General features: G+C 38.9%; 2 protein-coding genes across 6 annotated transcripts; one reads left to right on the top strand and one right to left on the bottom strand.

Annotated features, from left to right (window-relative positions):
* The first annotated feature begins 2,843 nt into the window (after positions 1-2,843).
* Positions 2,844-29,582, top strand: RAB14 (RAB14, member RAS oncogene family). Of its 5 annotated transcripts, XM_082843505.1 has the most exons (9): positions 3,655-3,907; positions 5,527-5,622; positions 12,217-12,275; positions 13,384-13,437; positions 14,926-15,103; positions 20,463-20,529; positions 23,941-24,028; positions 24,378-24,408; positions 25,407-29,581. In XM_082843505.1, the coding sequence occupies exons 3-9, from the start codon at positions 12,224-12,226 to the stop codon at positions 25,582-25,584; spliced, it is 648 nt and encodes a 215-aa protein (XP_082699631.1). In that variant the 5' UTR covers positions 3,655-3,907; positions 5,527-5,622; positions 12,217-12,223; the 3' UTR covers positions 25,585-29,581. The 5 variants fall into 5 exon arrangements, with proteins under 5 accessions (XP_082699630.1, XP_082699628.1, XP_082699627.1 ...); XM_082843504.1 differs by lacking the exon at positions 3,655-3,907 and adding an exon at positions 2,844-3,104 and having other exon boundaries at positions 5,528-12,275; XM_082843502.1 differs by lacking the exons at positions 3,655-3,907; positions 5,527-5,622 and adding an exon at positions 2,844-3,104.
* A 24-nt stretch (positions 29,583-29,606) lies between these two features.
* Positions 29,607-114,323, bottom strand: CNTRL (centriolin). The gene is made up of 44 exons (XM_082843500.1): positions 114,219-114,323; positions 107,253-107,500; positions 103,880-104,010; positions 100,325-100,455; positions 98,806-98,947; positions 96,659-96,845; positions 91,933-92,126; positions 85,744-85,863; positions 84,549-84,777; positions 83,099-83,208; positions 80,920-81,114; positions 75,985-76,138; positions 74,560-74,780; positions 71,337-71,513; positions 68,092-68,226; positions 64,607-64,752; positions 63,792-63,999; positions 62,867-63,046; positions 61,116-61,295; positions 60,230-60,346; positions 59,792-59,936; positions 59,178-59,326; positions 57,322-57,502; positions 55,610-55,923; positions 53,936-54,141; positions 51,833-52,025; positions 49,082-49,212; positions 48,791-48,931; positions 48,561-48,687; positions 47,633-47,797; positions 46,693-46,852; positions 45,177-45,292; positions 44,881-45,098; positions 42,328-42,485; positions 41,097-41,170; positions 38,827-39,015; positions 38,162-38,387; positions 36,634-36,839; positions 35,519-35,659; positions 33,636-33,908; positions 33,397-33,459; positions 32,050-32,256; positions 30,329-30,412; positions 29,607-30,062 (listed from the first exon to the last, which is right to left on the bottom strand). The coding sequence occupies exons 2-43, from the start codon at positions 107,467-107,469 to the stop codon at positions 30,356-30,358; spliced, it is 7,014 nt and encodes a 2,337-aa protein (XP_082699626.1). The 5' UTR covers positions 107,470-107,500; positions 114,219-114,323; the 3' UTR covers positions 29,607-30,062; positions 30,329-30,355.
* Positions 114,324-127,801: the final 13,478 nt, after the last annotated feature.

The raw sequence follows: 127,801 nt of genomic DNA on the forward strand, positions 1-127,801 counted from the left end.
CTCAAGGCTGGCTTCCCTCCCTTCTCTCCATCTTTCTTTGCACTGATTAGTGGTGATGGTTTGTCTGTGGGAGAAGGGTGGGAATGGGGAATAGGTGGAGTAGTGGAGTAGGAACTGATGGAAGGGCTGGTAGAATAACAATAATGGCTCTTCAAATGCCCTGCTGGAAGGTAGCTGGTTCCAACCACTGGCAGTTCTTTAAATATAGAATGTGGGCTCCTTATGGACTTTTTGGTTCGGATTTGGGTTTCAGCAGCAGTTTCAGGACAATAGGAAAAAGCTCTCTTAATGTCCAATTACACAAGAATATATGTCTATTATCCTTTCCTTTTATAATTTAATAAACGTTGGCATACTATTTACTTTTCCATATCTTGTTTTTTTCACTTGAAGTATTTCCTAGAGATTGTTCCATATCAGGATATGTACATATGCCTCATTCTTTTTTATTGCTTCATATATTCCACAATATGGATGTACTAAAATTTATTACAACAGGTCTCTAGTGAGTTAGTCTCTAGTCTTTTGCTATTACAAACAGTGCTACAATGAACATTTTGCATATACTCTTTTCATGTAAATAGCTTTTTTTTTAAAAAAAAAACTTAACTAGAAACCCTGACAGATGTTTGTCATCCAAAGGACAGTCCATTTTAAGTATGCTGCAGTTAGTGTCACACAACCTCTTCCTACTTTGAAAATTCTGTGAATTATTACAAGAATTGCCAATTTCTACTCTTTAATTGCACTGCTTAGCATGTGATAGGCATTCTGCATTCACAACGTTTCTTTTCAATGCAGCTTCAAAGTGTAATGACTTTGACACAGATTTAAGCAAATTTAGAGATCTACATTTAAGCTGCTAAATGCAAATAAAGCGTGAACTACAAAGTAATGCTTAGGATGGGAGATCTGAAGTTATATGTGTTTGAATTCAAATCCCAGTACCAGTTTTTACCTATATGACTTCAGCCCTGTATGACACTCAGTTTTTTCATTCATAAAATGGGGTGAATAGAGTAGTGACTTCATGGGGATGTTGTAGGGATTAAATAAGAAAATATGCATGATTCTTAGGACATTTCCTGGAACACACTAAGTGTTCAGTAAGCATTAGCTATACATAAAGGTTTCAGTTCAGGTGACAATTGTATATATACAAACTTTCTAGCCAGACATAAGTTCATAGCTGGACCAGTAGTGTCAGTTGGTTCATAGCTTTCTCCTTTATTTGGTACAGGCAAATTTCCTGATTTCAGAGATGTTAAATTGTGAAACAAACAAACTATACTTATTGGAGTTAAAGAATATAGAAATAGGGGCTTCCCTGGTGGCGCAGTGGTTGAGAGTCCGCCTGCCAATGCAGGGGACGCGGGTTCGTGCCCGGGTCCGGGAGGATCCCACATGCCACAGAGCGGCTGGGCCCGTGACCCATGGCCGCTGAGCCTGCGTGTCTGGAGCCTGATGGATTACCTTATAGATTAGTATTACCTTATATTAGGTTATCATGTAATAACCATCCCATGTATTAAATTCTCATATGCCAAGCATTTTGCATATATTATCTCATTTAATTTTCACAAGGACTCATGTGAGATAGATATTATTATTCTTATTCTGAAGAGACTGAAGATCTGACAAATCAAGTGACATGCCCAAAGATATCATTAGTAAGTCGTAGAGCAGGGATTCACTCTCAGATCGTTCTGAAAAAAAGATATTTGTAAATTCCCATACATTTTCCCAATGAAATCTCACTTACGCATGGCAGAACCAGCTTATGAAAGGTCTTGAATGCTAAAAGCAGGCTTGAACTTCATTTTGGTGGATTGAGGCAGGGCTGTCTTATCCATTAGGTACAGCAGGCACAGTGCCTAGGGTCCACAATACTTTTAAGGGTCTATAAAAATGTTTAAGTTCAAAATCAGAAGAGAAAAATGGACTTTTAGATTGAAGAAAATGACTTGCTATATAACATTAATATATTTATCTGTATATTAATGCATTTGTAAAATATGAAATATATATTAAATAAATATTATCTACTACATAAATACATATATTATATATCCACAAGCGCAAAGCAAAAGTGCCCGGGGCCATGAAAGTCAGAATGCGGCCTTGTACCGGGGTGCGCTAAACTTTCTGGGGAGGTGATATAGCAGACTAAGTTGGAAGAGGGTGCTAAGTGGTGGCCAGATTCTGAAAAATGTCACAATTTCTCTCCTCCCATCAAAGTCACCCCCCAAAGGGAGGTTGTAAGGGACAGAGGTGAAACATAGGGCAGAAAGTGCCACTTCCTAGCTGCATGATTTTGGACAAGTGACTTGATCAATCTGAGCCTCAGTTTCACCATCAATAAAATGGAGATATGTACCTCCTGAGGTTGTTGGACAGGGACCTAGGTGCCGTGTTCACCGTTAGGTACGAATCGCTTGATACATACATGTTGAATGAATTCAGTAAATGTGTGCTTTGCACAGTGGTCGGTGTAAGGTAAGCCTCCAGTAAGTGGTAGCTGCTAGCATTAAAAATAGTAAAAAGTCCCCATAGTTACAACCCTAGCGCTGCAGAACCCAGACGTACCTCAGCAGGTCCTACGGAAACCTGCGCAGTAACTTCCCACAGGCGGCGAGGACGCGCGACTGCGCTTGCGCAAAAGCGCTTTCCTCCGCCCCTTCGGGCGCGAGGACCAGAGGGGCGGGTTCGGCAGCGTTGCGACGAGTCCAGAGGGGAGGACTGAGGAAGGGGCGTGGCCAGCAGGCCGGGCCACGGCCACACTCTTCCGGGCTTCTCCAGCTGCGTGCGCATCCTCCTCCCCCCTTCTTTTGTGGTCCGGCCCATTGCGAGGGTGACAGGAAACCCTGTGCAGGGAGCGCCGCCATCTTGGACGTGCCCGAGGAAGACCCTGAGGGAGCTGCAGGAACGTCGCCGCTGCCACCGCCACTGCCGCCAGTGCGTCTGCAGCCTCTCGGCCTGCCCGCTGCTTGCCGGCGCCTCGGCCGACCGCCCCCGCCCCTCTCCTGCTGCGCCCGCCCTCCTCTTCCTCGTCCTGACGCCCCCCTCACTCCCGGAAAGCTGCCCAGCCACCAGCAACCCCCCAGGTAACCCAGGCCTTCCGCAGTGTCCGGGGGGCCGGGGCTTCCTCGCCGGGCTCTCCCCGGGCCGGGGGTGGGGACGACGGCGGGCCCGGGGCGCGGGCGAGGGGCGTTGCAGGGTGGGCCGTGTCAGGCCGCGGCGAGCCCGGGGTCGGCGGTGGGCGCCGCGGCGGCCTGACAGGAGTCCATGCGGGGGCGAGGGTGTCCCCACGCGGCGCCCGCCGAAGCTCCGGTCCTCCCTGCCCAGTCGAGGGCTCCGGGGCGCGGCGTGGGCAAGGGTGTGTTCGGCCTCGCCTTCCCCGCCTCCTCAGCCGGCCTGGGCCGACTCGCGCCTCCCGCGGGCCCCGTCTCCTTGCCGCCACTCTCGGCGGCCGCCGACCTCCCCCGCCGGGTTTGTCCACGCGGGCCGCGCCGCTCTGCAGCTCACGAGCCCCGGACGTGGCGTTCCCCGGCCCATAGGCCGCGTCCGGCCCCGAGCACAAAAGGCAGCAGCCCGCAGCCCCGCTGGCCTCTTGGACCGTCTGCGACGTCTTTGTCGATGTGGGTAGGCTCTCTTGGACTCGGGCTGGGCAGGGGTCTGGGCGTCCGAGGTTCTGGTTTGGGTGAAGCCCTGTAAGGTCTGTGACATCCTCTAAGACCCCGATGCTAGCTAGCATCTAGAAATAACGAAGACAAAAAGTTTTGGCTTTTCTAGAATTTAAGAAAAGAAGGCGGAAGAAGCGTGTTTTGGTGGTTTGCACTTTACCGTGTGCCAGACCCGGATTTAGGTGTCTTCCAACAGGTTTATCTTGCTTCACGGGGCCCTGGGGGATAAGTGTCTCCATCTCCCAAGTGAGGAAACTGAGGCTTGAAGGTGTGATGTGGCTGGTTAATGATGGTATAGGCAAACTCAGGTTAGGCCAGGGTTACACACAGGACCATTTAAAATGTAGCTACGGCTTAATTCCTTTTTTGCTATGTTTGCATTTGGGTAACAGCTGATTACTCCTTTAGAACCCAGAGTCTGTCGTGTGGGCCACTACACTGCCAGTCCTCATTTTCACCACCCCAGAGGAGAGATGGCAAGATTTCCATTTTATATTTGAAGGAGAAGCTGGGTTTCGCAGAGAGCAAATGCTTTCCTGGTGGTCCCACAGCAAGTGTCAGTGTCCAGATTTGGACTCTTGCAAAGTTTACTGCTCGGTTCCATTACTGTCACAACTGCCTTTTATTTAGGGGTGGTTATTGAGGACAAATGTGACCTTGTGATAACCCAGCTCCCACTCGCCCACCCCCCAAGACTTCCCCAAATGTTTCTTCAGATTTCTGCTTACACCCATTTACTTGGTCATGCCTTTGAGACATGTAGTGGTTAGGAGTTTGGAGGGTTCCCACGCCCCTATTGCCACTTCCTAGTTAAGTGACGTTAAGCAAGTCACTTAACTTCTCAGACTAAGTGTCCTTATCTGTTCACGGGATAACTACGTACAATTTAGAGTTGTTGTGAAGATTAAATGGGGTTTAAAACCCTTAGCATATTGCTTGGAATATGGTAAGTGCCCCGTTGTCTCTAACAGTGCCAAGCATGTAGTGGGTGTTTAGTATTTGTTGATTGAGAGGAGCATGGCTTTAGAGAGCTGTAGAGTTAGACCTGGGCCTTAATCTTAGCTTTCCCTTTAGTAGTATATGACCATTGGTATATCTCCTCTCTGAGCTGGTTTCCTTATCTGTAAAATGAGTTAGTTTTTAGAATTAGAGATTGCTTATAAAGTAGCTGGCATATAATAGTCACTCAGTAAATGGCCGTTATTGTAAAGAAGTAAAACCTTTAGATATTAATAACCTAAAAAATTCCTTGGAATTAAAGCTACATTTTAAAAAGATTTTGTTTTTTATATTTCATGTTACACTTTATAGTTGTTGCATACTTCAGCTATGCAACAGAATGTGGAGTGTTTTTACAACTGATTATTAGTCTTAAATATCTTTGCATAATCTCAGTAAGATATTGTACAATTAGAGGAAACTTTGGGTTAAGGCAAATAAGATATTTTAAAGCTAGAGCTATTGAGAGATGTTTCATTTTTTAAAAAAAGCTTGAAACATTTTTATGTGATTAAAAATGCTGGGCATGCCGGGAGTCAGCAATGCACATATAGAGGTATCAAAGATACTATTATTTTAAGAAACTATTTTTTCTAGACAATTTTAAACATATACAAAGTAGAGTAGTATGTTGAGCCTTCATATATCCATCAGCCAGTGTCATCAGTGATCAGTCTCCTTTCATCTATATACACCTGTATCTCTCCACCAAATTACATTTTTTGTTGTTGTTTTTTCTTGTTTTTATTTTTATTGGGGTATAGTTGATTTACAGTGTTGTGTTAGTTTTCTCTGTACAGCGAAGTGAATCATTTATACATATACATATATCCACTCTTTTTTAGATTCTTTTCCATCTACCAAATTATTTTGAAGGAAATCTCAGACATCATTTCATCAGTAAATTTTTCACTTATTGCTAATCCTTTTAACTCTAACGGTAAGTGCAGGGTTTTAGTTTTGTTTTGTTTTCCTCCTAAGTGCTTTCCTTCTGTGGACAGAGGTACAACAGTAAAGTACTTTATTTCCTATTCACAGCGTGCTGTCATAATTAGGTGGAAACTTTTGTCTTTCTCGTGATTCAAGAGAAATCTGTTTTTTTCTTATCACATTATTAATTTATATAAAAGTGTGACTTTAAATATCTTGTCAAAAGTCAGGTGATTTTTAAAGTGCGTCTCAGAAATGAGTGGGTTATTTTCAGAGGTTGCATTAGTGTTGAGGAAAGGAAATTGAGCATACATTTTGATTAGATTAGTTTAGTAGATTAACTCCCAAAGTTCTGTGTCCACTTAACTGACAAATCAAGTAGCATTCCACTTTAGTGGGCTTGTAAGCACACCAAAATGCTTCTCTTCTTGAGTTCCCTGAAGGGAGGGACCCCTTTATTTCATTACTGTGTTGTAATGTATTTCATTACTATATTGTATAATTTCATTACTGTATTGTCAAAGCCTAGCATAAGGCTTTGTGCCTAGTAGATAATTTAAAAATTTTTTTATATTGGAATCACAAATGCAGTTTATCCTGGCTCAGGTGTTTTTAACAGTGTTCTTCATGTAAAAAAAAAACCACTTAATTCTAACAATAAGGATAAGAATTTAAATCACCTGGAATATTTTTATTCGGGGGTAGCTTTTTTCCTGTGTTGTCTTGAATCAGTTACGTAAAAATTACACAGTAACATCTTATGTTCTAAGAGTGGAATAAAATAGCTGTGTAACAGTTGTGAAAGGATTAGTCAGACAAGTGCATAAGGTAACACAGCAAGGAGTCAAACCATAAGAAAATGAAAAAATGCCCTCCATTATTGGGGTGTTTTCTGTTTGTGTGTTTAGTATTTTTTGTTTGTTTGTTTATTTTTTTTTGTCTGCACCCCAGAGCTTGTGGGATCTTAGTACCTGAACTAGGGATTGAACCTGGACTCTCGGCTGTGAAAGCACAGAGTCCTAACCACTAGACTGCCAGGGAATTCTCCTGTTTGTTTTTTGAGTCTAATCACGAGTCACTTCATATGATGTTCCCCATATTATTGGTAAATGTGGAAGTAATGTTGGAAGTATTATGACTGGGATTTTTTGTTTGTTTGTTCTTGTTTTGTATTAGAATTATATATAAAAATGCTTAAAAAATATTTGTCTTCTTTTCCTCTACTTTTAATATTTTAGAATATTACTAATGAATATAGTACATGCTTATAGTGTCCTCACAGGGATATATAAAGAAAGTTAATAATTTTCCCCTTTTTTTCTCTCAATCTGTGTATTAATTTTTCACAGCTTGGTGTGTATCCTTCCATAGTATATATATATATAGGATTGAGTGTGTATGTGTTCAAAAATGGGATGTGCTATCATAAAACTCTGCAGCATGCTCTTTTTCACTTAAAATCATGGATATATTTCCAGGTTAATACTTATATCTAAATGGTTTTGAAACTAGATTTATATTATTTCATAGTACAGATGTACTTTAGTCATTTCCCTGTTGACGAGTGTGTAGATTGTTTCCAGTTTTTTGCTGTAAAAATGCTGCATTAAATGCACTTGCACCTGTAAATTATGGACTGATGCTTTTGTTTCTGTAGACTACTTTTTAAAAAATAAATTTATTTATTTATTTATTTTTATTTTTGGCTGTGTTGGGTCTTCGTTGCTGTGCGCGGGCTTTCTCTAGTTGCGGTGAGCGGGGGCTACTCTTTGTTGCAATGCTCAGGCTTCTCATTGTCGTGGCTCCTCTTGTGGAGCACGGACTCTAGGAGAGCAAGCTTCAGTAGTTGTGGCATGTGGGCTCAGTAGCTGTGGCCTGTAGGCTCTAGAGCTCAGGCTCAGTAGTTGTGGCACATGGGCTTAGTTGCTCCGCGGCATGTCTGATCTTCCTGGGCCAGGGCTCGAACCCGTGTCCCTTGCATTGGCAGGCAGATTCTTAACCACTGCACCAACAGGGAAGCCCTGTAGACTACTTCTAAGTGGGTTTCTTGGCCAAAGGGTGATTTGGGTTGTTTTTAAGATATTAAAATATACTGATTACTTCCCCAAAATATTGTGACACTTCAGATTCCCACAAGCAGAGTAAATGAAAGTGCCTACCTTCACATCTGTATCTGCACATTTCAAAACTAGTCGTTTATATGTATAGTTTTATTTGGAAAGGTGTCTGATTCAGTATATGGAGACTATGTGATACTATTTTGGCCCAACAATGATTAGTGTTTAATGTGCATTTAGTAACCATTTAGATCTATATGTGTTGGCCTGGAAATAGATCCATGATATTGTTAAGTGAAAAAAAGCACGCTGCAGTTTCATTCAATAGCATACCCCATTTTAAATATATTTCTCACCTTAACAGTGGTATGTGTTTCATGTTCACGAGATGAGGTTGAGAAATCCTTTGTTACAGCATCATTAGGCAAAGTTAATATTTAAATGGGGCCACAGAATAATTATTAGTGTTTAATATGCATTTAGTAAACATTCTTCTTGACAACCAGGAAGTTTAGGACTAAATTTTACATGGACTGATAGTAAAACTATTACCTTAACTTTGAGTATTAATTAACCTCCATCTTTCTCTGATTTTGATTTTTTGCTTTTATTTTATCAACCTACATATATATGTTTTTAATGAGCTACTTTAGATAGAGAAAATCATGTTCTTTGGAGTCAGGTTTGGGTTCAGGTTCCAACTCTGCTATTTGCTAACTTTGTAAACCAACCAAATCAGTGAATTTCCCCAAACCTCAGTTCCTTCAGTTTTTACGCGGACATAATGGTAACGACTCTGCAGAGTTGTAAGACTTGAGTAAGAATTATACAAGACAACATAGGAAAAAGTAGTGCACATCCTCACATGGTTTACTCTCAACAAATGTTAGTTCCCTTCAGAAACTTTTTTGTAAATAGATATAATATGAATCGTTGTTACTAGTATTATCACTTATCCATATCTACAAATCCTGATCATAGTGCATCCTCTGAATGTAGTTATTTAATAACGCCTATTCAGAATATTAAGTTAGAACCGAGTGAGTGAACTGAGAAAGATTTGTGTCCCAAAGTACCGCTGTCGGGTTTTGTGGTGCATCTCAACTGTGGAGGAGGCCAAATAATACAGTGATTAAGAGAGGGTTTTCTGCAGTCAGAACAGTTGTAGGTTCAGTATAGACTTGACCACTTAGCTCTATGATGTGAGCATATTACTTACCTGTTGAGTCTTACCTGTGAAATGAGGATAATAGTCACCATTTTATATAAAGGTAGTAGTGAGGATTAAATGAAATAGCAGCATGTAAAGTATTCAGCACATTGCCTGGCATATGTTAAATGCCCAATAAATGGTAACTATAACAATTGTGTTTGTTATTAGTTTACAGATTGTTCATCACATATTTAATGACTTGTCTGCTTCTTGTCTTTAAGAAAAAGGTGTTAAAGAAGATCTTATTTATATGTGAATTTTATTCAAATGATTTTTGTAGAACATGTAAGAAGGTGCATTTTAACCACACCAATCACACATTTGCTGTGCACAAATTACAGGATATTACCAAGATTTTAAAATTAGTGGATATTGTAGTGTTGAGTGGACTCATGTTTTCAGAGTGTTTGAACTCGACCAATATTTCTTGCTCTCCCAATACCACTTTTTTTTTTTTTTTTCACTTTTTGAGTTCTCAAAGTAAGTAAAGCAGAAGCACACTTAAGTAACAGGGGAAAAACTTTTTTCTCCCTTCCAAAGCTAGTTAAAAATATATTCCTCACCTTAACATTGGTATGTTTCATGTTCAAGAAATGAGGTTGAGAAATCCTTAAAGCAGTATTAAGCATAATTAATAGTTAAAAGGTGCCACTTGAACATGGTTCTACTGCAAATACGTAGTTTTGAGTGAATGCTATCAATAAACTATGGGAGTCTATTTAAACCTAACTAGTATCTTACCTTAGAATAATAAAAAGAGGACTTGTGTTAGTGGCTACAGTGCTAGATATTTTTGCTTTCCTATCTACTGAAATTAGTAAATTTTAGTAGTTCTCCTTTAACTCTGCTTTTAGGATTTTTATTTTAATTTTTAAGAAACTTGACCAGAAAATTGTGTACTGAGGTGGAGACAGGGTGCTGGTATTCAGTCTGAAATAGGGATCATTCTCTTCTGTTTGGAAATAGTTTATACTAATTAATGCTTAGAAATTAAAAAAAATTCAAAATTAGTTGTCTCAGTAGATATTTAATTAATTAATGCTTGTGTGATAATTAGCAAGTACATAAATTAGTACAACTAGAATTGGTTTATAATTTCATGATTAACCTTTAGAGCATTTCAAGTAGAAACTGGGATTGTTAGAGGCCATAGTTTTAACATAAAATGAAGGGAAGCAAAGTATGTACAGCTACAATGTTCAGTTAGAAGAGAGAAAAGAAATAGGAAAATCAGAAGAGGGAGAGCTTGAGAGTAACAGTAATTTAAAGGTGACTAGTTACCTTCCCCCAAGTTTGAATAGGGAAAAAGAAGTTAAAAGAGGAGTTAAAAATGAATTGGATGAGAAGAACCTGAGAGAAATGCAGCCCAAGAAGAAATTAATAACCTTTAAATATCATTTTTATTGTGAGAGATTATTTTTTTCCTTGTCTTTAGGATCTGGTTCAGAGATGTAGTAAATAATACAGACCAGTTTGAGCCTCAGGACCAAGTTCATTCTTGTTTCTGGAAAAAGGGAATCAAATTAGTATGATGTTCAGAATCAGAGTTACTTTAACTAGAAACTCTTTCCTGAAGGAACTGGTTAAGGGAGTTTTCTGTGATGTGACTGATTATAAATGTGTTACATCATGTCCCACTTTTGTTGAATGTAGTTCATACAGCTAAGTGGGAAGACTATACTGTGTGAAATTATCTAATAATTTACTGTAATTGACAACTTCCTCTTCCCTGGTAACAATAATTCACTTATTCTAAATATATACTTTTTCTACAGGTTAAATTTTATTAGTTACTTAGAAATTTTATTTAAAATATGACTTACAGTAAGGTGTTAATTTCAGTAAATGAGTTTCCCCAATCATACTAAATGTCTGGCTTGTGTATGCCACAGTTGGCCAAAACAGTAAAATCCAGGTTAAAAAAATACTGGAAATAAATTTTTTAAAAAATAGGGTTAAACCTTCATATTTATAAAGAATTTTTATCTTAAGCTTTTTGGCTACACCGTGTGGCTTGTGGGATCTAAGTTCCCCAACCACGGATCGAATCCCGACCCTTGGCAGTGAAAGCGTGCAGTCCTAACCACTGGACCACCAGGGAATTCCCTGAAAACTGCTTTGAGAATAAATTTTTTTCTTTCAATTTTATTGGGGAATAAAATTTATTGTAAGTTATTACCAGCATTAAAATTCACCTCTTATTTCTCTAGCACCTAGCACAGTGTCTGACACATTCAAGGCATTTGTTTGAATAAATTGGAGAGGTTTTTTTTAAGTTATTAAAAGTAGAAGAGGGGCTTCCCTGGTGGCACAGTGGTTTGGAGTCCGCCTTCCGATGCAGGGGACACAGGTTCGTGCCCCTGTCAGGGAGGATCCCACATGCCACGGGGTGGCTGGGCCCGTGGGCCATGGCTGCTGGCCCTGCGCGTCCGGAGCCTGTGCTCCGTGATGGGAGGGGCCCCATTGGTGAGAGGCCCGCGTATCGCCCAAAAAAAAAAAAAAAAAAGAGAAATTAGAATTCTTTAGGTTAAGTCTTCTCTGAGGGTAAGAAATGGGCTGTGATCTTTAAGAATACCTTCTAATAAACAAACTTTCAAATTTTAGAACCACAATATGCTATTATTTCTCTTAGCTCCTAGAATAATATATAGCAGGCATTTGGTATATTGTTAATCTTCAAATCCTATATTAGGTTGAGCTATATGAAATTGTCAATAATTGACTTTTTTAAAAAAATCTATAAGAACAACAGATTCATGTGGTTCTAATTCTGATATTTATTTGGTTTAGAAATAATATGATTACTCTTTCTTTGGATGCTATGCTAATTGATAATTTCAGGTAGAGTAAAAAGGTTATTTTGTGTTTATAAGTTGGTGGTTACTTTTTATAACATTCTGTTGTAAAATCAAAGAGTTCCAAACAAATAGGTCATCAGTATTCACTTGATCAGTTAACAGGGATGGGGACCTTAATAGGGGAGGAGGATTATTTATAATGATGATACTGTTTAACTTAAATTTATAAAGATTTTCTTGTTTGAAAATTTTCAGAGTAGCATTTCTTATTGGGTATTTCCTAAAGTGAAATATTGGAATTGTTTTTATATATGTTCTTATATTTCTGGGGATAATACATGAGAATGTTAAAGCATGTTCATCTAAGTGAATTTGTGCACTTGATCATTTTGGAAAATGTAGTTTTGCTCTGATATTGTAACCAACATTTTGTTTATAATCACTGTGCTTTATTTTATATATCTTTAAAGGATACACAGCTTGGGTGACTTGTGTATACTTTTTTTCTGAAGTAACACAGTTTTCTTTGTTTTTAGTGCCACAATGGCAACTGCACCATACAACTACTCTTACATCTTTAAATATATTATTATTGGTAAGTTTATTTAACTTATACTGTTGTTCTCCAAAGAAGGTTAAAATGCAAAATATTTATATGCTAATACTTAATGTAGTACTCCAGAAGAAGTGAAGGATTTTCTTTCTCACTGCAAAATTAAAGCTCCTTTGATAAGGTTTATTTTTGTACCAGTGATGTACCTTTTGCTTTGTGACCCTGGGTACTTCTGTAGTACAAAGCTGGGTACATTTGAAGTGATGTTGGTTTTTCTTGAGGGCTACCTGAAAGTTTGTTAATACTGGGAATGAGATTAACTTCGTAGGAGTGCTGATACATCCAGAAATATCATGAAAGCTCTCAGAGCCCCCTGGATTCCAACAGTTGATAAAGATTCAGAGTAATTGTGTAAGATACATAAAATATAATGGTGGTTTTTCTCTTAATAAGTTTTGAGATTTAGCTCAAATTAAGACAATGCTGTTTATCCAGATACAGTTTTAAGAGCACAGTTGAAAGTATACATATTATTCTGTTAATTCATATTAGAACAGTTTGGTTTAATGTTGAGCTTATGTGACTGTATTGTAATGCTTCCTTCATCAAAGGTTAAATTGCTGTTAGTACAGTTAGAGATGATATCTCTTCTGTTATGATTTTCATGTGATGTACATTCTTTTGTGGAATTCTACAAGAAATACGAGATAAGATGGGATCTAGTGAATCAAGCTTCCCAAACTTATTATTTCTACTTGTTATATGCTGCCCTTTTGGTCACTCCTAGGAGTTTCTGACTTTTTTGCATGGGTTAAGGGAAAAGAACAAAAGTTGAAATAGTTCAAAGTAAAAAATACTATGTTTCTCTGTTAAAAAGCTTTTGCCAGCTGGTGTCTATTTATTAACATAATTCATAACCAAATTCTGTCACTGGTGAAGGTTGGGAATATTCAATTTATATATCACAGTGAAAACTGACCTTTAGGATCTTTTGAACTCGTTATAAATTATGGAAATAAAACTTTTTTAAGTGCCCCAGAAGTTTGTGATGTGATATGGTAGAAGGGGTATAGCAATCATTGAAGAGTATAAAATTATAAGTATAAAATTGAGAAATATAATTACCACTTGAAACTTTTTTTTTAAACAGGGGACATGGGAGTAGGAAAATCTTGCTTGCTTCATCAATTTACAGAAAAAAAGTGTAAGTTCAATATGTAAGATAAAACATTAGTAAATTCTTTATTGTCACATGACACTTATTTTCAGTGTATTCTATGAAATTAAATATAACCTTTCCCTATATATGCACTTTTGTCTTTAGGAAGTGATTTTTTTTTTTTAATAGGTGCAGACAAAATGAAATATACCTGTATGTATAGAGTGTTGGCTTTTTATGCCATAAATAACTTGATTGACTTGTTTAGATTTTCTTGATGATATAAACTTAAATTTTAAAAATGTATACTATAAAAAATTTTTAAAAATTACAGTGTCAAACTTAAGTAATCTTTTTTTGTTCTCTGACTTTCCATTATAGAAATTATCTTATTGGGGGAAATTTGCTCATATATCATTTGCTAATAACTAAATAATAATAGATTGGAAATATTTAAGGTGGAATTCTTTCTACATTCCTGACTGGTTGATTAAGATTCAAAGTGTACTACTCTATCTTGGGTGGTAGGGGAAGGGGGCATTGTATTTTATGTAACCGATAGGCTAAATATAGTTGAAATTGTTTCCAGTAGTTGAAATCATTTCTATGGCATTTTTTGGCTTAATGTAACATTTTATGAAGTGTCCAGCAGTCTGTGTGTACTATAGAAGAGAATAATAGTGGGTTTAGGTTTTCAGTGGCCTAATTATAAGGAAAGGACTAATAAAATTGTTCTGTTGGATTAGACGTATATAACTTGACAATATGTAATTATAAATATATATTAAACATGGTGACTTTGAGATATTGATAACATTTTGCAAGATAAATATTTGTTTGACCAAAAACTAGAGTCCTAAAACCATTGATTGATTTGTTATATGTAAGAATTGTCAGAAGGCTAAATAGTATAATGTTGGTATTATGAAGAGTTTATGAAAATCTTTATTTTTCATTAGCAGATTCTTTTAGTCCAAAGGTCAGCAAACAGTAACCTGTGGGCCAAATCCAGTCACTGGCTGTTTTTAGAAATAAAGTTTTTTTGGAATGCAACCATGCCCATTTTTTACGTATTGTCTATGGCTGCTCTTGTGCTTCAGCAGAATGCAGTCTTGTGACAGAGATTTTTTGGTCTACAGAACTTAAAATATTTATTATTTGGTTCTTTTTTTTTTTTTTTTTTGGCCGCACAGCGCGGCATGCGGGATCTTCCCTGGCATGTAGGATCTTCTCCGACCAGGGATCGAACCCTCACCCCCTGCGGTGGAAGCACGGAGTCTTAACCAGTGGACTTCCAGGAAAGTCTTATTATTTGGTTCTTTACAGAAGTTTGCTGACCCTTGTTCCAGTCACATCTCTGTGACTCACTTCTGGGTTTTTGCTAATTTTTTTTTTTTTAGTGCAAGCTTTAGTCTGTTTATAGCCTACAAGCATTAGTAAGTCATTTGATTTACTAGTGGATTATTTTCCCACTGGTCTTAATTTGAAGACTTCTGCAAGTTGGAATGTTATATTTCTTTTCCTCCCTAACAGTTATGGCTGACTGTCCTCATACAATTGGTGTTGAATTTGGTACAAGAATAATTGAAGTTAGTGGCCAAAAAATCAAACTGCAGATTTGGGATACAGCAGGACAGGAGAGGTTTAGGGCTGTCACACGAAGCTACTACAGAGGAGCTGCGGGAGCACTTATGGTGTATGATATCACTAGGTAAGCGATTAATAATTTTCAACCTTCATCCTTGAAAAAAGAAATCTATTTTAGGAGTGCGGTTTCTTTTTTTATTGATTTAGGCATTCTGTAGTTTGTAATTGCGTGTCTGTAAATGAGCTTATTTGGGTTTTATGGATTTTTCTCTAAATTGCTGTGTGTAATACTTGATATAACATGTTGATTTCCCTTTCTGAAAGTGAGTATGACTGAAGGAAAACTTCAGGAGATGCCGGTGGAGCGAGTGAAAGAATACTGTTCTGAAAAGCGGTATCAGTTGAATTATTTGAGGTGAAATAATATTTTACACCACATATTTTCACTTCAGTAGAAAGCAAGCAGATCTTGAGGAGTTCCTCTGTTCAGCCTCTAGTTATTTATTTTTGGCTGCATTGGGTCTTTGTTGCTACGCACAGGCTTTCTCTAGTTGCGGCGAGCAGGGGCTGCTCTTCGTTGCATTGCGTGGGCTTCTCATTGCAGAGGCTTATCTTCTTGTAGAGCATGGGCTCTAGGCGTGCGGGCTTCAGTAGTTGTGGCTTGCAGGCTCTAGAGTGCAGGCTCAGTAGTTGTGGCGCACGGGCTTAGTTGCTCTGCGGCATGTGGGTCTTCCCGGACCAGGGATTGAATCCATGTCCCCTGCATTGGCAGGCGGATTCTTAACCACTGTACCACCAGGGAAGTCCCCACACCTTTTCAAAATAAGGTCAAGCAAGGAATTAAGTAGTTTTACTAACCCACCATGGTAGATTATAAAAAGTTCTCATACTTGCATCTGAAGTATTTTATTGTTTATTTACTTAAATTCTTTTTTGTCCTAAAATGGATTGAAATAGCTCATGATACTTCATGTAGCAAGATTAAATTTATTTCAACTCTGTTTCTGGAAACTCAAAGCAATTGATAGAAACTAACGAAACTGGATCCTAAATGTTTGACTTTGGAATACTGTGCCACTTCATTAAACTCTGTACTGTTTATCTACTACTGTAAGCTAGAAAATGAACTGGATCACCTTTCATGTTAATGCAAAGTGCCAGTCTAAATCAGTGTGACTCTTGTCTCACTTTTTGAGGGGGTAGGAATTGGTGAGTGGGACCAAGTGATAGACTTTCAACCTTATTTCCTTTTGGGAAATGATTTATACTGTTTCCTCTTGAAGAGTCACATTAGCATATTATAGGACCTTGAGAAGTTCTGTAGTAAAGGAACTCTTTAAGTTTGTTTAATTTGGTGTTTTCTAAGGTTATTTTATTGAGGAACACCCTTTGGAAAATGCTGCCTTAGAATAAAAATAGTGGATGATTATAATTATAGTGCTTGAAGTCTTACTAAATTCTAGAATTTGGTGGTGTCGGGGCAAAACAGAGTGAAACAGCCTTAATGCTCTTCACTAGAGCCAGACAGTTGGTAAATAGTTTTGTGAGAAGACTGTTAAAGAACCTGGCCATCTGTACAGACATCCTTTTATGAGGGATGCATTCCTGAAGACTTCGCATAATTGAAAGCTGCATTCATTATTATAATTTTTTAAAATTTATTTATTTATTTATTTTTGGCTGCGTTGGGTCTTCGTTGCTGCACGTGGACTTTCTCTAGTTGGGGCGAGCAGGGGCTACTCTTCATTGCGGTGTGCAGGCTTCTGTTCGTGGTGGCTTCTCTTTTTGCAGAGCATGGGCTCTAGGCGCATGGGCTTCAGTAATTGTGGTGCACGGGGGATCTTCCTGGACCAGGGCTCTAACCTGTGTCCCCTGTGTTGGCAGGAGGATTCTTAACCACTGTGCCACCAGGGAAGCCCTGCGTTCATTATTAATAAAATTTAAATATGGTGATGTGTGCTTAAGTGTATCTATCTATAGTGTTGTAGTTTGTTTTGCTTTCTCTGTGTGTTCTTCTTTTAATTCCAGCCTATTGAGATACAGTCAACGTAGAAGATTGTATAAGTTTAAGATCATTTGATACGTGTATATATTTTGCTTTTAAACATAACTTTTAAGCATAGTAACTACTTTCGAGAAAATTTGTGTCTATTCAAGTCATCAAAAGTACTTTGCTGGAAACAGCCCAAATGCCCATCATCTGACAAATGGATAAACAAATGTGGTATATCCATATAGTGGAATATAATTCAGCCATCAAAAGGAAGGAAACATTGATACATACTATAAAGTGGATGAACCTAGAAAACATTTTACTAAGTGAAAGAAGCCAGACACATACAGTCACATATTGTATGATTCCATTTATATGAAATACCTGGAATAGGCCATTTCATAAAGACAGAAAGTGGATTGCCAGGGGATGAGGAGTAAGTGCCAGTGGGTACAGAGTTTCTTTTTAGGAGTGATGAAATGTTATAGAATTAGAGTGATGATCATGCCACAAATTTGTGAATATATTAAAAACCACTACATTGTATACTTTAACAGGATGAGCTTTGTGATGTTTGTTATATCCCAATAAAACTGTTACTGAAAAAAAACAGTACTTCAGGTTTTAGATGGGTACTTTTTCTTGGTAAAGTGATACTTCATAGCAACATTGATGTGGCAGCTATGACACTGATTTTTTTCCCTTTTTTTTTCTATTAATCATTGACATTTTGCAAACTTAAAAGTCTCTGCTTTAGAGTAATACTTTTTATTCTTAGCATTAACACTTTTAAAATATTTATTTATTTATTTTTGGCTGCGTTGGGTGTTCGTTGCTGCATGGGGGCTTTCTCTAGTTGCGGCGAGCAGGGGCTACTCTTCGTTGCAGTGCACGGGTGTCTCATTGTGGTGGCTTCTCGTTGTAGAGCACGGGCTCTAGGCGTGTGGGTTTCAGTAGTTGCAGCACATGGGCTCAGTAGTTGTGGCTCACGGGCTCTAGAGCACAGGCCCAGTAGTTGTGGCGCACGGGCTTAGTTGCTCCGCGGCTTGTGGGATCTTCCCAGACCAGGGCTCGAACCCATGTCCCCTGCATTGGCAGGCACATTCTTAACCACTGCACCACCAGGCAAGTCCACTAGCATTAACTCTTTTTTTTTTTTTTTGCGGTACGTGGGCCTCTCACTGTTGTGGCCTCTCCCGTTGCGGAGCGCAGGCTCAGTGGCCATGGCTCATGGGCCTAGCCGCTCTGCGGCATGTGGGATCTTCCGGGACCGAGGCACGAACCCGTGTCCCCTGCATTGGCAGGCGGACTCTCAACCACTGCGCCACCAGAGAAGCCCAGCATTAACTCTTGATTGTCACAGGGTACTTGCCTAAATTAACATCATAGTTTATCATGGTAGTTTGTTTGATACATCACATCTAACATCACACCAAATTTAGGGATCTTTTAGCACCTTTTTGTTTTTTTTTTTAGCAGTAGTAACACCAGTTAATGCATATTTGGGTTAATATATAGAGAGATATTATATCTATAGATTTGAAAGTATGTTGGTGAATTTTAAATTAGTAATGAGACAGTTACCAAAAGCATTAGCAGAAGTTATGTACATGTAAGTAATTCAGTATACGTGATCTTGATACTACTTACAAAGGATGTGTAGATTTTTCTGTTTACCAAAGTGTTGGCAGTTTGTAATTCACTCTTGCTGCCAGCTTTTTTTTTTTTTTTTTTTTTTTTCCTGTACGCGGGCCTCGCACTGTTGTGGCCTCTCCCATTGCGGAGCACAGGCTCCGGACGCGCAGGCCCAGCGGCCATGGCTCACGGGCCCAGCCACTCCACGGCACGTGGGATCCTCCCGAAGCGGGGCACGAACCCGTGTCCCCTGCATTGGCAGGCGGACTCTCAACCACTGCGCCACCAGGGAAGCCCTTGCTGCCAGCTTTGACATTTTAAAATTGATCTAAATCAGTATAAATATTTTTGGACTTGTGTTGTATAAGGTTTTGTGCACAAAGCAAGATAGCTGTGTTGGGTAAAAGCAAGGTATGCTAGTACTACAAGTATTAAAGAGTGATAAGGCTTGTGCTTTTTAAAAGAAAATTTATTTATTTATTTATTTTTGGCTGCGTTGGGTGTTCGTTGCTGCACACGGGCTTTCTCTAGTTGCAGCAAGCAGGGGCTACTCTTAGTTGCAGCATGCAGGATTCTCATTGCGGTGGCTTCTGTTGTTGTGGAGCACAGGCTCTAGGCACATGGGCTTCAATAGTTGTGGCATGTGGGCTCAGTAGTTGTGGCCCACGGGCTTAGTTGCTCTGCAGCATGTGGGATCTTCCCGGACCAGGGCTCAAACCCGTGTCCCCTGCATTGGCAGGCAGATTCTTAAAACCACTGCACCACCAGGGAAGTCCCAAGCCTTGTGCTTTTTAAGAATTATATTTGACCATTGTTTGCTTAGAAAATTTTAAAGCATTGGGAAAAAAGTTTTTATGTGACTTTTTTTTGACATTTATGTGGTGATTTGTGTATAATGTAATATAGCACAGAAAAAAGAGTCTGAGTAAGAAATTCTTTTCACTTCTCACTGGGAAAGGATTAAATGTTTGGAATATCACATTTTATATGAGCACTGGCAGCTGGAGATCATGCAGTATATTCACAAGGCTGAACTCGAAACACTTCAAGGACACAGTGTGTGTACAGGGTTCTACACCCGGCTCTGAAATCATTAAAATCTTTATGGGCTTCTGTTTCCTCACCTGATAAATGAGTAAGATAGATTAATGTTCTGTGAGTCTGTAGAAGTCAGAAATATTTTTAAGCTACAAAATTTTTTAAAATTTTGACCTTTTTGGTAAAGTCTAATTAATAGTAATAGTATATACTCTGTATATTATTGTAAATTATTTGGATTTGTTTGTTATCTTAGATCCTACTTGGCTAGTGCAAAGGAGCCTATGAGTTTTTAAACTCTTGGGTTAGAGAAAATGGAGAAATAAGGCAGTCTGTATCCCCAAATGAATTAGCTGCTGGTTAATAAGAGTACAGAGTTAGGATAAACTCACTGTCTGATATACCTGGGGATTTCAGTTTCCAGTCAAATGTATTAAATGTCTTTTTAAAGCCAATTTTTAAAACTCTGAGTTTAGAATTGTTTTCTATCAGTTTTTTTAAGTTGTTCCTTGCTTGCTTATTGGTCTGTTTATGGATGTTCTTTTAAATGTAAAAAATTTACTCCTGACGTGTAAGTAATTAGCAAAGTTGCTGGCTATTGAGTTATTTATTTAAAAATAATAGGTTTTCCTAGATTTTTGAAAAGTATATGTTTGCATTCCACAGTTGTACTTTAGTGTAACAATCTAGTCAAATCAAAAATACTTCTTTAGGATCTGTTGATTAAAGTGTATATTTAAAATATTTGTTGAAGTTTCTTTTTTTCTGTTGAAATGGCATCTGTGGCAGTCACAAATGTAAACTTTAATTTTTGCAGAAGAAGTACATATAATCACTTAAGCAGCTGGTTGACAGATGCAAGGAATCTCACCAATCCAAATACTGTAAGTTAAATGACATCTATTATACAGAAAACTTAAGATCTAAGTTGACCCAGAAAGGAAAGCCATTTGCTAAGTGGGCTTTTTTTGTATTTGGGTACTAAGAATGAGAGAATCTTTATTCTGAAATTAATTGAAGAAAAAACGTTTTTTTCAAATATGGATTATGCCAGGTTTTACGTCTTATACTTGGGTTTTGTTCATGTTTGTGGTTAATAAAAAAAGAAAGTTATGAGTGGGGTAGTCTCATGTCAAGTGGAGACTCTGAAATCTGAAACTATCACTTTAATCTGCATTAGTTTCATAAAATGTTACCATTAGAGGAAGCTAGGCAAAATGTACTAGGGAATCTCTGTATTTCTTACAGCTGCATGTAAGTCTCAATAAAATTTCAATTAAAAATAAAAAGAGTTCTGCATGCGTTAAAAAATTAGCCAGTCTGAGAAGATATTTATTTATGGAGATTTTCATAGCCGCCATGCTAGACTCTGCAATATACAAAAATGAATGTGGGTCCTTAGCCCATAAAAGGTTATAATCTAGCAGGGAGATTACCTGTGGGTATACAGATAGCTATACTGAAAAGCAGAGTGGAATATGGGTTAGAAATAGAGTTACTGGTGTAGTGCTTGGTGGTGGTGGTGAGGACCCAGTATGAGCAGTGCCATCTGGAGAAACCAGCTTTATAGAGGAGGTGTTGTTTGAGCTGGGACTTGAAGGGTAAAAAGGTTTCAGTAGATTCTGTTGAGGGTATTCCAGGAACAAGTGAGGAAAAGCACAGATCTGTGACAGACTCTGAGCTTTTTGAGAGTAAGGCCTGTGTCTCACCTAGCTTTGTACCCCAGCACCTGGCAGTGGCCTGGTTTAGTAAGTATGTAATCAGTGGTAAGATTGGCTTTCATCAGGGAACAGCAATTTAATTATATTGATAGTCAGTTAACATGGTTTGCCTGTTATGCCAGGGACTGTGTCTGGAACTTTCCATTATCACATTAAACCCTCTGTAGGTATACATACAAATCTATAGATGAATGTTCATCAGCAGCTTTATTTGCAATAACCAAAACTGGAAAACAACCTAGATGGCCATCAGCACGTAAATGGTGAAACAATCTGGTACGTCCATACTATGGAATACTCCCCAGCCATACAAAGGAATGAACTGTAGATAAATGCAGCACATTAGATAGATCTCGGGCATTGTGCTGAATGGAAAAAAGTCAGTCTCAAAAGATGACATACTGTATGATTCCATTTATATAAAACATTCTCAAAAAGACAAAATTATTGAGATGGAGAACAGATTTATGGTTGTCAGGGGTTAGCGATGGGGGTGAAAGGTGTTAGTGTGAGTTGACTATAAAGAGGGCAGCACAAAGCAGTTTCTTTGAAGTGATGGAACAGTTCTGTATCCTGATGGTGATGACACAAATCTATACCTGCAATAAAATTGCATAGAACTATACACACTCCAGAACCTGTAAAACTGGTGAAATCTGAATAAGGACTCTAGATTATACCAATGTCAGTTTTCCTCGTTTTGAGAGTGTACAGTAAGTATGTAAGATGCTACTATTGGGGAAGCTTGGTGAAGGGTATATAGGACCCCTCTACTCTTGTGTAAGCTTTTGTGGTTCTATAGTTATGTTCAGGTATTGGTAAAATATTAAAAACAGCAAGGAAACAACTTATTGTACAGGGTCCTTAGAGGAGTGTAATAAAAAAATTAGCCGTGTCCTTCCTGCCTCATTTATGCCTCTTAAAATCTTTAGAAAAAAGAAAATCTCTTTAAGGTCCAGTGCAAATGTTACATTTTCTGTAACGTTGCCTTTGATTTCTGTGTGGAAGTTAAATACTTCCTCATTTTGTTGGTGGTATATTTTGTACCTCTGTCTTGTTAGCATGCCACTTTATGCCTCCCCTTTCATCATGATGAGAAGCATTTTGGAAATTCTTAAGGAATGGAGAGCAGGCAGTGTTTCCATTAAGCAAACATTTCTTGCTTTGAGCACCTGTGTTGTAACGGCCCTGTACTAACTAAGCCATCGTGACTTGAGCAACTTTGATATTTTTTGAAAAATTGATTTCCTTTAAGTGTTATTGCCTTATTCTTTAGAAGACTAGTGGACTATATATGAAAACTTCTTTCTCTCCTCAGTGGGCGCTTGTCCACACTGATTGAAGAATGCTCACTTGCTGAAGGTTTACATTCGGGTCAAAATGGCTATACTTCATGGACAGCATTTTTTGAAAGTAGGACGGCCAGGGCCTGAAATTTCACGTGAAAAAAAGTTAATGGTGGAAATCCCTTTTAGTTGAAACCGTCCATTTCTGAAGTATCTGTATCTGGATTACCACATCTGTTCTGAAGGGGAAAAGCGAGGATGGGGGGAGTTGCCAGTTGGTGTCAAAAAATACATTGGTAGAGACAGTTTATCCCTCAGCTCATTCCAGTAAAGGCTGAAGCCCTGTTTCCCAAGGCTGCACACGTTTTTCTTAGAGCTTTTCAGAGCAGCCTTTAACTTCAGCCTAACTTCACTGGTATAAATGACTCCAGAGTGGGTATAGGTGTATAATATTTTGCCTTGAATTTGAACCCACTGCATATACGTCCTCCCACCCCCAATGTCCTCTATCATGGATACACAGTCATTTGTTATCAGTTGCTACAAACTTATTCCAGCCTAGGGATAGTGTAGGGGAGGACAGTATTTGATGGTCACAGTTTGGGTTTTCTACCTGACTTCTAATGTCCGCCTACCACTGACTGACTGACCTTTGACAAGTCCTTATTTGAGTATTAATTTCCTTACTTGTAGCCTGAGAAGTTGAACTGGTAGTTGTAAAGTTTTTTGAGGGTCCCAGGAACTTTTGAAAATCTGATGAAAGCCACAAACCTTCTCTTCCAGGGAATGTCCTTGTTTACAGCATTTTGTGCTTAATTTCAGTATATTCACAGATACCCTGGAGCTTGTCCATGGACCCTTAGTAGTCTTACTCAGATAAATCATAATCTTTGGCCTAGACCAGATGTGTTTCAGGCACACAAAAACAAAACAGGACTGTTTTGTTTTTAAATGGCTTGAGAGCTGAGACTGGTTTTTACGTGTTTATAGGGTTGTTTTAAAAAAAGTCAAGAAAGAAGTATATGCAAAGCGACCACAAACCTGAAATATATACTTTTTGCCTTTCACAGAAAGTTTGTCAACCCCTGGCCTAGGTAATTGCTGACATCCCTCTTCATACTAATACCTTCATGATTCTGTAGTTCTGTCTGATGGATAATTGCTAGTATTTCGTTTCCTTTTTAGACCCACTTGTTTTTTCTTCAAGATTTTTAGATTTCAGAATTTTCATGTTTGATTTAAATGGTTTCTTTTGTTTTAAGATGTCTTTCTTTTGGTCACAAACTAGGTAATAATTCTCATAGGAAATAAAGCAGATTTGGAGGCACAGAGAGATGTTACATATGAAGAAGCCAAACAGTTTGCTGAAGAAAATGGTGGGTTTCTTTTAAGACTTTTAATGGCTTTTTTGGGTCACACATGGGAGAATTTCTAGGGATAGGTGGGATTTTGACAATGCAGATTATTTGACAGTTTTTTAAAAATTCAAACTGCTCAAATCTAAGAATGAGGAAATAACAAAATGTGTTTCTATTTGAGGGCAGTAGAGTTATTTAATGACAAATGTAAAGATTCCCTCCATCTCAAACTCATATAGTCTTTCATAAAATACTATAGAAGGAGTACTGAAAGCTGTTGGGAAACTTTTATTCAGATGTTACTGAAGAGAGTGTCCTTGTGAAAGTTAATTCGAAATATCCTTCATAGTCTGAATTTTATTTTTAGGCTTATTGTTCCTTGAAGCAAGTGCAAAAACGTAAGTATGGCTAAAGTTAGTAGATCATTTTTAATTACATTCAAATTTCTCAAAGTAGAACCATATATTTAAAAATGTATAATGTATATACATGTAATGTATAATATATAAATGTGTAATGCTTATGGCAGGGAAAACAGTCAGCAAACATCCCTTTGCTTCCTGTTTCACTTTTCAAAATAATGTTTTTTGTTACTTTCCCTAACATATTATACCTTGCTTATACCCGTTGGTAAGCCAGGTTAATAAATGAAATTGTGTTAACATTTCAGAAGTGTTTGACTTTTACAACCAAGGTTGAATTTGGCATCTTGGACTCAAGGTTGGTCAACCTGTTGATTTAATGCTGCTTCTTATAGTAAAAAGCATGACTTAAGGAAATATTCAATGTCTAAGAATAATCAGAAGCATAATTAACATTTTCTAATTGTTATTCCATGTTCATTATTGAACCCCAGGACTGCTGTCATAGTTCTTCATTTATTAAGCCAAAAATTCCTTGCAGTGGTGAGAAGCTAGCGCCTTTTTGTTTAGCCTCATCTGTACTGTTAGTCCTAACAGAGATGAACTCAAGTGTGAACATGGCTAAGCATGATAAGAACAGTACAGTTCATGCTTGGCTAATCAGACCATACAAATCCTGGAATACTGTTCTGCATGTGTTTGGAGATGACTTCATTTCTATTTGAAATACCCACTGTAATGGCCTGTCTTAATTATTGTTATATATTAATATACAGCATTTTAATGATTAGAGCACATAGTTTCAAATAGGGTTTGTAGAAAGAGCTGTTAGTATTGTTTATATGCTTTCCACAGAAAATATCTTCCCATGTTGTTCTCTTAGCTCAGTCTTCTGGTAGTCCCTTATTAGATGATACTGGCTGAGTTGAAGACATCATGCCAGTTGACTAAAGGTTAGCAAAAGGTCAGTGTATAATGTCCTGTCTGTCATAGAAAGCTGTGGTTCGCCAGTAAAGTTGTCGATTGCCTCTTAGGGGAGAGAACGTAGAAGATGCTTTCCTTGAGGCTGCCAAGAAAATCTATCAGAACATTCAGGATGGAAGCTTGGATCTGAATGCTGCCGAGTCTGGTGTACAACACAAACCTTCAGCCCCACAGGGAGGCCGGCTAACCAGTGAACCCCAACCCCAGAGAGAAGGCTGTGGCTGCTAGTGACCTCTTTGCCGTGGCTCTCATTTGACCTTTCACCTCTGTCTGTTGGAAGCAGTACTTTTTACTTGCTGCCTCATTGTCTTCTGTACATCTTACTGGGTTTAATTAAAAAGAAAAAACAACTCTGTTGTAAAAACAGTTTAACACAATACTAAACTGCTAAACAACTAGATGTAATCAGGTTATCAAAGGCAAGTAGAGTAATAAATCTCTTCTGCATGGTAAATCTAGACTTTTTTTCCCCCCTTGATTGTCCTCGTGATAGGTATGTCACCAATACATGATTTAAACTGAGCACTGATGCTGGACTTGAGTTTTACCCCTCCCTCTTTTTGGCAAGGCTTTGTCTCATTGTACGGTTTAATTTCATGATATCTTAAGCTTTTCTTCCCATTTTTAACTGTTCAGGTATGTCTGTTATAACCCATAAGTTTATTGCTGTGAAATGACTTCTGATGATAGAGAAGGGGTCCTTTAAAGCCTTTTGTTTTTGTTGGATAAATTCCCTGTTGTGTGGGTGGCATTTTTCTTGAGGCGGTTTGCTTCTGTCTTAGCCTTGCACAGGGAAAATATCCATTTATCTTTTCTCTTGTGCTTAATTAATAGCTTTATCCTTTTTTTTTTACACCATTTTATCTTTTTCTCTTTAGCAGAAAGTAAATATGTATAAAATTTGAAGGAACCGAACTAACAATACATTCTGTGTATATTATTTTAATGAAGAAAATAAATTGATTACTGGCATTGGAACAGTATAAAATACCAGTTTGTACAGTATGACCTATATGTGACTATGTTACTCCCTTCCATTTCACATAAGGAAATAGACACAACTGCAGTTCACAGGATGTACTGGCTCCACCCTTTGGTGCTGGCAGTGTTTGGGGACATTATGCTGGAAGGAGCTCCTGGCGTGAGAGGATTAACACTAGTAGATTCTGTTCCATCTTTGCACTGTGGCTTACCTGCTGATTTTCTTAACTGTTCTTGTGCAATCAATAATGTGCTAACCTGCTTTTCTCTTTTTGTAACGTTTTGCATTACAGGCTGCATTTCTTGCCTTACTATATAGAAAAAGAAAAAAGGCTGGGTTTATTATTGCACATTTTAAGCTTTTATACCTGTATCTTCTTGGAATGGTGAGATTCTAAACCAGACAGCCAGAACTGCAGGTCTGCTGTTAAGGGATTTTAAATTGTGCATTTTTAACACTACAGTGAAATAATCTAAGATATCCCCTGTGTTCTTAGTATGAGGGGCTATTTTATGTCATGTTGGCATAAATTGTTTTGTAAAGGGGAAAGTGTTTCTAACGGTGTTCCAATATTTGTGCTGATACAAAGTAAGTTATTGCTTTGCACTAGGTGGTTTGGCCACTGACAGAATACTGTATTGCAAGGGAAATAATCTTTTATTTCTTTAGAAAGCAAACTTACCTTTTACCAAGTTCTTTACTTCTGTTGATTGATTTCTAATTGAGTTTATGGTTCAGGCTGGGAACTGAGAAGTTATTTGAAGTAGGATAGGCAAACCTCAGTATATTATATACAACGCACTCTCAGCTCAACTGTTGTGTTTAAAATACACATTTTAAATCCCTATTTACAGACACTAGCGTAAAAAATACAGCTTTCTGGGTTGTAAACATGTGGTAGTACCAGAGTATTGTATAGTCAGTGTTAAATAAAAGCCAAAACTGGAATGTGCAGAAAATAGGATTTGGTTAATTTGTGGACTCACCTTTCTGTCTTTGTTTAACTTTTTAAAAAGATACCTGGAGTAGATCAGTGTATTCCGTTAAAGACTTAACAGTGATCCATTTTGCTTACACTGTTGCATCACAAGGGACTTGCCCAGGGACCATGACCTGCTGGTGTGTGTATATATTTACAAAAACAAAACAAACAAACCACCCATTGGGATATAAGGTAGCAATCACAAACGAAAGACTGCGGCTTGTTTAGGTGCAGTACCCTGATTTCCCAAAGTTAGTTACAGTGGGTCTTAATTGTTTTTGTGACAGGAGTTATTCAGACTGCTGTACTCTTCATTTGATGTAACAAAATGCTATTAATCTAAATATTTGTAAATAAAGTACCTGTATCTAGATTAAATTAAAATTGTTTGCATTATTTTCTGAATTATAACAGGATTTCATATTTTTTTCAGGCAGTTATTTGGCATAAGTCGCCAGTTTTTATTTCAGAATTGTCCTTTTTGTTTAAAAAGAAAAGTCTACATAAGTAGCGTATAAATCCACATCACCCAGTAATTGAGCTAGTCTTATCCTTGTGTTCAGATCACACTTGCTGTGTTTTTCAACCTTTTTCAGTGTGAGATCAGCACATTTGGTGGCTGATAAGTGTTCTCCCTTGACTGTACTTGGGGCCAAATTCTGTTATTTGCATGTGTAATCCCCTATAATAAACTTGGGTGCTCAAAAATAGAGAAGCAAATTGTCATATTGTAATATCTGTGTGCCAGACACTGGGCAAGTACACTTTGGAGAGCATGTGAAATTCTTTTAATTTTTAATCCATGGAGAGCTTACTACGTGTGTGGTCACCTGCTTTTCTGGGTTACTCGTTGCCCTTTTGCACCTACGAGGCCCTCCTGATTAGTAATTGGTGCTCAGTACTCTACGCGTTAGACATTCCAGTATGATGTTCAAGTATTTTTCATGGACAATAAAGTGTTTGATGCGGTAACTTTTGATTTTTTTTTTTTTTTTTGGTGGGGGTGGGGGTTGGTGGTGTTTTCATAATACTAGTTAGAGGTAGCAAAGTTTCTTTGGCAAGATGTCTTTTGGAACCGGGTGTTTGTTTGGCGTTACACTTTAATTACCTCACCTCTAATTCCAGAAGACTATAGTTTTGGGAACTTTTTTGCCCACACTTTTTTTTTTTGCGGTACGCGGGCCTCTCACTATTGTGGCCTCTCCCATTGCGGAGCACAGGCTCCGGACGCGCAGGCTCAGCGCCCATGGCTCACGGGCCCAGCCGCTCCACGGCACGTGGGATCCTCCCAGACCGGGGCACGAACCTGTGTCCCCTGCATCGGCAGGCGGACTCTCAACCACTGTGCCACCAGGGAAGCCCCGCCTACACGTTTTAAGTGTTCTCTTTTCTTATAAATGTGTGGCTCAATTCACTCCCCTTAACAGAAGACCAAATGATTCCTGTTCATGTGGGAATATAGAGAGGGTTCATGTGGCAGTTTAGAAAGAAAATATTTTACCCTCATTCAGCACATGGACAGACCAGGAAACTGCATCCTTGAAGGATTTCAGTAATTGTGGATAGGCCAGGATTTTAAGCATTTTGCTAAGACTTGTGGAAATGAAACAAAGAATATAAGTACCAAATCAGTTTTATTTTGGAAGTAGATGTTTTCTGGAACTTAATGTGTTAATAAATTTTATGCCATTTTCATTGTCTTTAATCGTATTTATCCCGTATCTGTTTTTTTTCTTTTGGCTGTGCCACGTGGCATGAGGGATCTTAGTTCCCCCACCAGTGATCGAACCTGTGCGACCCCTACAGTGGAAGCGTGGAGTCTTAACCACTGGACCACCAGGGAAGTCCCTATCCCATATCTCCATATCTTAATGGTCCAGCTCTAGCCAAACAACTTTTTAGGAATATAAACCTCAGTAGGTGGTGAGAGATTACCCACTGTGCTATACTGTGTATAGTAACATGGTATATAATACCTGTTATGGTTCAAAAGCTGTATAGGGGCCTAGAAGAGTCCTTGGGGATATTTTAAAACAAAGTCTGACTGAACACAATTTGAATTTACCACTGGGTCAGATTCTCCAAAGTCCAAAGTTCTAATTTTCTACCACAGAATATTTTTGGTTAAGGAAAAGCACCTGAAGTATATATATAATAGTTTTATAACAGATATTTTCAAGTGATAAAATATATTCATTGATAGGTACAACATATTTCAACCTGCAGGCAGAGATGGAAAATCACTTGAAAGACTGAAATTTAGGTAAAAATTTTATGGTTTAACTGTAGATATGTGAAGTGTAAAGTCAGAATCTGTCAGACCCAAATTTACTTTATCTTTTATTTTTATATGAATACAGATTTTAAACAAAATCCAAAAATAACTTGGCACTGTTAATGAAGAGGGGCTTAAGTACATTTTTTTTAACCTTTCTAACTATGGATTTTACCAGTTTATAGATTCAAATCAGTATTGGTTTTATAATAATGCATTTCAAAGTGAAAAAACCCTCAGCCATCTAGGACCCTGGTTTAAATTGTATACAGTTGTTCCCATATGTACAGGTGACTTACAAAAACCCTGACGGTAATTGTACAAGTGGAGTTTCAGCATTTGAATTCACTGGTTCATGGTAAAAAGCAAGTGGCATTCTAATTATGAAGTTGGTGAGGTAGTGGAAAAGGTATTTCCTCATATTTCTGCAAGACAGTTTTCCTCCATCTGGCTGAGCCACTCTTTTCCTACAACAAGATGAGAAAGTCAGGATGAACTCTTGGAACAGTAAAAACAGGTTTTAACTAGGTTAACAATTAAATGATAGCATCATGGCTAACAGGTAAAATATATACTGAGTACCTCTTCGGAAAAATGTTTTAAGATGAACCACCATACGAAATTATCCAAGAGAAAAGTCAGAAAGTTACTTTTCTTAAGACTGTATGATAAACTAGAATTCAAGATCTTGCAATTGAAAGTGCAGGTTAAAAGAACTCTTTGTAACATGTACCCTGTGAGCAGGAGGCTGGGAATGGCATCAGTGTCGGTAACCGTCTAGTGATCGTGACGGACCTTGTAGAACTTGGAAGGAGCTCTGAAATGAAGGAAGAGAAAACATTAGGCTCAGAAGCCAGTCTCTTAATTCCAACCTAGTTCAGACTTTTATCCCACGTAGACCTAGATTACGACTCCAGAGTCCAAAATAATTCTAACAAACTCACCTCTACTCCTTGTGCCTCCAACATTCCTCTGTTACTCCTGGATTTAGAGCACCTGAACTCTTCTGGCTGCCACCATGAGCTAAGAGTTTAACCTGGCCCTCAAACCCCTGTCTACTCATCTCCCACTATTCTGGGCTCTCTTACCTCCAGAGTCATCTACTCTTCAATGCTCTGTGCCTCTGACACACTGTTCCTCAAGGCCTGCCCTGAGGCCCATGATGGTTTTGGCCTGTATCTGACCTGGATCCTACCATGGAAGGTTTTAAGGTAATCATTCAAATCTTGGCTCTGCTGCTAATGAGCGAGCTGTGTGTCTATTAAAGATGCAACTGGCCTTGAATGTTCTCATGGCTCAACCATACAATATACCACTCTGGTAAAGAAAGATTAGCCTCTAAGTCCTGGTTTTGTCTTTTGCTGTGACCTTGACATTTTTCATTTTATACAATTTCCTTATCTATATAGAGGGATAAATCCTATTTCCCAGGATGTAAATGAGATAATATATGTAAAGTGTTTAGTACACACACACAGTAGGCACACAAGATGGTAGCTATTATCCATCTCTGACAGTAATACTGTGTTACTGATTCCATGAGTATATTTTATGTTCCTCCTAAATAATTATTAACCTTATGTAAGTCATAGAAAACTTGTGAAATCCAGGGTGTTTTTTCTAATAGACTCTCAGTTAAGAGTTCAAACTCTGTTCAAACTTTGCTGAGGATTAACACTTGGCACAGTCATCTTCCCAAATGGACAGACTAAACTGGGACTCAAGTTGGTTTCAGAGGTCTAAACTTTTTTTTTTGGCTGTACCGCACAGCTTATGGGATTTTATAACTTTGTTGTTGTTGTTGTTAATTTATTTTATTTTTGGCTGCATTGGGTCTTTGTTGCGGTATGCGGGCTTCTCTTGCTGTGGAGCACGGGCTCTAGGCACGCAGGCTTCAGTAGTTGTGGCACGTGGGCTCAGTAGTTGTGGTGCACGGGCTTAGTTGCTTCGCGGCATGTGGGGTCTTCCCAGACCAGGGCTCGAACCCGTGTCCCCTGCAGGCAGATTCTTAACCACTGCACCACCAGGGAAGTCCCAGCTTATGGGATTTTAGTTCCCCAACCAGGGATCGAACCGGGCCCGCAGCAGTGAGAGTACAGAGTCCTCACCACTGGACCACCAGGGAATTCCCTAAACTCTATATTGATCAAGTAGACAATAAGGACATCCAGAAATGGAAGGCATTTATAGAAGAATTAACTATATCCCTGACAGGTCACCCAGTTTCCTAGGCTATTTCCTAAATCATCAGCTTATCCTCTTTATTCATCTACCAACCAATTGATTCCAGTCTCCCCAGGGACCATGAAAAAGCAAGTCTTTCCTAAGACAAGTTTTTCAGAGATTTGAAGGTGGCATTCATATCCTTCTGAGTCTCCTCAAGATTATGGACCCCAAAGCTTTCAGGTACTTTCCATGTATAAGTCAGACCCCTTGTGAAGAGCTTCCTCCTACCTGGCTTGGTCCAAGATGGGAGTCCTCTGCAAGGGAAGACTCCAGCTGAGACAGACTGGGTGATGACGTGGAATCTACAGATGTGCTGGTGACCAATTCCCCTAAGGCATCCACTTGTCTCCTCAAGCTGTGTAAAGTGCCCTCTGTCTGCCGCTTCCCTTTGCTTAACACTTCTGCCTGCTTGGACATACAGTGTCGAAGCTGGGCCTGAAAGTGTTATGGTAGAACATATTAGAACTAACACTGGGTACCTTCCTCATGTTTAACTTTTTTTTTTTTTTTGCGGTACGCGGGCCTCTCACTGTTGTGGCCTCTCCCATTGCGGAGATGCGCAGGCTCAGCGGCCATGGCTCACGGGCCCAGCTGCTCCGCGGCATGTGGGATCTTCCCGGACCAGGGCACGAACCCGTGTCCCCTGCATTGGCAGGCAGACTCTCAACCACTGCGCCACCAGGAAAGCCCATGTTTAACATTTGATAGGCAAATCTGACTATCATAAAATAGGAATGGCTGCTGAAAATCCTCTTCTTGTCCTTTAAAAAAAAAAAAAGGAGGTGCCAGATGGCTACTCTCTGTGTTGTCATTAACTGGGCCTTCAACTCAGCCTGTTCTCTCTGCTGTCACAACACTTAGGATTTCAGCATCCCTGGCCTCCCCATTAAATGACTGCCTCATCTCTCTCTCCTTACTGCCCAGACTTAGAAGATTGGTTTATACTGGATATCTTCAGAGTCTCTCACAATGTATGTAATCCTCAACCCCATACTACGTTCTGGCTTCCCCACCGTACCTCTGAAATGATTCTCTTATTAAAGTCAACAGCAAGCGCTGTCCCATAGAACTTTCTGTGATGACGGGAATGTTCTGTATCTGTGCTGCCCACTGTAGTAGCCACTGGTCATGTGTGGCCTTTGAGCACGTGAAATGTGGTAACTGAAGAACTGAATTTTTAACCTGATTTAATTAAAGTGAATTTACATTTAAACAGTCACATGTGGCTGGAGGCTATTTGATGTCAAGGGCCTCCACTCACTTGGTACCGCCCATGGCTCCTTCTCAGCCCTCGCTGTAAGCGGCCGTTCTCCAAAGATGCATTCTGTCCTCTCTTGTTCTATCTAACTCACTCTCATTTTCCAACTCCCACCTAAACTCTTAACCCCCAGATTTTTAGGTCAACAATGACCTATTCTAGACACCTGTTTTCAGCTGCCTATAGAAAGAGATTCTTCTCTGAGCTTCGAACGTGTAATCTATAAAACTGCCGTGAGAGCTGCAACAGAGCAATTCCCCCCACTCTCCTCAATATGCCAAGTATCTTATACTGTATTTTTCTTTTAAAAGGGCAACCTTGAGTCGATCTTCACGGTGACGCAGTTTCTCTCGGAGTGCTTCTCCACGCCAGTGTTCATCCTTTTTCAGAGGGAAAGGGAAACAGAGAGTCTCTAAGCACCACCATCAGTAACCGACCCACCTTTCCCCCCTCTAACCCTCTTCCATCCTCAACTCTGTGTTTGAGCTTATCTAGGGTAGGTGGGAACCAAATTATCTTTTGATGAAGTCCACAGAATAGCAGGATAAACCCTTACCATTATGTGAACATGAGAAAAATTCAGTTTTTCTTCAAAAGGTGATGGTCTGTCACTCACGGGGAATGGAAAGTTCTCTTTCAAGCTTTCCAGCCCTCCTTCTAGGTTTTCGTTCCTTTCCAAAACAGCTTCCAGATCTGCTGGTTGTTCTGGAAGAAACTGGTTAAGATTCTTCAGGCTGGTTCGGATTTCATCTTTCACTTCAGACTTAAGTGTCCTCATTGCTTCACTGATTTCCATTTGTCTTCTTTCCAAATCTTTTTGGTTTTCCATCTAAGGAGTGAGTGAGAGTCAAATAACTACTAGGTAAAGTTTGGGACTTACCTGGAATTGAACTGTTATTGTTAATGATTTAAATTTAATGTTTTAAATACATGTGTCATGTATTTACAGACCTACAAATAATTACTATGATTAGAATGGTAAAAACTTGTGATTTTTCAGCTGTTCCAAGTATCTATAAGCTACCAAGTAAACGATTTTACTGACATTTGACTGAAGCAACTTCCATTTAGAAAAGCATGGGTGCCATGTTCCTTGAAGGTGCATTACTCTATAGAAGTCGGTCTCTCTGGAGCTAGACAGAGCTGGATTCCAGTCTCGTTTCCAGTAAATATTACCAGTATGACTTAGGGCAAGTTAGCTAACTTCTGAACCTCTCTTACCTCATTTAACATGAAGATAATACCTTGCATCCCGAAATGCAAGAACTAGGTGAGAATTTATACAAAGCACCTTAGTGGTACCCAAATGAGAAAAGGGCCATTTACCTAAACAAGCCGTAAATGATCTAGATTATAAATGTTAATGCTGGAAGGGGCCTTAGAAAAGATCTGGTCCAACGTTTTCATTTTATGGGTGAAGAATCTGGTGGTTTCAGCAGTCTGGAGGTTTCCTCAGGTTTTACAGTTTGTGTTTAAGACCTGAGACTACCCTATGTGGCTCTCTCCATAATAGAGAGCTTAGTGAAGATATTACAGTCATACCCACTTCTAACTGCCCTTCCAAGTTTGCAGAGGCTGGGGGGGCCTTTAAATAAAAGTTATTTGTGTGTGTGTGTGTGTGTCAGGGCTGGGGGTGGGTGGCTATAGGCACAGATGAAACTGAATGGCCACATAGGGTTATCCAAAGGACAAGGTGTAGCAGGGTCAACCGAGTGGCCCCAGCAGCCTGACTAGACTAGAGCTCTGGGGTGGCCCAGCTGCTGCCAATGGCTAAGGGACACCAGGGGGGGTCTAGGGTTAGACTCTCCATCTAGCGTGAACTGCTTTCCCACCCTCAGCTTGGCAACGTTACAGGTTATCAAAGGTTTTCCCGGGGGTCATTTTTTCCTTCCCCAGGGGTTTGGCTCTTATAGACTTGTTTCTGACATAAAATCTAACATTTCAATACAGTGCTTTGGGACATGATAAAATTTTATGCTGAAGAGCTGCTATTTTTCTTTCAAAAACTAACATAAAAACCTTGTTGAACTTAAGGGCATTTTAAAAGTATATTTTGACACTATTGATACTATGTATAAAATAGATAACTAATGAGAACCTACTGTATAGCACAGGGAACTCTAATGCACTGTGGTGACCTAAATGGGAAGGAAATCCAAAAAAGAGGGGATATATGTGTATGTATGGCTGATTCACTTTGCTGTACAGTAGAAACTAACACAACATTGTAAAGCAACTCTACTCCAATAAAAATTAATTTAAAAAAAGTATATTTTGAACAAATACTTTTTTTCTTGTGGAGGTACATTTCTACATTTCAAAACTAGAAAAACAGATTTGATTAATTAGCTTTTCACGACTTTCCCAAAGAAATACTCCTTTTAAAAGAGCTACTGAAGAAATAAAGCTCTGCCTGAGTCCCGTGGGGTGTGGGCGCACCTGTTTCTTGAGCTCTGCGTACTCCTGCTGCATCTGGCTGAGCTCCTTCATCAGGCGCCTGGCCCGCTCGTGGTTGTCCTGGGCCACCTGCTCGATGGTTGCCATTTCCTTCTGCATGCAGCTGTTCTCCTGCTTTTGCTCCTAGCACCAGAGGAGGAGGATGACTCTGGAGGTGTGCGTTGCTGGCTTACGCACTCACTAGCTCTGTGACTTCATTTCTCGTCTAGGCTTCAGCTATAAAATGGGGATAATCTACCTGCCTTCTTTAGCAGCTGTGGTAGAGCTGGGAGTAAACATGTGGTCGGTCAGTCTGTCAGCCCAGAGTCTGAATCCTAGATCTGCAACATTACCATTGATACTAGGTTACTTTCCCTTGTCTGTAAGATGTTAACTATAGCCACCATCATAGGGTTCCTGGGAGGATTAAAATCTAGACATCTACATACTATCTTTACAATCATGTTGCCCATCACTGGTTGTAAGTGTATCACCCTTAGGGAAACACACCTAGTTGGAAAGTACCATTCAACAGGGCTACATTAATTCCTCCAAAGGGTGTTAGAAAAATCCATTCCTGTGACAGCCTCCGTTGCTGCCCACTGGCCTCCACCCACCATACGCTGTTTTGAACTCATCTGAGTGTCACCTCCCACAGTTTATCTCCAGGGATAAAACCATGGTAGGTTGAGCTTCCCGGTTTCAGGATAATGATTAATTAAAACTAACGTTGACCGAAAAGGGCGTGATGAGAAAAACCTGTGAGCACAGACTGCAGCTGGGTAAGAATGTCTTTAGAGGCTTTCCTTCCCCAGCCCCCTCCTCGACCCTGCTGGGGAGGCTGGACCGCTGAGGGTGCTCTCTGCTCAGTGCTGACATTGTCTGTGCACACGACCATCGTTTCAGCCAGCCAGACAGCTCCTCCAGGGCTGAGCCCAGACTCTGGCAAAATCTACCATCAGCTTCAGGAACAAATTACACGTAAATGCACCACAAACCACAGTTGGGTTAGGGACTTGGTTGACAGGTAATTTACTTTCTCTACCTTGAAGAAGTATTTTAGTTAAAAACGTAAAGGCGTCATCTCCTCATAAACTGCCTGGGCAGCGGATACTCACGAGAAGGTTCTTCTCCAGCTGACTCCGCTGGATCTTAAGTGCTTCCTTGAGGCCGGCGACCTGCTTCTCGGCTTGCTTTCTCTCTGTCAGGAACTGGTTCCGCAAGAGGCTGAAGTCTGCCCTCACAGAGTCCGTCTCCTTCTGCAGAGCCAGAAGCTCGCCTGACTTCTCCAGTAACTGCTGTTCCCGTTCTGAAAGCTGTCGTTCTGAAATGAGCATTTTAGGTAGCTTAGCCCGAGGCTCTGGGCTGGCCGTGGGCAGACTCCACAACGACATGCCACCCACTCAGGCACTTTGCTCTGTCACTCAGTCGTCCAGATCTCCCCTGACCCACACCAGAGGCCCAGTAAAAGGCCCAGAGAAGGGTGCCTCTTGATGTAATTTGTTCCCAGAGGCCTGATCCCAAAGTGACAGACAGCAACTGTCTTCCCTTTTGAGTCTTTGAGACCAGAGAGCACCAACCCTGAGGTGCAGGGAACATGGAACAGACTACTGAAATGTTTTTTATAAACCTAATTTTAATAAAGGGGGGCACACAGTATTTCTTCCTTCATGGGAGGCAGCGCAGAGGAAAGAACACAGGATTTGGAATGGCACACATCTTATTTTCTACAGTAGAAACGTATTTCCTGGTGTTTAATGGGAATCGTGTATGCAAACACCTAGTACACAGTGAGTACTCAATAAATAACGCTTATGCACAACAGTGATACTTAACACAGATTTTTCTAATCACCCTCTGTAAAGCAACACCCCGCCCAGATTTCACTTCTCACACTCTGGCATGGTCAGACTCGGCATATTTGTTAGGTTTCAGTTTCCTAATGAAATGGTTGGGTCTGGATGCATCAAGAGTTCCCAGGGAAAGAAGGAATAATAACCCTTTCAGGTCCCAAGTCCACTGAGTTCACTCAAGGTAGAACAACATTTTCTGAGCATTATTAAAACCTAAAGCCTAAGAAAAAGAAAACTCATTTATTGATGTGAGAACGATCATTTACCCTGGATTCCCATGTCAACTTCATTTATGTATGGCTCGAGAGAGTAAACAAACCCAAAGGCCAACATCTGTATCTTGGTACCATTCGCTATGTCAAATTTAGACAGAAGTAGAATTGTTAATATTGTGGGTTTTTTACTAGATTGAGATGAAATGGATCATTGTTCCAAAGCTCAGAAGTAATGTACTTTACAGAAAGCCTCTAGAGCACCTTTTGGCACTTCTCTGCCTTAATGTTCCACTCCCTTGAGACAGCACTCTCGAAGAAAGCAATACAGTAAAAGTAAAAAGACCTGACAGTCTTGGAACCAAATCCTATCTCCATAAAGACAAATTCCCTCTGTCCCTCTGAGCCTGTTTCCTCTTCTCTCACAGGGCTGGGAGGATCAAATGAGGGACCATTCTTCCCACTGTGCTTGTCCTGTGCCTCCCGTCTGGGCTATAGCTGGGGCCTGGGACTCCTTCACACATTTTACTCGACAATCAGCAGATTTCCCCGCCCTCAGTGCAATGTTCCAGAATACATACGGGTTTGGGAGAGCGTCTTCTCCAGGGTCTCACCCCACCTTTCCTCTTCCTGCAGAGTCCTGATGCGCTCTTCAGCCACCAACACCTTGGTCAGCACCTGCTCCAGTCTGCTTTGCTGGTCTGCTATCTCCTTTTCCAGCTGGTGCCGCTGCTCCTTCAGTGTCACTCTACTGGCTTCTAATTTTTCTTCTTCACTTTCTCTCTCTTTCTGGAGTCTCTGAAACATCTTAATAGAGAACAACCTTAGTTAGTCATAAAATAACAAATACCCAGTGTCCTGAGGGAATCTTCATGGACACTAGATAGATTCCAGTTCAACAGAAAGTAGAAAACAGCCCATGGGGACAGAGAGTGAGTTCTCTTTACAAAGGTGATCAAGTAGGGACTGGAAAACTGTTTGGCCAGCATGTGAGGAGGGGATTCAAGCAGGAACTGCCACGTGGCCTTCAAGATTCCTTACCGGGCCTGTTCTATGGTCTTAATGGCCCGTAATATTAATACCAAGGGAGTCAAAGAGTTGGTGTAAACTCCCCTCTGGTCACACAGGGCAGGTAAGGGAAGCTAGTCCCAAGGGGGATACTTCTCAGCAGCTTTCTGCCAGGGGAAAAAAGCTCACACAAGTGATAAAATGTTTCCTCTTATATAACGTCATAGATGTGCAGTACCATTTCCTGTTGGGCTAGTTTGGCCTTGTTTTCTTCAACTTCATTCTGAAACACCTGCAGTTGTTGTTGTTTTGTTTCCTCTTCTTTTCGGCAGACTTCCAACTTCTTTACTTGTTCTCTGATGTCCTCCTGGAGCCTGGTCTGCTCACTGAGCAGTACATCCTGACGCTTGGTGGTGTGGAGCAGGTCCTTCAGGTGAAAGAACAAATTGAAACTACGGACAAAGCCACCTTCATTACAGGTGGCTAGTGCCACAGCTACATCTATCTACTAAGTCTGACAAAATTAAAGCGTAAAAGTTCCATATCCTTTATTATTTCAACAAACATACAAAGGTACCTGGAACTCAACTTAATCACTGGCTTCCCTCTTTTTAGTACCTAGGATGACAGAGATGTCAGAACCTCAGCAAGAGACTCAGTTCCTCCGAGCTTTAGCTGCCTTGTCACTGAGATGGGAGTAAACAACACCCACCTCACAGGATTGCTAAGATTAAGAAAAGCTGTGAATAAGGCTTAACTCTGAAAATGAACCTAAAGTCATGGTTTTGTTACTATTTGAAATATTTATACAGGTTAAAAAACTCAGACAACAGGACTTCCCTGGTGGTGCAGTGGTTAAGAATCCGCCTGCCAATGCAGGGGACACGGGTTTGAGCCCTGGTCCGGGAAGATCCCACATGCTGTGGAGCAACTAAGCCCCTGCGCCACAACTACTAAGCCTGTGCTCTAGAGCCTGCAAGCCACAACTACTGAGCCCACACACCACAACTACTGAAGCCCGAGCGTGCCTAGAGCCCATGTTCTGCAACAAGAGAAGCCACCACAATGAGAAGCCCACGCACCGCAACGAAGAGTAGCCCCCGCTCGCCACAACTAGAGAAAGCCCACGCGCAGCAACAAAGACCCAACACAGCCAAAAAAAAAAACCTCAGACAACAATAAATACTTCTTTCTTCAAGGAACCCAAATTAAGCACTTTAGAAAAAGTTACCATTTTTCTAACAACACAGAAAATATTCATACGAACCTGTATAAAACTTCTTAAAAAAATAGAATAATTTAAGTTTTTTTTTTTTTTTGCGCTACGCGGGCCTCTCACTGCTGTGGCCTCTCCTGTTGCGGAGCACAGGCTCCGGACGTGCAGGCCCAGGGGCCATGGCTCACGGGCCTAGCCGCTCCGTGGCATGTGGGATCTTCCCGGACCAGGGCACAAACCCGTGTTCCCTGCATCAGCAGGTGGACTCTCAACCACTGTGCCACCAGGGAAGCCCTAATTTCAGTTTTATATATCTTAGAAACACAGAATCTTAAAGGTAGAAGGAAGAGAATTTAGATGTCTAATCTAACCTGTAATTTACAGAGTGGAAACTGAGGCCCAAACTTGCTTGAGTTTCTCTGAAATTCAAATTTTGGCAATAATCTCACAGGACAACACTGAATTACCTCAAGAAGATGATCAGAAGTACAAGGGTAAAAAGAATCTGCTCTAGGGGCTTCCCTGGTGGTGCAGTGGTTGAGAATCTGCCTGCCAATGCAGGGGACAAGGGTTCGAGCCCTGCTCTGGGAAGATCCCACACGCCGCGGAGCAACTAAGCCTGTGCGCTGCAACTACTGAGCCTGCGCTGTAGAGCCCACGAGCCACAACTACTGAGCCCGTGTGCCACAACTACTGAAGCCCGTGCGCCTAGAGCCCGTGCTCCGCAACAAGGGAAACCACCACAATGAGAAGCCCGTGCACCACAATGAAGAGCAGCCCCTGCTCACCGCAACTAGAGAAAGCCCGTGCTCAGCAACAAAGATCCAACGCAGCCAAATAAATAAATAATTAAAAAAAAAAAAAAAAGAATCTGCTCTATTCAACACCTGACAAGATGAAGGCCCGGATTTGGCCATGATTCTGCAGCTCAACGAGTGATCAAATCTAAGCCCAGCCTTTGCAGGCCTCATCTGTGCCATGGGTAAGAGATGATCCATCTGGTCCCTGAAGCCCCCAGAGTGGCTGCTGAGGGACTGTTGGGCTCTTTTAGCCATGACCTTACTTATTAGCTTCGAGTAAAACGTTGTTTGAATAAAGAATTCTAGGGATAAAATAAACTGGAAAATCACTGCTCTGCATCAAAATTTTTGTATATCTTATATTTGTGTTTGATAAATGGTTCTAAGGGACCTGCTCATGTGAAAAGGAACCAGCCTACTTGATTTGTTATTTCAACCAATTATCTGCATGCCTTCAGGACACTACTAGAAGATTACCTTTGTGAGGCTTACCTGTTTTGCTAGGTTCAAGTGGTCTTGGACATCAGCTAGTTCCTCCTGTAATGAGTTTACTGCTTCCCGTTTTTCTACAGAAATAACATTTACATAAAATAAGAAATACTTATGTATACATGTTCCAGATTCCTATCAGTCCACTCAGAGAAGTAGAGTAGAAGTGAATTTATACTTTCTTCTGTTAAATGTATGACTATGCCACCCTATCTTATTAAACGCCAAAAGAGAGGTACATGTGCAATCCAGATCTGGACTTGGAGCCCACGTTTTTAAAGACTTGCATGTTCAAAAAAAAAAAAAAAAGACATGTTACATGTTCAAAACCTCACGATGAAAATTTACACATAATAATACCTCATGTTGATGAGGTGCATCGTTTAAAAACAGGTATCTTCCACATTGCTGATAAAAATATAAATTTGGTACAACCTTTCAGGAAGACAATTTGGGAATAAATTTTATATCTGTACTGGTTTTGTCACTTACTAGCTGTGTAAGCTTGAGCAAGTCACTTCTCGCTTAGGCAAGTCGCAAGGAAACTAGGCTTAAGTTGCTTTATCTGTAAATGGGTGAAATAATAGTTTCTACCTCATAAAAATGTTATAAGGATTAAGTGATAAAATGCATATGAAACACCTGCATCATGTCCAGGACACAGTAAGTGCTCAACAGTATACTGTTGGCTAGGATTACTTAGTAACTTATAAATAAACAATCATGAGGCTTTATAAAGAGTTGGTAATTAAGATGTTATTTGCATCTTTGTTTTTGTTTTTAAATCTACACACACACACACACACACACACACACACACACACACACACACACGCCCCAAGGAAAAATCTGGAGGGATATTTACTAAATTGATAATAGAAATTATCTCTGAGGAGTGAGGTGAATAGTAATTTTTATTTTGTCATTTTGCTATGTTTTTAAATTGTTCTCTAAAGAATATGAATTAGTTTTTTTTAAAAAATAGCTTTACTGAGATGTAATTCTCATACCATGCATTTTCCACCCATTTAAAGTATACAATTTCATGGCTTTCCGTAAGTTCACAGAGTTGTACAACCACCACCATACCTAATTTTAGAACATTTTTCTCACTTCTAAAAGAAGCCCCATGCCCTGTAGCACGAATTATTTCTGTAATACGAAAGCAAACAATTAAATAAAGAATCTAGCAAAAGGAAGAAAGTCACATCTCTCCTGTTGTGCTGCCTCATACCCTGGAGCTGCTGCTGCATGGCTGCGATGTCTTTATGCAGTGAGAGTTTGTTTCTGTTTAGTTGGTCTAGCTCCTGCTGCAGTTTTCTGACATCCACTTCCAACTTTTCTAAGTCTGATTGCTTTGTTCTGCTATTCTCCTCTGTAGCTGCTAAAACCCTACAATACAAATGGAGAATAAGTTAGACTGTCAAATACAAAATGTCTAAGCACACACAAGCGACAACTAAGGAATAGTGTTATATTTCACAATGTAGTTGTGGAGTCTGGATGATATTAATAAATAAATATTAATAATTTACCAAATTATTAAATGTTATTAAATACTAACAAAATGTAAGGCTCTTCAACTCATTTTCAAAAGAAATCTTATTTTCAGCTTTCCAAATAGAACATTTGGAAATGTTCATCATTTCAAAAAGTGACTTGCTAAACCGAAGTTTTATAAAAATCAGGGATAACATGGATAGCACTTGTAATTCCAAAAATGTGATTAAGAACTTCCCTGGTGGCGCAGTGGTTAAGAATCCACCTGCCAATGCAGGGAACACGGGTTCGAGTCCTGGTCCGGGAAGATCCCACATGCTGCGGAGCAGCTAAGCCCGTGCGCCACAACTACCGAGCCTGTGCTCTACAGCCCTTGAGCCACAGCTACTGAGCCCATGTGGCTAAAGCCTGTGCTCTGCAACAAGAGGAGCAACTGCAATGAGAAGCCCGCGCACCACAACGAAGAGTAGCCCCCACTTGCCACAACTAGAGAAAGCCTGCGCGCAGCAACGAAGACCCAACGCAGCCAAAAAATAAATTAATTAAAAAAAACGTGATTAAAATGGATCACTAACTTCTGATAAGTGAAAATGCAGGAAACACACTGTATGTATAATAGGATTTACCCAAAAAAGATATGTATGAGCATGCATTCCTTTACACGAATGGAATCATATACCATGGACTGGTTTTTGTCTGGCTTCTTTCAGTAAGCATAGTTACTTTGAGATTCATCCATGAATTTGTCTGTATCAATCCTCCATTGCTTTTTATTGCTGAGTAGTATTCTATGGTATGGCTATACTATAATTTGCTAATCCATTCACCAGCTGATGGGCATTTAGGTTGTTTCCAGTTTTGGCTACTGCAGATAAAGCCGCTACGAACATCAGTGTACAGTTTTTGTATGGACACATGCTTTCACCTCTAGGTGTGAGAAAGCTAGATCTTCTGCTAGGTGTATGCTTGCATTTTTAAGTAACTGCTAAACTATTTTCCAAAGAGGTCTTACTAACATTTTATACTCCCATCAATTGTGTATGAAAGTTCCTCGCTAGCATTTGATATGGTCAGTGTTTAATCTTAGCTATTCTATTAGGTGTGTAATGATATCTAATTGTGGTTTTAATTTGCATTTCCCTAATGGTTAATGATACCAAGCATCTTTTCATGTGCTTATCTGCCATCCATATATTTTCTTAAATAAAATTTCAAATCTCTTGCCCATTTGAAAAATTGGGTTCTTCATTTTCTAATTACTGAGTTTTGAGAGTTCATTATATCCTGGGTACACGTCCTTTATCGGATACATGGTTGCCAGGATTTCTCTCGCAGTCTGTGACATGTCTGTTCATTATCTCAACAGTGTCTTTTGAGAAACAGAAGTTTTAAATTTTGATGAGGTCCAATTTTATCAGTTTACTCTTTTATGGATCATGCTTTCAGCGTCTTATCTAAGGAATTTTTGCCTAACCCACGGCCACAAAGATTTTTTTCCCCCTATGTTTTCTCCTACAAGTTTTATATTTTGGTTTACATTTATGTTTGTTAATTTTTATATGTAGTGTGAGGTATAGATCAAGGTTCATTTTTTTGGTTTTGGATACGTAGTGCTTTTAGCAACAGTTTTGAAAACACCGTCTTTTCTCTACTTTGCATCTTTGTCAAAATCAGTTGTGCATATATTTGTGAGTTTACTTGCAGACTTCTGTTCTGTTCCATTGACCTTTTTGTCTATCTTTATACCAACACCACAGTGTTTTGATTACCATAGCTGTATACTGTCTTGAAATCACATAGTATTAGCCCTAAACTTTTGTTCTTCTTTTTCAAAGTTGTTTTGGTGTCATATCTAAAAAATTTTAGATTCTATTCTAGGTCCTCTGCATTTCAGTATGAATTTTAGAATCAGATGGCCAATTTCTATTTAAAAAACCTGTTGGGATTTTGACTGTGATTGTTTTGAATCTATAGATCAATTTGAGGAGAACTGAATCTTAACAATGGGTTAAGATTGGGTCTTCCTACACACGAACAAGCATATATTCTTTTATTAAAAAAAAAAATCACAACAAGTTATTTTAAAAAATGCTTTTGGGAAAAAAAAAAAACCTAAAAGGAGAATTCACCCAAAAATGCTATTGGTGTATTGTATTGTGATACTGAGTTTGTGGCGTATTTTGTATTTTTTTGCCTTTTCTCAATTTTCCAATGTTTTGAATAGTGTGTTAATAATGCTTTAGCCTTCCAGATGGGATCTTACAAGCTTACTTGTTCCTGCTCTCACCGTTTGGTTTGTGCCAACTTCTTCTCCCAGCCATCACATTTCTCTTCGAGATCTTCCTTTTGTTTGCACAAAGACTCAACACACAACTGCAGTGCTCGGGTCTCAGCAGTTATTCGCTCAATTTCTCGTTTGTCCCTCTCCAAGAGCTGCTTCTGCCACTCCATTTCCCCTTTCTGTCGCAGGGCTGTCTGCTGCAAACTGTCCAACTCCAGTTTCTCCTAAAGCAGATAAAAGAGAAGTCAACCATGCAAACTGAGAAAGACCATGGTTCACTACTGGTAAAACAGCTTTATTACCTCTAGCACTTCAACCTGAGCCTTCTCTAACTCAGACACCTTTTGGTCATGTTGTAGCTTCAAACCTTGCAGCTCATTGTTTTCAAGTTGCAACATGTCCAGAATATTCTTTAGTTCTAACAGAAACAAAGCATGGTCCAGGCTATTAAATGAATGTGGAAACATTTACAAAATGAAACAGAAAATAATGTTACTGGCTGATACAAGAAACAAAAGATAATAAAAATATATTTGTTGTGCTGAATTAATGGAGCTAATTAATTGTATTCTGAATGTAAAAAGCCTTTAAAAGTATTGCTAAACACTAATTTGTTATAAACATTTAAACAAAAACATTCAACAGAGACCTAGTTCTAAAAAGTACTTACCCTACCTAAAAGAATTTAAATCAAAATAGGAAAAACTTTAAAATATATCAGCTGACATTTATATAACAATTCTTTTGTCCTTTGAAATATAGACTTTTAAATATTAACTACTTTTATCTGATTATAAAAATATTTGTTCATTATAGAAAATTTGAAAAAAGTATAAAAGAAAAAAATGAAAACCCATCATTATCCTACCATCCAAAGACAATCACTACTGCAATAGCATTTTGATGTGTTCCCTACCAGGACTGCACACACATGAATAGACACACACACATATATATATTTTAAAATAAATTGGGACTACAATCAATATTCAGTTTTTATCCATTTTTTCACTCTTCTTTCATCAGCATTTTTACATGTCATTAAATGTTAAAATATGTTTTTAAAACAAATTTATTTATTTTATTTATTTATTTTTGGCTGCATTGGGTCTTTGTTGCTGTGCGTGGGCTTTCTCCAGTTGCAGTGAGCAGGGGCTACTCTTGGTTGCGGTGTGTGGGCTTCTCATTGCGGTGGCTTCTCTTGCTGCAGAGCACGGGCTCTAGGCACCCGGGCTTCAGGAGTTGTGGCTCGCGGGCTCTGGAGTGCAGGCCCAGTAGTTGTGGCGCACGGGCTTAGTTGCTGCGCGGCATGGGGGATCTTCCTGGACCAGGGCTTGAACCCGTGTCCCCTGCATTGGCAGGTGCATTCTTAACTACTGTGCCACCAGGGAAGCCCAAAATATGGTTTTTAAATTAGTCATTTGTTTCCAAATTTTGTCATTACAATTTCTGTTGCAAGTAACTGACTCAGTCAACTTAATTTGTAAAACTAGGAAATAAAGGCTTACTTCTTAAAAAAAAAAAGAGAGAGAAATAAAATAAATATTGCTGCGATGTACATAAACGCTTGCCCTCTCTAGATAACTGGAAATGGGCTACCCGGTTTAACAGGTGTGAGTTTAATAGTCTTAAGACACTGGGAGGTTGTTCCATTTTATACTTCAATCAACAGCCTGTAAGTGCTCTTCTTTCATCACACCCTGGCCAGCAATGAAGATGATTATTTTGCTTTTAGTCAATTTGAGTGGCAGAAAATATCATATTCCTTTTATAATCTGCTTTTCTTTGATTAGAAATAAGGTTAAACTTTAAACTTACCAGTTTTATGTTTAGACATTTGCCCTAAAACTACCTGGAGATTTTCTTCCTCTTTTTCAATTTCCTGCTTTATAAGTGAAAGTTGATCTTTTTTCTCACTAATCTGGACATTCAGTTCTCCCTTCTGAAAACTCAGTTCTTCCAGAAGAGATTTTAGTTCCTGTGCAAAGAAAAAGAAAAGAAAAGAAAAGAAAAGAAAAGAAAAAAGTCAACCCACCTTCACCAAGTTATGAATAGAAATTACTTTAAAATCAGTTCTGTTATTAACTGTCTCATTTCACAGAAATTCTCATTTGGAAACAAGCTCATGTTTGAGTTTTACGTCAAGAACAGCACTATATTTTACACTAACATATTTTAGTATAATAGAAGTAAAAAAGTAACACGTTATCTTCATTTAAAATTTATATGCAATATTTACTATGAGCAAAGCAATGTGTTGCAGAGAAAAAAGGCTGACTCGGACACATCTCCTGCCCTCAAGGGGCTTAGCACCTGGTGGGGAAATAAGGCAGGGAACAGAAACATGATCACGAAAGGCTACGGTGCCCTAGGAAATGTGCAGAGTGCTACCAAACTCAGAATCAAGAGAAACTCCTTCCAGGGTAAAGGAAAAGTTGGGGAAGTCTTCTTAGTGGCATGAAGCTGGACCATGGAAGCTGGGTCAGATCTGGACATTCCCAGAAAGGGAATTCCTAGAGAAGAAACAGAATGAGAAAGGCACAGAGGCATAAAACCTTGGGCATGTCCAGAAAACAACACAGGGGGAGAGCTATGCACGGCAGCCACAGCGTGGATAGATAGCACAACACCAAGCTCGTTACAGAGGCAAGATGCAGGAATTTAAATTTGCATTTTGGGGGGAAACCAATGAAAATATCTCAAAATAAATCTACAGGACTATACTAGGACTCTTAAGAAAAACTATTGAAAAATGTACCCTGATGTGACTGCACTTCTCAGCCACTTCAGTTTCTCCCAGTCTCAGCGCTTCCTGGAGGTCAGCTCTGGCCTGGACCATGCTTCCCTGGAGTAGATGCAGCTCCTCCTTTTTATGCCCCAGCTGTCTGTCCAAGACAGCCATCTCCTGCTGCTGACCTGTTACCTGCATTAAAGAAAAGTAAAGAATGCAAAGCCTGACAAAGTGCTGAGATGGAGAATATTTAGTCCAGCTAAAGGTTGTGTGGGGAAATAAGGAGGTAGTCTAATTCTCACAATCCTAGCTGCAAGAGTCAGGAAGGCCAGGCTGGGGGGCTGCAGGCATAAAATGCCTAATAAAGGCCTTGAGCTCACATAGGTAAAAACACTTAAATCACAGCAAAAACAACAATATGATAATAATGATTGTCCTTCAGGTTATGGTTTTCAAAGAACTTTCATATCTATATTTTATTCCAATTGGCAACCACCTTGGCAATGGAAGTTAGGCAAGGATTTAAAAAATTTATTCATTTTGTAAATTTAAAACTTATAATTTTAAGGGCAATACATATTTAGTTACAGAAAAGAAGAAAATGCAGACATGCAAAAGGAATAGAAAATATTCACAATCCCCCCCTTATCAGATGACCATGTTTGTACTTTGGTATAGACTAAAAATTCAAACACAAGTATACATAAACACATTTAACATAAATGATCTCAGAGCATATTGTGTTTTGAGACTCACTTATTCAATAATATATCGTACTGAGTTGAGATTCAAATTTGGGTTGGACTCTATTCTTAAGCACTAAGATATATAGCCTCATTTGTGCTTTATACTTTATTATGTATTTTCCAGTCTTTTCTACAATCAAACATGTATTACTTTTTATAATAGGTTTCCAAGCAGCATGAACTGGTTTTCGAGGTGTCTGCTGCCCTACCTGGCTTCTCAGCTTTTCCAGCTCTGCTCTGCGGGCCTGCAGGAGGGTCTCCAACTCTTTAAGCACCTGCAGGTGATGATCCTCAGTGCGTTCTGCGGTCTCGATGTCTTTTTGCAGCTTCTGCAGCCTACAAAGCACCAGCAGTACTAGAGCAAACTGGAAGGGAGACAGAGCCCCAAGAGCCACCTTCCAGCACAAGCCCCTTGAAGGCCTGCAGAGGCCGTACTTACTCTTCAGTCAGTTTTTCCTTCTTCTTGTTTAGACACTGGAAGTCTGAGTCTTTTGCTGCAACAACTTTGTTTATCTCTTTCAAGATTTCTTCTTGCTGAATTTTGTGCTGCTCCAAATCCTTTGTGTCAGCCTGGAGCAATCTAAAACACATCTCTTTATTTCCCCCAGACTCCTTAGGCTTGACGTGCATTTATCATAGAGCAATTATCATAGAGCAATTATCGTCCACTTAGAATCAAACTTCTCATTCATCTCACCGAGTACATCAGTGGCTGAGGGAGTCCACCTACCTGAGCTGCTGATCGGCTTTGACAAGGTTAATAGCAGTTTCCTGAGCTCTCCTTTCTAACTCCTCAGCATCTTTCTCAGTTTGCAATAAATTTCTTTTGGCATCAGTGAACTTTTCAACAGCATCTTTTGTCTAGAAAAGAAACTGTCATTAAAAGCAATTCAGTTACAATACTCTCTCACGGCTACTGGTATCGTAAATTGGCTCAGCTCTTGGAAAACAAGACAATACAGAAAGACTGATAAAAATGTTCACTCACTTAGACTCTCCAATTCTCAAAAAAGAATTCAGAAGAACTATTACACAAAAATGCTCATTGTATACTGAAATAATATAAGACTTGACAAACAATCGATTCAGTAAGTGATAATGCATCAGCACAATGGAATACTGTGCAGTCTTTAAAATAATGACAATGTGGTAACAGAAGAATGTTAATGATAAAATGTTGGCTGAAAATAAAATTTTAAATGGTTTAAGCACTGTAAGAGCAACTATAGAAAACTATCTTGTCAACAAAGACAGAAAGGCTATGCAAAAACAAAAATAGTCATCTGAGGGTGGTGAGATGGTGGATGATATTTTATTTAAAAATAATCTGTAATATTATTATATGCTATTTTTTTCACTTAAAAATATCTACCCCAAAACAACCACCAAAAAAACAGGAAAAAAAGAAATTAGGGCTTCCCTGGTGGCGCAGTGGTTGAGAGTCCGCCTGCCGATACAGGGGACACGGGTTCGTGCCCCGGTCCGAGAAGATCCCACATGCCGTGGAGCGGCTGGGCCCGTGTCCATGGCCGCTAGGCCTGCGTGTCCGGAGCCTGTGCTCCGCAACGGGAGAGGCCACAACAGTGAGAGGCCCACGTACCGCAAAAAAAAAAAAAAAAAAAAAAAAGAAATTAAAGGAAAACAAGAAATTTAAAAAAGAGAAGAAAAAAGTGAAAAACAAATATCTACCCAATTAAGTGGCAAGGAAGTGACTCTACCAATAATCCCTCCACATAAAGATTCTTCCTTTACTCTAGATATTATCTTGTTAAGTAAAACCCCATTAATCTAAGGATGATTTAATTATGGCTAAGAAACACAAATATTCAATACTTTTGAAGTATTTCAAAATCTTCCTATATATGATTTGGCAAAAACATCATTTTTTTTTTTTTGTCACCTTGGTTTCTTTTTCTGTCTCAAATAAGAGGCTTAACATAATGTCACGAGAGGTCCAAAAACAGAGCATGGTTTGTACTTGGTTGAGCAGTGACTCACTCTTCTGCCAAAACACTCCGTGTTGCAGTTGCACTCAAGTCAGAGGCATCTGTATGTGAAGCTCGTCTAGTAAATACCCCGTGTGGATGCAAGAGCGTTTGGCCAGTTCCCAGAGAGCAAGACATTTCACCACACTTCTTTCCACTTTGGATAGCTGGTTTCTACTAGATTCATCAGCAAAGCATTGGACAGAACTCACTATACACTACAGAAAGCCAGCCACGTCTCTAAGTAGTTTTTTATCCCTTGTATGTCAAGTTTTAACAAGTCTGGCACATTCCTTACAAAATGCAGCACTTTCTCCTTTCCTCTTCCCTTTTAGCAAGCTGCTTCCCTGAGTCATTTTGGGAGGATGAGGAGGAAGAGCTTATTAGTCTCGGTTCACTTACTACCTCTGCCAACTACTAGTCTCAGCAATTTTCTTTTATACACCAGTGATACATTTTTCTCTGGTCCTGCTCACACCTATTCTCTCACAGTAATCTAACATGTGACAGAAGAGGGAACTGATCACCTGGAAAGAGATAAGGAAACTTTTCCATTCTTATCAAAGCCATCACTCACAGAATTTCTTTAATAAATCCTTCATTTCAGTTCCTGGGTAATAGATTTCTATTCATTTAAATTGATCCATGTTGAAATAACAATATAAAAATAGTAGTTCCTGATGTGCCCCATATGGATTCGGGACCTTTGATTTTAATCCTGGAATTCCCATCTAAAGCTCTCTTGGTGAGTCAGAACTTTAGCTGTATGACCCTGGGCTAGACCAGCCTCTGAGCTACATGTGCGAACTGGGCTAATGACCATCTTACAACGCTGCCAGGAAGGTTAAATGAAGTGGTATTTATAAAATAGCCAATGTGTGGCCATAGCAGGGGCTCATAAAAGGCAGTTCCTTTTCTTCCCCAACTTTCTCTGTGTTTCAGTCTTAAGAATACTACCTCAGGCCCAAAAATATTTGATTTTATATTACTATCAACTTGGAGAACAAAGTAAGAATAAGAGTCTTGTGAGGTCCATTGTTATAAGAATATAAGATTGACCTATTTAATAAACACAGATATCACAGCCCGAATAATTTTCAAAAGACACAGATAGGATACGGAGGTGGGGTGTGTTAGGAACTAAATGACTTTCAGGAGCTTTAAATATGCTATTGCATTTAATTCATACTGAATTATACTAGGTTAATTCTAGCATAATTAGTATAGTCTAGGTTAATTAGTACAATCTAGGTTAATTATACTTCATTTAATTCATACCGAACAGCCTAGGTTTTCTTAGCCTGAATTTACACAGGAGGAAAGCAGAGCTTGGGGACTTAAGCAACTTGCCCAAATCCTCACAGCTCCTTAACTAGCAGAGCACAGACTGGCTTGGACCACTGTGCTCTTCACGTTTTCTTTCTAACCCTTCCTGCCGCCACCGCCGCCGACAGCAAGCCAGCAAGCCGTCTCACCCCAAGCACAGCAGCACATACTTTCTCGGTTGTGTGTGAAAGTTCACTCTCAGCTTCCGCCAGCAGTCGGTCAGCCTCCCTGAGCTCTGCTCGACGTTTCAGGAGGGTCTTCTCGATGCACTCAATTTCATCTACAATATCTTCATGGTGCCTGAGTGATTTTTCTATTTCTAGTTCATTCATAAGACTCTCAACATTTCCATCAATGAAGTCTCTAAAAAAATCATATATACACACTCATCAAGAGATTTTAAATGTGACAATATAGATACTTGTAGCCTAATGATAAAAAGATGCACAATGATTTTCTAATTTTATATGAGAAGGAACTGGACAGACAGCTACATCTGATTAAGTTCAATATCTATGCTTACCTTTTTACTCAACATGGCATACTGTTGACAATAAGTGGATAATATGTATAATGTATGAGGCAGTTGTTTTGTCCTTTTAAATAAAGATTATTTTTTCATCAGCACTTGGTCAAGACAATGCTGATACTTCAATTCTTCTGTGGTATAAAAATAAAACAAACCACTGCCTCAATAGTCATCCATTCCCTCAAAACTATCCTAAGTTTCTACTAGAGTAAAATTATGGTGGCGATATTTGACAAATCAGAAAGCGTAACACAGGACTTGGTAACTCAAGGTTAAAGTCAAAATTATTTGAAAACGGGACTATCATTGACAGAAAAACATGAAAATAAATTCAACCACATATTAACAGATTAATTCTTCTTCGGACATTTTTATGTTATCCAAATTCCCTAAAATGATCATTTATTATACATTTATAACTAGGAAAAGAAGTGGTTCTCCCACTGCACTACACCCCCCTCAAAAAACTTCACCTCCCCAATATACACTTACAAAAATGAAATAACCATCCCCCAAGCCTTCAAACATCTAGTCCCAACCTTCTCTCGGTATGACCCTTGGTTTTCCCTGCCAGGTCTATCAGTCACTCTTGCGTTTGCTCCTAGAAGGCAGAGACCATATCTCACTCACCTCTATGTACTCCACAGGTCTCCCCACAACCCTGGTACCTGGGCCAGTCTGGCTTAAGGGACAAAAACTGGGGAACTGTCATAATTCATGGTCTAGTGCAGAAGATGGGCTTCTACATAACTGACCCATGCAGCAGATACAAGCATTAGCTAACGGACCCTATGCCAGATGCTGGGGCACAGAGAGGGAGGCCCCGCTACTGCCCTTCTGGGTATCTTACAACGTGGTCTGAACAACACTACGCCCAAGGTTGCCAACTCCAAACTGTGGGAGCCTGAGATGAGAAAGCTTTTCTGTCAGAGGGGATCCCTAACCTTCATCTGGAAAGACACACTGGAGTTAGGTGGAGGGCAGGTCGGGAAGCCATTTCAGGCAAAGGACAGCATGTGCAGAGGTGGGGAGGCAGGAGAAAACGTGGTGCTCGGGGAAACCACAGCAAAGTGTAGGGCCAGAGTAAGTACCGTGTGGGAGAGAAGGATAAAAAAGAGAGGTAGGGTTCAGATCTTGCAGGGCAGTATGTATGCTGGTGGGAACGAGAGACACAGGGCAGCGTGCACAGTTAGGTCTGCAGCCATGTCGAGGGTGGGATGGAGAGAAAGACACTAGACCTGGAAGGCCTGACCTAGGATGAGGATGACTAAAGGCCAGGGCAGTGGAGACGAAAGAAGGGGACCAGTTTGAGAGCTCTTTGTGTACAGAGTCAGTAGGACTTGGAGAGCAGCTGGATCCCTGGGGGAGTGAGGGAAAGGCAGGTGTTGAGGACACCCAGCATGTTTTCAGCCAGGGTAACTGGGGAGGGGTGGTGGTTGTGCCATTCTCCAAGAGGGACTACAAGAGGAGCTGATATGGATTACTGGCCAAAAGAACTTAGACTTCTACTGTCCCATATGCTAATCTCCACATGGCTATTAAATTAACTCTGTTCCTCAGTTCTATTAGCTACATTTCAAGTACTCAATAGCCACATGTGGCTAAGGCTACTGTTTTGGATAATACTGATCTAGAACATTCCCAAGATCACAGAAAGTTCTACTGGACAACACTGATTTAGGTTACCTTAATGAACTAATATCATATTCATCTGAGTTATAAAGATAAAATGGCTAATAATTACTTTCGCTGTTGATGTTTCTGAATGGTTCTATGCAATTCTTCTACTTCGTGCTCTAAGTCTCTCTTCTCTTGCAAAAGATCATCAATATTATGATGCAGTTCTTCTATTTCTTTCTCACACTGCTGCTTGGATACTCTCATCCACTGTTCCTGTTTCTTTGATTTTAAATGCTGTATTATGTCTTCCAATCTAGAAACTTCATTCTCCTGAGCAAAGAAAGAAATGCAATACTGAAATATCACATGATGTTTCCCCTTCCTCCTGCCAAAAACTGAAATTAACAGTGATTAAAGTGGTATCTTTGACCTGATAATAGTGGTAGCTTCTAAGACTTCAGTATGAAAAGAAAAATTAAGTCAAGCCAATTTCTTCACGTGCCATAGATGAAATTGACGGACCAACAGATCTTATGACTCTTCCATCAGTCCAGCTATGGCTGATAGTCACCAAGCACCTCCTGTGGATAATGTCTGGCTCCAGAGTTCAGCATCTAGCAGAAGACACAGACAGAGGTCTCTCCCTCCTCTGCGCACATGGGAGAGGAGTTGGCTGAGAAGGATGCCTAGAGGAAGTGGTGTTCTGCCTGGTTTTGAAGAATAAATGAAATAGGAAATGACTACGCTGAAGAAATAATGTGCAAATGTAGGGAGGTATAAAGGCACACCTGGGAAACTACAGGAACAGCCGGGTACTGGTGGAGGGTAAAAGAACCAACAGAATTGCTATAAAAACAGTGTGCGCTGAAAAAACTGCAGAATGACACGAGTAACTACCATTTTTAACCATGTAAATATCCACAGTCCCTCTGAAACTAGTCTGACCTACTAAAATGGGGCTGGTGGCTTGGCACCCAGGTATCCTAGTCCTTTATCTTCCTCTCAATCCGCTGAGAGGAAAAGGAAAAAATAAACAGTTCCAGGTGCCTTAAGTTTGAAGGAGGCCCTTGTAATGCATTTTATTTCTTTAAAACAAAAAAGTTATAAAGAAAGCTAGTGATTAGGAAGTAATCATTTCTTAGAATTTAGCCTAGAGGAAAATATGAAATACAGTAAAAATTTATACACAGTTAAATGAACTACACAGCCTACAAATAAAGAAATGTTATGCAGTCATTAAAATACTGCTTAAAAACGCTTGTAAAACCATGGAGAAAATGCTTATAACATTAAGTGGGAAAAACAGGACACAAAATTATGCGCACAATAAGAACTATGAAAAGAAAGAAAGAATAATCATTAATTTCACCACCCAGAGATAACCCCCACCAAAACCTTACTGTACGCTGCTCTTACATGTGTTTGTACACAAGCACACATAATATGTGTATGCACAGGTACAGGCACTAGTATGTGAATATACCTATACAAACACATTAATATAGTACTGGTCAATAGAAAAATATATAAAAAGCTTTCTAAAAATGGCTGTTTTCTGGACTGAAAGCATTTTTGTTATAAAATGGTTGAACCAGGTTGGTAGAATGGCCTGGTACCCTAACTCCTGTCCAGAACAGTGTTTTAATAAGAGGATGCTTGCTCAGTTCCAAACATCAGCCTTACAAACACACTTTTGGGGTATAATCCATGCATAAGTAGGTCGACTCATTAAGTATATAACCTTACTCAGTCTCCCATGGAAGCAGTGTGGACAGGGGTCTTGTGTCTTTCCACTTACTAAGTTATGGTGCTCCGGGACATTGCAGTGCAGCACGCCCACTGGGATGAGGGGGATGGAGAAGTTGGGGGGTGGAGGCCCATATACGATGGGGGCCCCAGCGGGAGGTGGGCCATAAACAACAGTGCCAGGGGTGAGAGGTTGGCTGTTGTTGGGCAAGGGAGGAGGTGGTGCATACAGGGCCATGCCCTGAGGTACAGGAGAACCATCGGGAAACACGGTATACATCATGTATCCAGGAGGAGGCACAAATGGGCGGTCCTCTTGGTCATCCAGCTCACTCTCTTCCTGGCTATCTCCTCCACTGTCTGCATCTTGAAACAAAAAAACAGAAGAGCGTTTTATTCCCATGGCTCACTAGGTAAACATGTTCAGTAGAGAACAGCAGTGTTTAGGCCAAGATACCAGAGATGTGAAAATAAAAGTCTGTAAAAAAGGTCAAAAGCAGTTTTGAAAAGTGGATCAAACAGGGATGCAAATTATTTTCACCAGGTGAACTTGAGTTTTTCTTTTTTTTCTAAATGAATGAACTTTATTTTTTTTAATTTAAAATTTATTTTTGGTTGCATTGGGTCTTCGTTGCTGTGAGCGGGCTTTCTCTAGTTGCAGTGAGTGGGGGCTACTCTGCGTTGTGGTGTGTGGGCTTCTCACTGCGGTGGCTTCTCTTGCTGTGGAGCATGGGCTCTAGGTGCACGGGCTTCAGTAGTTGCAGCATGCGGGCTCAGTAGTTGCGGCACTCGGGCCCTAGGGCCCGCAGGCTTCAGTAGTTGTGGCACATGGGCTTAACTGCTCCGTGGCATGTGGGTCTTCCTGGACCAGGGATCGAACCCATGTCCCCTGCACTAGAAGGTGGATTCCTAACCACTGTGCCACCGGGGAAGTCCCCTGAGTTTTTCTTATACCTATCTGTTGGTTTTTTTCCATCTTCATTCATTCAGCAACATTTGGGTGCCTGCTTCGTGCTACGTAAAACACCAACAGAGAAGTGCTGTGAGATACCACAGCCTCTCTCAGTTGTTGGTTCTCTTACTTATCTCCCCTATAAGCAGGAACTAGTTTTTTTTTTTCCACTGATGAAGAAAGCCTAGCACACAGCAGGCACTCAATAAATAGTTCCTGAATGAACAAATTCTCAGAAGGTAATATTCCCATTTTACAGATTAGCAGTCTCAGAGTGGCTAAATAATTCCCCTAGGATAACACAGTGAAAGTGCCAGGATTTACCCCAGGTCTGACTCTTCCCCCTGGAGCTCTGGAAGACAGACCTGTAACACTTCATTTCAGTCGAGCTAATTAGTGCCATAACATGAGGATGTAAATAAACTGCCACATTCCAGGAGTGGAGGTGAAGATGTCGCTCAGTCTGCCGGGAAAGGCAGGGAGAAGGAAGGGTCCAGAAAAGGAGTGTTGTTTGAGGACCTGGGTCTTGCTGAAGGATGAGTAGGAATAGGTTTGGGAGAGAAAGGAGGAAGCAGGACATTCTGAACAGAGGGTTCAAAACATGGAGGTGTGAGAAACGTGGCATGCAGTGGGTATGGCTGACATGTGGGAGAGTGATGGAAGGTGAGACAAGAGGTCGTTGGCCAAGACCAGGTCACAGAGGGCCTTGCAGAGCAAGATAAGGAGTCTGGACTGTGTCTTATGGATTTCAGGGAACCAATAAAAGGTCATTAAACAGGCAAGAGAAATGCAACTTCCCTGATGTAACTTACCTCTATTTGAACATGATTTATGTAACCCACTCCTGATGGGAGAATAAACCCAGTATCCTGAAGCAGGTGGAGGTGCACTGTATTCCTTCCCATCCTGCCATGGTTTTCTAACAGGAGTTGAGGCTGCATACTTTAGGCCGACACCAGAGTCCTTGGTGGCCTGGGAACTGTGGCTGGAAACCTAAAATAAATGACAGCAGAGCATACTATCTCTTAACAAATAAAAAGGCCGATGTGGAGAAATGTCAAAGTCTAGAGCGAAGTTGAGAAAGAACTGGTTTCTTTTCATATATCGTAATCTCATTTTTCACAGGCAGAAACGAGACGTGATTACGTGGTCATATAACCTGCATGGGTGTCAGCCTCCCGTCTCCCGTACTCATCTTTCCTGGTGGTTTCTCTTCTTTTTTTTTTTTTTTTTTTTTGGTTTCTCTTCTTTTGCCTAGTCCTTGATGGCCCAGCAACTAAGATCAAGGAAACAGGAGCTTGCAAGGCAAGCTGGGATATTAGTCTCCTGTTGTGCCAGGAGCTTGGAGTGGCTTTAGAGCTCTACTCTGTTACTCTCCCTCTCCTTTCAGTTATAAGTCAACCCTTTAACCTACACTGCTTCCACCTGCAGCCCTGGCTGTGACACGGATGTCTGGCTTCCTTTAGATTTCTGGGAGGAGGATTTCAGATTCTGCTTTTCGGGGTTCTGATTAAGTCTGAACGACCTGGGGATCCTAGCATGTGGGAGCTGCTTCTCCTGACTGCTGTTGTCAGCTGATTCTAGCAGGATGTTGCCCAGCCCCTCTGCTTTGGATAAGAGCCACTTACAGTCCTCTCCTTCCTTCCCACATTCAGGCTGCAAGCCCTGACATTTTGCTCCCTGAACACCCCTCAGTCCATCTCTGCTCTAGCTCCACTGCTCTGGCTCTGGCTTCTTCCATCCTTCACCTGAACAAGTTCAAACAGCCCCACACAGAGTTCACCCACTACAAGTCTAGCCTCCACACTCCGCCTGATTATTCTTCCTAAACTACAGCTCTGATCATAGCACACTCAACTGCAGTTTCCCAAGGCCTACATAATTAAGTGCAAGGGATTTTGAGGCCCTTTTTTTTTTTTAAAAAAAAAGCATGACCCCAATCTACGTTTCCTGTTTCACCTTTCATTGTTCCCATCCAGCCCTCCAGCCCCACAAGGGGCTAAGCCAACTCTCCTTTTCCTCACAAGCTGTTCCCTCCCTCCTGAAAGCCCATCCTTTGAGGGTTGCTAAGTGCTGACTTCAAGCTCCTGTTTGTGAAGCCTTCTTCCCTAAACATCCCCATGAGATAAATCTTTAACATTTCTCTGCAACTGGGGCACGGAAGTCCAGTCTGTTGTCACATGCGTGTCACTGTTTTGTAATTACATTGGTGTGCTTGTCTTCCCCACCAGCCCATGAGCTCTTTGAAAGCAGGGGCTATATGATTCACCATGGTTCCCCACCAAAGCCTTGTACTTGACCTAGACCTAAGTACTGAATGAATGTGTTAAAAGGAAATGCAATCCAGGTGCTATTTTTCTGTCTGAGACTCTATAATTCTACTGCCATTTTCAAAAGGCTCTCTGGGCTCAAGTCACTTTATCTACCCTTATAGGATCCTTGTTCAGGGACCCCACACATACCACCTGAGCATGAGTGGGCAATTGCCACATTCCTTGGGAATGCCCCATTTCCATCTCACACAGCACAAAGTACTTAAGAACCTCAATGCATGGCTTAACCTAGATATGTTGTTCTTGAGACCTGATCACAGATTTAGGGAAGGCAACACAGTCACACTTTCTTAAAGAAAATTTAGTATATATTCCCAGCACCACAGACTTCCTACTTTTGATGATGATGGTGGTGGCATAAAGTACCAATAGCCTCGTCTTTTGAAAGGATCTGCCATGCTGCTGATGTAATCATTCTGATAAGAAACTTCACGTCGGAGTTCAGCAATTTCTTCCAAAACATTTTCAAAGCCTCCTCTGTTATCTGTAAAAGGAAAGCCATTCTGTGAGGTTGGGTATGAAATCATCTACTTCCTCTCTCTCTCAAAATACAAAAGTGATTCCACGAGAGCCAATGACTTTTATCAGTTCCTCAAAGCTGCCGTTCAGCCTGTCCTTTGGTAATAAATTTTTGTTGACACTTAAAGAGGACAGACATATCCTACTGCTGTTCACTTATAAAGTGAGCCAGAGAAAGAACAGATTTGTAAACAGTATTTCTTTTGAAAATACAAAAATAAATCTCTCTTTGTAATCAAGTCCCTTGATACTGCATTTACTTACATTTAAAAAAGTGCTTTATTTATGAAGCTAATTATCACAGCTCTATAAATCGAGCATGGAATTAGTCTGTAACCGTTAAATAAATTTGCTAAAGGTAAAAAACAAACACGATGATTTAATTTTAGAACTACAAAACCACTACCAAAATCAAAGCCCAATACCTTACCAGCCCCAGTGAGGTCTAGTAAATTCCGCAGTCTTGCGATCTCTTTCCTTTGTCTCTCCATGGTCTCATTCAGTTTTTCGATTTCTAGCACCTGTGAGTTTGCTCCTCTGGTGCCTACCTCGACTTTCTCCATCTCAATTCGAAACTATTAAAAAATCACATATACAAAGTTGCCAATGAATATTCTTTCCCAGATGCATGTCTCCTTGCAGTAAGATTCTAATTCTATAATTTTTTACTTATACTTTACTAACAAGGAACTGCATTACTCCTTACATTTAAACCATGCAATGCCTGGCACACAGCAGAGAATCAAGTACCGATTGACTATTGGCTGCACCTCAAAATTCTTTGAGATGTCGCCTACACTAATTCAATCTTTTAGGAACTGATAAGTACCCAGTAAGGAGGTGGTCTCATGGGGGTACCAGCACTGACCTGCTCCTCTTTATCCCTGAGGAGATTCTGCAGGAGTTCGATCTCCGCTTCTGCTCGGGTCAGATCCCTGGCGGCTTGAGCTGCCTTTCTGCTGAACCTCTCTGTTTCCTGCAGCTCCTACAGGGACAGAGGTGTGAGAAAGGCACCACTGCTATTGCAGGCTGCCCTCTTTATTTCTTTCTTCCTCTGAATGAGTCTTCTGCTTTCATCAGATCGCCCGCCTGGCTACTCCATGCACACGTAGTGCCAAGTCCCAGCTTATCTGTGCTGTTCCTATGATTTGGCAGCTCACTCTGGCACTCTCTGGGGGCCAAGTGGGCAGGGTTCTGCATCAGAAAGAGCAAGGACTAATTTTTTCTTCTCTGTTCTACAGTCTTCCATGACTGGTGTCTCTGTGGACCCCCATGGTTAGATTTTCCCTCCTATGATTTACTGTCTTAATCTCATAAGCATTTGCATCTTATAAAGACTATAACAGACTTATCTCAGTCAGGAGTCATAATAACCCTGTGAAGTGACATATTGTCATCAGACTGCACGAGATGACAAGGACAAAAAGTTGAGGTTCAGAAGGGTTATACAGCAAGTCTTGAAGACCTCTGTTCAGAAGTGTATTGACAGGTGCCTCCCTAAGCAGAGACCCCTACACTTTGAGATTAGGATAGTATATTTCATTTGATGTCTCCTTTGGGACTCAATAGAGTACAGGACCCATAGCAGGGTTGTGACGGGGGAAATATAATCTTCAGGTCTGAAGAGGAACAGACAACTTTATGGTGGTTTATAAAAGAGCCAAAGTCTATAACAAGAGATCAATAATACAAGTTGCTATGTTTTCTGACAGAGGCAGCCCTGCTGGAAACTTGTTCTGTACGTGGGGACTCACCTCTGCACGCTCCTGGTTAATTTTCATAACGGTTCCATGAAGGGACTTGAGCTGATCTTTGGCAGTGGTGAGCTCAGCTGTGGCCAGCTTATCAGAGGCGGCCACGGCTTTCTTTAGTTTCTTCAGTTCCTTATCTAAACCAAGAAACTGTGCCTGAGATTTGGCATCTTCAAGTTTCTTCTAAAATAAAAGAAACACTAATTAAAGAGATGAATCATTTGGTAGCAATGAATTAAGACAAAAGCCCCATGAGGGCAGGGACTCTGTTCACACACCCCATGCCTAGAACCATACCTGGTACTCAGCAGGTGCTCCTGAGTGAATAAATAAATAACAACATCTCAAAGCTGTATGATAACTTAGAATGGAATCAGTATACTTAGTCAAGAATCTTCGTGATCATAACCCATTCATTTGTTGTAGAAACATTTCTTGGCACCATCACCAAGCAATGGGCCCGCCCCTTGTGATCATGGAGTCAGGCACTGGGCATATGGTGGTAAACAAAACAGACTTGGCTGCTGCCCTCAAGGAGCTTATGAGAGACATGTATTAAACAAACACTCAGACAAATGTGTAACTAACACTGTGCTCACTGCTATCAAGGGACAGAACAAGGTACTATGTGAGAGGCCAGCAGGGGAGACCTAGATTGGTGGGGGGAGGGCTTTCCGGAAGAAGAACGGTGGAGGGACATGGTCCAGGAGAAGGAACGGCCAGGAGGGAAGACAGAGCTTGGGAAGAGTCAGGAACTGAAAGAAGCAGCACGGTAAGGAAAGGAGAGAGCTCAACAGAGGCGAATCATGCAAGGGCTCAGAGGCTGAAGAATTTTTGTCTTTACCCTAAAGACAACAGAAGCTGCTGGAGAGAAGGGGAGACGGGGAGGGGCTGACAAGAGCCTATTCATGTTTTTGGAAGAGCGTGTTGGCTGCTCTGTGGAGCAGGTCATGAGTGGAAGTGGGGGACCGTCAGGTGGCCACAGCAGTTGTCCAGAAGTGAGATGATGGCTGGATGAGGGTGGTGGCACTGGAGAAGGACAAAGTGCAAATATTCCAGAGAGATTTTGGAGGCAGACTCAATAATACTTGGGAACTGATGGGTTCTCAGTGAAGCATGAAGCAACTCATTCACTGGGGCTGGGAGAAGGGAGAGGGTAGGTGTGAGACATGAGAAGGTAAGAAACAGTGCAGCAAGGGAGTGGCAAACATTTATAGTGTTACTGCTATGCCTGGATGGGTGACTTTTTCTTCAGGAATACTTAGCCATGGGTGCAGGGCTACAGAAAGCAAATGGCTGCAGTTCTGTCATAGAAGATAGGAGAAAAGAGCAAGGGATTTGAGGATACTTGCAAAAAACAGCGAGAGTGGGAGACCATGGAATTTAAGTTGGACAAGGAAGAAAGTAAAGACAGGAAAGCCTAACATACAGAAAAGGTGGGGGTAATGCACTGGGATTATCAAGAAGGTTGAAAACCTGTCAGCATGACTCATCCCAATAGCATTTAAGCCCCACCTCACTGACTCTCAAGTCACTCCTTACATCCCAATTCTCTTGCTTCCATCTAACATGGCACCCTTGTCTCAGGCTCTTGATTCGATGACATGCATCTAGGTCTCTCTAGGTCAGGTCCACCTCTGGGCCAGCAATGCAGCCAGAGGTGACCGTGGATCACACCCCTCTCAGCTGCCCCATTGCTGGGTGCAGGACCCTGGCAGTGGGGACTCATATGTCTCTTTCCTAGTCTTGCCCACCTTCTTCTCTAACTCTTGGAGTTGGGCCAGAATTCTCTCCTTCTCTTCATCAGCTTCCTGAAGTTGGAGATCTGTAAGGCCTTGGATTTCCTCCATACTTTTTAGATTTTCTTGTAAATAGTGAATTTCATTCTCTAATTGCTGAATTCTTGCTTTGTGTTGCCTCTTGTCACAATTAATCTGTGAAGAAATCAAGTTTCAAAGATGATTTTTAAGCAAAGTATGTTTTGAGCAAAACAAAAACCTTCTAGTGGATTATGTTTCATTTTACTAAAGAGTAAAATGAAATACTGTGCTCATGAGTTACTGCGGATGTGGCTTTATCACAACTGCTCTCTAGGATCCATTTTAATGTTTGCCTCATCATGAAAATAATTACATCAAAAACTCAGATTCTGGCACTATACTACACTCTAGCGATGTTGTATTATCCACTTGCACGTTAAGAAACATCTCTCACTTGCTTCCAAAACAAGGAAAACACAGTGTCACAAAGAAGCCTGACTTTGACATCAGTAACCACATTTAGAGTTGAATTTTAGTCACACCTAGTTTGACTTATTAGGAGTGAAACTAACAACAATTACACTGTATTTAAAAAAATTATACCTTTATTAATTATACCTTAATAAAGGTATACCTTATAAAGGTATACCTTTATTAAGGTATAATCTACATAACAGACACTATTTTCTTTCTTTCTTTTTTTTTTTTTTTTGGCTGTGCCACGCAGCTTGTGGGATCTTAGTTCCCCATCAGGGATCGAACCCTGGCCCTGGGCAGTGAAAGCAAGGAATCTTAACCACTGGACCACCCGGGAATTCCCTACACTGTATTTACATGAGAAAGGAAGCACTGTAATTTGCTGAAAAATATGAATGTTTTCTGAACACTTCCCTCTAGCTGCCTCTTGCCCTTCTCTTACTCTTGCTTCAAGGGCTCTCTCACAGGCCTGCCTGAACTCTTCTTGTCCGCTGGCCAGCTTCTCCTGATGCAGAGCCACTTCTTCTTGGAGTTTTCTCTCTCTCACTTGAGCTTCCTCTTTTTCCCACTGGGAACGTGTAAGGATTTCACTGAACTGTTTCTGCAAATCAGCGAGACTTTTCCCTAAGACATCTGAAGGACTATGGATTCTGGTAAGGGGGGGAAAAAAAAGATGGTATAAGTGTGACATTTTATTTTTGATGCTGGATGCTGGGTGCAAACATGCCGGTAAAATTAGTGCAGAAGTAAAAAGAGTTGTGAGGAATGGGACTGGTGTCAATCCGTAGCAAACTACTGTGCACCTCCTGAGTGCAAATCATTGTTTTATTAAATGACTGTTGCCACTCTGAAAGCACAGGCTCCTGTCAGGCTAACAATGTGTGTTCAAAGAATAAATGTCCATTTCATATATTCAAATTAGCCTCAGTTTTCTTTCGATATTTGTTTTCTATTTAAAGTGCATAATGTGACTCTACTTCCTGACCATCTGCAGTAAGCTTTCAAGAATGAGTTACTCGTAAAACCTTTGTGTTTTTTAAATTAAATAATACCAAAAAGTATAAAAGATCAAAAAAATCAGTGACAGACACTTGAATTAAGCAATCTGTGTCTCAATCATGGTAATATGATAAGGGAAAAGGGAAACCTTACAAAAGAACTCAGCCATTAACAGTAGTTGGAAAGGTGATTTCATCATTGAACCCCACATTCACAACTCAGCCCACTCTCTACCTGGAGGTCTCGATTTTCCATTACCTCATCCCCCCAGCTCCTGATTTCAGTTTTCTCCTTAGCTCATCTACACGAGCTGCCACTTCTTCTGGACGAATCAAACCATCAACTACATGGTTAAGGTGATTCTGGAAATCTTTAAGTTGCTGTTTTAACAGGTTATTGTCATCCTGTGGAGGGGGTAAAATGGAGAGGGGTAAAAATTACCAAAACAAAATAAAAAATACACCCAAATACACACACACACAGCCCATGTTATTTACCATATAACAGTTCCAGTCAACTCCCTTTACCAATTTTTTAAAAACCCTTTGCACTATGGCCGACAATATCTGAATCTTTTGATTAATCCGAAGTCACAAAAGACACAAACAGGCATTACGATGTGTCCTGACGTGATGCAAAAAAGTACATATGAACACTACCTAAGACTGTCTTCTTGCCAAAGAGTAAATAACTTGAATCTAAATAAGCCTCCATATGTGATATAAGAACATGTTAATCAATGCCATGGGGATGCAACCACCAAAATCTAGACTATGGGAAACTCTACAGGACAAAGACCTGGTTTTCTTTAGTATGTAACAAAGAGAAAAAAAAGGAGCAAAACTATAGATTACAGGAGACAAGAGTCAAGTCATCCAAATGCAATGTGTGCACCTTATTTGGATTCTGATTCCAACATAACACTTCTAAAAAATTTATAATTTGAACATTTTGTATACTTAAGGTATTTGACGATATTAGGGAGTTATTGTAATTTTTTTTTTTTTTTTTGTGGTACGCGGGCCTCTCAGTGTTGTGGCCTCTCCCGTTGCGGAGCACAGGCTCCGGACGCGCAGGCTCAGCGGCCATGGCTCACGGGCCCAGCCGCTCTGCAGCATGTGGGATCTTCCCGGACTGGGGCACGAACCTGTGTCCCCTGCATCGGCAGGCGGACTCTCAACCACTGCGCCACCAGGGAAGCCCAGGAGTTATTGTAATTTTAAGGTGTAATGATAATATCCATGTTTATGCCTCTTTTTTTTTTTCTGGCCATGCTGAGTAGCTTGCGGGATCACAGTTCCCTGACCAGAGATTGAAGCCGGGCCATAGCAGTGAAAGCTCGGAATCCTAATAACCACTAGGCCACCAGGGAACTACCCTATGCTTCTTTTTTAAAGCCTTATTTTTTAGAGATACAAACAATAGTACAGTATTTACAGATAAAATCAGATGTTTTGGATTTACTTCAAAATAATTCAGTGTGTGAACAAGTGTGAGGGGTGAGGTGTGGAGGGTATTATAGATGAAATAAGACTGGCCATGTGTTATAGATGAAGTAAGGTAGTCCATGTGTTGAAACTGTTGAAGATGAGTGATATATACATAAGGATTCATTTTAGTATTCTATTTTTGAATATGCTTGAGAATATACATAATTCAAACTTAGAAAAAACAAAAAACACCTTCCCATAATACTCAGCTTTATCTGCCAATCAACTGAAAAGTGGAACATCTAATACTGAAGTTCTCTAATAGCTTACAATTCTCTATGGGAGTATTTGTTATATGCTAGGATATTTTCACTAAGAAACTAATGAACATAACTAGACCCCAGAATTAAATCCAGACAGTACCTCTTTCAAGTAAAAAGAAACTGCTAAAATTTCCCTAAATTGTACAGAAAAATAGTTCTATGTCCTAAACTATTAACTATATTCCCCTGAATACCTATATTCTACTTAATTGATTTTCTTCAAACTTGGTATAACATTAGGTTTTTTGGTTTTTTTTTTTAACACTGTTAACTAAGTTGGAGAATTAGCATTGCAATGAACGTGCCTGTCCACCATATTTGCACTACTTTCTAATCCTGGCCACAGGTGATCTGACCCAAGGACAGCCAATCCACTGGCTAGCCAGAAAACAAGTTCTCTCCCTCTCCAAAATATGAACCAAGATCCAGTCCAGCAAGTCTGTATGAGAGCTAGACCTGTAAGGTTATGTCAGCTTGGGGCTGGGGTTGATGCTGGGCCAAATGCAATGCCCAGGGAGACAGAGGAGAAATGAGAGCCACACAGGCCCTGGAAGGTTATCAGAGCAGCTCTGGTCACCAGCAAGCTGCCTGTCTCCTTCCTTGAGCTAGTGTTAGTAGGTTTTGGTTCACTGCAACTAAATGATTTCTGACAAAGATAAATGTAGAGTGAGTTTAACTTGTACTCCGCATCAGGAGGTCAGTAGGCCAAGTAACCAAAGGACCTAGTTCCAACTAAGAGAGTCTTACAGCATGGACCAGCATTCTGGAAAGCTGACCTCAATTTCTACCTTGGAGAGAGACCCCTGAAGTCCTGTTCTTTAATAGATGTGTACTGAAGTATTTATGGTTGAAATAAAGATGTATGAGATTTTCTTTAAAATATTCCAGCAAAAAAAAAATGTGGATTAATTGAAATAAGAACAGCAGAATGTTGACAATTCCTTAAGCTGAGTAAACGAAAGGGCATAAGGCTATCTTCTCTCCGATTCTGTGATTATTTGAAAATTTCCAAGGTAAAAATAAAAAATAATAATCCAGTGAACACCCAATACACACACAAGAATGGAAAACATGTATATCTTTTATGATATTTACTTCAGAAGCTGAAATGATAGCAGTAAAAATTAAATTCTAGGTAACTAGATTTTCTTAAATTTTGAGAAAAAAATATTCAAGGCATTGGAAGAAGAGAGAGAGAATTTGGGTGAGTTTAGTCTTATTTGTCACAAATCCCCCTAGATGAATATTTGGAGCCTTCCCCCAAACCACAATAACTCTGCCCCTTGATTTCTGGTGAAGTGTAACAGCTGCCACCTACGTCAGCTAAGTGACCCCTGACCTCACAGATCTGGAAACCTGCGTGTTGATCCAGGTACTTGTTTGTTCAGACGTATGTCCTCTTTGAGAGCGTTTAATTACCTGGAAAATCCTGTCCACTTGCTTCTCGGGCAGTTTGTCGGGCAGATTATTGTGACAATAGCTATAAAAATAGTCTGCCAAAGAAAACTCTCAAAAATGTAAAATGACTGCATTTTTAATGACATTCCTTCTGAGAAGGAGATTGAAAACTTTACAATTAAGAAGTTCTACTGCAACTCATTCTAGTTAAATTCCTGGATAATTACAAAGATATTTCAGTGGAAGAAGAATGCATCAATCTGATAATTTTAGCTCAGTCTGGTAACAAAGCCGCTTCTAGCGGAAATGCAAGGTACTGCTGTCCTCCATGAGTTTACCTAGTGTTCTCTGTTTACTATCGACACTGCCTCTATCTCTTAGCACCATAATAACAACACAAAGGATATGCATATTAGTAATCTTAAAATAATCGCAACAGAGGCTATGGTACTATCCCATCCAGAAGTCCTTTTTTCTAATAACTCAAGTAGCTTACTACATGTAAGAGCAGGTTGTGAAGTGTCTGACATAAAGATGGCAACATCTTTGGGTGTCCCATATAAGAATGTATTGGGAGCCAATAAGTCTCTACCTGCAGCTGTTTAAGTTGGGTGCGGAGCTCACTATTTTCTTGTTCCTTTTCTTCTGAGAGCTGGGCTTTTCCGAGTGCGTTCTTGAGGGCTTGCTTTTCTTTCTCAAGTTCTGTTTGAACAGCTGATTGTTCTAACTATTGCCATAGGAAGCGATGATACAAAAAAAGTAAAATAGCAATAATTTATGATCTAATAAGGCATAAATAAATTTACATACACATGCAATCCCTTGGGAGCTTTGGTTTTATAACAACTCAGTTTTACATTTGTACCCCCAAGTTTAAAAGTCCAAGGTAAGTTTTTCACATGCCTCCTTAAACTATTAACACATAAGGAAGAGCAAGCATCAGAATCAGCTCAGCCCAGATACACCAATTCAGAATCTCCAGGAGTGAGCCTTTAAAAGCTCTGTGAGTGACTCAACAGTTACTGCTCTCTTTTCCCTTAGACCAATATTTCTGACACTGTGGTCCTCAAATACCTGCATCAAAATCACTTGCTGCACCTGTTAAAAATACAGATGCCTGGACTCCCTCTCAGACTTGATGGGCAGAATTTCTAGGGCAAGTCCCAGGAATCTGCATTTAACAAGCATCACAAGTGATTTCATATAACTAAAGGGTACCAATCATAGATCTGTAAAGCAGAGAGAGAAGATCTGTTATGCTCCACAATCTCGATGTGTGGTTTGAAGACCAATCTTGGTAGTCCTGATGCAAGGAAAGGAATGTCCCTTTCAATACCATATGAATTTGTGAAAAGGCCAGGCTGCTGTAATATCTTTGTCAAGACTTATAAGAAAAAAAAATAAAGGACAATGGAAGTACAAAAGACAATGGATTTTAAGCCAGTAAGGGCTTGCTTAAAAACTTTTGAAAATTTATTTCAAAGAAGATGCTATCCAGAAATTGTATTTACTATTATTTAAAAATATGTATTTACTGTTATTTTAATTGTTTCCTTCCCAACCTCTTGTTTTCCACACTCTGATCAGGTCAACTATAGTTTTATAAAGCTTGGTACTCTTAAGAAATATAACACTGACAACTGGCAAATGGTCATTTGATATCATTTGGTATCTAGTAAGTAAAGGAACACAAAGTAATTACAATTATTATAATAAGCCTATTTTTATATCCTTTTCTAATCATATGAATGCCATTTTACATGAATTCCTGGGATTCAAACTATCTTATTTTTTTAATGATTAATTAATTTTAAATTATAGTTGATTTACAATGTTTCAGTATACAGCAAAGTGATTCAGTTATACAAATATATATCTATTCTTTTTCAGATTCTTTTCCATTATAGGTTATTATCAACACAAGATATTGCATATAGTTCCCTGTGCTATATAGTAGGTCCTTGTTGTTTCCCTATTTTATATACAGTAGTGTGTATATGTTAATCCCAAATTCCCAATTTATCCCTCCTCCCCTCTTTCCCCTTTGGTAACCATAAGTTTGTTTTCTATGTCTGTGAGTCTATTTCTGTTTTGTAAATAAGTTCATTTGTATCATTTTTTTAGATTCCACATATAAGTGATATCATATGATAGTCGTCTTTCTCTGTCTGATTTACTTCACTTAGTATGATAATCTCTGGGCCCATCTATGTTGCTGCAAATGGCACTATTTCATTTTTTTTTTACAGCTGAGTAATATTCCATTGTGTATAAATACCACATCTTTATCCATACATATGTCGATGGACATTTAGGTTGCTCCCATGTCTTGGCTATTGTAAATAGTGCTGCTATGAACACTGGGGTCCATGTATCTTTTCGAATTAGTTTTCATCTTTTCCAGATATATGCCCAGGAGTGGGATTGCTGGATGATACAGTAACTCTATTTTTAGTTTTTTAAGGAACCTCCACTTCTCCATAGTGACTGCACCAATTTACATTCCCCCAACAGTGTAGGAGGGTTTCCTTTTCTCCACACCCTCTCCAGCATTTATTATTTGTAGATGATGGCCATTCTGACCAGTGTGAAGTGGTACCTCATTGTAGTTTTGATTTGCATTTCTCTAATAATTAGCGATGTTGAGCATCTTTTCATGTGCCTGTTTCGAACTATCTTATTTTATTTAACTTTCATCCAGTTAGAACCTATTGACCCTCCTCATGTGCCAGGCACTGAAACAGGCATCTACAATCTGGGCATTCACTGTGCTCTGAGTCTAGCAGGAGAGACAGACAATCTAAACAGATGATTTCATACACAAGCTAAAATGCTTTGACTGAGCACAGGTTAAAGGAAAATCAAAGTAGAGTCCCGAATCCAGATTTTCAGCAGGCATAACAGAAGGTGAGGGTGGGCTTCCTGGAGGAAGATGCAACCCATTTGGCTAATAGCTAAACAAAACTGTATTTTAATGTGATCAAGAATATATTATAACTGGCCTCTGTCTTCCTCTCTGCCCTTATCTCTCACTCTCATTCCCTACTCCTCTTCTCGCTCCTGGCATATTGGAGGCATACTTTCAGCACTTCAAATGCATTAAGCTCTCTCTCCTTGCCTCTCTGCCTAGAACACATCCCTTACCTCTACCCTTTCACCTCTGCTCCCTCTGCACAGCCAAATCCTAGTTCCCCTTGAAGTCTCGGCTGAAACACCATTTCCATAGGGCAGTCTTCCCTGACCACCACCCCCCTAGCACAGAACCCTATCGTTTTCTTTGTCCGACACCTGTTTCACCTACCAGACTGTCAGCTTCACAAGGACATAACCATGTCTGTGCTACTCCCTACAGCATCCATGGTACCTGGCCCTTAATGGCCAATCGATAAGTATTTATTGGATGAATAAATATTTCACTAATTTTCAAGTATAATTAAACTAGTGGGTATTTCATCCAACCAGAACAGGAAGTAGCAAAGTAAAATTTAATATCAACTTAAAAGAGGTCTCTTAAAGCTGTTTTGAGAAAGAACAACTAGAATTTATTGATTACCAACTGCTAGGTGCTTTCAGGCCCATTGTCTCACTTACCCTCACCATAACCCGCTTTACAGATGATGAGGCATTTGTCAGAGGCTCAGAGCCATGAAGTGAGTTGCCCATGTTCACACATGGGTCATATTTAAGCTCAGAATGTCTGACTCCAAAAATGTGCTCTTCCCATCACTCCACATACATTATATTAAAAAGTGTTTAATCTTCGATTAAATTAAAGGAAAGTTGTTATGTTAAGGCCCAGCCTACTTGGTTTCTAGATGGCTTTGTGCTCTTACTTACCTGGCTGAGCCTTGCTAGTTTTTCCAACTCTTCTTTGAGCTGGTTGGCTTCGGCATCCTTTATTTTTAACTGAGCCTCTAGCTCAGCCTCGTAGGCACTGAGATCTCCTTGGGTCTGCTGCAGGGATGCATTCACCTCATGCTGCTCCTGAAGGGCGCTTTCTAGCTCTGCAAGCTCCTGCAAGGATTCAGTGTTTTAAGTACAGAACCCTCAGTGTGCTGCTTAAGCATCTGCAAGTCATTATAAGTAACATGAGCACTTAAAGTAAATGCTGGCCAGCCAGTGCTGGCCAGGCACAGAGTATTCAATGGCAATACGATGAAGCTGCAGGCTGTGTGAATCCAGGCTGGAAAACAAAAACACTGACTAAATGTAATAAGAAAAATCAGTAAGCTACAACATGTTTTCCAAAGTAACCAGTTGTGTGATACTTTAAATGAGTCTTATGTATTCGTAAGAAGAAAGAGAGGAGGATAAAATTTAAGGCCTATTTTCCTTCAGACACTGGAATAAATGTTTTCACATTCATTATTTAATTACATCCTCACAGTAACTGTGTAAGGTAAAGTATTATCCCCGCTTTATAGATGAGGAAATGGAGAATGAAGATCTAAGTAAACAGCACAGAGCTGTGCAGCTAAAAAAAGGACAGAGTCAGAATATGAACTGAGATTTCTGACTCCAAAGCCCACACTCTTCCTGTTAAACCACAGTATGTTCACTTATCAGAAGAACAAAATGGGACTAGCACTCTCTAATATTAAGGATGAGAGAGAAGCTTAAACGAGTGTTAACAAGAATATAAGTACCTGTTGATTAGCATACCACAGTTCTGATTCATTTTAGCCTATTTTTTTATGATTACACATTATAGCTTTCACCTGTTTATTTGGAATCTTGAAGAATTAAACTATTCTGATTAAAGAGGAGAATCCTGTGATAAGAACTTCTATAGAAGAGTTTCTCAGTAAGGGATCAAAAGACCACCTGGCATCTGAATCATATGGGTTGCTTGTCCAAAATGCAGACACTACTTATAACCAACAGAGGATTAATATCCAGAATATATAAAAAGTTCCTACAAATCATTAAGAAACAGACAATCCAATAGAAAAAATGGGCAAAGAATATGAATAGGGATTTCACTGAAGAGAAGAACTGAATGGCAAATAAACAGATGAAAAGTACTTAACATCTCCAGTAATCAAGTGAAAATGCAGTTAAAACAAGACACAATTTTGCACAGAGCATAGAGAAACAAGTTAAACAAACCATGAGGAAACAATCAGATAAATTCAGAACGTGGGACACGCTACAGAACTACCAGCTGGATTCTATACACACACACGCGCGCGCGCGTGCGCGCACCATGAAAGACATTCTTGGCACAATTGGGAAAATGTGAATATGGCTCAGATATTAGATAATATTAGGGAATTGCTGTTAATTTTCCTAGGTATAATAATGGTATTGCACTGATGTAGGAAAATGTCCTCATTTTTAAGAGATATGTACTGAAGGGATGATGTCATAATATCTGCAATTTTCAAATGACCCAGCAAAAAAAAAAGATATAGAAAAATATTTGTTGAATCTAAGAGAGCACATAGATGCTCAATGAATTATTCTTTCAACTTTCCTGTAAATGTAAAAATTTTCATAAAAAAGACATCATTTCAAACTCAGCACATTGGCAAACACTAAGTCTGACAAAATGTTAAATTTCCTGAATTTGATCTTTATTCTGTGTTTATCTTAGAAAATGTCCTTGTTCTCAGGAAACATACTGAAATATTTAGAAGCTAAAGAGCATGATGTCTACCGCTAATTCTAAAATGATTAAGAAAAAAATTTATATAACAATGTATATAAAATCATGTAAAATTTTATATGAGCCAGAAAGCAAATGTGGCAAAATAAATTGGTGACTCTGAATGGAAGGTATAGTGAGCTATTCTTGCAACTCTCCTGTAAGCTTGAAATTATTTCAAAATTAAGGCTTACAAAATAAAAGTTAGATAACATTAAGGTGATGTCAAGGATGTGGTGTAATGGTAGCCCTTCACACTGCTGGGGGGAACAGAAATTCACAAAATCACTATGGACAGTAATTTGACAATATCTAGTGAAGCTGAGAAGGCACGGTACACTCTGACTCACAGTTCCACTGTGAACACAGTCCCCATGCTCAGGATGTGTGTAAGAATGTCACTCTCAATATTGTAATAGCAAAAGAATGGAAACCACCTCAATATCCCCCAAGAGGAGAATGAATAAGCAATAAATTTGTGGTAGGCACATACAATGGGATGCTATATACATCAATAAAAATAGAGCTACATGTATCAACTTGCATAATTCTCAAAAACATAAACATGAAGGAAGAAAGGAAGTAGCCAAAGAATACATTATGTACTTTTTATATAAATCCTAAAATTATGCAAAACTATAATACGTATTGTTTATAGATGGATACACATATAATAAAAGAAGAGAGATAGAGGGAAATGATAACCATATTCAGGATTTTGCTACCTCTGGGAGGGGTACACAGAGGGTTTCAAATATATCTGTATGTTTTAGTTTTTAAGCTGTGAGTACATAGTGTTAAATATTTTTGATATTCTTATATGTCTGATAAATTTCATAACATTAAAACAAATTAATTCAAATTTCCAAAGCCAGCCCTACTGAGGATGAGGTTTGGGAATCTGGGTTCTCCTGCAATGTAAAGTTTACCAAACAACTAAAACAGAGCAAGTGAAATCTCCAAATGAATGTCAACAAATCAAGCATGGAAGGGTATAATTTACAATGCTGTGTCTGTTTTGTTATCTGTAAAATAATACTACAATTATGAAGTAACAGCAACAAGAATAAGAAAAATTATGTTATGCTTAATTTTGCTACACAAATAACAAAATATGAACATCTAATACAGTATTTGTAATAGCTATAATTTCTTATTCTTTAGAGTTATTTGATCACAATACTTTTCAGGGATAGCAATTCAGCTAAAATAATCTTCCTTTTCTTAGTAAGGGAAAAATAATGCTTCCAAGTGTATCACAACTAAAGGGAAAAAAAAACCCCAAAACACTAAATAGCCCCTAACACTTTTGCCACTTATAATTGCACTGTGGCTAACTTCCTTAACTAACTTAACTTGGACATCATCCACTTCTGAAGGTAAGGAAAACAGACAAGAAGAAACAAATCATACCTTCCTCATATTTTCTGCATCTAAGGCAACTATTTCCAGTTGGTCCCTTTCCTGCTTGACCTCAGTCAATCTCTGCAGCAATGTCTCTTTCTCATCCTGTAGCCTTCTGCACTCATTCTGGGCCTGAGTAGCCTGGCCTTTGACAGTCCCCAGGTATTCTTGCAACCCACTGATGACACCTTCTAAGTCCTTCTTCAGGGCTTCATTTGCTGCTATCTGGCCTAAGCAAGACGAAGAAAGGGAAGACGATAATATATATAAGAAAATGCTTTCAAGATACATAATTACTGCATTTAGTCTCCTTAGCTATTGTTACTAGCTAAGAATGAAATTTTAAGCTTTCAATTATTTCCTACTATCTTAGATTTCATTTTCAAGATATAGTAATAGCTTTCCCCCCTATTATCCATGGTACAGGAGTATTAAGCAGGTACACAATAAAAATAGTATATTCATTGGCATTGCTTATGAAATGCTTAATACATGCTATAAAAAGTTTAAAGTAGTGATTTCCAAATAAAATAACGAAAAGTGTGCAACAAAACAGTTCTTGCTACTAGACACACAAAACAAAACCAAGTCAAATCCCAGACTAGCAGCATTAACCTGTAACCTGAAGACTTATAAAAACAAACAAACCATATATTGGGTTTACTATGTCCAGGCACTTCATGAACACTATTTCATTTAATCTTCCCCAAACTAATGATCGTGACAGAAATAATTTATCCCAGGTAACACAGCTGATAATGGCAAAACAAGGACTGGGGTCTTTTTACCACAAGCCAAGGCTCTCATCACTTACAGTCTATTATCTTCCTCTTCCACTATTATGGCAATGTCACATTTTTTTTAAATGATTTTTTTAAATGGGTGGAAGATCTATTTTTATTATTTATTTAAAAAATTTTCTTTTTTGGCCACACTGTGCAGCTTGTGGGATCTTAGTTCCCCAACTAGGGATTGAACCTGGGCCCATGGCAGTAAAAGCAAAAGAGTCCTAACCACTGGACCACCTGGGAATTCCCAGCAATGTCACAATTGAAATTTGCACTGCAAAAATAGATCCTAAAATTCTTTCTGCAGTCTCCTTATAACCAGACACCGAATGCCTGATATCAACGGACTCTTTGCTCCTGAAAAGATTTTAGGCCTTAGAAGAAGACAATCACATGCCAGAGTTTATCATGATAATGTACGGATTTCTTGCCATAGTGACCTGACTCACGAGGACATCAACCCAAGAAAACTAAAATAAAAATTTTTAATTTCATTAAACATTTTTGAGTACTCTGCAAATATTTCCCTATCAAATACTAGTACTAACAGCTGAAGCATATTCAGCTAATATCTGGATTAATGCCTGTTATTTGTCTTTTATTAACACTGAATCTGATTTACCTTAAATCATACTTAAATTCTCACCTTCAGTAAGCTGTTGTTCAAGGTCCTTAATCTCTTCAGTTTCTTTAGCAATTCTAGAAAGTATCTCATCCAAACGACTTTCAAGTTGTTTGTACTGCTTGTTCATAATGTCTAGCTGTTGTTCTTTACCCCTCTTCTGAGCCTTCATATGGCACTGAATTGAAAAAAAAAAAAAAAATCCCTAATTCTTTAAACTCTTATAAAAATAATAATCCTTAATAACATTTCTAGGGAAGAGTGGAAAAGAAAATGTAACAATTTGCATCTGTTTTGTGTCAGACACTGTTGTTTTCACATGAAGTTTTCATTTAAATCTCATGATAACTTGATGTGGAAATCATCTCCATTTTACAGATGAGCAAACTGAGGCTCAGGAAGGTTAAGTGATTTTTCCCAGGTAACAGCTAGTAGGTAATGCAGCCAATTTCAGTGTTCTTTGCACTGCACTAAAATGTATCTTTCCAAAAGGTTTCCCAAAAGTTAATTGATTATATATACATATATCCATAGGAAAAGGCTATATTCTAAAATGTTAACAAAGGTTATATCTGGGTGGAAAGATTACAAGAGATTTTTAATAAGTTTTTTTAGCTAAAAAATTTATAATAGACAAGTAATAACTTTTTATTAAAAAAACATTAAGTATAATTTTTAAAAAGGTTTTTTTGGGGAAATACAGACATGAAATAAATACTTCCTTAGAATTCAAGTTTATTTTCTTTTTTTTTTAACTTCTTTATTATTGGAGTATAATTGCTTTACAATGGTGTTAGTTTCTGCTTTATAACAAAGTGAATCAGCTATACATATACATATATTCCCATATCTCCTCCCTCTTGCATCTCCCTCCCACCCTCCCTATCCCACCCCTCTAGGTGGTCACAAAGCACCGAGCTGATCTCCCTGTGCTATGCGGCTCCTTCCCACTAGCTATCTATTTTACATTTGGTAGTGTATATAGTGTCCATTCCACTCTCTCACTTTGTCCCAGCTTACCCTTCCCCCTCCCCGTGTCCTCAACGAGTTTATTTTCAATTCCTTATACAAAGAAACATTTTGCTTTTAAGTTCGATAAACTGGGAGTTGAGAGGGACCTCGAAGGCCATTTAGCCCAGTGATTCTCAAGATGGAGGGCCCTATGGAGGCACACCCCTGCAACCACTACATACAGCTGCAACCACTACATATGCCCCTGGTGGAAAAGAGCTTCCACACACCCACACACACTCTGACAGTCATCGCTTTAGGGAGCTACTGTTAACTGAAAGGATTGGATTGTATTTCTCAGGTGTGCTGGGGGAAAAACTGAAAACTGATGACCTAGTCTAACTCTTCCTTTTACATGTGAGAAAACTGAATCTCAGATCCATCAAATGACCTGCCCAGGTCTCCTTAAGCAACTGTTCATATGGAGACAAAATAATTCCCCAGAGAACCTGTGCCCTCCCACTCACATCACACCCTCGCAGCTCTAGTTTGCCCCCACAGGATCAGAGGAACAGAACAATAATAAATCAAGAGAAAGTTACCAGGAGAAAGAACTATATTAGTCTGAACAACGAACTCCATGCGTCTCAAGTCTAAGACTACAATTTGATTATAAAAGAACATTTCTCAATTTTACAAGTCTGCTGCCTCCAAAGACAAGAAAGAAAGTCTCTTCATTTCTGAAGAATAAATGAGAGGCAGCTTGATTGGAAGGTTTTTATTTTACTACTGGTAAAACGTGATGGATGTTCAAAACTCTTCTCCTACTCTCCCAAAATACCCATCTGAAGTCTTTCTAAAAAGATAACTGCAGATAAAACCTTAAATTCTAAGTAAATTTAGGATTTTTATGGCTCAAGAAAGAATTTTCAAAAAGATCTACACTCATATCTGTATCAATAAATCTTAAAAATTCACCATTAAAACTTCCACTGAAATCTCTACATGCAGGACAAAAAATTAGTTCAATACACCAATGATCTGCATTAAACACGTGGGAGCAAAAGTAGATTCAGCGATTTTCACTACCATGGAGCTCACAATAGAGGTACTGTAAAAACAGGAACTTACATCTCTCACTCCTCCTCCTTTTTAAATCCTTTGTACACAGAGAGAGAAAATGATCATACCTTAATTTAGAATTTGTCCTGTTAAAACTGAGACGTTGAGAACAGAGGAACTGTGGGCGGAACGCTTTCTAATGCTGTCTTGAAATTCATGTGCACTTCCCTCTCTGACAGCCACAATTTTGTAAACGCCTCTGAGCCTCTAACCTCCCAGCGCTTCAAACCACATTCCTGGCAGAGATTGAGCGGCAGCCCAGCCCGTCCAATCACAAGCAGCCTCTGAAGGCAGGCCACACCCTCCGTGCTTTAAATCACAACACAGGAAGCTTCCACAGGCCAATCACGCACAATCTTTGCAACAGATTACTACAGATTAATTGCCTTTAGCATACAGTTTGCTCCCATAGAGCATTGCTAGACAGGGAACAGGGATACAAATCTTCCTTTATTATGTTTGCTCCTGTGGTATTTCTGCTTCAGCGAATGTTTTCTAGAACTAAAATGGGATTTGATTTTTATATAGTACCTTTTCCTTTTGAAAACTAGTTAAATGCTTATGTCTGTTGAAAACTTGGCTTGGCTTTGAGCTAATTTTAAAAATAATTAATCTCTTTAGACCTGTAACTCCTTTGTGAGGCTCTGCCTCTTCCTAAAAGGGGGTACTTTGGGAAATCATTTAATCTTTCTAAATCATATTTTCATTTTATGCAAATTTAAAAAGTCACCAGTCTCATTTGGATGCTGTAATAAAATAAAGTTCCACACCATATGTGCCTAAAACCAAGTGCAATGCAAGACACATCACTGGCACTTAACATACTTGTTTTCCATCATATCTCAGTCATTTACTGTTTCCTAATCTCTCAAGCTTTTACTTTAAATTCTATTTGCTATTCAGAAAGATACTTCATCTGATTAGATAATAAAAGTTAAATAAAAGCCTGAATCTGCAGAAAAATATGCAGAATACCATTCTTGATTCTTTCCCTCTTGCTAAAATGTTCACATTTTGCAGTCTAAAATGGGGTGCCTAACACTAGGCATTAAGGTGACTTTGTGCAAATTAGAAAAAGATGCTCCTTCCAGGTGAACAAATTAAAAAGAGACATCCTCTGGTGCTCAGACTAAGACTGTAACCCTAAGAAGTAACCTTCACAAGGTTTAACAATACCAAAAAGGAACTTCAAAATCTGGCTTGTATGTTTCATCTCCACTATTACAGATTGATTTTGACTACCTTCAAAACTTGGATGCCTTTCCTACTTCTCATTTAACTCCTTTCTATATGTAATTCTTTACAGATATCCAGTGTGTATTAGACTCCCGGTATGCCAAGACTATCACAGTCCTAAGTTGAAAGCAAACAGACAATCTAGGTTCTGATTACACTCATAGATCACAGAACTACAAGAGGGAGTAAAGGAGCTTTGGGTAGTGCCTATAGGCCAGTTCTTCCCTACTTTCCTTAATGCAAGCATTCATAAACATAGCACTGGCCCCTGGGGATTCAGTTCCTGTCCTCAGGGGCCTTACATGGGGTGGTAGACTTCTGAACAAATAAATATGATACAGGAAGATATCACAGACCACATTATATATTATTTAAAATCTCTAATTTTTCATGTAATGAAAATTCTTCAAGATAATCAAGAGTACTTTTGGTTTCTTTTTTTTTTTTGCGGTACGCAGGCCTCTCACTGCTGTGGCCTCTCCCATTGCGCAGCACAGGCTCCGGACGTGCAGGCCCAGCGGCCATGGCTCACGGGCCCAGCCGCTCCGCGGCATGTGGGATCTTCCCAGACCAGGGCACGAACCCGGGTCCCCTGCATCGGCAGGTGGACTCTCAACCACTGTGCCACCAGAGAAGCCCTGGTTTCAATTTTAATACTAAGTCTTAGGCTTTTGTTATAAAAGACCTTGTGTCTGTGATGATATGGTCACCCTTTGTCAAAATTAGCTGGCCTCCAAAAAATATCTATGATATTTTACTAAAATGCTTAAAGGGATAACTAAATAACTTGTCAAGTACATAAAGCAATTATAGTGCATTGTCTTTACCATGTTAAATTCTATGGTTTCTCATAATCCAGAGATTTTAAAGTTTTTTTTTAAATAACCTTATTATTCAAAGTATACCAGTAAAATATGCAGGAAATATTCTTACTTCTATTTTACAAATATTGGCTAAAATATAAACCATTAGTAAGACTTTTCAGAGTAGAGACAGAAAGAGACAAGAACCTAACTCCATCATCCAGCCACCTGACCACCTCTGGCCACATTTTAGGAAGACATACTCTAGAGAAATGTTTTCTTTTTAAGGACAAAACAAAACAATATGAAACAACAAATAGCTTTAGTGGAATATTTGCATAAAGGATTAAAGAAGAGGTAGAAAAAGGACTCCGAACCCCCTCAGCTCTCCCATCTTGCCACCTTGCTGTTAAGAAAGAAGAAAATAAAACAAGGAGAGAGAAAGAGTAAGAGGTTTGGAGAGCACCTTAGAGCAGGTTACTCTTGATTTGAAATATAATGAAATTCAATTACTTAAAAAAAATATGTATATCATTCATCAATTGTTCTACTGAAAGCTACTACCTCCATCAAGCCCTAGGTTGTTTTGTTTTAAACACACACACACACTTCATATATATGTGTGTGTGTGTATGTATATACACACATATGTATATATATATAATACACATACATACACTCATATTATATATACACACATATAAACATATGTATTGCTCAGATTTGTGCATCAAACTAAAAGATTTTCAGAAAGGACTCTGAGGCTAAAAACGATGAGACATAATACCTAGAAAGAATGATATGCTCATCCCCATAGAACAAGCCAAAGATCTCTTCATTTACTTACATGTTTTGGGTCTTTGGAATCCAGACTATCAATACCTATTTGCAGGTCCTTGATCTCCTTCTGCTTTTCAGCAATTTCTCCTCTTTGCTTTTCCATCTGCATTTCTAGATCCAGAGCTTCTTGGCGTAATTTATTTAGAAGTTGTATCCTACCGCTCAACTGCTTGTAAAGAAAGTCTTTCTCCGCTTCTGAAATCTAATTCCCCCCCCACCCCAACATACAATTAACAGAGGACAGCAACACTGATTTACAAATTTACAGAAAACAACTAGTACAATTTAAAAAGGTATTCCATGCTCTATCAGGTTTTTTTTAATAATAAAAGTAAAATGCAGGAGATACCTAGGCACTCCATTCATATCTTATACTTTTATCCTTATTATATGTAAGAAAATTTTATTTTATAAAAGCTTATGAAAACAATAGCAGTAGAAATTAAGTTGTCATATTACTATAAATAATTTATAAATTATTATTAATAATAACCATAGTATTAATGGTAGCTGACTTTATATAGCACTTACCCTTGTATTAGAATATCAAGCCAACTGCCAATGTAATGAAAAATTTAGGCTATATTATACTTACTCATTTAAAATAACTATTTTTTCCAAGCACATTTTGTAAGCATCCATTTACTTAAAAATTATGTACATTATTTACTTCTACCAATTTATCTATATAAAGCTTTCGCCAGTACTGTTATAAAACATTCTTATCTAATTATTAAAATCATTCTTAATAGCTCCATCCACCTCATCTCCCATTTTCAATCCATCTTTAAGTCCTGTCTATTCTACTGCCAGATTTTACCTAGTCTTCTTTCTCTCCACGTCCACCATCACCTTTGTAGTCCAAGCCATTATCATGTCTTGCCTGTACTAAACAACAGCCTCCTAACCGATATACACATCTCCATTTTTTCCATCTCTCTCAACCCATTTCACTCTCATCAAGTAGCCAGAGTGACCTTATAAAAATACAAATAGGATCAGCCATGCTACCACCTAAAGTCCTTCAAAGGTTTCCCATTACATTCAGAATAAAATTCAAACCCCTTAAAATGGCCTATGATGTCTGGCATGAGCTTTAACCTCATCTTCCACTATACTCTCCCTCATCCTGCAGAGGAATCTTTAGTCTGAAGTCTTTTGCACACACTGTCACCTCTGCCTGGAATATGCTTGCCCTTAATTCTGCCTTACTGGCTCTTTTTCATCCTTTGGGTCTCAGCCTAAATGTCACTTCCTCAGTGAGGCCTTTGTGGGTTGCAGCAATCTACATCCTCTTTACTGTCTCTCCTAATTTTCTTTCCCCCCTAGAACTTATGTTGTTTAACTATACATTTCTTTTAAACTTATTTTTACTTATTTTTTGCCTACTTCCTGCCCAAGAGAGAGGAACACATCCATTTTTTTCATTACTCAGGGCCCAGCTCAGTCAGCAACTGCCACATAAACTTGAATCAATTTCTAGTTACTAAATAATTTGAAACTAATGACACAGGGTTATCTTTTTAAAAGAATATATAATTTGGACTTCACCTTCTTTTCTTCCTACTATGGTATGAATACATTACCATCACAATTTTCAAATACTGATTTTTAAAATTTGCAAATAACTAAAACCTTTTACTTACTTAAAAACTAAAATGTCAAAATACTTCCTTTTTTGAACTTTCTCCCTATGCAACTACATCATGGGTTTGAGCTGCTTGCTTCTTCATGACATCATTTTTATGTATACCATATTTTATGTCATTTATATTTTTGCTACTCATGTTTAATAATGTTCATTGTAGAGGTGTTTTCTGGCTCTTAATCTAGGTTCCAGGATCTTAAAGGTGGTGAGTGCTTAATTAAATTAGGAGAGATATATTAGGAAGCAGCTTCCCTGGATAAATTGGACACTTTCATAATACAGTAGACTGAATATATCTTTTTACATAAATGGTTAAGTAATGTGTATCTATACACTCTATTAAATGCTAATAGGATGTCATCCTGAATGGAAGGAAATGAAATTGGAAAACGCTAGAACCATATCTGACTCTGAAATTTGTTATTCCGTAATTAATTAGGCAGCACTGATATAAAGATTTTTTTACACGGTTATGAAGAGGGAAACACATTTCATTTTTGGCATTTTCTCTTAGCAATGCAGCTTTACTTTTACTTACTTTTTTAAGTTGTACAGCTTCTTCCAGTTGTTTAAATTCTTCAGTAGCTCTTAAAATTTGTTGTTCTGCCTTTTCTATTTCATCATGCAGTTCTGATAGTCGAGCTTGTGCTGCAAATTTAAAAACCATGCACACAGGCACACAAGAAAAATCTTGAATTCTCAAATTTCTACCTTTTTCTTAGCAATAACTTCCTCCAATTAAATTCTGCAATTATACAACACAGGAATAAAAAAAAAGTAATTTCTTATGATTGTTTTCCTCTCTATTAGTTAATCTCTAGAATAGTTTCATGATATGCCATAGAGCTATAATTGATCCATTTATTTGTAAAATCCTAACATAAAAGGGGCTCTACTTGATACTCCCAACATTAAAGAACTCTTTTGAAAGAATAAGGATTTTATTTGTAAATATGTGCTTACATGTCACCAAGTTATAATTAGGTTTAGAGTATTAAACAAAAACCTGTGTTAGAGACAAATGCTTTATGATGGGATTCAATATCAAGAAATTCACTACTGATTTGGTAATCCCAAATCAGTGACTTTCCACCTCAAATTCCTGATTTCTTTCTCCCTCCCTGCCTCCTATAAAACTTGAGGCTGGTGTGATTTAGTTTCGCTTTCCCCTTCCAGAGCCTTGCATATAGTATACGCAGGCACGGACAATTCGGCCTCTTTTCTCCCCTCTCCAAGTCAACCGCTATTGGCCTTCCATGTATTCCATTTAGCTGCCAACCAAGGGAAGACGGGCTACTAATCTCATTGCTTGAGATCCCCACAATGGGTCATGATTACTAGTGAGATGAATGAACTCAGGTCTGCTTTCTCCTTCCGCCATATGCATACAGCTAAGTGAGGAAGTGGGTCCAAAGTTTGCCATTTGGAAGGTCTCTAAGTGTCCCCTTGGATTGATTTCTTCCTCTTTGTGACTTGCCAGGAAGTGATAAGATTCCTTGAATTAGATGGCTGAGGGCGGGGTGCAGTTGACGAAGTGGAGTGTGGGGCAGGTCAAGAAGAGTCCGAGGCCAGCCTTAGGCCTAAGCCTAAGGAGAGTGCACTGATCCAGTTTATCCAAAGCACTACTTTAGGTTTTGGCGACATGTATAGGAATCAAAAACTTTACTTGCTTCAATTATTACTAATTATGTCTTTGAATGTGTAAGTCCAATGGTGAAGAGCACCTGTTGGCAGGATGAAATTTAAGCATTCTTGGAGCCCCTGGACATGCTGCTATCAAATAACGGTCAAAAACCCCATTCTTCATAACAGGAATCATTAAAAAATAATCTGCTCAATGAATCACTGCTTTTGTTTTAGATGTCTCATGTAAACAACAATATAATAAATAACTTCAGCATGTTTAACTAGAAGAATTAAAAAACAAAATTTGCTTATATATTCAATTCTTTTGTATTTTTAAAGAATTTAAAGTAACTTTTTTTAACCTGCACTTATTTTGTTTTCTTTGTCTTCCAGTCGTGTGTCCAGTGGCGTATGGGCTCTCAAGTTCACATGTTCATTTCTAAGTTGTTCCCCTTCATCTGGATCCATCCTCTTGATCTCTACTAGCTGGGCATTATCGGTAATATAACTCTCTGTGGCAAACATATTTCTCTTGTATCTGGATTTGCCAATGTAAGGGCTTTCGTCTGGGGCTTTATCAATGTCAACATACTAAAAACAAAATAAATAAATCTTATGACTTAATAAGTAACTGCTATGCAGTCGAGTGACATTATTCATTTTATTAATGAAGAATATATCACAGAATTGCCTAAATAGTAATCCTACACACATAGAAGTTTAAAAAAATATATAATTCTTTTATCTTATTCTTAATATACTAAAAAGGAACTAGAACAAAAAATGGTCTCAAAAGGATTACTCCTCCTATCCCCAAACAGTGAGCTGGATTGACTAAGAAAGTGCCTACAGTTATGTGGTTTTTGTTGTTGTTTTTAGCACTGCTGTATCTCTCAGATCAGAAATCTACATGTTTTATTTTGGTTTCTTGGCTGATATATAAGTAAAATATCAGTCTAATAAATTTTAAATGTTGAATTTTTACTAAAATAATTTTTCATAAAAATTTAGTATTTACTAAATACTAAATTTTTACTAAATCATATTTGATATGACATTTTATTATCATATATTATTTTATATGATACTGACTGGAGCTTGGAAGTTAAACAGTTCCCTGTTGCAGTGGCATTTATGGTATTTGTACAAATAATGGTTGACTAATAGTGAACTCACTGATTATTGAAAAAACAATGTAGGGAGATGTCTATTCCATGGTCACTGAAGCAGGCAGTGCACTTTTCCTGGAGGTTTGGATTTAAGGAAGCTGATCAACCACACTCTTGAGTGAGGTAACAGGATTAGAAGGGCTGCTTATGGTTACGAATATGGATGTGGGCAAATATCCTCTTGGGGCTTTTAACCTCTTTTGGACACTGCTCTACCTCACTGAGCCAAATAATTCACAGATTCAACCAAAATACTCTGCTGGTATCTTAAGAAAAACATGGAGTGGTTATTGATAAAATCATTTGAACATCTCCACCACCCTGCCCTCCCCTGCCCCATTCTATGCTGGCTTTAACTGTGGATTACTACAAAATCAAAATAACTCACCTCTGATGGATAATAATTCAGTGGCTCAAATTTAGCATCAATTTTATAAAAAGCCAATTCCTGTTCCAGTTCATACTGTTTCTGACATGCTCGAGTTAGTTCCATGGTCTTCTGCCTTAGCTATTGGCCCAATTTGATATGAAACAACACATAGATTCAGTAAGTTAGTATAAAGGTACAGTGGTGTGGCAAGCTCTAATTATAACTGATAATTAGATTTTTTAAAATCTCACAGCAAATAGAATAACATTAAGAGCATTTTATCTTAATTCTAAAATATTACAAAGAATGAAATACAAAATTATCATTTCATAAGAGATCACATAAAAGACCTTTGAAGTTTATATGTTATTTCAGGATACAATGAGTAAAACTTTTAAAAATCATTTAAATTTGCCTTATCCAAACATGAAAATAACTCTATCAATTATTTTTAAGTAACTAGTCTACTAAGTACCTGCTTCCTGATTTCCCAATAACTGGTACTAATTTATTTAACTGACTCATGATAGTTTCAAATCATGGATAGAAATAATATTTGACATTTACTAAGAAATTAGAAGGAGCGAGAAGGATGAAAATAGGAGATTGGTTTTAATTGTTGTACTGATGTTGCTGTAGTATTTTGGCTAATGGCATCTCAGTTTTAAGTGTTCAGAACATTATTCTTTGTAATGGAGGATAAGGGATGTGAATAAGCTCAATCAGATCCAAATATAGGATATTAAATTTTTAATAAAGTAATCCTACTGTAATTACAACTTTTCAGTTATTCTTAGAAATTTTAGGAGCTAGAAGAAAAATCATCTAATCTAACCCTCTGAATTTATAAATAAAGAAACTGAGTCCCAGATTGGTGAACTGACTTGTCAAAAGTTACATCATTAGATTAGTGGCAGAAGTTAAATATTTTATTAACTACCAGTACCAGTCCCCTTTCTACTAAAGCAATCCTTGAGTTCATTTCAAAGGTCCACTAAGTGATTTCTGCTTTTTCATTCCCCCCAGCATCTGACAGTAGATACCAGACAAAAAAAGGCATGCAGAAACACTTCTTTAATATAAAAATGCAAGCTGAAGAAAATAAAACATAAACGAACATGAACATTTTACAAGGCCCGTGAAATCAAAGTCGTGCATGATTTAGCTTTCAGTCACCTCCTGATTATCCAACTGAGTGGAAGTAAGGCTAACCTGGATAACAGGTAATTCTGACTGAGTACTCACTGTATGCCAGACACCATGCTAAGCATTTGACATATGCCATCTCACTGAATCTTCATAACTACCCTATGAGATGATAAAAGCTGTACAGAGAGGTTAAATAACTTGTCCAATTGCACAGCTGGTAGTAGAAGAGGCAGAGTTCAGTTCCAAGTTTCCCGATTTCAAATCCGACACTCTATTATACTACACTGCCTTCGATGTCCTGCTGCAGGGTGTCAAGCACATTACCCACATTGATGCTTTCACTGAATGTTCACAAGTCCCTGAGTCCCTAGAAGGCAACTCACAACCAACAATGTCAACTAATCTTGCGCTTCTCTCCCTAAAGATCAGTGGCAGTGGGGACAAACAAAGGCAAATGTGACTGAACGGTGGAGGCTATAGGGACTGGTCTCCACAGGCAAATACAGTTGACCCTTGAACAATGTCGGTTCGAACTGAGCAGGTTCACTTACACATACATTTCAATAGTAAATACTATAGTACTAGACGGTGGTTGTTTGAATCTGTGGATGCTGAGGAACTAAGGATATTGAGGACCAACTATAAGTCATACGTGGACTAACCCCTGTGTTGTTCAAGGCTCAACTTTAATAATGAATACTCTGTGCATCTTAAAGTACTTTTGTGTCTTTTACAGCAGTAGGCTTAGCATATAGTAAGCATTCAATAAATGTCCTTTGAAGAAATGCATAAATGGGAGCAAAGTGGGAGTCAAAGCCCGGGAAAGTATTAGCTGTGGATAATCAAGAGCTGACTGCAGTTAACATATTTACCAATAGGAAAAATGATACAAATTCTTTCCCCCACATTCAAATTCACTCTCCTATGTAAACAATCATTAAAAAAAATTATACATACACACAAGCACATTTCTCAAAAGGCAAGCCAGTTTCAAAACTTAAAATGTACATAAGGATATTAATACAAGTTTTCATGCAAACCATGAAAAACATAGTATACAATTCAGTCCTGAACAAACTACCTTTAAGGAAGAATAAAGAATCAGCAGAAAAGGGTCTGCAAGAAACCAAAACAAGGGCTAAAAGGAGAAAGAAGCAAACAGATACCATCACCTGGAGAATTCTAGAGAGTGAGGCTATAACAACATAAGCTGCTCTTTACTGACAACTTACCTTAGGAAGATATGGTTATTAATACCTGCATTATTCTCACATGGACACATTTTATCATCATTCTAATGGAGTTTTATATTTACCACCTTCCATTACTTAGCTTGATTCATTTCAAATCATTTTCATATTTATAACCTCACTTAGTCCTCACAACTCTGTGGGGCTGGCAGGACAGGTAAATCATCCTCATTTTAAAAATGAGGAAACAAGTACAGGAGTTTAAATAACTTGCAAAAAGACAATGAGTAACATTAATATTAAAGTTAACATTTGTTGGTGGCAGGAGAGGGGGACTACTACAGGTTAAATGGCCACCAGAAGTTTTCCTTCAATGTTACAATGCTTCATTTATAAGTTAATTGACTTACTATATGAGGAATTATTATATGAAACTAGAAAACATTATACAACTATAGGTGATATTATCACCAGATATTCTGCATAAGATAATGGAAAATGTTTTTCAAATGTAGGCTCTTGGAATAAGACACAGAATTTTTTTTTTTTTAACATAGAATAGTCCTTTGGAATAATAAAAGAACTGGCAAAACAATATGAATTTGAAGAATACAAAATAGCTAAGAAATACATATGCAGTACTCAGCTCTCCAATACCTAAAGAAATGCGAAATTAAAGCAATGAGATTCCATTTTTTTCTATCCTATTTACAAGTTCAAAATAATACTATCGAGTGGGGGTGGGCTCTTTCACCCACTGCTATAGAAGTGTGAAGCAGTTATAAGCTTTTTGAGGGGTAACATTAATAGCTATCAAAATTTAAAACTTATAGTGATTATGCTAAGGAAGTACTAGTATGAATGCGTAAGGTATATATATATATAAAGATTTTCTCTATAGTATTGTTTCTAATAACAAAAAAGTGGAAGCAACTTAAATATTCATCAATAAGAGAAGATTAAATAAATCATGGAAAATCCGTATAGTGGAACACAATATACACTTTGAAAAGAATTTGTGTGTGTATATATGTGTGCACATATATACACGTGTATGTATTTTTTTAACTTGGACAGCTGTCCAATGATATACTGTTTTGTAAAAAATAAGATGGCAGAATTTTTAAAAATATATAGTAAAATTTTTTTAAATCACAAAACATTCAAAAATATATATAATTACATATACACTATGTAATTATATATATATTGTAGAAGCATAGAAAACAAAAAGGATACATATTAACCTCCAAGGAATGTGGCAGGGGAAGAGTGAAACCTTCATTTTCTAGTGTATACATTTGTGTTGTCTGAATTTGTTATAATAAACATATAGTAACTTTGTATATAAAGTGTTTTTAAATAGTTAATGATAAAAGTAACATAATGACTCAAAAAGAGCACAGTCTGTCTTCTAACTGAAAACAATTACAGGAAAAAAAAACGAACAAAAACTGTTGACAATTTACAAAACATTTATTTACAGCATAAACATATCAACATAATAAACGAACAAAAGAGAAAACTAGACAACTATAATAATCCATAATTTTGGGATAGCACACAAATATAAAATAAAATATTTTGCCATGATTTTCAATGGGTTGACTCAATGTGCACCAGGGAGTCAGCATATGGAAATCATAATGTTTTTTTGTCTTAATAATACAAGATGAATTCTACACTATGAAAAAGATCAATAACTCAGGAAAATTTATTAAATGTTCACGAATATCAGGTGATACCAAAGTAAGTACTGTGCTTATTTTAAGTACTGTTTTATTTTTGTATTTAAAATACAACTGTTAAGTGATGGCACAAAGAGTTCACTGCTAAAATAAAACTGATTGTAATATGTCTTCAATGATTTAATTACTCATCATTCCACTCTTATGGAATGGAGTGCAAAAGATCTATGCATATTATAAGACCATTGATAATCACTGGTTTATTAACATCATATATAATATGCCTTCAGAATACAGCAGACATATTTGAAAACTACCTTCAAATAAGAGGCATATGAAGGAAGCCACAAATGCTCCGAATGTTTGACTAACAGAGCTGGGAAAGCTGCCCTGTCTTTTATCATGTCCCCCTGACAAAGAAGAGCTCAAGAAAGAGGTAATTAAGTAGTATTTGGATTTCAAGTAACAATTTCCCTCTCTATACAGAGGAGGGAACGCTTTTTTTTCTTGCTTAAAAATGTAAGTGCTTAGGCAGAATTCTTGTCAATAAATCAAGTAACTAAGCCAGAATGCCAATCTTGAAAGGGGGATGCAAAAAAAAAAGATAACTGTATCAAGGATTCTGCTAATTATATGAGAAATACAATTCTCTAAGTTATGCACAGATCAGAAAAAGAACTGTCAAAAGAAAAAGAGAGTACCAATAGCTATTTTTTTCTTCAAGGAAAGTAGACTAATAATTTTACAGAATCAAATTATCAAGGTTGAAAAGGGCTTTTAGGGTGATTTAGTCCATCTCCCTGACCAATGTTTTTTTTTATCTTTTCCCTAAACCCTGAGCACATGGCCTGTTTCAGTGATAGCACACACATTCCAGAGTTATCACATTTTATCTCAAGACAGCTATTATATAGATTTCTTCTTCATTACTAAATGAAAAACTGTTTTCCTATAATTCTTTTTGCCATTTCTTAATTTTAACTCTTGGTACCTTCATCAATAACTCCAGTCCCTCTTCCATGAAACAGTCCTTTGACTGTCTGAAAGCAATTGTCACAGCTCACTGGGTCTCCTCTTCTCCAGCCTGGACACCCCTGTTGCTTTGGCCACTTCTCAGACATGGTCTCAAGACCTTTGAAGCCTCTGGGTCAGGTACCTTCTGAAGATATGCTATCTAGTCTGTCTAAATCTTTCTCTTTTAAGATATCTTTTCTACCTATTTTAACCGTAAAGCCAAATTATTTAAAATTTAAACATTAAAGATATGCATATATGGCAATTTGAAAGTGCTCTATAATTCTACTCCCCTAAAATAACTGCTGTCAAGAATTTGGTATACATTCTACCATTTGACTTACACATACTTATACTATTATATACTTCCTTTATATATAGGACCATACTTGATATACAGCTTGCTTTTTTTCATATAGCAATATATGTTAGACGTCTTTCCATATGAGGATATACAGCTCTGCCTTCCTTTGATAAGAACACTATTATTCTACCACATGGATATCTACTGAGGGACATTTTAGTTATTCTCAATATTTTGCTAATATAGACAATAATGTAGTCAATGTCCTTGTATATATATGTATATGTATATGTATATATATATGTATATTTATATACATACACACATGTATCTACATATATCTCTTTATACATTCTTGTACCATTTCTACAGACTATATTATTAGAAATATATATTATATTATACTATAACTTACATAATAACCAATAAATAATATAAATATTATATACAATATTTCCAATATACAGGACATAGGGTACATCCATTTAAATTTGGATAATTTTGCCAAATTGCTTTCTAAAAGTTTTTGCCAACGTACAGCCTCACCAACGGTGTTGTTGTTTAAAAAAATACAGACATCTAAGGGCAGTCTGACCAACTCCCCACGGTGTGGGGCTTCATCTTCCTCATTTGTTCTGGATATCATACTTTCACATAACACAGCTCAAGACAGTATGCATCTTTTGGGCAACCATACCATAGAGTGTGCAGTCAACTACAACCTGTCAAACCAGTTGCACATATTTCTGTTAAACCACATCTTCCCCATTTTATAGTCAGGAAGCTGTGTTTTTAGACCTAAGAACAAAGAATTTTCTATTTCAAGAGAATATAGTCAAGGCAATGTAAAATACGAACTTACCAGTTCATTTTTTGCGTTTAGGTTACTCTCTAGCTCCTCACAGCTCTGTTTTTGTAACATGACCTCCTCTTTTAATGATTTGTTCAACTTATCTTGATTTTTAATCTCCTCGAGGAACCTTGTTTGTTTGCTTTTAAGCTCTTCAGTTTCCATCACCTTCTTCTCCAGGTCTCTTTCCAGTCTTTCTACCTCTTCTGCTAGTACAAATTTAATAGTTTATTGATCATTATATTTTCTATTTGAAGAAACATAAGACTATTTCTCAAATAATAACAAAAGAAGTCTTAGAATAGTATATATACAATTCTACTTTTAAAATTATTCACTATGGTTTTGGAAAAAAAGATTATTTTGAGCTAGAAAGTGATTTCTATTAAGAGGTAAGAAGGTATTACCATGTGGATAACAATTTTAAAAGATAACACAAAAATAAGGTGACTATAGGTGCGTGGGTTTATCTCTGGGCTTTCTATCCTGTTCCGTTGATCTATATTTCTGTTTTTGTGCCAGTACCATAATGTCTTGATTACTGTAGCTTTGTAGTATAGTCTGAAGTCTGGGAGCCTGATTCCTCCAGCTCCAGTTTTCTTTCTCAAGATTGCTTTGGGGCTTCCCTGGTGGCGCAGTGGTTAAGAATCTGCCTGCCAATGAAGGTGACAGGGGTTTGGGCCCTGGCCCGGGAAGATCCCACACGCCGTGGAGCAACTAAGCCTGTGCACCACAACTACTGAGCCTGCGCTCTAGAGCCCGCGAGCCACAACTACTGAGCCTGCGTGCCACAACTACTGAAGCCTGCATGCCTAGACCCCATGCTCCGCAACAAGAGAAGCCACTGCAATGAGAAGCCCGTGCACCGCAACAAAGGGTAGCCCCCGCTCGCTGCAACTAGAGAAAGGCTGCGCGCAGCAACAAAGACCCAATGCAGCCAAAAATAAATAAATAAAAAATAAATTTAAAATTAGAAAAAGGGCTTCCCTGGTGGCGCAGTGGTTGAGAGTCTGCCTGCCAGTGCAGGGGACATGGGTTCGAGCCCTGGTCTGGGAGGATCCCACATGCCACGGAGCAACTGTGCCCATGAGCCACAACTACTGAGCCTGCGCGTCTGGAGCCTGTGCTCCGCAACAAGAGAGGCCGCGATAGTGAGAGGCCTGCGCACCGCGATGAAGAGTGGCCCCCACTCGCCGCAACTAGAGAAAGCCCTCACACAGAAATGAAGACCCAACACAGCAAAAATAAATAAATAAATTAATTAATTAAAAAAAAAGAAAATTAAAAAAAACGTCTTAAAAAAAAAGATTGTTTTGGCTATTTGGGGTCTTTTGTGTTTCCATACAAATTGTGAAATTTTTTGTTCTAGTTCTGTGAAAAATGCCAGTGGTAGGTTGATAGGGATTGCACTGAATCTGTAGATTGCTTTGGGTACTATAGTCATTTTCACAATGTTGATTCTTCTAATCCAAGAACATGGTATAGCTCTCCATCTGTTTGTACCATCTTTAATTTCTTTCATCAGTGTCTTATAGTTTTCTGCATACAGGTCTTTTGTCTCCTTAGGTAGGTTTATTCCTAGGTATTTTATTCTTTTTGTTGCAGTGGTAAATGGGAGTGTTTCCTTAATTTCTCTTTCAGATTTTTCATCATTAGTGTATAGGAATGCAAGAGATTTCTGTGCATTAATTTTGTATCCTGCTACTTTACCAAATTCATTGATTAGCTCTAATAGTTTTCTGGTAGCATCTTTAGGATTCTCTATGTATAGTATCATGTCATCTGCAAACAGTGACAGCTTTACTTCATCTTTTCCAATTTGGATTCCTTTTATTTCTTTTTCTTCTCTGATTGCTGTGGCTAAAACTTCCAAAACTATGTTGAATAACAGTGGTGAGAGTGGACAACCTTGTCTTGTTCCTGATCTTAGAGGAAATGGTTTCAGTTTTTCACCATTGAGAATGATGTTGGCTGTGGGTTTGTCATATATGGCCTTTATTATGTTGAGGTAAGCTCCCTCTATGCCTACTTTCTAGAGGGTTTTTATCATAAATGGGTGTTGAATTTTGTCAAAAACTTTTTCCACCTGCATGCTTTTATTCACACCTTCTCCCTGGAACTGTCTTCCTCTATCTCCTACTGGCGTATTTTGCATCCTCCAGGTCTTAGTTTTAAAAACTGTTCTGAGAAGACTGCCCTGACTCTACCCTCCCCAGGTTGGACACTTCTCAGGGATGCTATGATGCCACCCTGCACCTCTGACGCAGTCCTCATCACAGAGAGAGTTGGAAAATGTGATCAAATAGCTTGGCTGTCTGCCTTCTCCACTAAAGTTTTGTGAAAGCAGAAACCGCATCTATCTGTATTACCACTGGATCCCAAGAGCTCAGCATCACTAAAAGCTCTTAACATCCAAAGTTGTGAATGAATTATAAGTACTTTAAACATTTCCCCAAACAGTATATTTATATAATGACTTCCCTTTGCATTATTTATATTTTTTAATGATTCCAAAACATCAACTTCTGGGTAACAAATGTTGAGTTAGGGGGATCCGAAACAAATAAAAATCTACCATTTCTCAAGTATTGGATCAAACCATATGAAACTGTTGTTTTTATAAGTCAAAATGGACTAACTTGAACATACAGGCTCATGCCCTAACATTATCATGTTAGGCGATTTCATACCTTCCTCTTCCCTTCAAACCTCCCATACTCCTTCTATTTTCTTTTTTTTTCCAATCTTTTTTTTTTAAATTAATTTTTATTGGAGTATAGTTGCTTTGCAATGTTGTACTCCTCCTATTTTCTTTCTCAGCTGATGACCTCTTATTTTATTGAGAAAACAGACCCCACCAGTGGGAACTTCCTCATCTTCCTACCACCAAGGCAACAAAACTACCCATACCTACACACATCTTCTCTCCCTTCTGACGGAGAAAGTGTCCCATCCCTCTTATCAATAGACAATCTTTCCTTTTTTTTTCTAATCTCATCTCCTGTCTTCTCAAGGACCAAAAGAACTAAGCCACGATTTGTCTCTCCACTCCGCTCTTGAATATTTTCTGTTGCTTTGATTACTAGCTTTGAGGTTTATTGCACTTGCTTCTCCATTTCCTGGTTGGAAGCTACTGGTGAAATTTTTTTAAACTTACTTTAAAAAATTCATTTATTAGGTACTAGGGGAGGAAACTGTGGGAGGCAATTTCAAATCTTTACCCAAATGTCTCCCTCCCATTCAGTCTTCAATCTATAATCTAGCATTTGTCCCAGCCACTCCTTAACTGCTCTTGTCAAGCTCATCATCATGTTGTCAATCTAAAGCACTTCTCTGTGCTCATTTTTCTTCTTCATGTCTCAGCAACAGTCAGCATAGCTGACCACTTTCTCTTTTGAAATCTTCTCTGGGCTTTTGCAACCTACTATTTCCTGGTTTTCTCCTACCTTGCTGGCCTCTCTTTCTCAGTTTTCTTAACTGGCTCCTCTTCATGCTCTTCCAAACCCCTGCCTGAGTGAGCTAGTTGATTCCGGTGGAATTAAATATTATTTTTATGCTGATGAATCCCAAATTTATATCTCTAGGACAGATCTCTTGAACTCCAGACTCATATTTCTGATTCTATTCTTGGTTGTCTCACAGACATTCAAACTCAACATTCTGAGTTCTCCCATTTTCCAAAACAATACTACCATCCAACCACTTACTCAAGCCAGAAGCTTGGGGATTATCCAATTCATTAGAAAGTGCTGCTGATGCTACTTCCAAAGCTGATCCGTCTATTCCACATCTACCACCTAAATACAGGCCACCAACATTTCTAAGGCAATAGCCTTCTAACATGTCCCTTTATCTCTATTTTGCCCTGCTTCAAATCATTCTCCATCCAGCATCAAAAATAATCTTAATATACAAACCCCCGCTTAAAAGTTGTCAGTGGCTTTCCACTGCACCTGGAATAAAATCCAAACCCCAAGGCCCTGTGCCATCTCTCCCCTCCCCATCTCTCCAAACTTTCACCTGGGCTATCCTCCAGTCATACTGATCTTCTTTCTGTCTCTTAACTCACCAGGGTCTTTCCAATCTCAAAGTACAAGCTGCTCCCGTTCCCTCAGGCCTTTCTTCACATGACTAATCCTCTCCTGCCTTTGCCTTCAGCTTATATGTCACTTCCTCAGAGAGCCATTCCTTTACACCACTTTCCAAAAAGGGGGTTCTCCTCTGTTACTTTATCTGGGTTTACTTGTTTTTTTGTCTATCTTCTCCACTAAAACACAAGCTGCACAAAGGCCAGTACCTTACGTCTTGATCACCATTATACCTTTAGTGCCAGATACAGTGCCTGGCTCATAGTACATGCCTAATGAATATTTGCTGAGTTCATTGATTTATGATGCCATTGTCTATGCAAATTTTTTTTTTTTTTTTTTTCCGGTACGCGGGCCTCTCACTGTTGTGGCCTCTCCCGTTGCGGAGCACAGGCTCCAGACGCTCAGGCTCAGCAGCCATGGCTCATGGGCCCAGCCGCTCCATGGCATGTGGGATCCTCCCAGACCGGGGCACGAACCCGCGTCCCCTGCATCGGCAGGTGGACTCTCAACCACTGCGCCACCAGGGAAGCCCATATGCAAATTTTAATAGCATTATAAAGTTCATAATAAATATTTTTTTTCTGGATAATTTCTGAAATAAATTCCTCTCCCACCAAATTTAGTTTTTTAAAAATATGTCACCTCACCTAAACTGAATCTCTCAAAAGCTTCCTGTCTGTCCTGAGTGGTTACTGGCTGACCTTCCAAACTTTCCAGTGAACGGAGGTGAAAAATGGTGAACTGGAGGTAATGAGGAAGGGTCACAACTGGATTTTCAGCTAGGATCACAGAAGTCAAATCTTGAAGGGGTTTCAATTTGCTTACATCTTGGAGCTGAAATGATAGGTAACATTATAATTGGTATAATTGAATTTAAAAATCATAAACATCAAGATGTTAAAAAAATAAATAAATAAATAAAATAAAAATCATAAACATACCTAAGGGAAGTAATAAATCAAGGAAATTGCTATTAACATGGCAAGGAACCTATTCATGAAACCTATTATCCAAAAGTAGTGATTTGAAGGGCGGAAAAGAAAAGAGTATTTGAGAATCTAAAATGTATCAAGGGCAGTATTAGGCATTTTCCATATACCATTTTATCTGTGACTCCTCACAAAAACCTATGATATAAGAACCATCTTAATTTTCTAGATGATGAAACTGAGGTTCAAAGAATTTAGGTGACTTGCTCAAAGCTCAGAGGTTATATGTTAATGAAATAGGATTTGAATTCAAGACTGTGAAACTCTAATCCTATTATCTTTTCAGTATGCTGATTGAACAAATCAAAAATATAAATGGCTATAAAAAAGGAGTTTGGTAAATCTTCAGGTAACAGTTATACTTGATAGTTAAAAGAAATAAGGATATGTAGAGACACTCACAGTTCTGAAGTAAGATTTTTACATTTACCCAAAGAGGGATTTTAAAAGGTTGAGAAACACTACTATCAATAGCTAGTATAAATAAATCTCTCCCAAGTGGATGTGCACTCTTACTGAAGCCAATGTCAAATATGAACTGGGATGAGAAGGTCTTACAAAATTAGAAATAATAATAAATATTTATTAAATGATTTTCCTGTTAACAGTCCTATCTAGGGATCAACTACTTTTGGAACATGTGTGGCAAATTTTAAACAGATTCATGGCTACCTCCTCCCATCACCCCATAAGCTCCAAGAGCTCCAAGGTGATGCTGTGTAACATGGCATGGGGCTTGGGCTGTGAGGCTCTTGGGCTGTCACAGTGAAATGGTAGAGTCACCTTACCAGATCTTTATAAAGATGAAATGAGAAAGCATAAACATTGCACAGCATTAAACAAATGTTATTTATTATTATTGGCTTCTACTGGTGAAAGTTTAAAATACTAAATAACTCTAATGCTGTATTCCTTATAGTTTTTAAAGTATTTTCACATCTATCATTTCATCTGAGCCCCATACCACTTCTGAAAGAAGGCAGGGCAGGGACTGTTTTCTCTAATTTAAATAGTGAGTTTTAGAGAGATGAAAGATTCTCCAAAGGTCACAGAAGCAAAGTCTAGACCCATATTGGAAGTCACATCTTTTATTTTCTATTCTAAGACTTAAGTTCTTTAAATTATAGCAGGATTGTACCAATTTTAATACAGATTTAAGTAAATTAATGTTTTTACTTTTCAATGCTTATTGAATATCTAACTGTATAAATATCACAAGGAAATCATAAAATATACTCCAGAGAAAAATACACATCATTATTAGCTTATGTGAACCACGAAAACAAAGTTGCCCTACTATAAAAAGCTAGTGATTAACACTTCTTGTAACACCTAACACTATAATCAAGATTAATTCAGATTAATTCACAAGTTTGAAAAAAAAGAACTCTGCTCTAGCCATTCAGTGACATGGATTCGGGCACAAGTTGAATGACTTTGGGTAAGAGAGTTACCCTCTCTGAGACTTTACTTGAAAATGGGATAAGACAATGGTACCTAACTCACAGAATTATAAAAATAATCCCTGCACTGTCTCCTTAACAAGAGTATTTTGAGGCTCAAATGAAATGAAAGATGGGAAAATGCTAAGAGGTCAACTTTTAGCTACCATGGAACCATGCAAAACCAGGACTGCCTATATTTAATTACCATAGAGAATACTAGCTTATGTCTGAATTTGATGTTTTGTCAAAGAACCAAAGACATTAGAAGAAGTCCCATTTTAAAAAAAACTTAGATTTTAATTTTTTGCTTCAACAAATCCAAAAATTTTTTAAATATTCTTGCTACTTTGAATAACTTACCGATGATATCTTGTTGCCTTTCAGATTGAGGACTCGCAAACATTTTAACTTCTTCCCTAACCATACTGGAATATGTTCAATTTCATTTCCCGCAAGGTTTAGCTTTTGCAGATTATGCATATTTTCTATACCTTCAATTTTGCTGGAAACCAAAGGGTAAAATCAAACTTAGTAATAAGTACAATGATAGTGCCCCTCCATTGTATTTTAAGAATAAACAGGCTTGGTTTTATGTGGAGTTACTTTCCATAATTATAATTTATAAATGAGAATTTAAAAAGAGTGGCTAAAAACAAATTTACCAGAACAGCTCTAGTAAACTCTTCATTACTGTCTGTGCCCAGGAATCCTACCTATCTTACTATCAGACTTTAAGATCCCACAACACAGAAGAGTCTGTCTGTAGCATTCTCACTAACCACTGTGAAGACTACTAGTGGACAGCAAGGGGAGAGCTAGAAAGTTCAACAGCACACACTGTGCTATGTGCTACAGCCCTGCATAAGAACAAGATGTCCTTAACTATTACCTTAAATCATCAACAAAAGATTAGCTATGCCAGCAGGATATGGCTGCTACTTTGAGCTGGTGGACCCCCAGAATGATACTGTATTTATGAACAAAAATATTTTAATCAGAATATTTAAATTAATAAAACATTATCACCCATATTCAGGAATTTTCATTGATGAAATACTTTCCCAAGTTGATTCCAATTTAATTCCTTGGTCAATTCTCTATACTGGGCAAATATTTCCAAGCTTCTTTATTTTCAGTTTTATTTTGCTGAAATTATTTTCATCAGGATCAATTTTTTTATACACACTTTACATTAAGGATTTGATTCATTAATCACTTTTTTTCCCATTTCATTTTTGCCATATTAGAGGTTCTGCTACTGTTAGTTGTTTTGTTCTCTGGTCATTATATATACCAAGTCTTATGTGGAGGGAAAATACATAGATATAAAGATATTCAAGATTTGATAATTGTATCATTTTGCCTATAACAAGTTTTCTATGTGCATTTTTAGCAACTGTCAGTTTTATTATGTTTATTTCTCAGAGTAATATATATTATGAAGTGGAAACAAGATAGTGTGTATTTATTACAGCAATGAGCAAAGAACATTAGGATAAATACATAGGCTCAAAACAGGTTGAAATATCTTTAGGATCAAAATGACAGGGTTAAAACATTCTGCTTCATGCCACCTTTTTTAATGAAATAAGGCAGTTAATCAGACTACATCTGGGAAAACTTCCTGTCAAAAATGGAATTAAGATAAAATTTGGTACTCAAAAAATGTATCTCCTTCTTTGTTAATGACAGACGTTATTCTGTACTTTAGTAATGCCAAAATATGGCAGCTATCATATGTGAAGGGCTAGACTACAAATGAATAAGAATCAAAGTGCCTGATCTTTCAAAGGATTCTTTCAGTAACACAGCAGCATTAATCTACCTCTTTAACAAAGATGACGACCCTGCAGTGCCACCCAAAGAAGTATTTACTTACCAGATTTTGTTATATGATAAGTTGAGCTCACGTAATTTCAACAGCTTGTCTACCTTCTCAATCTTCCCTATTAGATTATGGCTGAGATTCAGTATTTCAAGTTTAACACATTTTTCCAAATTTTCGATATACTAATTGGAAACAAATGAATAAATACTTTATATAACAGATGCCTCGACATAAGCACGACATATAAGCATGTGCTGATCAGTCACCGGAGACTAAGCCTTTACTGCTTCCCCGGAAAATCCTCTGGTGTGGCTCTCCTCAGCCAGGAGTGGCCACTCTCTCCAGGTCGCCAAACTCTCCTTGCCCCTCAGCGGACAACACTTCCTACGCACTAAGAAACTGAAGACTATCCAATGAGAATTTCCCCATCAATCCTTTTCTCCACCTCGTCTTTTCTATGCCTCTCCCTTTCTCCCCTCTTCAAAGTTCAACTAGGTACTTACGCTCTTGCATAACCTTACCCATCTCTTCTCCTTGTGTTCCTGTATCTCCAATCTCTTTCTCTCTCCTGGATCTTCCCCTCAAGTTTAAAAACAGTCACTTTTCAACAGATATTCATTTCCCACTCACTACATGTCAGATGTGGCGCCGGGCAATGGCAGTATACTGGTGAACCAGACTATTTCCCTGCTGCAGGAGCCTATGTTCAACATGCTCAGTCTCCTCTATATAATACAAATCACCTCACTCCCAACTTGCTTCCTACCAAGCTTTCATTTTATCACTCTTATTTGCCACCATGTTCTCATAAAAGTTGTGAATATTTGCTCACTCTGAGGCCTTCCATTCACTATTATTCTATTGGCAAGGCAATATATCTTCCACCCTTACTATGTATTCGAAAAGTTCTCTCCAAGATCACCATTCATTCATCCATTGCAACAAATATTTATCAAACATGGATTGATTATGTGTCAGGAGCTGTTCTAGGTACTGGAAATATGGAAAAACAGTGGTGAATAAGGAAAACAAGGTTCTTGATTTCATTCACAGGGGAAGCCAATAAACAAATAAAGAAACAAAATTTTTAGGCACTGAAGCATACTAACAAGAAAATAAAGGTAACGTGATGTGACAGAGTGCAAGGCACCAAGAGGGCAGATTTTGTCTGCTGTGTTCACTACTATAGTACTAGTGCCTGGCACATGGTAGGTGCTAAATAAATATCTATTGAGTGAAAGAATGAGAGGGAGTGACTGAGGAGAAGGTGGCTAACTGCAATTGGGTTAAGAGAAGGCTTCAGAGAGAGAGGAAGTGCATGGAGTTGAGACCCTAATAATAAGCCAGTTGTGTGAACATCTGGGGACAGAGAATACCAGGCAGAGAAAAAAATGCAAAGACCCTAAAAGAATGAACCTGGTTGGTTTAAGAAATAGAAGGAAGGGCTTTTTAAACTGCCAGATCAAATAACTTCTTCCAAGTTTTCATCCTATTTGCTGATTCGGTGACATTTTACAGCATATCCTTTCTGCCTGACGTTCTCTCAACTTTGGCCCCCGTTCATCATACTCTTGGATCTTCTATTCCAACAGCCCCTTCGGACTTTTTCACTGGGTCTGTCTCTCCCACGTGCTCACTCTCTTTCTCTGATTCCCTCTCACTATTTCTCCTCTTAATCCTAGGCATTCTTCACACTAAGCTCTAAATTCCCAGAGATCAGAAACTAAGCTTATTGACTTCTGTATCTATTCCCACAGCCTAACATAATGCCTGGCATATAATAACCACACAGTAAAGATTTACTAACTTGATATTTCATTTTCACACCCTTTAAACTCCAGGATGTCTCCTTTTTTCCTTTTTAATTACACAAGACATAAATATATTCTAATAAAAATTTCAAACAAAACAAAAAGCTCTCTTCATCAGTCTGCAGGCCCCCATAAAAAATCTCACTGCTCAAAAGTAACCATTGTTAAGAGGCTGGTGTATATACACATACATATACATATGTATACATATAGGCCTTTCTATTCATTTACATCTATATATACATAGATAGAAAAACAATTTTAAAAAATATATTTTGAGACCTTGCTATACAAAATATTTTAGAATTTGTTTGTTGCATTTAAATATACTGGAACATTTCCCCACATTAATACATAGAGTTCTGGGGTTTTTTGGGTTTTGTTCTTGTCTTTTAAGAAACTTGATAGTATTTCATGGTATATTGCACCATAATTTTTTTAAGCAATCCCCTATTGACAGACATTTGGTTATTTCCAATTTTTCCATCTTAAATAATGCTTAATAAACATGACTATTCAGACAATTTTGGATACGTGTGCAAATATTAATAGATATCAAGGAGTAGAACTGCTGTGTTGGTGAGTATAAACTCAGTAAGTATAAACTCGATTGCTGGATCAAACAAATACATTTGAAATTTTGATAAATACTATCAAACTGTTTTCCTAAAATGCTGTACTAATCTATACATCCACTGAGACCATATGAGAATATCCAGTTCTCACACCTTTCTGAACACTGAAATAATCTTTTTAATTATTGTCCATCAGACATACAAGACAGAAAATGGCATCAAACTATTGTTCTATTTCACACCTCTTTGATACGAATGAAATTGACCATATTTTCATGTTAACATTAGCCATTTATAATATTTTTGTGAACAAACTGTCATATCCTTTGCACATTTTCCATTTAGCTGTCTCTTTCTACTGAACTGTAGGTGCTCTATATATTATGTGGATATTGTTACATATGCTGGAAACACTATCTGCCAGCTTGTTGTTTTGCTTTAACTTTTTAAAAGATATCGTTCATTAAACACAACTTTTTAAGTTTTTTAAGTAAGCTAAATCTGTCAATATTTTTCTTTGTGGTATTAGGGTTGGTGTTTGCTTAGAAAGGCCTTCCCAACTCTAAGATTTAAAAATATATTCTCCTATATTCTTTCCTAATAATTTTATAGCACTTTTGTTGGTTGATTTTTGTTTCATTTTCATTAATATTTTCAATCTTCTGGAATTAATTTTTGTGACTAATGTAGTAGGCATCTACGTTTATATTATTTCCAATTAAAAAATTAAGTTGTCTATTACAATGTGCTCATGTTGTAGTTTATGAATAAAGTAGTGAACAGTCTAGAGCAAGGATCCGCAAACTTCTGTAAAAGGCCAAATAGTAAATATTTTTGGCTTTGTGAGACAGTCTCTTTGACAACCGCTTACCTCTGCCATTGTAGTGCAAAAACAGCCACAGACAATATGTAAACAAAGGAGTGTAGCTCTGCTCCAATAAAACTTTATTAACAAAAATAGGCAGTAGGCCCAATGTGGCCTACAGGCTGTAGTTTGCGGACTCATTCTAGAGAGAATCAATAATGTGTAGAATAATAGGAGCTTATGAATTTGAAGATGTCACACTTCTGATGGAGAACTTTCACTAGAAACAATAAAAGATCTGCAACAAATTCGGTGACATTAGGGTGCTGTAAATCTAATATACTCTTTTAAAAAAAATTTTAAAGCACAGAAAAATTAAAAACAATGTGTGTATTCAGAAATGTTGGTAACCTACCCTAAATTTCTTGCCACCATCTTTAGAAAGTGAAAGGTTCAGAGATTTTACCAAGGCCAAATTGTCCTGTTTAGTAAGTTTTTTAACCAGGGCCTCGGTAATATATCGAACTCCTTCATGTGAATCAGCTTCTGAAATTACACAAACAGATCATTATCAGTAGAGGAAGACATGAATACTTTGAAAAACAAATTGTCTTGATGTTATATAACAAAAAAATTTTTTAAAGCAATGCAAATGTAAAAACAGCTGGCTAGTTCTATTTGCAATGTTTTAATAATAATATTTTACTTTATGTAGCATTTCATAATAATGACAATAACAGTTATACTCTATAAATATTAATTGTGTGCAAGCTTTGTGCTGAATACTTTACATTTAAAAATATAATCTGGGGACTTCCCTGCTGGCGCAGTGGTTAAGAATCTGCCTGCCAATGTAGGGAACACAGGTTTGAGCCCTGGTCTGGGAAGATCCCACATGCTGCAGAGCAACTAAGCCCGTGCGCCACTACTGAGCCTGTGCTCTAGAGCCCGCGCTCCACAGCTACTGAGCCCGCGTGCTGCAACTACTGAAGCCTGCGCGCTGCAACTACTGAAGCCCGCGCGCTGCAACTACTGAAGCCCGCGCGCCTAGAGCCCATGCTCTGCAACAAGAGAAGCCACCGCAATGAGAAGCCCGCGCACCGCAACGAAGAGTAGCCCCCGCTCCCCGCAACTAGAGAAAGCTTGCGCGCAGCAATGAAGACCCAACGCAGCCAAAAATAAAATTAATTAATTTAAAAATTTTAATTTGTACAACAAACTTTTGGGATAGAAATTACTGTTCCCCTTTATAAAAGAAATTATAATAATTTATTCAAGATCTTGCAGCTAGAAATGTGCAAATCTAGGACTTGAACCCAGGCAGATGAATCTAAAATTTATACTTTTAATTATATGCAGCACTGAGGTTTTTAGCAGTATTTTAATGTTAGCTATTTTTAAAAATATATATATTGGCATTATTTAGTTGTTTGTTTTTTAAAATTCTAATCTGAAGTTCAAAAACACTGGAATTCTTAAAAATCCTCTTGTGGTGCTCCAAGGACAATGGTGCTTCAAGGACAAAGAATGACCCTCCTTCAAAAAGTTTCAGCGTTATACCCCCTACCGACTCTTTTTGCGGTACGCGGGCCTCTCACTGCCGTGGCCTCCCCCGTCGCGGAGCACAGGCCGCGCAGACTCAGCGGCCACGGCTCATGGGCCCAGCCGCTCCGCGGCATGTGGGACCCTCCCGGACCGGGGCACGAACCCATGTCCCCTGCATCAGCAGGGGGACTCTCCACCACTGCGCCACCAGGGAAGCCCCCCCTACCGACTCTTAATCGTCTTCCCTACCATGTTGCCATGGTTACGAAATTCCTGAGCCCACCTGGGCAACGCCCGCCTGGGCTACCGGGCCTGTCCCAAATAAGGAAAGGTATCTGCCCTTTTCCACTCCCACCCTATAGAAGGAAGGTATATGTGCCTCGACCAATCAGTAAATGAAATTTTCACCTCGGACCATTCCTTTGTTTTCTGGCTATAAAAGCTAATCAATAGCACATGTTTGGGCCCGACTCTCCCAGACTACTAGGAAGTCGGCCCGCTGTTCTGGCAGCAACCCTTCCCTCTAATAAATTCTATCTTCTTTACATTCTGCCTTGAGTCTGGAAATTCTTTTCCAACCCACGTTCAGATGACACCTCTTTTCCTATTTCTTTTTTATGGTAGGAAACTCAAATTTGTTGCTCTTTTAAATACAGAGGATCATAACACAGTTTATAGAGATAAAGTACTAACTTAATGGATAGCACACCCTATCTTAAGACCTTCCTGGATATTGCAGTCACAGCTTGTTAAAGCCATGTTAGTATACCACAGGGAACTCTACTCAGTACTCTGTAATGGCCTATATGGGAAAAGAATCTAAAAAAGAGTGGATATATGTATATGAATAACTGATTCATTTTGCTGTACACATGAAACTAACACAACATTGTAAATCAACTATACTCCAATTTAAAAAAATATTTTTAAAAAAGCTATGTTAAATTCTGCAAAACCATCCAAAAAAAAGAGAAAATTGCCTCTTGGTTCTTTCTTTATGAATCAAAGATAATTAATCCTGGGTTCAGATCCAGGCTGTGGGCCAAAGTTTCCCGATGATTACTCATAATAAGTTAATATTACATTTATTTTGGTTCAAAATAAAATAATTTTTAAAATTTGGGCCATTCTAGGAAAGAACATATTCTAAAATATTAATCAAATTAGAAATAACAGGGCTTCCCTGGTGGCGCATTGGTTGTGAGTCCGCCTGCCAATGCAGGGGACACGGGTTCGTGCCCCGGTCCAGGAGGATCCCACATGCCGTGGAGCGACTGGGCCCGTGAGTCATGGCTGCTGAGCCTGCGCGTCCGGAGCCTGTGCTCCGCAACAGGAGAGGCCACAGCAGTGAGAGGCCCGCGTACCACAAAAAAAAAAAAAAAAAATTAGAAATAACAATGTACCAACGGGCAGCAAGGGTACAGTCAACTCAAGGCTGATAATGTTTATTAATAAACACTGGTCAATATTCATGTCAACAGAGTTTGATGACTGTGATTTCATGACTTAGCAAAGAAATCACATAGTTTTCTTTCACACTTAATCACATTATAGATTCCCAGACTAACAGAATGCTTTTAAGAAAAAATAAAAACCTTGGTGGAAGAGGGAAGAGATATGGGAACATATGTATATGTATAACTGATTCATTTTTTATAAAGCAGAAACTAACATAATGTATATAAGTGTCAAACCACTATGTTGTACACCTGAAACCAATACTGTACTATACTTCAATTACAAAAAGAAAAATAAAAACTCTGCTATATACTAATTAAAAAAAAAAAAAAACCTTGGTGGAACATTTATATGTCCCTTATGTGGAAATTAGTCCATTCACAGATTGCTAATAAGCAAGATGCTAATAAGCAGACTGGAATAGCCCAGGGGTGGATAGCATTTTTATACTGAATTAAGGCACTCCATTCTGAAGTGAACAGATATGCCCTCCCCCCAGCCAAGGATTATGGTAAATTTGGCATATGAGCTTTAAGGCACTCTCCCAACACAGGAAATAAAGCTTCCTCTTTCAGGAAACTCCCTTCTCCTACCGCTTTTAGACATCTTCACCCTCACCCAGAAGCCTCCATCCCCCCACTGTCCCTACACAATTCCTGTCAATAAAAAACAATGGTTCAAGTTAGTAGTTGGATATATGTTATATTTGGACCAAAAATGTAAGTTGAATATTTTCCATCTGTACTTAAGAGTATTTGGTGAAATTCTTAGATTAAAAGCAATACCTTGATGGTCTTGGTAGTCCAAAAGCATAGGGTTTTCACCTATAATCTCAACTTGCTCATACCACTGTCTTCCAGAATGAAAAGGTAGAGTCTCGGATCCACTTAAAGGTGAAAGTGACCTAGATCTCATATTGGATGTAACAGATGATGGACTAGGAGAGTGAGATGATGGTGGCGTCTTTGCTTTGGAAATTTTTTGCTGAGGACCTTTCTTCATTGCAAGAATAAAGCCAGGTATCCATCAAAACCTGTAAGAGTTTCCAGTATATTTAACAAGGTTAATTTTTAGAGCTATCTAAACTATTTATTTCTAGAATTTTCAAGACTACAGAAGTTATAGATGCTAGAACCCAAACTACTCCAAGCTGATGGGAGCAGACACTATTTCAGACATTGCTGATTACTTTAACAGAGGGAAGAGACCTCTAGAGGGTCTGTACTGACACATACTCCAGCCAGAAGCCTTACCTGTCATGACGGTTCTCAATTTATTGGACCAAACTTGTCACAATGTTTCTTCTACCCATAAGGGGTCCTAGATGGAAGGAAGGTGGAAATACTTGGCAACCAGCAGTATTTCATACTGATGAGCAGTCTCTCCTTCCTGAAACAGTTTCTTCCTTTGGCTTCTGGGACGCCATCCTCTCCTATCCTTCCGTCTCCCTGGCCACTCCTTGGCCTCCTTTGCTGGCCAAGGCTCTCCTATTCAATCTTTAAATGTCAGAGCTCCTCAGTCTCTTCTGGTCTTCCTAATCTTAATTTAGACAATCTAATGAACACCCATGGTTCCCAATGCCACCTGTATACTAATATTTATATTTTCAATCCAACCTTTCTCCGAGTTCCAGACCCCTATTCCCAACTGCTACCTGACATCTCATTGGCATCCTGAATCAACATGTCCAAATTGAATTTATCATTTCTCTCATTCCTCCCTCATTTTCCTCCCACCCTGTTCCTCCTCCAGTGTTCCCTAACTATGAACAATGCTCTTGGGAATAAGACAGAAACCTGGGAGTCATTCTTGATGCTTCCCTTTCCCTTTTTCCCATAACCAAACAATCACCAAGTTTTGTCAATTCTACCTCCTAAATATCTCTCAAAATAGTCCATTCTTTCCATCTCCACTGTCATCTACTCTAATCCATGCCCTCATCAAACTACTAATAATAGCTTCTAACTGATCTGTCTACAAGCTCTCTTGCCTTCCTCCTCCATCACTACATTGCAGCCAGACTGATCTATTTTAAAAGTTAATCCGAAAAAAAAAAAAAGTTAATCTGTCTGTAATAAATGAAATATTTACCATGACCTATGAGGTCCCCCATAATACAGCCTTGTCTCTAGCCTCACATCTGTCACTGGTTCCCTCAACTCTGTGGCTCCAGCCACACGGACCTCTACATCTAATTTCTTGTGCTATAAATGCTTGCCCTCAGTCTTGTCTTTTCATTTTTTAAAACTCTTCAGAAATTCTCTCCATATAATCTGGATATTAACCCTAATCAGATATATGATTTGCAAAAATTTTCTCCCATTCTGTGGTTTCCTTTTTACTCTGTGATATTGTCTTTTGATGCTCATTTAAAACTTTTTAAGAAGTCCTATTTGTCTATGTTTTCTTTTGTTGCCTGTGCCTTTGGTGTCATATCCAGGAAATCACTGCCAAATCCAATGCCATGAAGCTGTTGCCCTATGCTTTCTTCTAAGAGATTTATAATTGTAGCTCTTACATTTAGGTCTTTGATCCATTTTGAGCTAATTTTTGTATATGGTGCTAGGTAAAGGTCCAAATTCATTCTTTTGCATGTGGATATCCAGTTTTCCCAGCATGATTTTTGAAGACTTCCCTTTCCCCATTGAATGATCTTGGTACCCTTGTCAAAAATCATTTGACCAAATTCCTTTACTTTTTATGTAAGAAAATTAAGGCCCAGAATGGTAAATGACTTGGTCAGACACAATGCTAGCTGGCATTAGTTCTCCTCTCAAATTAATTTGTAAGTCAAATCACATAATTAATCCAGTAGAATATAAGTTCCATGAAAGTAGGGATATTGTTCACTGATGTATTCCAGGCCTAGAACAGAGCCTAAAAGATAGTAGATAATTACCACTTATGGAATGAATTATTCATAAAGAACCTGGAACCAATAAAATGCTATTTAGTACTTCAGCCATAGGATATCTTCATGAGTAGTATTAGTTCTCAATACCAAGAGCCCTAACTTACAAGTTAGGTTTATGAAAAAAAGATTTTCATGTTATACAATTGCTCTTATAAGTACATTGCATAAACTATAAATTTGACAAACTTTTAGACCAAAAAATCTTATAAGAAGCATAGGTCTTGAACAAGGCTGCATTAACAATGATTCTACTTTTGCTCAATATCCACAATCTCCCCTACTCTCACTACTTAAAATGTGAAGATAAAACACAAATTCTTTTTTAGAAAAGTAGTTTGCAATCCAAAGTTTTTGGATAGCTCCAATCTTAATGCCAGGGACTCCCCTGGTGGTCCAGTGGTTAAGACTCCGTGCTTCCACTGCAGGGGCCGCAGGTTTGTTCTCTGATTGGGAAACTAAGATCTCACATGTTGTGTACAGCATGGCCAAAAAAAAAGAAATAATAATAATAAATCGTAGCTTTAAAAAAAAAAAACTTATTTTATTTTTTTTTTGTGGCTGTGCCGCACAGCGTGGCAGCGTGTGGATCTTAGTTCCCCAACCAGGGATCGAACCCGTGCCCGCTGCATTGGAAGCATGGAGTCTTAACCACTGGACCACCACGGAAGTCTAAAAAAAAATCTTAATGCCATATAAGTTGGTATTAGAAAGAGATATTATAGTGATTTGATGTGTGAACATCTTCATGTATAATAAATACACCTTCACAGGTATGTACATGGGTATTATTATACAGGCTGGGATTTTAAAGAAACTTATTTTTTAAATGCTTAGAACACATACAATATATGTAAAGGAGAGCTGCCATTAATATATCGAATCAATTAACCAACATTTAACAGATGTTAATACCTTTCAATGACTAGTCATTCTAGGAATGCTGATCTTGCCCAAAACATTTCTGGAATTCCTCTTTGGGTCCTGCTTTCAGAATTAATTTATAAGTCTCACAAGAAAACTAGATCTATCACTTCAACTACATTTTGTTTTTATTTTCCCAGTTTGATTATTAACTTTACCATGTGCCAAATATTGTGATAAGCTCTTGTATGTATCATCACATTAGAAGGATTAAACACAACTCTATGAAATAGGTGTTATTATCTCCCATTTTAAAGATTAAGAGGTTAAATAATTTGTTCAAAGTCCCATAACTAATTGGTTAAGCCAAGACTTGAATCCTGATCTGATTCCAAAGCCCCTGACTTCATTACCATGTCATACTGCTGACTGAGTTTTCTGGAGGCCAGATCATGTTTGATTCACTTTGTAGGGCCTAGGATAGTGCCTTAGACAAAACAGATCATAAACAAGTGCCACTAAACAACCTTGATTAATGGACGACATACACTATAAAAACTATTCCTGAAAGAAAAACAGAAAATTTAATATAGTAATAGCATCACGGAACTCATGATCTAGCTTCTTAAGGTGACTAGTTTGAAGGTAACAAAAACCTGCGAAATTTTAAAAACGTGACTATTATTTCACAGGTATACAGTACAACATGGCCAACTACCTTGTTCCAATAGTCTAGGTCACTTTAAACTGCAGATCTATGTCTTTACTTTCTCTTTCATTTTTTCATGTCATATCATCCACATGGGTCAGAAAATCTTTCCCTCAATTCACATAACTGCTATTTATGCCATAGCCACATGGTTTTGGGTCTTAATTTCAGAAGCGTGGTAAACAATTTTTGTCTCACCATTCTGCCAAGGCAAAGTCTCTTAGTAATACTCCTCATTCTGTGTTAAGTTGCACTGGTGCTCTCTTTCTAAATAATAATATACTCAAGCTTGAGAAGAGCTAAGAGGCATGTGCTTTAATAGTATAATTTTATTCATTGCTAAATTAAATATAGTTTTCATAAAGGCAAGAGATTTAAAAGTTAAAAGAGGAGAGGCACAGGGCCCAGTTCCCACTTGTATATGACTTTCTCTATCCCATAGCATGATAGAAAATTATAAAATTAGAATGATAGTATGCTACATGTTACAGAGATATGGCTTATATATTTTTTTAGTTTCTTGGTTTAAAAAATGCACATCCTATATTTTTATGCAATGCAATTATTTTGTATCCTGCACCTTAGTCTTATCTCTAAATTCTTAAAATATTGAACCATGCTGAATGCCTCTCAGAACATCCTAATAACCAAGACTCTTTGGGCCTCACTAGAATATCATGCAGTCCTTTGTTACCTCACCTGATTAGAAAAACTCTGCCTTACTCATTTATAGAGTTAAAGAAATATATTAGAATGGATTCCAGAAATTGAAATCAACTCTTTCCTTTAATGAATTGTAACCTGAAAGATTAAATGATGGTTCCAAAGTCACAGTGCATTGCCAGACCCCCCTCCCTTGGTTGCCATAGCTCCTGTAAAGCCTGGACGTAGGATCTCATAGAACAGCTAACTCAGTGAAATGAGGTTAGGGATTTACTGTGCTTGAGAAAGGCTGGCATTATTTCAGAGACTATCACCTGGGGGTAGTAACACCTTGAACCACAATTTAAAGAGACAGATATGGCTGTTGTTTGACCTAGGCTGTAGTTTGCAATAATATAAACAAAGACTAAGCAACAGAAAAGAGAAGACAGAGCTGAGACATAGGGCTAGAGTATGTGAAGGGCAGGATAAAGAGAAAACAAAACAAGCAAAACAAGTCCAGAGTTGGAGACACACTTTGAAGGCCCAGAAGGTAGTCTGCTGAGTAAGGAAAGCTGTTGGATGATGTTATCATCAGAATCAGATGACCAGGCATCCAGTCATTCTCAGACTCAGATACTTGCCTTGATCTAACAATCCCCTCCGTCACAGCTTAGTAGAGACCACACCTCCACCTCTATCCAGCCTTTCCTAACATTCCTAACTTTCCACCTTCTTCTCTGATCTTTTCCAATGAGGCAGACCTCAATAATCCTCAAACCTTCCTTCTCTCTTTCCAGCCACTCCAATATGCAAATATCCATCCCCATTTCTTGACCTCCATATCTTCTCCACTGCATCCCTTAGCCCTTTAATCACATCTCAGTACTTTCCCTACAATTCGACTTCATCCCATACCCTCACCCATTTAAACACTATTACTCTCTAACTAGTCCTTTCAAATATCCTGACTCCTATTCCTCTCCAATGGCAATTCTCCATCCTGTGCTCGTCAACCTCTGCCTCCCGTCCTTCATCCTATCCTGATTGCCAAGTTCTCCCACAAATTCTGTTCCAATTCCCTAACACTGTATTAGTTTCCTCCATTTCTCTATAGTTGTTTCCAGTACCCTGACTCAACACTTCTATATCCATCTTGATTTCCCAAACTGCTCATCACAGCGAATATTCTAACATCCTAATCCATTCCAATACTCTGACTTCTAATTAACCCCTCTTCAAACAAAATAATCAAACTTCCACCCATTCCTCTTCATCTCAACCCAACTGCCTATCTACTTGCCTTTCCCTTCCAACACCCTGACATCTGTGTCCTTCTGCATCCTATTAACATCCTGAACTCTCCTCTCACATCTCTCTCCATTCTACTCAGGTACCCAAAAAACCAAGCTCCCCATCCCTTTCCAGTATTTTATTTATTCAGCCATCCAATTTTATTTGGCAACTTTTATGCACCAAGAACTGTGTTAGGCTCTAAGAATACAGGGCTGAGAAGGCAGGGTTTCTACACTCAAAACGCACAACAGGATTAGGTCTCTGCACCAAATAGCATCCTTTACAACACCTTACAATTAGAATTAAATGATTATTTGTGAAACGACTTGTTTCTCCTTCTAGAGTTTATGCTACAAGACAGTAGGGACTCTATTTGTTTATTGTTTGGTGCACAATAAATATTTGTTGAATGAGTGAAGAAAGGACTGTGCTAAGCACTCTAAAGACATTACCAAATTTAAGTTCTCGCAGATGGTGTGTAAGGTCAAAATTATTAACCTCATTGATAAGCGACAGGGTATCATTAAGAATTAAGAGCTTGGATTCTGGAACTAAGCAACCTGAGTTCAAATGTTAATTTTCCACTTTTTGTGTGACATAAGGCAAATTATTTAACCTCTCTGATCCACAGTTTCATCACTTTTGAAATGGGGATGAAAACCTCACACAAGTTATTTTAAATTCTAAATCAGTTAACGTAAAGGACTAAAGGACTCAGAACTGAATCTGGCACACAGCGTACACTCGAAAGTAATTAGCGATTAGTTTTTACAAACAAGAAAACATTTGCTCGGGAAGGTTAAGGACCACGCCCAAATCGCAGAGCCGGTAACACAGGTGGCCGAATCAAGACGTGAAGCCAAGTTTTGACTTCAAAATGCACCTGTCCCTTAACGGTTATACAACAAAGTATTTGCTCTTCCCCTCCTTCAAATATTTCTTCCCAATATCCTAACTCTCATTATTCTCCATGTACTGTATTCCGCCCGATCCCAGGACGCCCGTCAGGATACCCAAACCATCCTGTACCCGTCATTCCCCGCATACACCTGGCACACCTCCTCCCTCCTCCGCTCGGTGACGGGACCCCATCTTCCTCCACGCCGCACCCCACCCCTGACCTCCTCATTTCCCATCCAAACCTCCCTCCATCCTCCTCCTCCCCACGCCCGTTCCGGGCCCTCCCCTCCTTCCCATCCAATCCCAATTCCCCGGCACACGCCCCCGCCCCGAATCCATCCCACGCTCGGTTCAGGCCTTCCCGCTTTCGCCCCTCACCCCACCGCTCCGTCTGGATGCCGGAGAACGGCCTCCACCAGGGCCACTCACCACGGAGGAGCCGGGCCGAGCGAGCTCGCGGGCCGACGCCGGGCGGAGAGGCGCTGGTCGCTCCCTTCAGGCGCTCAGCGGTGCGGCGGCCATTTTGTTGTGTTGTGCCGGTTGCCGAGGGGCAGTGCGTGCGGCGTGGGCGGGGCCTGCTGCGGTCGAACCCCTCCCCGGAGCATGGGGGCGGGGCCGGGCTTCCCGCCGCCTAGGACGCCAGGGCCGCGGGCGCGCAAAGGCGCGCGGGAGTCGGCGGGAGGGGAGGTTCCCTGTAGCAGCTGGCTAGAGGCCTAGCGCTTTTCTCTGAAGCGGAGCGGCCGACTCACGACCAGGCTTCGACTCGCTCCGTGGGGGCTGGGCCTGAGGACGACCTAAGGGACCGATGTGGCGCTGTCGCCAAGCTCCTGAACTTCCAATGCCGGCCGTCTGGGCTTGAACTAGTGTGCCTTGCCCCACGCTCCTTCTCGAGGCCCATTTCTGAGGCGAGTTCTCTGCTTCAGGGGCCAGACGTGGATAAACCGCTCAGGGAACGCAGCTTGGGCTGCAGCTGCACCCGAGGTTAAGGGAGTGAGAGCAGCCTGGGAGTCCTGGCAGAGACTAGTGCTCTGGTTGTGAGAGGGAAGCCAAAGCCAGAAGCGGTTGAAGAAACTTCGGTTGGCGCTTGCCTGGAAGGGCTGCATTTCACCACGTATATTCAACAGATAGTTTAAGAGAATTTAGAACATACTGTGCTGGATGCCAGGGAAATACAGTGAATTCCTTTAGAAAACGTTGTCGCCGAGGACACCATTCCTCCACTCCAGCCTCCCATTTCCAAGTTGGAACCCTGGACAGTGTCACCATCAGAGGTTGCACCATCTCCAGAAATCGCCAGTGCAGGCACCACCTCTCCCTTACCGTAGTTCTCCGATCTTAACAGCGTGCTTGCTCGGAAGACCCCCGTCCTAGCACAATTCACTTCATTGTGACTTCCAATCCCTTGTTCTTACCGTTTTCTCACAGTTCATGGCCCATCTGTGTAACACTATTTTAGGAATTTCCTTTGTCTGTGCCTCAGTTTCCTCATCTGTGAAATGGGATAATCCTACCTACTTCCCACAGTTATCTTGGTAGTTATAAATGTTAATGTATGTGAAAGAACTTAGAACAGTCCTAAGTTCTCTCACATGCCCTATAATATGTTCTCAATATGTTTTAGTTATTTTAGCATTAGGCAAAGGTTTCCCAGAAGAAGTGACGCCTCATCCTAAGTCCTGGAAGAAGCAAATAACTTAGTTCAAGGAGTATGGGAGTGGGGAAGAATTTGCTTGGCAAAGGGAACAACTTCTGCAAACCCCAGGAGGAGGGGAAAAAAGAGCTTGGCAATGAGCTGGAGGTTAAGCAGATCAGGATACAGCCAAAAATCTGGAGTGTAGAAGCTAAAGCAGGAAGAGGGACCTTATGAACCATATTAGGCACTTGTAATTTTTCCTGAAGGCAGAGATGGATTCAAGAATAGGAAGTTCAGGTGGCTACCAACAGGGGGCGCCATTCACACTCACATTTATGTGAATGATGCTCCCCTCTCCCCCACTATTTATGCAACACGGAAGGAGGCCCTTGGAGTTGTAGAAAAGTCAAAATTCATTAAAAGCTCCACGTTTTAAATTGAAAGGAAGATGTATCCTTTTTAAAAAAAATCTAAGTTCAGATGATATTTATTAGTTTGGAATGTGTACATTGCTGAATTTCAGTTCTATTATTTTTTGTCTTTTTGTTTTGACACTCGTTTCTTTTTCTCTTTTTCAACAGAGAATTGGACTTATGGTGTCACCTCACTGCTATGTCCCTCAAAGTCTGTAATGATATTTAGGTGGAATCCATTATCGAATCATGGTATGCTGGTGTAGTTCATTATCAATCTGATAAGTAGCTGGTAAAAATATATACAAAATCCAGAGGATGGTGCAAAACACTTATTTATCCCTTGGGTAGTCTCTCACTCCCTATCCAGTTAACCTTGGGTGGGTACTTGCCAGTTCCTTATTGGCCAGTTCTCCTCCTTCAACCAGACCCTCTGCTGGTGTCTAGCATGATGAAGGCCTTGGATAGACCTCAGGCCTTAGAGCAGTCAGAGGTGAAACCTTTCTCTAGCTAATTTGTATATTAACTGCCTCTCTTAGCATGCTAAAAGAACCTCTCTCCCCAAAGCAGGAGTGAGAATAGGAAATGAGTGAGGGCAACTCTTTGATTCCACACTAATTTGTATTTATCTGATAATATGAAGTTGTTACTCTTCTGAGTTGCATTTACAATACAAATACTAACCATAGCAGAGTGACTCAGCTATCCCTCAGTTCTTTTCTCCAAATGATAGAAAGCTATTCTGTTTGTTGTCACTTGCCTCATGTTTCACAATCCAGTTTAATAATTTTGCAGATTTGCTTCAGAGGAGAATCAGACTAAGGTTGTCAGGCAGCTTCCTGACAGGAGATATGTCTTATATTTCATATAGCACCCAGTAGAAATCCTTCAACCTGCAGTTTCATAATCATATCGTTTAATATTAATGGAATTTCCTCTTATTTAATTTACCAGAATAACTTGGAAAATAACAAGATTGTACAAAGCTAGAATTTAGCAATCAGAGACAGGGCCAGTAAGACCTTGAGTAATTCATGAACTAAAAAGCTAAGATCACGTGAATCCCCAGGAATAATAGCCAGTGTCACAAACCAAAGGACTGATAATCCATATAAAACTTTCCCAGATTCTTTTCAACAGATTTATGGACTGTAAGAACTAGAGAGAATCTCTGGTTCTGTTATATCACCTAGCTAAACTCCTTCAATTTACAGTTTGCATTATTTTTCAGTCCTAAAAGATAAAGTTATTTTCTTCCATAGAAATGGTCAGGCTCTAGTGTTTAGTCATTGGTTGAGGGCTTCTTGGAAAGAGCGTGGCCTCAGCTTGAAAGCTAAGGTAGGGCTTGAAGGCATTAACAGCTGGAGGCTGTCAGCTAATATCCCCCTTGCAACTGATGGCAAGTTCTTTAATCAAGGGAAATTGGAGCAGCCCATCTCCATGGTTGTCACACTGCTTTGACCACCAAAGACACCATACTGTTGCTGAAGTGCACGGAGGTATGTGCCGAGGGTGTAAGTGCCTGATGGCCAGGGCAATTTTGTTGTACTGAGGGAGGAGTCTCCTAAACCAGGAAGTCCTGGCCCTTGTCATTGTTTTTTTTTTCCTTTTCCAGTTTTATGAGATATAATTGACTCTTGTCATTGTCAATGCTAATCACCACTGTAACCAATCAATACCATGCTACTGAAGTCTTGTCTCCCAATACCTCATGAAGATTTGAGCATTTTTAAGCCAGGCTGTTGTTAGGGTTTCCTGGGACTCAAGCATGAGTCTATTGAAGCTGAGTCCAAGGAAAGTCAGAATGGCAGACGATGAACTATTATTGGAATCATCTTCCCAGCTCCATGTAGCTCAATTCAGGAGCCTGAATTCCTCTTAACTCTCTCTTATAATGATTTCTGAAGACCTCCCTAGTAATTAGGCCTTTGGTGGCTTTCACTTAGGGTGACACTTATGTTCCATCTGGTACCTTGAAAGGGTAAACAGAGAGACCAGACTGAATCTTAGGAGATGATCCCTTAGTATTCCTCTATAATCCTTTCCACTTGTAGAATATTGGAAATAATGCCTCTTCTTTCATTTGTGATTTTAGCAATTTGAGTCTTCTCTCTTTTCATAAAGAGCTTAACTAAAGCTTTGTTAATTTTGTTGATCTTTTCAAAGAACCAACTTTTGGTTAGGTTGATTTTCTCTGTTGTTTTTCTACTCTTTATTTCATTAATTTCCATTCTAATCCTTATTATTTATTTCCTTCGGCTTGCTTTGTACTTTGTTCTCACTGTCTTAAAGTGGAGATTAGGTTATTGATTTGAGGGCTTTCTTCTTTTTTAATACAGGCATTTATAGCAAAAGATTTTCTGTTAAGTGCTGCTCTTGCTATATCCCATATGTTTTGGTATGTTGTGTTTTCATTGTCATTCATCTAAAAGTATTTTCTGATTTCCCTGTGATTTCTTCTTTGACCCATTGGATATTTAGGAATGTGTGGTTTAATTTCCACAGATCTGGAAATTCCCCAAATTTCTTTTTGTCATTAATGTTTAATTTTGCTCCATTGTGATCAGAGAAATATGTGATTTCAATCCTTTTAAACTAACTGAGGCTTGTTTTATAGCCTAGCATATGATCTATCCTAGAGAATGTTTCATGTGCACTTGAGAAAAATGTGTATTCTGCTCTTGTTGGGTAGAATGTTCTACAGATGTGTACTAGGTCTAGTTGATTTATGGTGTTGTTCTAGTCTTCTATTTCCTTGTTGATCTTCCACATAGTTGTTCTATCCATAATTGAAACTATTATTGTTGAATTTTCTGTTTCTCCCTTCAACTGTCTGTTTTTGCTTCACATATTTTGGGGCTCTGGTGGTAGGTATATGTATGTTTATAATTGTTATATCTTCCTGATGGGTTGACCCGTCTATTATTGTAAAAATCCCTCTTTATCTCTAGTAACATTTTTAATTTCAAAGTCTGTTTTGTCAAACATAGTATAGCCACTCCAGTTTTCTTGTAGTTGCTGTTTGCATGATACATCTTTTCCCATCCTTTTACTTTCAACCTGTTTTTATCTTTGAACCAAAAGTGTATATCCTGTAGGTAGCATGTGGGACAATTCCATTAGTCCCAACAAAATGATGAAATATAGCTTTGCAGTTATGAGACTCCTGCTTAACAAACACTATCAAAATCTAGTGCTTTTATGGTAGATCATTTTTTACAGTTGCTGTTGTGAATGAATGTTTGACATCTCAGACTTTCAACAATTTCTGCTTGCATTTTGCCTTAGAGAACAATTTTCTTAATTCTTTGTATAGCATGTACTACCTGTCTATTCTTTTCACAGAATGAAGAATACTAGTATGTCATAAATAGATGGTAACATCCTCAGGGTCAGAGAAACAAGGTCAAAATGTCCTTGATTTCCCTTCTAGACTCCTTAGCATGGCATTCAAGGCCATATATAATCTGGCCCTCAACCTCCCTTTCAACAGCATCTTCCTTGGTCCACCTGATGATGCATTCATTTATTCATTCATTTAGCAAAAATTTGTTAACTGTCTAAGTGCCTTTTAGGTGATAAGTTCTGCGTGTATCCCCATTGTATATGTTAGACCCAGTACCCATCCTCATGGAACTGTAGTCAAGAGGGGAAAACAGACAAGTGAAGAGGCAATTAAACAACCCATCATCCCAACCACCAGCAATCCTGACTATGCCTAGAGACTTGTAGTTCAGGATGGGTTTGTGCATACAATTGAATGCAGACTTGAGGAAACTATGACAACAATAGTTTTATAGTTTCCTTGCCCATGTCTGGTCATTGATGGGTCTTTTTTTTTTTTTTTTTTTTTGCCGTACGCAGGCCTCTCACTGCTGTGGCCTTTTCCGTTGCGGAGCACAGGCTCCAGATGCGCAGGCTCAGCAGCCATGGCTCACGGGCCCAGCTGCTCCGCGGCATGTGGGATCCTCCCAGACCGGGGCACGAACCCGTGTCCCCTGCATTGGCAGGTGGACTCTCAACCACTGCGCCACCAGGGAAGCCCTGATGGGTCATTTTTAATCCCAGAGTTCCTGGGAATACTTTAGCATTTGGGAGTATGCCTTGGGATTTCAGATCTGCTCCAAAGTGGATCAGTATAGGCCTCATGGGCACAATTCAAACCAGACTCATTCCAGGGAAACCTCAGAACCATTTCCATATCTGAGACGTTCTACAGAGAGTCCAGGATGATAGTCCCCTCTCATGCTCCTTAAATTTAGAATGACTTCCTAGAAGCAGAGCCTGAGACTGGGAGACTCTCTCATGCAAGTGGTTTATTGTAAGATTTTTCTTAAGAGAATTTTATAAGCAGTGAGGGAAGCAGGACAGGGCAGGAGAGAAGATAAGCAAAGATGTGGTTTCAACCAAGGTCTAGCCTCAACCTGATCCCATGAGGGGCTCTGTAGCATGAATGGTACCACAAGGTTGTCCCACCTTGAGGCAAGGGAGCTAGTCTGTTGTACCCCCAGAATCAGTCAGTTATTGACTGTGGACCAATCCCAAGGAGAGGATATAACTTCCCAGGCATTCCTGGGCAAGCTGTCTCCTGGGGCTGAGGTGAGTTACCTGGAGAAGGGAGCAATTAGGAAACTTTAGCAGCCAACACTCACAGCATCTGTAGGATGGGCATAGCGGGCCCAGAAAAGAGGATCTGGTCTGGGCATCAGCCGCATCTACTACACCCGGAAAATGTTCAAGACCAGAGCAGCCTCCAAATATTTTGTGTCTGTGTCCAGCTTTGAACCATTTTCCTGGAGACTCCCATTTGGGTGTCTTTTCTGCTTTAGTCATCAAAATCAAGTTTCTCTGCTTTGAATCCCAAAATTATCTTTGGATGTTAAAAGGTTATCATTTAAATTTTTAGGTTTCCTTCTCAGTGATCCCACTATCTGACATTAATAATTAACCTGAAGACTTATTTAACCAAATTATTCAAGCTGAGTTCACAAAAAAAGTAGGGCAGTTTCAAGAAATGTTGTATCAATAGTTTAATCCTAACCCAGCCATGGACATTTTAAGCCTAATGTGTATTTTTTTCTACTTGGGAAGAAGTTGGGGACAGGAGCAAATGTAAGTGAAGGATCCCATTTTCATTTGCAATGTATTTTGGTTGTAGTTTTATAGAAAGCAGAATTCAATCAATGCCACATGAAATTAACTTTCTAGTTCTGAAAACTCCAAGTGAATTTCCTCTTTTCTCTCTTGTCTAATGCCATTTCCGTTTTTTAATACGAGTACTTTGTGATCTATCATGACTTATATTCAAATACTCTGTATTTTCCCAGGCTGTTATCCCTGCCATGGGGAAGAGTAATTTACTGACTGGAATTTTGATTAAGAATTCAAAAAACAGGGCTTCCCTGGTGGCGCAGTGGTTGAGAGTTCCCCTGCCGATGCAGGGAACACGGGTTCGTGCCCCGGTCTGGGAAGATCCCACATGCCGCGGGGCGGCTGGGCCCGTGAGCCATGGCCGCTGAGCCTGCGCGTCCGGAGCCTGTGCTCCGCAACGGGAGAGGCCACAACAGTGAGAGGCCCACGTACGGCAAAAAAAAAAAAAAAAAAAAAAGAATTCAAAAAACAAAATTCAAAAGACTGCAGCATGATCCCTATTTGCACTTCTTAGAGAGGACTCTATTAAACATTGCCCTGGCTGCAACTGATCAAAATCATTTCGAGCTGTCTCTTTGAAATTTCATCTTAGAATGCTTTTCAGGACACTATCCTGGCTTTATCATAGATAATAAATTTTTGAGGAATAAGACATGTATTGCTAAATGTAAGAAAAATTGCTAATTTGGACTAAGTGAAAAACATTAAAAATTATGTTGTATTAGAGAATCATTCTATAATTTCACTGTTTCAACAGATACGTTGTCTCAGCACCTGAAGTATTCTATGTTGGAGCCTCTGAAAATGTAGTAATCCAAGTTCATGGATACACAGAATCACTTCCAGTGACCATTGCTATTGAAAGTTATCCTGCCAAAAGTTTTACATATTCTTCTGATCAGATTAATTTTTATCTCCAGAAAATAAATTCCAAAGCTTTTCAAACTTAACTGTACGTATTCATCTTACAGTTTCTTTTGTATGCCAATGTGTCTTTGTAAAACATATCTGTAGATGATACATTGATCCTTTTTACATACATGGATAAAATGTGATACATCACACTATTAAGTGAGTTCACTAGTTGGTGAGAGATAAGTGGCATGTTTATACATGTAAGTAAGTGGGAAATGTTTAGTAGAGAATCTGTTTCTGATTTGGGGACAACGTCAGGAAATGTAAATTTTTGAATGAAGCAGATAAAGGTTTTTAAGGTGAAAAGACTTGGTGACATGAGTTGAAAACTACATTAACCAACACATGCACCTGTTTCAGAATTAACATGATGAATACTAGAAAGAGACAATTTAGATACTTAAATTTTATTTATTAGGAGGAACAGAAATATTAATATATAGAGACAGACTCTGTTGATTTAAAAAATTCAGAGAAGTGAATGGAGAACATTTTGAACATTTGTTTTCCTAGACTATATTCAACGTTCTAATCCCATGGTTTTCTAGAAAAATTAATTTTTTCCCTAAAGTGTGTATCTATCATAGGCTTTTGATATTTTCTGTTTGGACTTGAATCAAACAAATTTTCTTTCAAACAAATCTGTGAAAAATGTCAAGGAAAATTAGAGATGTGTCCACAAACTCTATTACTATAAAATATACTGACCATATGCAATAAATTTGAAGAGGGCTACACACTAATTATATAATGACCAATAGACATGAAAAACATTAGCAGAAGAAACGTTTTAACTTTTAGTGTAAGTCTAAATATAAATAAATATAAGAGATATTTTATACTACCATGTGATAAGTCATTTAGTCCATTCTCCACCTGACGTCTGAATCACCCCCATTCTCCCACCCCTCTATTGCTGATAAGCTTTTGAGCTTTTTATCTTTCTTAATGACTTTTGGTTATTTTGTTTACTAAAACTTGAATTTTTCAATGATTGTCATTTTTAATAGACATATACTCTAGATCAACTTTTTAAAAGTAATTGTTTCAACCTAAATTTGATAGGAAACTAAAATACAGAGGTGTTCCTGGAAAAAACATATTTACTATTTTATTTTACAAAATTTCTTTTTTCTTTTTTTTTTTCTTTTTGGCTGTGTTGGGTCTTTGTTGCTGCGCATGGGCTTTCTCTAGCTGCGGCAAGCAGGGGCTATTCTTCATTGTGGTGCGTGGGCTTCTCATTGCGGTGGCTTCTCTTTTGCAGAGCATGGGCTCAGTAGTTGTGGCTCGTGGGCTCTAGAGCACAGGCTCAGTAGTTGTGGTGCACAGGCTCAGTTGCTCCATGGCATGTGGGATCTTCCCAGACCAGGCCTCAAACCCATGTCCCCAGCATTGGCAGGCAGATTCCTAACCACTGCGCCACCAGAGAAGCCCCAAAATTTTTATATTTGTTGCATGTAAACAATTATTCAAATCAGTTTCATAGATACCTAAAAGACAAGTGCTTTCATTATATTAATGTATTTATATTAAGATATAATTAGTTAATAATATATAATCAATATAATCATATATCATAATTAATATAATAAAATTATATTATTTGAATATCTTAATTATACAATATTCATCCATTAATTTTTTGAAACAGATACAACCAAAAGATTTATCTGGAGGACCAAATGCAGTTTCACATGTATATTTAGAAGTGGTATCTGCTCATTTTTCAAAAGCAACAAAAATTCCACTACACTATGACAGTGGATTTCTCTTCATTCAGACAGACAAATCTATTTACAATTCAGTCAGGTATAATACAGAGGGGGAAAATGTGGGATGGCCTGATTAATGGTATTGGGACAAGTGGTTTATTTTGGGAGGAAAATGAACTTAATTCCTAACTTTACACCATACACAAAAGTAAAGAGCTGACAAACTAAAGGTTAAATTGTAAATTATAAACACAAAGAATCAGAAAAATACAAGTATAATTTGGAGATAGAAAGACCTTTCGTAGAATGATGCCAAGGCTCCTTTCAAAATAGTTTTTAAAAAAACCCTTAAGTGATGTATTATCGAACTTAACAAAGAGGCTGAATTTTAACTTTAAAAAATCTAACTTTTAATTCTCAATATCATCTCCTTTTATAAAAAATATTTCAATTTCATATTAACATTGAAAATTGTGAACTAAATTGCAAAGTTCACCTACCTACATCTGCCTCCTTATGTTTCCAGTTGGAAATGGTTTCAGTCTTCTTTCAGGAAATTCCATCTTACAAGTTATCTCAAGAGTGGGAAGGAAGGTTGAGCTAACGGGGGTGTACTGAATGCAGCTGCACTTTGCGAATCATCACTGAAGATAATGGTGATGGTGGTGATGCTAATTAGGTAAGCATCATCTAATAAGATAAGATGGAATCACCGCCATAATTTTAGCAACAGGTCAAGGTCCCCACCAGTACACATTAACCTGGCCTTAGACAGAACTGTTTCTTGGGCACCTGATCAGAAGATGACTGTGTGTCGAAGGAGAGCTGTGGTGCCTGTGAGGCTGCCACCCTTCTATGCACTCCAGTACTTAATTATACCCTGAGACATGCAGATTTTTGCCTGCATCTTCCTTCTATTAGAGAATGCTTCACTGGGTTCTGTTGACATAACTTACTGCTTATGTTCTTCCTCCTCAACTCCATAATAAATTCAGATACCAGTCTTTTTTATCTATCAGTGGTTTAAAAATACAAAAGGCTGTGTAAAAATACTTCTTAATAAGTTGAATTATATTTTAAATGCATAAAGAGAAACATTTAAAAGAATCCCATTCAGGAAATATTTTGTGAAAAGAATATTTTTTTCTACTTTAACATCAAGTTCACGTTCCAACATCCTAGCTCATCTTTCCCTTTAAACTTGGATTTAATGTTTTGGGCTTTCTTAACTTTACATTTAATTTCACGGCTCTCATGTTATAGGGTTATTAATAATATTGTCAGATCATTTAGAGTTCAACAGAGTTTCTAATAATGACAATTTTTTCCTTACAGTAAAAGTTAGAGTTTATTCATTGGATGAAAACCTAAAGCCATTGCAAAGAGAAGTTGCCTTAACTTTTATAGTGAGTATGCAACTAATTTAAATCAAAATTTAACCATGGCATTTTCATTATATGAATAAAGAGTTTTCATTATTATAACACTAGTCAAATGTGGCATTAAATTATTCATTACTAAATAGCCGCAAGTATTTACTTAGCATCTATTGTGGGTACAAACTGGTAATTTTATACTTCTGTTATTCTGAATGACATTTTTTGTGTGTAAATTTAATGTTAGTTGAAATACATTTCAATGGCCTCATTAAAGAACATCTTTTGGTGGGTCCATCTCTAAAGTGGGTCATATTGGTTCATATCCTCTTGCTCTTTGTGAAGCGTGGACAGATGTGATGAGGGTTGTAGAAGTATAATTGTGGTACCAGTTAGAAGTGCATGGCATGCATTATATCATCATGACAACCTTATAGGGTCAATATAATTATTATCTCCTTTTTATAGATGAAAATACAGAGGGTTAGAGAAACTAAGTAACCACTGAGATCATACTGATAATTATTAGCTGAATCAGGATTCAAACCCAGGTGTGTCTTTCTCCAGAGCTTCCTCACTTAGCATCTCTTGATTTGTTCGAGGGATTATGGTGTGTGTCCTTCATAAGCATTTGAGTTCAGAAAGGCAAACAAGCACACATAATACAGTAAGCCAAGTACGGGATGATGTAGGACCAATAGCAGACCAGCTTGAAGGGAAGGCAGCACTGGAGATGATTATTAAGTTACGCTGGAGGAAATCATGAAAGGATGAGGGCAGGTCCTGAACTTGGTCTTTATTTATCTATCTATCTGTTTATTTATTTCGTTATCTATTTATTTATTTTTGACTGTGTTGGGTCTTTGTTGCTGCTCACAGATTTTCTCTAGTTGTGGCGAGTGGGGGCTACATGCGGTGTGCGGGCTTCACATTTCGGTGGCTTCTCTTGCTGCGGAGCATGGGCTCTAGGTGCATGGGCTTCAGTAGCTGTGGCATGCGGGCTCAGTAGTTGTGGTTTGTGGGCTCTAGAGTGCAGCCTCAGTAGTTGTGGCGCATGGGCTTAGTTGCTCTGCAGCATGTGGGATCTTCCCAGACTAGAGCTCGAACCTGTGTCCCCTACATTGGCAGGCAGATTCTTAACCACTGCGCCACCAGGGAAGTCCCTTGAACTTGGTCTTAAAGGAAACCATGGACATGGTTTGATAGAGAGAAGGGGGATCATGTCTTGGGTGACATGCAGAAGGAGCAGAGGTCTGGAGCCAGGAAGAAGCAAGGTGTGGAGATGACCATGACAGTGGCTTGGCTGTAGCAGCTGGCCTGGAAACACTTCCGGGAGAATAAGTACCAGCTTTGGTGGATTATTTTACATTGGGAGAGTTCTTGGGGGGACGGCATGTTCAGGTGAACCTGTCATAGCGGTGAATGGCTCCACGGACCCCATTGTTCCCTTGTTAGAGTTCCCCATGGACAGTAAACATTGAACATATCAGAGGCCATTGCTGTGGCATGTCCCAAGGTGTTCAGGTTTGATCTTGAAGATATAGAGAGCCAAGGACGTCTTTCGGGCATGGCATGACGTCATGTAAACAGTGTTTGAAGAAGATTATCCTGGAGGTCCTGTTCAGGAAGAAGCCAGGAGGAGAAGAGCCTGTTGGGAGTTTATTTAACATATTCTAAATATTTACCATACTGCTTATGTCTGTTGAAAATGTGCCTTTGTGCCTTAGAAATTAGTCTTTGTTAACAAGCCTGACCAGTTGACAGTCATTGCCTCAAATCTACATCAACATCATATATGCTTAGTTTCAACAAAGTTTCTTAGGGCTTAGTGAATATTTCTGTAAGAACTATCAACTACATATTATGCTTAGATGTGACTTCTGTACTTACAGATTATTTTAAAAAATGAAACTTGCTTTTCTTTTCACTCAAAGGATCCAGAAGGGTCAGAAGTTGCTGTGATAGGAAAAAAATTTTTCTCAGAATTATCAGTTTTCCTGACTTCAAGATTCCATCTAATCCTAAGTATTTTAAATGATTTGTTGGTACAGTTGTTTATCTTAAAAGCAGTGGAGGTAACTGGGATTATTGAACAGTCTGATGGAGTCATCAACATCTGACTGAAAGGTGCTGATGTAAAGAAAGTTTGGTTCTAGCTAATCTTCTTATGCCCAGTGAGTGTCCTTCCTGCCTAAAGGAAGGTGGCACCTGCTGGGGCTCTTCTGCATTGAGATGGGGGAACTGATATAATTCTGCCAGCTGTGAGCACCATGCTAGTCTGTTTATTCAATTTAGATAATACACATAACATAATATTTATGATTTTAATTATTCACAAGTGTACAACTCAGTGGCATTCACATTCACAATATATTCACTGTGTTGTGTAACCATCACCACCATTTACACCCAAAACTTGCTCATCATCCACAACAAAAACCCTGTACCCATAGGCAATGTCTCTCACTCCTGGTCTGTTTCTTGATCAGGGATCCTGTCTCCACTTGGCTGTCCCCTGGCCTCAGCCTTGTAGCTAGATCCTACCTGTTTGCAAATAGGCCTCCTTGATTTGACCTCCTGCCTGACCTTCTGAGGAATCCATCCCAGGATTGCCCTAACTCTTGTGACATTGTTTTGTTGGACTCCTGATACTGGCTGCCTCTCTGGTCTTGTCCCTTTTTGAAAGTACCCTATAGATACCGGCTGCCAAAGTGAATGCTTCCTAAGCATCTAGAGATTGGGACATTGTCTGTCCCACCCTTGGGAACTGACCTACGTTTAGGTGCTAACCCCTGACAATCTGTACGTCCGC

Source organism: Leucopleurus acutus (genome assembly GCF_964270905.1).
Source record: "Leucopleurus acutus genome assembly, chromosome: 7".
In the NCBI taxonomy this organism is placed as follows: Eukaryota; Metazoa; Chordata; class Mammalia; order Artiodactyla; family Delphinidae; genus Leucopleurus; species Leucopleurus acutus.

What these genes read in the sequence shown, in the direction of transcription:
- CNTRL (XM_082843500.1), bottom strand. Translation starts at nt 107,469, where the DNA reads ATGAAGAAAGGTCCTCAGCAAAAAATTTCCAAAGCAAAGACGCCACCA. An exon ending in TGAACAACAGCTTACTGAAG is followed by an intron (nt 74,781 to 75,984) that starts GTGAGAATTTAA and finishes CGTCTTGCTTAG; the next exon opens with GCCAGATAGCAGCAAATGAA. An exon ending in TTTCTCATGTTCACATAATG is followed by an intron (nt 33,460 to 33,635) that starts GTAAGGGTTTAT and finishes CCTCTGAAAAAG; the next exon opens with GATGAACACTGGCGTGGAGA.
- RAB14 (XM_082843501.1), top strand. Translation starts at nt 3,286, where the DNA reads ATGCGGGGGCGAGGGTGTCCCCACGCGGCGCCCGCCGAAGCTCCGGTC. An exon ending in ATCTCACCAATCCAAATACT is followed by an intron (nt 20,530 to 23,940) that starts GTAAGTTAAATG and finishes GTCACAAACTAG; the next exon opens with GTAATAATTCTCATAGGAAA. An exon ending in ACAGTTTGCTGAAGAAAATG is followed by an intron (nt 24,029 to 24,377) that starts GTGGGTTTCTTT and finishes TTTTATTTTTAG; the next exon opens with GCTTATTGTTCCTTGAAGCA.